Source organism: Oncorhynchus gorbuscha, linkage group LG08 (genome assembly GCF_021184085.1).
Source record: "Oncorhynchus gorbuscha isolate QuinsamMale2020 ecotype Even-year linkage group LG08, OgorEven_v1.0, whole genome shotgun sequence".
Lineage (NCBI taxonomy): Eukaryota > Metazoa > Chordata > Actinopteri > Salmoniformes > Salmonidae > Oncorhynchus > Oncorhynchus gorbuscha.
In genome coordinates this window covers 62,648,418-62,792,596 of record NC_060180.1, presented here as the reverse complement: position 1 = coordinate 62,792,596, position 144,179 = coordinate 62,648,418, and the positions used below count along the sequence as shown (strand labels likewise).

The 144,179-nt window shown below is 42.3% G+C and overlaps 4 protein-coding genes across 11 annotated transcripts; 1 reads left to right on the top strand and 3 right to left on the bottom strand.

Moving 5' to 3' along the window:
- Positions 1–27,394: 27,394 nt before the first annotated feature.
- LOC124040964 (LIM/homeobox protein Lhx8-like) lies at positions 27,395–31,790 on the top strand. 3 transcript variants are annotated; one of them, XM_046358103.1, is made up of 8 exons: positions 27,395–27,659; positions 28,920–28,997; positions 29,313–29,434; positions 29,833–30,053; positions 30,292–30,389; positions 30,503–30,598; positions 30,688–30,874; positions 31,029–31,790. In XM_046358103.1, the coding sequence occupies exons 1-8, from the start codon at positions 27,597–27,599 to the stop codon at positions 31,103–31,105; spliced, it is 942 nt and encodes a 313-aa protein (XP_046214059.1). In that variant the 5' UTR covers positions 27,395–27,596; the 3' UTR covers positions 31,106–31,790. The 3 variants fall into 3 exon arrangements, with proteins under 3 accessions (XP_046214059.1, XP_046214058.1, XP_046214057.1); XM_046358102.1 differs by having other exon boundaries at positions 28,848–28,997; positions 30,304–30,389; positions 31,029–31,789; XM_046358101.1 differs by having other exon boundaries at positions 28,848–28,997; positions 31,029–31,787.
- A 10,011-nt stretch (positions 31,791–41,801) lies between these two features.
- On the bottom strand, positions 41,802–96,081 carry LOC124041952 (choline transporter-like protein 5-A). Of its 4 annotated transcripts, none has more exons than XM_046360156.1 (22): positions 95,915–96,080; positions 65,476–65,524; positions 54,764–54,837; positions 50,066–50,150; positions 49,084–49,168; positions 48,557–48,696; positions 48,374–48,434; positions 48,177–48,300; positions 47,977–48,060; positions 47,085–47,197; positions 46,808–46,939; positions 46,461–46,560; positions 46,262–46,354; positions 45,947–46,034; positions 45,558–45,820; positions 45,282–45,376; positions 45,084–45,187; positions 44,835–44,908; positions 44,667–44,737; positions 44,414–44,502; positions 44,237–44,321; positions 41,802–43,945 (listed from the first exon to the last, which is right to left on the bottom strand). In XM_046360156.1, the coding sequence occupies exons 5-22, from the start codon at positions 49,130–49,132 to the stop codon at positions 43,851–43,853; spliced, it is 1,860 nt and encodes a 619-aa protein (XP_046216112.1). In that variant the 5' UTR covers positions 49,133–49,168; positions 50,066–50,150; positions 54,764–54,837; positions 65,476–65,524; positions 95,915–96,080; the 3' UTR covers positions 41,802–43,850. The 4 variants fall into 4 exon arrangements, with proteins under 4 accessions (XP_046216112.1, XP_046216110.1, XP_046216111.1 ...); XM_046360154.1 differs by having other exon boundaries at positions 48,568–48,696; XM_046360155.1 differs by lacking the exon at positions 46,262–46,354 and having other exon boundaries at positions 45,947–46,046; positions 48,568–48,696; positions 95,915–96,081.
- A 9,175-nt stretch (positions 96,082–105,256) lies between these two features.
- On the bottom strand, positions 105,257–118,018 carry LOC124041951 (epidermal retinol dehydrogenase 2-like). Of its 3 annotated transcripts, none has more exons than XM_046360151.1 (7): positions 117,893–118,018; positions 112,813–113,144; positions 112,252–112,383; positions 111,884–111,983; positions 111,105–111,249; positions 109,993–110,118; positions 105,257–106,702 (listed from the first exon to the last, which is right to left on the bottom strand). In XM_046360151.1, the coding sequence occupies exons 2-7, from the start codon at positions 113,131–113,133 to the stop codon at positions 106,606–106,608; spliced, it is 921 nt and encodes a 306-aa protein (XP_046216107.1). In that variant the 5' UTR covers positions 113,134–113,144; positions 117,893–118,018; the 3' UTR covers positions 105,257–106,605. The 3 variants fall into 3 exon arrangements, with proteins under 3 accessions (XP_046216107.1, XP_046216108.1, XP_046216109.1); XM_046360152.1 differs by having other exon boundaries at positions 117,899–117,969; XM_046360153.1 differs by lacking the exon at positions 105,257–106,702 and adding an exon at positions 108,346–109,097.
- Positions 118,019–122,115: 4,097 nt separating this feature from the next.
- Positions 122,116–127,714, bottom strand: LOC124040963 (proenkephalin-A-like). The gene is given in 4 exon segments (XM_046358100.1): positions 122,116–124,060; positions 124,063–124,392; positions 127,110–127,250; positions 127,476–127,714. Coding segments are annotated over 3 exon segments (669 nt in total). The 5' UTR covers positions 127,248–127,250; positions 127,476–127,714; the 3' UTR covers positions 122,116–123,859.
- Positions 127,715–144,179: the final 16,465 nt, after the last annotated feature.

Sequence of the window (144,179 nt, the reverse complement as noted above, 5' to 3'; positions counted from 1 at the left end):
CCTCTCCACTACTGTTCCATCGATGTGGATAGGGGGGTGTTCCCTCTGCTGTTTCCTGAAGTCCACAATCATCTCCTTAGTTTTGTTGACGTTGAGTGTGAGGTTATTTTCCTGACACCACACTCCGAGGGCCCTCACCTCCTCCCTGTAGGCCGTCTCGTCCTTATTGGTAATCAAGCCTACCACTGTTGTGTCGTCCGCAAACTTGATGATTGAGTTGGAGGCGTGCGTGGCCACGCAGTCGTGGGTGAACAGGGAGTACAGGGGTGGGCTCAGAACGCACCCTTGTGGGGCCCCAGTGTTGAGGATCAGCGGGGTGGAGATGTTGTTGCCTACCCTCACCAGCATGATCATTGCACAGGGGCACCTTTACTGGGGACAATAAAAGGCCACTCTAAAATGTGCAGTTTTGTCACACAACACAATGCCACAGATGTCTCAAGCTTTGAGGGAGCAGGCAATTGGCATAATGACTGCAGGAAAGTCCACCAGAGTTGTTACCAGATTATTGAATGTAAATTTAAGTCGCTCTGGATAAGAGCGTCTGCTAAATGACTTAAATGTAAATGTAAATGTCTCTACTATAAGCAGACTCAAACATTGTTTTAGAGAATTTGGCAGTACGTCCAATTGGCCTCACAACCGTTGACCATGTGTATGGCGTCATATGGGTGAGCGGTTTTCTGATGTCAACGTTGTGAACAGAGTTACCCATGGTGGCGGTGGGGTTATGGTATGGGCAGGCATAACCTATGTACAACGAACACAATTGCATTTTATCGATGGCAATTTGAATGCACAGATATACCGTGACGAGATTCTGAGGCCCATTGTCGTGCCATTTATCCGCCCCATGTCGCAAGGATCTGTACATAATTCTTGGAAGCTAACAATGTCCAAGTTCTTCCATGGCCTGCATACTCACCAGACATGTCCCCCATTGAGCACGTTTGGGATGCTCTGGATCGACGTGTACGACAGTGTGTTCCAGTTCCCACCAATATCCAGCAACTTTGCACAACCATTGAAGAGGAGTGGGACAACATTCCACAGGCCACAATCAACAGCCTGATCAACTCTATGCAAAGGAGATGTGTCACGCTGTATGAGGCTAATGGTGGTCAAACCAGAAACTGACTGGTTTTCTGATCCATGCCCCTACCTCTGTTTGTGACAAACAGATGCATATCTGTATTCCCAGTCATGTGAAATCCATAGATTAGGGACTAATTAATTCATTTCAATTGACTAATTTCCTTATATGAACTGTAACTCGTTAAAATCTTTGAAATTGTTTCATGTTGCGTTCATATTTTTGTTCAGTATAAACTCCACTATGGGAAAAAGAATGTTGGAAAAACGATTGGAACTATTTCCTTGTTTGACAGCTGGTGTTCTATAGCAAGGTTTTCGCGTGGCACTGACTGGTAAGACACTTCAGGCGGGTGATCACGTGTCCTAGCAAGGCAGTGCCAGGTATTGGAATATTTTTTTATTCTGTGCAGGTTTTCTTCTTTTCACTTAGGTGAGTAATTGTGGAGTAACTAAATGTTGTTGATCCATCCTAATTTTTCAACAATCATAGCCATTAAAACCACTATGCGATTGGTGTCCCCCTGCACGGTCCAATTTACAGTAGCTATTACAGCGAACGAATACCATGCTATTGTTTGAGTAGAGTGCACAGTTATGAACTTAAACATGTATTAATAAAATAATTTGGCACATTTGGGAGGTATTGATACAACATTTTGAACAGAAATTCAATGGTTCATTGAATCAGTCTAAAACGTTGTGCATACACTGCTGGCATCTAGTGGCCAAAATCTAAATTGTGCCTAACCTGGAATAGTACATTATGGCCTTTCTCTTGCATTTCAAAGATGATGATTTTAAAAATATTTTACAAGATCTAATGTCTTATATTCTCCTACATTAATTTCACATTTACACAAACTTCAAAGTGTTTCCTTTCAAATGGTATCATGAATATGCATATCCTTGCTTCAGGTCCTGAGCTACAAGCACTTAGATTTGGGTATGTCATTTTGGAAGAAAATTTATCCTTAAATAATGTTCATGGGGACTGTTATTCATAAAGTATTCTGCATGACAGCCTCTCTTCTCCTCCCCCCTCTCCCGACCCAGGAATGCCAAGATAATGTTTTCAGTGGGGATACCTGAGATAGGCATGTGTGGGACATTTCAAAATCCCAGTTCAAACGAATCGATAATTATCAAGAGCCAGTAACCTAAATACGCTGCCCCACACGAGACCAGTCCAGGAGTGTGAGGGGAAGTAGATGGGGCCTCCTCTGTCTGGCGAAGTGCAAGACGACTCCCTGGCAAGAATTTCACCTTATTTTAATTTATGCACAACGGCACCTTTGGTTCAACACACGCAACTCGACCCTCCAAACCCTCCACATCCCCCACTTCAGCTCACCAGCAGCGAAGAATGTTGGTTTTGTAAAGGGGGGGGGTGTAGAGGAGGGGGTACGGAATCTAGTTCGGCCTCTGACCTGGGCTCAGAAGGAAAGTGTGTGTGTGTGTGTGTGTGTGTGTGTGTGTGTGTGTGTGTGTGTGTGTGTGTGTGTGTGTGTGTGTGTGTGTGTGTGTGTGTGTGTGTGTGTGTGTGTGTGTGTGTGTGTGTGCCAAGTGCGCGTATGTATGTGTGTGTCCGTTTGGAGTATGAAGTGTGATGCTCCAGACAAGGCGGTCCATGGGGACTTGAGGAGGACACAGATCCCAGGTCCTGAAGGTTGCTGAGGGCAGGAAGAGGGGACGAGATGTCACCTTCCTCTGATGGGGAGAGAGGAAAAGGGCATAGCGGGAGTCATCGTCACCCCCCCCCCCGGTGTTTATGTAGCCCCTGCAGGATTTCCTGCTACATCATGAAATAATTAGAGGCCCAGTGTGTAGGGGCAACGCCATGGCAGGAGTCGGACCAGGGAGAGAGGTTGGGTGTTGGGGGGGTATAGGAGAAGAAGACGGTGAATCTATTACTGGATCTGTAAGATCTGGTTCCTTTGCCTCCAGGCCTCTTCAATGCTTTTTGTCTTGGTGAAGCAGAGCAAATCTTTGTTTAAGCTAAGAGGACACAAATGATTTCACAATACAATGCTGGATTAGTTCACAATCGAGAGCATCCTGGCGGGCTGTATCACCGCCTGGTACGGCAAGTGCTCCGCCCTCAACCGTAAGGCTCTCCAGAGGGTAGTGAGGTCTGCACAACGCATCACCGGGGGCAAACTACCTGCCCTCCAGGACACCTACACCACCCGATGTTACAGGAAGGCCATAAAGATCATCAAGGACATCAACCACCCGAGCCACTGCCTGTTCACCCCGCTATCATCCAGAAGGCGAGGTCAGTACAGGTGCATCAAAGCTGGGACCGAGAGACTGAAAAACAGCTTCTATCTCAAGGCCATCAGACTGTTAAACAGCCACCACTAACATTGAGTGGCTGCTGCCAACACACTGTCATTGACACTGACCCAACTCCAGCCACTTTAATAATGGGAATTGATGGGAAATGATGTAAATTATCACTAGCCACTTTAAACAATGCTACCTTATATAATGTTACTTACCCTACATTATTCATCTCATATGCATACGTATATACTGTACTCTACATCATCGACTGCATCCTTATGTAATACATGTATCACTAGCCACTTTAACTATGCCACTTTGTTTACTTTGTCTACATACTCATCTCATATGTATATACTGTACTCGATACCATCTACTGTATGCTGCTCTGTACCATCACTCATTCATATATCCTTATGTACATATTCTTTATCCCCTTACACTGTGTATAAGACAGTAGTTTTGGAATTGTTAGTTAGATTACTTGTTGGTTATCACTGCATTGTCGGAACTAGAAGCACAAACATTTCGCTACACTCGCATTAACATCTGCTAACCATGTGTATGTGACAAATAAAATTTGATTTGATTTGATTTACATATAGAAAAAAAGATTATACTCTTCAAACTATTTTTACAGAACATGAGCAAACCAAGGCCATTGGTTTCTACAACATCAGGGCTCCATTACTTATGGATCTTCAGAAACCCGTCAGTCAGTCTTTCTATAGTGCAGTGGGAAACCGAGAGGGCCTTTATGGATTTCTAAAAAATATATATATATACAGTGGGGAGAACAAGTATTTGATACACTGCCGATTTTGCAGGTTTTCCTACTTACAAAGCATGTAGAGGTCTGTCATTTTTATCATAGGTACACTTCACATTGTCTGATTTTTAAGAAATTAATTAGCATTTTATTGCATGACATAAGTATTTGATCACCTACCAACCAGTAAGAATTCCGGCTCTCACAGACCTGTTCTCCACTCATTACCTGTATTAACTGCACCTGTTTGAACTCATTACCTGTATAAAAGACACCTGTCCACACACTCAATCAAACAGACTCCAACCTCTCCACAATGGCCAAGACCAGAGAGCTGTGTAAGGACAATTTTTATTTATTTATTTGACCTTTATTTAACCAGGCAAGTCAGTTAAGAACATATTCTTATTTTCAATGACGGCCTGGGAACAGTTGGTTAACTGCCTGTTCAGGGGCAGAACGACAGATTTGTACCTTGTCAGTTTGAACTCGCAACCTTCCGGTTACTAGTCCAACGCTCTAACCACTAGGCTACTCTGCCACCCCGATAAAAAAGATAAAATTGTAGACCTGCACAAGGCTGGGATGGGCTACAGGACAATGGGCAAGCAGCTTGGTGAGAAGGCAACAACAGTTGGCGCAATTATTCGAAAACGGAAGAAGTTCAAGATGACGGTCAATCACCCTCGGTCTGGGGCTCCATGCAAGATCTCACCTCGTGGGGCATCAATGATCATGAGCAAGGTGAGGGATCAGCCCAGAACTACATGGCAGGACCTGGTCAATGACCTGAAGAGAGCTGGGACCACAGTCTCAAAGAAAACCATTAGTAACACACTACGCCTTCATGGATTAAAATCCTGCAGCGCAAGGTCCCCCTGCTCAAGCCAGCGCATGTCCTGTCTGAACTTTGCCAATGACCATCTGGATGATCCAGAGGAGGAATGGGAGAAGGTCATGTCGTCTGATGAGATAAAAATAAAGCTTTTTGGTCTAAACACCACTCCCCGTATTTGGAGGAAGAAGAAGGATGAGTGCAACCCCAAGAATACCATCCCAACCGTGAAGCATGGAGGTGGAAACATCATTATTTGGGGATGCTTTTCTGCAAAGGGGACATGACGACTGCACCGTATTGAGGGGAGGATGGATGGGGCCATGTATTGCGAGATCTTGGCCAACAATCTCCTTCCCTCAGTAAGAGCATTGAAGATGGGTCGTGGCTGGGTCTTCCAGCATGACAACGACCCGAAACACAAAGCCAGGGTAACTAAGGAGTGGCTCTGTAAGAAGCATCTCATGGTCCTGGAGTGGCCGAGCCAGTCTCCAGACCTGAACCCAATAGAAAATCTTTGGAGGAAGCTGAAAGTCCGTATTGCCCAGCGACAGCCCCGAAACCTGAAGGATCTGGAGAAGGTCTGTATGGAGGAGTGGGCCAAAATCCCTGCTCTAGTGTGTGCAAACCTGGTCAAGAACTACAGGGAACATATGATCTCTGTAATTGCAAACAAAGCTTTCTGTACCAGATATTAAGTTCTGCTTTTCTGATGTATCAAATACTTATGTCATGCAATAAATGCAAATTAATTAACTTAAAAATCATACAATGTGATTTTCTGGATTTTTGTTTTAGATTCCGTCTCTCACAGTTGAAGTGTACCTATGATAAAAATGACAGACCTACATGCTTTGTAAGAAAACACTGCCGATTTTGCAGGTTATCAAATACTTGTTTTCCCCACTGTGTGTGTATGTATATATAAAAATATGTTTTAATTGACATTTTTACAATAATTTTTATGATATTCTGATTTCATCTCTTCAGTTTGTGCTGGAAAGAGAAGGGTTAATACTGGATTGAAAAAAAAAATCAAATCAGGATTTTCTTTGGTGCTCTCTTGGTAGAAAAATCTAGCTAGCTCAGCCAGCCATTTTCTAGGCCTTCAGAAGCTGGACAGAAGGCCTCTGACATTCAACTGTATTAGAGCAGAATTATGGACAGTGGAATGAACTAATCACATTTTGACTTGCAATGGGTGGAACCGTTCTTTTTTTTTTCAAGTGACATGTCTCGACCTAGACTACTGAGCGAGCAAGAGAAACAAGTCAGTGGTGCAAGCAGTAGTTTCCCCATGCTAACGCTAGTAACATTAGCCAGCTTGTGTTGTAGTAGTGTGACAGTGGCTGCAGCAGCTGTTATCAACTTCAAGGTGGAAGTTGTTGCTAATTTGTTAGCATCACACTTTTAAAGATTAACTTTCAAATGAATTTTAAACTTTGTTTACAAATTATCATCATCTGGTGAGTGGCACTGTTTTTTGTTGCAGCTCACTTGCTGTTAGCTATCTCTTTGAAAATAATGACTGTGAACCATTTTTGCATTTAACTTTATATCACGGGTTAGTGTGATGAAAGTGAACATATATTTACAATGGGAAGTAATAGCTGGTTTGTTAATTTAATTTAGGAAATTAAATGGTTGTGCTTTTGTAAATGATTTCATGGGGCCTGCTGGAGTTAATGGGATGCTTATTATTTTACATTATTTGATGCTGTGTGTGCAGTGACGATGTTAGCATGTAAATCTTGGTGGGGCAAAAAAATTCTAAAGTGGGATGCATGCCAGAAAAGCCACGACACAAGACAACACGACACTAAACAATAAATTAATTGCACTATAACGGTGAACAAATGCTGCCCACAAACTGTTAGTGCCTACACATAAAGCTGTCCCAACGAGCTTTCTTTTGAGCACCATGGAGTGAATCCTTACCAAAGCTACACTTGGCTATCAGCGGAGCCTTGTCTGGCAGCAAAACAGTTCATTCAGACTAATTTGCTGCCTTTTAAAAACATAGCTGATATGGCTGACTTGCTAAAACAAATGTTTTTTTTAATGACAATTGAGATGTACAAACTATGGCATAACGGGATGACAAGTGGATAAGAGGCAATCCGTAATTTCGATTAAGACATTAATGAGCGAGCTTGGACGGGCATAACGTTAGTCAATATAACTATTTGTTTAGCACCTTTGAAATGTACAGTGACAAAATTCAAAACATGGGCCAATTCCGAGTTGGATGACCGTTGAAAACGTATTTTCCCAGTCAGAGCTTGTTTATTCCGGACTACCCAGTTGTCTTGAACTCACTGAAGTAAAGTCAAGTTTTTGCAGTTCCGAGTTCAGATGTTTTTTTTGCGCGGCACAAATCATGCTTCATTGACAGCATGGCCAATGTTTAATGTTTTGTCACGACTCCTACAGAAGGTGGCTCCCCTTCCCGTTCGGGTGGTGCTCGGAGGTCGTCGTCACCAGCCTACTAGCTACCACTGATTTTTTTCCTCCCCCTCCTTGACTGTTTATTGGTTACACCTGTTGTTAATTTGGTTATTAGTTGGGCTTTATTAGCCAGCCGGCCCATCTGCTCTTTGTGTGGGATTGTTCTATGTGTACTTGTCGTGCACGTATGTATGTCACGGCTGTTTCGTGTACGTGAGCTGTTTTTTGGATACAGTTTAGTTCCCCTGTGGTTTGGGGTATTTGTGTGAGTGGCGTCTGCTTTTTCACCTGGTCGGTGTATTAAAGACGTGTCTACTCTGAACTCTCTGTCTCCTGCGTCTGACTCCTTCCTCCATCCCGGGCATTATATGTTTATAATTTTGAACTTGGAAAAGAGCCCCTTAATTCCAGATTTGGGACCACACAGCCACTGTCACTGATTCCTTCCAAACCACTAATTGAATTTGCGATTTCCAACTTGTTTGTGTAATGTTTATGTCCAATGGCCGATGAGCACCGATACATTTTATCTATAATTTCTCTTCATATGACAAGGATTTAAAAAGATTTGACAGTAGATTGTCGATTTGATTCTCGATGATGACTGCTAGCTAAAATTGTGAAAGTATAACGTTGACATGACCAGTCCAATCAGAGCTACAGTACTTAAACTCAGCAAAAAAAGAAACGTCCTCTCACTGTCAAATGCATTTATTTTCAGCAAACTTAACATGTGTAAATATTTGTATGAACATAACAAGATTCAACAGCTGAGACATAAACTGAACCAGTTCCACAGACATGTGTCTAACATAAATGGAATAATGTGTCCCTGAACAAAGGGGGGGTCAAAATCAAAAGTAACAGTCAGTATCTGGTGTGGCCACCAGCTGCATTAAGTACTGCAGTGCGTCTCTTTCTCATGGACTGCCACAGCTTTGCCAGTTCCTGCTATGAGATGTTACCCCACTCTTCCACCAAGGCACCTGCAAGTTCCCAGACATTTCTGGGGGGAATGATCCTAGCCCTCATCCTCCGATCCAACAGGTCCCAGACGTGCTCAATGGGATTGAGATCCGGGTTCTTCGCTGTGCATGGCAGAACACTGACATTCCTGTCTTGTAGGAAATCACGCACAGAACGAGCAGTATGGCTGGTGGCATTGTCATGCTGGAGGGTCATGCCAGCATGAGCCTGCAGGAAGGGTACCACATGAAGAAGGAGGATGTCTCCCCTGTAACGCACAGTGTTGAGGTTGCCTGCAATGACAACACGCTCAGTCCGATGATGCTGTAACACACCGCCCCAGACCATGACGGACCCTCCACCTCCAAATCGATCCCGCTCCAGAGTACAGGCCTTGGTGTAACACACATTCCTTTGATGATAAACGCAAATCCGACAATTAACCCTGGCGAGACAAAACCACGATTTGTCAGTGAAGAGCCCTTTTGTTGTGCGTTCCTGGTGTAACTCGGGCAGTTGTTGTTGCCATCCTGTACCTGTCCCACAGGTGTGGTGTTCAGATGTACAGATCCTGTGCAGGTGTTGTTACACGTGGTCTGCCACTGCGAGGACGATCAGCTGTCCGTCCTGTCTCCCTGTAGCGCTGTCTTAGGCGTCTCACATTGCGGACATGGCAATTTGTTGCCCTGGCCACATCTGAAGTCCTCATGCCTCCTTGTAGCACGCCTAAGACACGTTCACACAGATGAGTAGGGACCCTGGGTATCTTTCTTTTGGTGTTTTTCAGAGTCAGTAGAAAGGTAGAAAGGTCTCTAACTGTGACCTTAATTGCCTACCGTCTGTAAGCTGTTCGTATCTTAACGACCGTTCCACAGGTGCATGTTCATTAATTGTTTATGGTTCATTGAACAAGCATGGGAAACAGTGTTCAAACCCTTTACAATGAAGATCTGCGAAGCTATTTGGATTTTTACTAATTATCTTTGAAAGACAGGGACGTTTCTTTTTTGCTGAGTTTAACTTGATTTGATGTCATTTTATCTCTGGCCAATAACCTTGAGCCTTCTTGGATGGGCACTTATAATGTAACACACGAAGGGCTAGAATTTTCAAGGTCTCCTCTTACACTTGGCAGTTTTTTAAATGTAATTTTATTTCACCTTTATTTAACCAGGTAGGCCAGTTGAGAACAAGTTCTCATTTACAACTGCGACCTGGCCAAGATAAAGCAAAGCAGTGCGACACAAACAACAACACAGAATTACAAATGGGATAAACAAACGTACAGTCAATAACACAATAGAAAAATCTATATACAGTGTGTGCAAATGTAGTAAAATTAGGGAGGTAAGGCAATAAATAGGCCATAGTGGTGAAATAATTACAATTTTAGCAATTAAACCCTGGAGTGATAGATGTGCAGAAGACGAATGTGCTCGGGCACAAAGGAGCAAAAAAAAGGGGATGAGGTAGTTTGGTGGGCTATTTAAAGATGGGCTGTGTACAGGTGCAATGATCGGTAAGCTGCTCTGATAGCTGATGTTTAAAGTTAGTGAGTGAGATATAAGACTCCAGCCTCAGTGATTTTTGCAATTCGTTCCAGTCATTGGCAGCAGAGAACTGGAAGGAAAGGTGGCCAAAGATGAGTTGACTTTGGGGATGACCAGGGACATTTTTTAGTTTAGTTTATTAATTGAACCATTTAAAAAAACAAGCACATGTAAAACTTAAAAGCCATATATGCACATGAATAAAATCATAGAGGATAACACACAATAATGTCTGGGACTTATTTCCATTGTGGTCTTGAGACAAGATGGCTAGACAAGATGGAACACAGTATGGCAGTGAAATAATAAAACAAAAACATAGAAGAAGAACATCTTTCTCATCATTCCAGTTACATCATAAGGGTTATTCATAAGGACACAGAAGACATCAAACATAGTTTTACTTTATTTTTATAGCTGCCCAGAGAGGACGTTGTTTTTATAGGCAGAGGCAACTCATTCCATTCTGAGGCTCCAGTATACAAGAAAGTACCTTTCCCATCATTACTCCTGAACCTGTATAAGCACACGTCAGCAACACCTGATCTGGTGCTGTGATTGTGTGCATCCCTAACACTTAGATATCTGGTCGCAGGACCATAAATATTCCTGTAAACCAAACCTAGTCTAATCTGGGACACGCTAGCCTCAACTGGCAGCCAGTTTAGTTCCTGAAAGCAGCTCCTGCCTATGTGAGTAAGTGGACTCACCTTCAACACCACCCTGATCAGCTTATTCTGGGCTATCTGGAGCTTCCCCTTCATAAGTTTAGATAAGCCCCCAAACCAGGAAGTACTAGCATAGTCAAAATGGCATTGAATGAGGGCAGTAGCTAGCACTTTCATGGAGTCCTTATCAAGCAGCTTGGACTTTCTAGCCAAAAACTTAGTACTGGCATTAACCTTCCCTAGCACCTTATTGGTTGGCCATGCTCATACCTCCCAAGCTTCCATCAAGGATACATCCCATGTAGCTAACAAAGGTTTTAGTAGTCAGCACCTAACCCCATAACTCCACTCTGATTTCAGACGACCTACACAATTTAGGTCTGGATCCAAAAATAAACGCTTCAGTTTTCCCTAAGTGCAGAGATAGCTTATTATCTCCAAGCCATTTGCTAATGGGACACTGTAACGCGTTCCAGCAGGTATATCTCTCTGGTCACCCCAAAACCAATTCTTCCTTTGGCCTCCTCTCCTTCCAGTTCTCTGCTGCCAATGACTGGAACGAACTACAAAAATCTCTGAAACTGGAAACACTTATCTTCCTCACTAGCTTTAAGCACCAGCTGTCAGAGCAGCTCACAGATTACTGCACCTGTACATAGCCCATCTATTATTTAGCCCAAACAACTACCTCTTTCCCTAATGTATTTATTTATTTATTTAGCTCTTTGCACCCCATTATTTATATCTCTACTTTGCACATTCTTCCACTGTAAATCAACCATTCCAGTGTTTTACTTGCTATATTGTATTTACTTCGCCACCATGGCCTTTTTGGCCTTTACCTCCCTTATCTCTTGCTCACATTATATATACTTATTTTTTACTGTATTGTTGACTGTATGTTTGTTTTACTCCATGTGTAACTCTGTGTTGTTGTTTGTGTCACACTACTTTGCTTTATCTTGGCAAGGTCGCAATTGTAAATGAGAACTTGTTAGCAACTTGCCTACCTGGTGAAATAAATGTGAAAAAAATAAAATAATAATACTAATGTTAGTGAGCTCTGTGCTAAGTATGCTCTCCAACATAGTTTTACTTTTGTGAGACACCAGAAGTGTAGAGTCGTCCGCATAAAGGAAAAGACGGCAAGAACAAGCATCTTTCATATCGTTAATATACAACAAAAACAGCAGAGGCCCAAGCACACTCACCTGCGGAACGCCACAACTAATTGGTTTAGCCTGAGACTGTGAATCATTAACCTCGACTATTTGCTCCCTACCTGCTGGAGCGCATGCTACGGGTAGGTGCTGCTATGGTGACCAGTGAGCTGACATAAGGCGGGGCTTTACCTAGCAAAGACTTATAGATGACCTGGAGCCAGTGAGTATGAAACAAGATGAGAGCATACAGGTCGCAGTGGTGGGTAGTATATGGGGCTTTGGTGACAGAACGGATGGCACTGTGATAGACTACATCGAATTTGCTGAGTAGAGTGTTGGAGGCTATTTTGTAAATGACATCTCCGAAGTCAAGGATCTGTAGGATAGTCAGTTTTACGAGGGTATGTTTGGCAGCATGAGTGAAGGATGCTTTGTTGCAGTGACGTAGTCCCCATGAGTGACAGAACACTGAGCCAATCACGGCGCAACACTCCGTATATTCTGCTGGCTTGTCCCACCACAGAAAGCACTGAGCTCAGCTGAAACGCCTGCATTTTGGAGCTGCCTCACTCAAGAAAATGTTGTATGGCTTTATTAACTCTTTATTAACTTATATATATTATCTTTACATTGTTTGCAAACTGATATGTGACAGGTGATAATGCCAAAATAACATGCAAAACAGGCAAGCCCCCAAAAATATGTGGGGCGCCCTGAATGATGAGTTGCCCCTGTGTGTGTGACTGCTGTCGCCGGTCTATCAGCCCTGTTTATGTGTTTGACCAAAACTGGCTCTCCTTCAGCGCCATGGAGTGCACATGTATTGTGGTCACTGTCCTTTCAGCACCTGTCACCTTTGATATGACACTGTTGTTGTCGCTATTGCTGACAGTTTCTATTGGTTAAGGTACCATAGGTTGTGTACACAGTGTGTGGTTTGATTTTGCTACACTCGTTATGTTGTGTGTCACATGCCGGTTCTGTCTGTTTGAGCGGCAGCCCGAAGTGCGGCCAGGCCTGTTTGATTCAGTCATAATGTCATCAAAAAGCATTGCTCCTCCATCACTAGAACGAGAATCGTCAAAAAACTGAAGTTATAATGTCGGTCGCATTAAGTGATGCTATGTTTTTTTGTTATTTTCTTGGATTTTGAGTTTGATACCACGTATTGGAAGATTTGTGGTCCCTCTGAAGGCCTAGGTCCTATATTCCCAGTTCTCCACTGCCATACTGTATTATCAGACATCCGTGGCTGAACTCTACCATTTATCCCCTGGTCAGGAGCACTGAGGAAGGGTGCAGGGTCAGAAGGTCAGGCAGCTTTGGTGAAAGGACACGTGTAACAGATCATACCTGTCAGTAGAGGCCCAACTCAGTGGAGCAGGATAGGAATGACTGCCAGTCAGCTATGTTTGGTTACAGAGCAGCTCAAGTGTTTTCTGAAGGCTCGATCTGACGTATCTATTTCAAAGTATTTTAGTAAGTCAGGTTTTAGTTGTACTTACAGTATATGCATGTCATTTTTTTATGCACCAATAAATTGTAACTACACACATCGGTTGATGTCATGTTCTTAGTGTGTGTGTGTCCGGCCCGTCACGTCGTCGATTTACTTCTCCCCATACAGCCGCACTAAGGTGAGGAGTTACACCCCCCTCCACTCCATGTTTCTCCTCTGGGGCAGCTGGGACAGGTGTCATTGGTGCCTGCATTCCCTCTCGCCTTTGTTGTCATAGCTGGAATAATTGTGCAGATTACTGTCATCGGCCTGCTTCATGCCTGCCTTCCTCTCAAAGCTCGCCTTTACACCCTTTTCACTTGTCGTGTTTACACCTTGGAGTAGGAGGGGGTGTAGAGGGGAAGGGTGTGTGTGTGTGTGTGTGTGTGTGTGTGTGTGTGTGTGTGTGTGTGTGTGTGTGTGTGTGTGTGTGTGTGTGTGTGTGTGTGTGTGTGTGTGTGTGTGTGTGTGTGTGTGTGTGTGCCGTCTATTTATTATGGTCATGGTTCTTTCCTCTTACATCCCTACAGAAACATCCAGAATAAAGGAAGCACATAAACAAGACTTGAGATTTGTGTGAATGTATTGTGAGGGCTGATGATGCTGGTTAGTTGGTGTTTACTTTCTTCACCTGCCACAACACAAATGGCATACTTGTGGTTTCTGACACCATGCCAACTATGTGGTGTGCAAGGATGTACTGTATAGTGTGAGGGAGAATCGTTTCGCTTTGCATTCCAATATGTATTTTCTTCACTGTCGAAGAAGTAAATAATGTGTGCCCTATAGGGTGCTCAAGGGTGGGTTTCAGGTTTCAAGTTTTAATGTCACAAGTACATCTCTCTCTCTTGTTTGTGTGTGTGTGCTTGCACATGCACTTTGTAAATGTGTTTTAGTGTCTTGGGGAGGATATGCCTGCGTGCATTTGGATAGGTGTGAATGAGACCTATGTTCTGAAATGTTCTGATCAGATATTATTCAATGGAGAGAGTATCATCACATATTCCATTCAATGCACTCAATTCACTATAAATGTGTACAGTCAATGAACAAAGAATTCAGCAAATCCCAAACTGGGGTAGCAAGGTACGGGAACTCGCTTAAAGTACTAACCTTAACACAGTTACTGTAACAACACTCTAAACTTAACTTGGTCTAAACACTGAAATGAACCCTGCCTGAAGGCATTCTATATGCCCAACCACAGGCACTCCTCACCTAAGGCATGGAGTAATCATAGCACTCCCCTGACTCTCCATGTACACTCAACTAAAATATAAACGCAACATGTAAAGTGTTGGTCCCATGTTTCAGTCAACAGCTTGATCAACTCTATGCGAAGGAGATGCATGAGAAAAAATGTTTTTTATTAAGGTATCTGTGACTAACAGATGCATATCTGTATTCCTGGTCATGTGTAATCCATAGATTACAGGGCCTAATGAATTTATATAAATTGACTGATTTCCTTATATGAAATGTAACTCAGTAAAAAAATACATGTTGAATGTTACATTTATATTTTTGTTCAGTGTAGATCAGCTCGACCCTCTCTCTCTCTGCGAATGGCAGACGCACCCACTCTCTCTCTGCGAATGGCAGACGCACCCTCTCTCTCTCTGCGAATGGCAGACGCACCCTCTCTCTCTCTGCGAATGGCAGACGCACCCTCTCTCTCTCTGCGAATGGCAGATGCACCCTCTCTCTCTCTGCGAATGGCAGACGCACCCTCTCTCTGCGAATGGCAGACACACCCTCTCTCTCTCTGCGAATGGCAGACGCACCCTCTCTCTCTCTCTGCGAATGGCAGACGCACCCACTCTCTCTCTGCGAATGGCAGACGCACCCTCTCTCTCTCTGCGAATGGCAGACGCACCCTCTCTCTGCGAATGGCAGACACACCCTCTCTCTCTCTGCGAATGGCAGACGCACCCTCTCTCTCTCTGAGAATGGCAGACGCACCCTCTCTCTCTCTGAGAATGGCAGACGCACCCTCTCTCTCTCTGAGAATGGCAGACGCACCCTCTCTCTCTCTGCGAATGGCAGACGCACCCTCTCTCTCTCTGCGAATGGCAGACGCACCCTCTCTCTCTCTGCGAATGGCAGACGCACCCTCTCTCTCTCTGCGAATGGCAGACACACCCTCTCTCTCTCTCTGCGAATGGCAGACGCACCCTCTCTCTCTCTGCGAATGGCAGACACACCCTCTCTCTCTCTCTGCGAATGGCAGACGCACCCTCTCTCTCTCTGCGAATGGCAGACACACCCTCTCTCTCTGCGAATGGCAGACGCACCCTCTCTCTCTCTGCGAATGGCAGACGCACCCTCTCTCTCTCTGCGAATGGCAGACGCACCCTCTCTCTGCGAATGGCAGACACACCCTCTCTCTCTGCGAATGGCAGACACACCCTCTCTCTCTCTGCGAATGGCAGACGCACAATGACTAAAGGCCATGGGTACAGTGGAAAACAAATCACTCCCAGATGAGGGCAGCTAGGCTGTGTGTGTGTGTGTGTGTGTGTGTGTGTGCGCTACAGTACAAAATACGGTAACATTTCCTCTTTTTTCAGAGACCCCCCACCACCACTACTCCTGGCAGGGAGATGGATGTGGGTTCACAAAACAGACTGTTGATCACAATGCAAAATTAAGAGACATACCGTAAGAACAGTCTGTGTAGTGAGAGATGCAGACTCCTTAGCCTACCTTGTGTCATCATCAGCAAGCATCATTTGAAAAAAATAATATAAACTAGAAATAAAATAAGAGCTCCAAGAATGGATCCCTGTGAAACACCACACTTGAAAATGAGGATCGAAATGAAGGCATCAGAAAAGGTTTAGGGCTTGATTCAATCCGTAGCGCTGAAGATCTGCGCTACAGCGTGATAGAAATGTAAAGACACTGTTCCTGCATTAGCAAAGACTGCATTGTCTCCGCTAACACTGCACATGTTGGCTCAATCACAATACTTCTGAATTCAATCATGCTATAATGCTGAACTTTGGCGATACAGATTCAAGGTAAACTACTCATGGTAAGCATCATCAACTTCACTACATGAAAAAAATTGTCAGTCATACTTACTTAGGACATACAAGCAGTTTTATTTCCAGCCCTTTCCTCTGTGTATACGAATATCCAAAGCCTCAAAACTTGTCTCTTCCATTCCTGCCCAGGGACTGCAGTTGAATATTATCCGGCTAGCTAATACCAGCACTTTTACTGAAACGTTGATCAATGTGCATTGTCCCTGTAAAAATAAACTCACAAACTAATTTAAAACGGGACCATGTTCCAGCACAAGTGTAATTGAGCAGTGCGTGCGGCTGCCCCAGAGGGGCTTTCCCTGGCTTACGTTCCCCAGCCTCGGTGACTAAGCCCTGGCCAGATGAAAGCAGGTTGGGCCCTAAGCGCTCTACTTACATCCAGGCCTTTTCATACCGGGGCTCTGTAGCCCAGCCATTGCTCTGGGTATAAAGTGGGGGGCTGTAGCCCAGCCTAACCAGCCGTTGCTCTGTGGATATAAAGCCGGTGGCTATATCCCAGCCAAGAGTGTGTAAAGCTGTCATCAAGGCAAAGTGTGGCTACTTTGAAGAATCTCAAATCTCAAATATATTTTCATTTCTTTCACACTTTTTTGGTTACTACATGATTCTATATGTTATTTCATAGTTTTGATGTCTTCGCTATTCTACAATGTGGAAAATAGTGCAAATAAAGAAAAACACTTGAATGTGTAGGTGTATCCAAAATGTTGACTTGTACTGTATGTATACTGAACAAAATTTTTAACACAACATGTAAAGTGTTGGTCCCATGTTTAATTAGGTGAAATAAAAGATACACACATTTTTCCATACACACAAAAATCTTATTTCATTCAAATTTTGGCCACAAATTTGTTTACATACATGTTAGGGAACACTTCTCCTTTGCCAAGATAATCCATCCACCTGACAAGTGTAGCATATCAAGAAGCTGATTAAACAGCATGATCATTACACAGGTGCACCTTGTGCTTGGGACAGTAAAAGTCCACTTTAAAATGTGCAGTTTTGTCACAACAGAGACGTCTTAAGTTGAGGGAGTGTGCAATTTGCATGCTGACTGCAGGAATGTTCACCATAGCTGTTGCCAGAAAATGTATTTTTAATATTTCTACCATAAGCCACCACCAACGTCGTTTTAGAGAATTTGGCAGTATGTCCAACTGGCCTCACAACCGCAGACCACATGTAACCACGTCAGTCCAGGACCTCCAAATCCGGCTTCTTCACCTGTGGGATCGTCTGAGACCAGCCACCCGGACAGCTGATGAAACTGAGGAGTATTTCTGTCTGTAATAAAGCCTTTTTGTAGGGAAAACTCATTCTGATTGGCTGGGCCTGGCTACACAGTGAGTGGGCCTGGCTCTCAAATGGGTGGGCCTACGCCCTACCAGGCCCACCCATGGCTACGCCCCTGCCCAGTCATGTGAAATCCATAGATTATGGCCTAATTATTTTTTTCTATTGACTGATTTCCTTATATGAAGTTGTTGCATGTTGTGTTTATATTTCTGTCCAATACAGTTGATAACATAGGTTCAATCAGTAAGATATGTCTGAATGGAAAGCTCACTTTACTTTTTTCAGTAAGCACAATACAATTCACATTGCTTCCTCTGTGCACAATGTGCATAGTGGGAATGTATACGTTAGTGTTTACAAACATTGTCATCAACATCATCAGAGCGTCATTTCTCCCTTTTCAATTTTCCACATGCAGAATGTCGTTCAGCTATGAGCACGGCATAATAATGCACATTCCTCACACTTGCTGTTCAACCTACGGGCTTACTCTTTAAATTATCACCATTGTTTCTCTCAACCAATGGGCATAAATCTTGGTATGTATTTATTTCTATCAAACTTACCCATGTTCTCTTACTTGCTGTGTTACAGCAAAGGTTACCGACAACCCGCCACCTCCTCACCACCACTAGCTAAGTCAATGGAACTCCTTAAGCCCAGTGGTCGGTGCCAGATGCCCCACATAGGGCTACCTGCCATCAAAGCATATGGCTCTGAGGATCATCCCTCAGAGATGAGGCCATTCCCCAAACTATTTCAAGAAATGTTAATGGTTGCTTTTTGTCTCTGTTGTTCATTCAGTTAAGCATGTGTGCAATTGAAACAACCTTGTTTTTAGCAGCACTATGTTCCAAACAACTGAGCCATATGACAGCCACTAATTGTTCAGGAGGTCAGTAATGGTTTAGCAGGACACTCCTCTTAAGCAACAAAACAAACACCAGTTCAGAGATGGGAGGTCTGGGCACGGTTGGCAGACCCAGAGGAGCGGGCACTGAGGGCACGGTGTGTTTTGGGTTGGACTTCCACGTGGGAGTGATGAGGTATTTTCTGTTTCCTGAGGCCAGAGTGATAGTGTCTCTGTCATCGGCTCCATTTCCTATGACCACAACAGCATCCTCCAGACCCAGGCCCTGACATGCAACAAATCAGGAGAAATGCATGTTCCTGCCAGTCTGACCAGCCACGCCAAGCCAAGCATCAACATGACATGTTATATTTTCATCCCGGTGTAACATTGTTTCAATCCTATCATCAAAGATTACATTTGCCAACACAAGACACAAGCCTATTTCATAAGTTGTCTTCATGTCTTTTAATCACGTGTCTAAAAACACCTAAATCTTCACATGAAAAGTGCTGGGCTCAGCATTGAGATGTAATAATAGTGAGTGAGACCTGAAACATACGCCTTGACGCCAATGGAGATTTTTCTCTTCTTCCCAGAAACATGACCTCTGCAGCCCCCCTCTGCCCCCTCAGGTTAACCTGCCAAAGCTCATTACTGGAAGACAGGCGCTCTGAGGGCTCTACCCCCAGGCCTACAGAATCATATGCCTCCTGCCCAACTCCACCTTCATTTTCTATATTTTGTGTATTTGGTCAAAAATGGCAAATAGCCTCCTGTTGAATCTCCATCTTTTGGATGAACCTCTCTTCAGCAAGGCCATTCTACTGCCATTGGTTGTCTATGGAGATTGCATGGCTGTGTGCTCAATTTTATACACCTGTCAGCAACGGGTGTGGCTGAAATAGCAAAATCCACCAATTTGAAGGGGTGTCCACATACTTCTGTATATGATAGTGTATCATAACCTAGCCAAAAGATTAGACTAAATGCACCTAAATGCTACAGATGTCTCAAGTTTTGAGGGAGTGTGCAATTGACATACTGACTGCAGGAATATCCAACGCCCCGCCTAATATATACAGTTGAAGTCGGAAGTTTACTTACACTTAAGTTGGAGTCATTAAAACTCATTATTCAACCACTCCGTCGGTTAGGACATTTACTTTGTGCATGACACAGGTAATTTTTCCAACAATTGTTTACAGACATATTATTTCACTTAAAATTCACTGTATCACAATTCTAGTGGGTCAGTTGACTGTGCCTTTAAACAGCTTGGATGATGAAATGATGTCATGGCTTTAGAAGCTTCTGATGGAATGCTTTTCCAACAGTCTTGTAGGAGTTCCCACATATGCTGAGCACTTGTTGGCTGCTTTTCCTTCACTCTGTGGTTCAACTAATCCCAAACCATCTCAACTGGGTTGTGGTCGGGTGCTTGTGGAGGCCAGGTCATCTGAATCAGCACTCCATTACTCTCCTTCTTGGTCAAATCGCCCTTACACAGCCTGGAGGTGTATTGGATCATTGTCCTGTTGAAAAACAAATTATAGTGGGACTAAGCACAAACCATATGGGATGACGTATCGCTGCAGAATGCTATGGTAGCCATGCTGGTTAAGAGTGCCTTGAATTGTAAATAAGTCACTGACCGTGTCACCAGCAAAGCAACCCCACACCTCCTCCTCCATGCTTCACGGTGGGAACCACACAAGCGGAGATCATCCGTTCAAGTACTTTGCATCTCACATGGCGGTTGGAACCAAAAATCTATTAATTTGGACTCCTGGCCCAAGCAAGTATCTTCTTCTTATTGGTGTCCTTTTGTAGTGGTTTCTTTGCAGCAATTCAACCATGAAAGCCTGTTTCGCGCAGTCTCCATTGAACAGTTGATGTTGAGATGTGTCAGTTACTTGAACTCTGTAAAGGATTTATTGTGGCTGCAATTTCTGAGGCTGGTAACTTTAATGAACTGATCCTCTGCAGCAACTCTGGGTATTAATTTCCTGTGGCGGTCCTCATGAGAGCCAGTTTCATCATAGCACTTGATGGTTTTTGCAACTGCCCTTGAAGAAACTTTCAAAAGTTCTTGAAGTTTTACGAATTGACTGACCTTTATGTCTTAAAGTAATGATGGACTGTCGTTTCCCTTTGCTTATTTGAGTTGTTCTTGCCATAATATGGACTTGGTATTTTACTAAATAGGGCTATCTTCTGTATACCACCCCTACCTTGTCATAACACAACTGATTAGCTCAAGTGTATTAAGGAAAGTAATTCCACAAATTAACAAGGCACACCAGTTAATTTAAATGCATTCCAGGTAACTACCTCATGAAGCTGGTTGAGAGAATGGCAAGTGTGCAAAGCTGTCATCAAGGCAAAGGGTGTCTACTTCAAGGAATCTCAAATATAAATATACTTTGATTTGTGTAACACTTTGTTTGGTTACTACATGAATCCATGTGCTATTTCATAAGTTTGATATATATACAGTACCTTGCGAAAGTATTCGGCCCCCTTGAACTTTGCGACCTTTTGCCACATTTCAGGCTTCAAACATAAAGATATAAAACTGTATTTTTTTGTGAAGAATCAAGCACAAGTGGGACACAACCATGAAGTGGAACGACATTTATTGGATATTTCAAACTTTTATAACAAATCAAAAACTGAAAAATTGGGCGTGCAAAATTATTCAGCCCCCTTAAGTTAATACTTTGTAGCGCCACCTTTTGCTGCGATTACAGCTGTAAGTTGCTATGTCTCTATCAGTTTTGCACATCGAGAGACTGAAATTTTTTCCCATTCCTTGCAAAACAGCTCGAGCTCAGTGAGGTTGGATGGAGAGCATTTGTGAACAGCAGTTTTCAGTTCTTTCCACAGATTCTCGATTGGATTCAGGTCTGGACTTTGACTTGGCCATTCTAACACCTGGATATGTTTATTTTTGAACCATTCCATTGTAGATTTTGCTTTATGTTTTGGATCATTGTCTTGTTGGAAGACAAATCTCCGTCCCAGTCTCAGGTCTTTTGCAGACTCTATCAGGTTTTCTTCCAGAATGGTCCTGTATTTGGCTCCATCCATCTTCCCATCAATTTGAACCATCTTCCCTGTCCCTGCTGAAGAAAAGCAGGCCCAAAACATGATGGTGCCACCACCATGTTTGACAGTGGGGATGATGTGTTCAGGGTGATGAGCTGTGTTGCTTTTATGCCAAACATAACATTTTGCATTGTTGCCAAAAAGTTCAATTTTGGTTTCATCTGACCAGAGCACCTTCTTCCACATGTTTGGTGTGTCTCCCAGGTGGCTTGTGGAAACTTTAAACGACACTTTTTATGGATATCTTTAAGAAATGGCTTTCTTCTTGCCACTCTTCCATAAAGGCCAGATTTGTGCAATATACGACTGATTGTTGTCCTATGGACAGAGTCTCCCACCTCAGCTGTAGATCTCTGCAGTTCATCCAGAGTGATCATGGGCCTCTTGGCTGCATCTCTGATCAGTCTTCTCCTTGTATGAGCTGAAAGGTTAGAGGGACGGCCAGGTCTTGGTAGATTTGCAGTGGTCTGATACTCCTTCCATTTCAATATTATCGCTTGCACAGTGCTCCTTGGGATGTTTAAAGCTTGGGAAATCTTTTTGTATCCAAATCCGGCTTTAAACTTCTTCACAACAGTATCTCGGACCTGCCTGGTGTGTTCCTCTTTCTTCATGATGCTCTCTGCGCTTTTAACAGACCTCTGAGACTATCACAGTGCAGGTGCATTTATACGGAGACTTGATTACACACAGGTGGATTGTATTTATCATCATTAGTCATTTAGGTCAACATTGGATCATTCAGAGATCCTCACTGAACTTCTGGAGAGAGTTTGCTGCACTGAAAGTAAAGGGGCTGAATAATTTTGCACGCCCAATTTTTCCGTTTTTGATTTGTTAAAAAAGTTTGAAATATCCAATAAATGTCGTTCCACTTCATGATTGTGTCCCACTTGTTGTTGATTCTTCACAAAAAAATACAGTTTTATATATTTATGTTTGAAGCCTGAAATGTGGCAAAAGGTCGCAAAGTTCAAGGGGGCCGAATACTTTCGCAAGGCACTGTATGAAAACTTCACGATTGAATAAAAAAACAATAGCCATGTCCATCAACACATAAGACATAACTTCCTTTATGTTTGTTATTCTTATATGGCTAATGATGAGATGCAATGATTTGAGGGGTATTGTCTTCCACACAGGAATATCTGTGGACCCAGTATATCTCCAATAACACAATAGAGAGAGCCCTGCAACAGACGTAACTGGAAGAACAATTGCAATGCAAGAGGAAAGGGGGATGTGAAATGTTTTCAGACTGTTTTGAGGGAGGAAAAATAGCAACAGAAGTCTTAAGTCTTAAGTAAAGGATCCATTTCCTATTTATTTTACACTTTGATCACATATCAGCTCACTTTGTAGTGTCTATCATTCAACAGTTGATGTTACCATTTCTACTGTGTGTAAATGCTAGTCCCTCTGACTTCTGCTTCCTCCACGTATATGTGTAACAGGATGGGGGTTTCACTATGATGGGAAATCGAAAGAACGCCATGAACACAAGAGAATGGAGGAACCAAGTCACCCTTGGATTGGGCCCATTTCCCAACAACGTTATAGAATGTGGCGCAGCATCAGAATTCAGAAGGCCCCTCCCCTCTCTTTCGAATACAGAGAATTAGGATTAGTCAAATGGAGCAGACTCTCCAATTTAAGTCAACGTTTCAGAGTGGATACACTGGCATCCATATTTTGGTAACACCCAGAAATCTCTGGACTGACGAGCTTTGTCCATTTTATGAAATATATTTCTATGGTTGTACCCACCCAGAGCTCAACATGATATGTGCTTGGTGACTCACACATAGTAGAGTGAAAAAAAGAGAGGCAGAGAGAAGCCAAGGAACAAAAATGATTCAATCTTCAGCTGTGCTACAGGACTTTCCCAGGAGTTATGTACCTTGTACATTTTGTTTATTTAGCAGGTGCCCTTATACAGAGCGACTTAGTAAGTACTGTAGCAAAGAGTAACACCGTGCACTTTGGTGATCACTGCAGTTCTATTTGAAACCATTTTTTCAGCACAGGTGGGGAAAAAACAGAGTAATTGAGTTTGGTGTCAGAGAGGCAAGCACACACTGATGTCAAGTCAATCAACAGTATTCCACCAATGTCTAAATTATGCCACCTGAAATTATACAGTACAATACCAAAAGTATTTGGACACCTGCTCGTCGAACATTGCATTCCAAAATCATGGGCATTAATATGGAGTTGCTGCTATAACAGGCTTCCCACTAGATGTTGGAACATTGCTGCAGGGACTTGCTGCCATTCAGCCACAAGTGCATTAGCGCGGTCAGGTACTGATGTTGGGCGATTAGAATTAGCTTGCAGTCGACGTTCCAATTCATCCCAAAAGTGTTCGATGGGTTTGAGGTCAGGGCTTTGTGCAGGCTAGTCAAGTTCTTCCACAGCGATCGACAAACCATTTATGTATGAACCTCGCTTTGTGCACAGGGGCATTGTCATGCTGGAACAGGAACTGTTGCCACAAAGTTGGTCGCACAGAATCGTCTAGAATGTCATTGTATGCTGTAGTGTTAAGATTTCCCTTCACTGGAACTAAGGGGCCTAGCCCGAACCATGAAAAACAGCCCCAAAACATTATTCCTCCTCCAAACTTTACAGTTGCCACTATGCTTTTGGGTAGGTAGTGTTCTCCTGGCATCCGCCAAACCCAGATTCGTCCGCCGACTGCCAGATGTTGAAGCGTGATTCATCACTCCAGAGAACGCGTTTCAAATGGTCCAGAGTCCAATAGCGGCGAGCTTTACGCCACTCCAGCTGACGCTTGGGATTGTGTATGGTGATTCTAGGCTGTGTGCAGTGGCTTGGCCATGGAAACCCATTTCATGAAGCTCCCGACGACCAGTTGGTGTGCTGACGTTGCTTCCAGAGGCAGTTTGTAACTCGATAGTGAGTATTGCAACTGAGGACAGATGATTTGTACACGCTACGTGCTTCAGCACTCGACGTTCCGGTCTGTGAGCTTGTAAGGTCGACCACTTTGTGGCTGAGCCGTTGCTACTCTTAGACATTTCCACTTCGCAATAACAGCACTTGCAGTTGACCGGGTCAGGTCTAGCAGGACCGAAATTTGACGAACTGACTTGTTGGAAAGTTGGCATCTTATGACGGTACCACATTGAAAGTCACTGAGCTCTTCGGTAAGGCCATTCTACTGCCAATGGTTGTCTATGGAGATTACATGACTGTGTGCTCGATTTTATACACCTGTCACTAACAGGTTTGGCTGAAATAGCCAAATCCACTAATTTGAAGGGGTATCCATATACTTTTGTATATATAGTGTATCATAACCGAGCCAAAAGATTAGACTCCTTACACCTTCATCTGAGCTTTGTACACAATGGTCTGTGTAAGAGAGAGCACAGCTCAGTTGGTAGAGCATGGCGCTTGTAACGCCAGGGTAGTGGGTTCGATTCCCGGGACCACCCATACGTAGAATGTATGCACACATGACTGTAAGTCGCTTTGGATAAAAGCATCTGCTAAATGGCATATATTATTATTATTATTATAAGATGACAAAATCCAGATGACAGTTTCGGCAATGATGTCAGGCATACATTGCTTCATCTCTCCAATGGACCCATAACAAACTATCACAATAGTAGGGCGGCAGGCAGTTAGAGCCTTGCGCCAGTAACCAAAATGTTGATTACCCAAGCCGACACGTTGAATAATCTGTCTATGTGCCCTTGAACAAGGCACATAACCCTAATTAGCAATTGCAGTACAGGGTGCATCTGTGGCTGACCCTTTAAAACAATACATTTCTCTGCACCTATTTGGTGATGTACGTGACAAAACATCCATTTTATTTTTTCGAGACAATAGCTTCCTCTTTACAAACTCTAGAAAACCTGTCTTTCTGTTTGTCTGTACATGATTAAATTAAGTGAATGTCCTCATATAATATACTGTAGGGAGCTCCAAGACTTTGAGAAAAGTGTTATAGAATATGTGATCCACTATTATGAGGGAATCAATTTTTAAAAAATGGTGTCATAGATGTGATGGACTATACAGTTTAACTAACTAACGAATAACATTAACAGCGATTACAGACCAGGAAATAAAGTTCTGAAATGGGCCATTAGGTTTGTTACATGGTTAAATTCCCTGACGAAGGACTTAAATCATAGGGGGTTTACAAGTATGTTACAAAGAAACAAAAACATTTTCCCCCTGCGTCTGAAAATTGATATTTTGAACGCTTGTGGCTTTGCTGCGAAATGTCCACATAGGGAGAAACGCAGATGAAGGGGATTATATTGTCAATCACACACTTGAAGAAAAAAATAATCATGCTTGCATATTTTAATAAGCATACCGTTCATTTGATCCGATTCAGTGGGTTTCAGTAGTAGCCCAGTGAGAGGTTTAAATTGTTCGGTCTGCTCTTGTGAAATAACATATTCTAGTTTAGGTGAATCTAATCCAATCAGACATGCATGTTAACTATAGACTACCGCATGTTTAGTCTCGGCAAAATTTTTCCCATGACGAAAAAAACATGTCTTGCCCATTCGACAAAATTTGGTTGAAATCGAATTTCTCAAATTATCATTTAACAACGTGAAAAAATCATAATAATAATAATAGGCTAATTTGGATTCATTTAAAGATATTGGAACGTTTACATTAGGACTATCTGAAAGCATATGTTGCTGTTAACAAATAAATACAGCCTATTTGAAAGAAAGAATAGTTACATTTACAAAACAAATTCCTCAATTTTTTGTTTGATAAAAAAATCCGCTGTGTCTGTGTCAGCGCACATGGGACGCACGAAAGAAAAGTCAGAGCTGTCAGTTCTCTGTCTTATAAGAAAAACAATAACTTTGCAAAAACGAATCAAAGAGCAATCAAATCAAACGTACATGGATGCTAAATTTGCACAGGCTACCACAATTTAGGGAAACGTAGGTCTACAGTAAATAATTAATATCAACAACAAAAAATTCAAACGGGATAATTCAACATTAAAACCAGATTGAGTTGTATTATGCAGGCTATTATTCGCCTCAACATTATAATAAACATGTATTTGTATTATGAAAACAAAAAAAATCGAGTCCTCCTTTAAAATATTGGTATTATAATGCTGAAAATTGCACATCTCTTTTTTAAATCAGATGCTTCGACCTGAAAGCTTTCCTATTGAAAAGGGTCCCCACGCCTTTTATATATGGTTTTACTAAAGATTTGCGCGTGTTTTACCATGGCAAAACAAACATGGGCACACACGAAATTATTTAAAAATGATAGGGGTTTCACAAACCTAATTGTATTTAACAATTATAGGGCCCATCGTTAATTGAACTACCGTCACCATCATCAGCTGCAGGCAGCAATAAAGATGCTGAACTCAACTACGGGACAATAAACCCAATTGGGCTGCTGTCAGTTGCTCTTTGCCCAGATGCTATCGGTGAGTCCGAATGGGATGGATTAAAAACGAACTGATTGCCGCAATGCGAGTTCTTTCTTTTCTGAAACTAAGGTTGCAAACATTGGGTTATAAATTGTAAGAGATTAACAAAGCCTAAATTACCTGTTACATTTGTTTTAGTTGATTTTCACCTTTAGCAGCAGCGTGTGAAATAAGACGAAATTAAGAGCATTTTATCACGGAGGATTGTTGTACTATGTAAAAATAACGAAAATAAAATAAAAAGCTATATCGAGAGATGTGGTATCACCTCTGACGTATTACTGAACTACTTTCCCCATGTATAACATCTCATATCCACTGCAAGGCGGGCATATGTGTCAAAGAGGTGCGGCCAAGACAGTCAAAAGGGAAAATGGACAGGAAAAAGTTCCACCCTCACTAATGCAAAGATTGCTTTCGCTAGAGCATGGGGTTGGTGCAGCTGCCTCTGACACTGGATGGAATCTATATGGGACTATTATCCTGCTGGATTTGCGTTTTGTTTTAGGGCTACAACGTAAGGTATTGGAAAAGCGAACAAATGTTGGCTTGCCCCGAGGTGGATGACATTGAAAATGGGTTTAACTCGACCTTCGACAGCACGGTATGTCTATATCCATATTAAAAGCTTTAAGAAATTATCGAGCATTCATTGTTTACCGAATTTTTCGATTTTATATGGTGCTATTAGGCCTACCATTTATTGTTTAAACATCTCACATTCGGTAAAATGTTAGGCTACTCCAAACCGACGGGCGACTGTTTCAATTTAATAATTTTAGATTTGAGATCCCCACCCATTCGTTTTCTCTGCACAAATCAGTGCATTACCTGAGGGAGGTTGCGTTACAAGCTAATCAAAATGCATGACTGCCTGCGCTTTGGTTTGGAGAAAGCTGCCATGCCGATAACTGCCAAACAAATCTGTCTGTTTGATTTGGCCATTCGGCTTTTTTGTTCAGTCATTCGTCCTGAATGTGATCATTTGACAATTGCCCTTCTGCAGAGAACTAATGTGATTGACAGCAGATATTGATAGGCGTTGAACCTTGAACTTTATTTTGTTGACAAGTGGTTGAACATTTCAAGAGTTTTGGTTCATGTGTACAAAAAACATATTAAAGGGTTCTTGAAGATGGCATCTCAATCCTATTTTTTTCGTCATGGTTGTCATAGCAAGCAGAAGTGGAGTTAAAGGCCATTCCAGTGCATATTTTGACTAGTCACTATGCCTAAGGAGGGATGTGGAAGGGCATCTTCCGATTCTTTTGAGTATACGTTTTTAAATTGAACCTTTTATTTAACCAGGTTGCCCAGTTGAGAACAAGTTCTCATTTACAACTGCGACCTGGCCAAAATAAAGTAAAGCAGTGAGACAAGCAGTTACACATGGAATAAACAAACGTACAGTCAATACGCGGATAAGTATCATGAGGAATCAAACGGGTATACCGGTAGCCTATTTTTAATAGTAGGCCTATGCGTGAAACCTTACCATTGGAAATTAGGCCTATGCCTTCACGGGTGCCTTCATTTTACATGTCAATAAGCAGACACTTAACCAGAGTGATTTAGTTTGTGCATTCATCTTATGATAAATAGGTGGGAAATCCACGTCAGTCATAACTACTTTAGATGACAAATGTATGTACTAGCAGGACAGTCGATGGTAGAGGAAAACCCAGACGTAGGTAGGGCGGGTCAAATTTAGGCACATGAAATTGTTCTTAATTTAGGCATGGAAAAGTTTGCGTTATGTCAATCATTACTTATTTGTCTTTTTTATATCTAGGGCACATCGGATTACATTTTTGGAGATGAGTCGTATTCACCATCTTCGTCTTTGTCTTCCTTGACACCGCAGACGATGGCATCAGCCTCCCTGGGGAAAAGCCTTTGTACAAGTTGTGGTTTGGAGATAGTTGACAAATACCTACTCGAGGTAAGTTTCCGAACCTATGACCGGCTTAGATATTAGATATCCAACCAAGGCCTAAAATGCGTATGTACTTTGTTTTTGTCCCCCAACGTCCATACACTCATAGGCCTAGGATCCCTAAAGTGTTCACATTTTTAACTGTGACAAGAAAAAAAGTTTGTAGGCCTATTTGGAAAATAAAATTACATTTTAAGTTCAGCAAAATAGTTACTTTAACATCGAATGGTGTTCATACATGCCTAATTTTCGTGGCTAAAACTGTAGACCAGGTTACTATTTCGGGCGAATAAATCTTTCATTTTTGTGGCTACATTTCAGGTGAACAACTTGTGTTGGCACGTGAACTGCCTCTCGTGCAGCATGTGCCAAACTCCTCTAGGAAGACATGTCAGTTGCTACATCAAAGACGAGGTGGTTTTCTGCAAACTAGACTACTTCAGGTAGGTGAAAAGGGTGGCCTCTTCCATACAGGGAGGGCTCTAGCGCGATTAGCCAAGTAAAACTCAACTCCACGATGTACTTCACGTCAACGGAGAGGAGTTGAGTTTAAGCTACATCTGAAGTTGCAACTTTGACATGACATTCAATTGTTATCTAATGATGATAATGAGACGTTCTACAAGTCAAGACAAATGGCTGTTAACCTTGGGCCCTTCAGTATTTATAGCCACAACATTCATAGTAGCACTTCTCTCCAGCCTTCAATTGATTTAATTTAGAATTAAATGCATTTTTGGGACAACCTTGTATTTCTAGATTCATGATCAAATAATTTTGTTGATATAAAAATGGTTAAAATTGTTTTTAAAAAAGAAGTAAATGGCTACCCTTTCCACAGGAAGTATGGAACTCTCTGTGCCCACTGTGGCAGGACCATGCACTCCAAAGACTGGGTGAGGAGAGCAAAGGGCAACACCTACCACCTGGCCTGCTTCGCCTGCTTCTCCTGCAAGCGCCAGCTCTCCACGGGGGAGGAATTTGCCCTGGTGGAGGAGAGGGTGCTGTGCCGAATCCACTACGACTGCATACTGGACAACCTGAAACAGGCCATGGAAAGTGGTAAGCAACATTAAAAGGTGTGTAGAAAGAATCAGGCCTGCACTTTTTAAAATGTGTTTATTGTACACTAGCTGTTTTTTCTACACATGTATGAGTGATACAGCAATTTAATTTAGGCAATTTAATTATTTTGAAACAATTGATAAATATGAGATTCTAAATTTTCCCTTATCGATTAGCCTTCCTCATTTTCCTATGCAATGTGATGACCTATGTGGTCATGTGTTTACATGAAAAGGTGTTACTTTAGAGGGAGCCCCACCATCAGAGCAAGAAGGGTCTCATCCCAAACCAGCTAAGAGGGCTCGCACTAGCTTCACCACAGACCAGCTACAGGTCAACATTTATTACTTTCCTGTCACTCCAGAAATGACTATCCTGGATGTTTGCATATGAATGATATAATTGTGTGTGTGACCATCTTACATTCACTGTGTCTTGTCTGTTAGGTGATGCAGGTCCAGTTTGCTCAGGACAATAACCCAGACGCTCAGACCCTCCAGAAGCTGGCAGAGAGGACTGGCCTCAGTCGCAGGGTCATTCAGGTGAGCTCTCTAACATTAGTCTATTCAAACAATTATCAGTGTCCCTGAAGTTACGAATGAAGCGTAACCCATCCCTATTGAATGTACAGGTTTGGTTCCAGAACTGTCGAGCTCGTCATAAGAAGCATGTGAGCCCTCAGCACCATGTGCCATCTGCTGCGATGTCGTCACTACAGCAGTCCAGGCTTTCCCCGCCTCTTATGGAGGATCTGCACTACACATCCTACATACCAACAGACACACCCATGCTTACAGCACTACAGACTTACATGGATGGTGAGCAAAACCAGCACATCACAGGTTCATCTGTTTAATGGCTTGTGGGTTAAGCTTACTTTGTAACATCTTAATAGTTTTGCTTTAGAATTCAGTGCAAAGATCTGGAATCACAATATTTCATAACCCAATGGGTTATGTTTGTTCTTCACAGTGCACTCTCCCTCCTCCCTGGTGTTCCAGCCTCTTTTATACCATTCCATGACACAGCTGCCAATCAGCCATGCCTGATCTTCACGTCCCGCACCCTGCAGAACCGGCCCTTACCATTGGTTAGAATGCTGAGGAGCCAATGCGAAAGCCCTGTCCATTAAAGGGTGGGGTGCAAAATGATTTGCTATGGGGGATTTATCGAAGGAGATCAAATTCAGATGTGAAATAAGGTTAATATGTAAACTTGTTGTTGACGTATTGTACATATTGGTTGGCATTTAATTTATTTGAGGTATGTGACTGAGCACTTTGTTAATACATGTATTTTTATATTTTTTTATATTTTTTAATAGATGTGTACACTGAACAAAAATGGAATATGCAACAATTTCAAATATTTTTACTGAGTTACAGTTCATAAGCAAATCAGTCAATTGAAAAATTAAGTGGGCACTAATCTATGGATTTCATATGACTGAATACAGCTATATATAGTGCCTTCAGAAAGTTATTCAGACCCCTTGACTTTTTCCTAAATTTTTGTTACATTAGCCTTCTAAAAAGGATTAAATAAAACAATCTACACACATTATGGGGTAATGACAAAGGTTTAGAAATGTTTGCACATTTTATTAAATAAACATGCCTTATGTAATTAAGTATTCAGACCCTTTACTATGAGACTCAATTGAGCTGTGGTGCATCCTGTTTCCATTTATCATCCTTGAGCTGTTTCTACAACTTGATTGGAGTACATTCAATTGATTAGACATGATTTGGAAAGGCACACACCTGTCTATGTAAGGTCCCACAGTTGACTGCATGTCAGAACAAAAACCAAGCCATGAGGTTGAAGGAATTGTCTGTAGAGCTCCAAGACAGGAATGTGTCAAGGCACAGATCTGGGGAAGCATTGAGGGTTTCCAAGAACACAGTGGCCTCCATTCTTAAATGGAAGTTTTGAAGCTGTCCACCTGGCTGAACTGAGCAATAGAAGGGCGAACCCAATGGTCACTGACAGAGCTCCTCTGAGGAGATGGGAGAACCTTCCAGAATGACAACTATCTCTGCAGCACTCCACCAATCAGGCCTTTATGGTAGAGTGGCCAGATGGATTTCTCCTCAGTAAAAAGGCACATGACAGCCTGAATGGATTTTGACAAAAGACACCTAAAGACTTTGACCACGACAAACAAGATTCTCTAGTCTAATGAAACCAAGATTGAACTCGTTGGCCTGAATGCCAAGCATCACATCTGGAGGAAACCTGGCACCATCCCTTCGGTGAAGCATGATAGTGGCAGGGACTAGACTGGATCGAGGCAAAGATGAACTGACAAAGAACAGAGAAAGATCCTTAATGAAAACCTGCTCTAGAGCGCTAAGGACCTCATTCTCGGGCGAAGTTTCACCTTCCAACAGGACAACGAAAGCACACAGACAACACAGGAGGGGCTTCTGGACAAGTCTCTGAATGTCCTTCAATGGCAAAGACTTGAACCCGATCGAACATCTCTGGAGAGACCTGAAAATAACTGTGCAGCAATGCTCCCCATCCAACCTGACAGAGCTTGAGAGGATCTGCAGAGAAGAATGGGAGACACTCCCCAAATACAGGTGTGCCAAGCTTGTAGGGTTATACACAAGAAGACTGAGGCTGTAATCGCTGCCAAAGGAGCTTCAACAAAGTAAAGGGGTCTGAATACTTATTTAAATGTGTTGGTTTATTTAAACATTTCTTAACCTGTTTTTGCTTTGTCATTATTGGGTATTGTGTGTAGATTAAGGGGGAAATAAACTATTTAATCAATTTTATAAGAGTGTAACCTAATAATTTGTAGAAAGTTAAGGGGTCTGAATACTTTCCAAAGGTACTGTATATCTGTTGGTTATGAATCCCTTAAATAGAAAGGTACAGTATGGACAGGGATCAGAAAACCAGTCGGTATCTGGTGTGACCACCGTAAGTCTCATGCATATCTCCTTTACATAGTTTATCAGGCTGTTGATTATAGTCTGTGGAATGTTGTCCTTCTCTTCAATGGCTGTGCAAAGATTTTGGATATTGGTGGGAAATGAAACATGCTGTCAATCCAGAGCATCCGAAACATGCTCAATGGGTGACATGTCTGGTAAGAATGCAGACCATGGAAGAACTGCAACATTTTCAATTGCGTACAGATCCTTGCCACATTGGGCCTGTGCATTATCATGCTGAAGCATGAAGTGAAGGCGGCGGATGAATGGCACAACAATGGGCCTCAGAATCTCATAGCAGTATCTTTGTGCAATTGTGTTCGTTGTCCGTAGCTTATGCCTGCCCATACCCACACCACCACCACGGGGCACTCTGTTCACAACGTTGACATCAGCAAACTGCTAGCCCACACGACGCCGTCTGCCATCTCCCGGGTACAGTTGAGTCCGGGATTCATCCGTAAAGAGCACAGTGGCCAATGAAGGTGATAATTTGCCCACTGACGGTTACGATGGTTACGACGCCGAACTGTGCAAACCCACAGTTGAGTCAGCATTCCGAGTGGCTGGTCTCAGACAATTCCGCAGGTGAAGAAGTCGGATGTGGAGGTCCTGGTCTGGCGTGGTTACACGTGGTCTGCTGTTGAGGCCGGTTAGACATACTGCCACATTCTCTAAAACAACGTTGGAGGCAGCTTATGTAGAGAAATGAACATTGAATTCTACAGCTTTGGTGGACAGTCCTGCACTCAGCATGCCAATTACATGTTCCCTAAAAACTTAAAGATATCTTTGGCATTATGTTGTGACAACTTCACAGTTTAAAGTGGCCTTTTGTCCCCAGCACAAGGTGCACCTGTGTAATGATCATGCTGTTTAATCAGATTCTTCATATGTCAAACCGGTCAGGTGGATGGATTATCTTGGCAAAGGACAAATGCTCACTAACATGGATGAAAACAAACTTGTGCACAAAATTTGAGAGATCAGCTTTTTGTGCATATGGAACATTTCTGTGGGACCAACACTTTACATATTGCATTTATATTTTTGTTCAGAGTGTATTTTTGTTCATGTATAAATGTATTTATGTTTGGACACAACTACTCATTCAATGGTTTTTCTTTATTTTACCATTTTCTACATTGTAGAATAAGAGTGAAGACAAACTATGAAACACATGTAAACAAAAAAAAGTGTTAACCAAAAATAAATATATTTTTATTTGAAATTCTTCAAAGTACACTTGGCATTCTCTCAACCAGCTGCATGAGGAATCATCTGGTCAGGTCATCTGATGCAGCACCATCACTCTTCTTCTTGGTCAGATAGCCTGGAGGTGGGTTTTGGGTCATTGTCCTGTTGAAAAACAAATGATAGTCTCACTAAGAGCAAACCAGATGGGATGACGTATTGCTGCAGAATGCGGTGGTAGCCACGCTGGTTAACTGTGCCTTGAATTCTAAATAAAATCACTGACAGTGTCACCAGCAAAGCACCCCCACACTATCTCCTCCATACTTCACGGTGGGAACCACACATGCAGAGATTATCCGTTCACCTACTCTGCATTGCACAAAGACACTGCGGTTGGAACCAAAAATCTCAAATTTGGACTCAGACCAAAATGATATATTTCCACCGGTCTAATGTCCATTGCTCATGTTTCTTGGCCCAAGCAAGTGGCTTCTTCTTATTGGTGTCCTTTAGTAGTGGTTTCATTTAACATTTACATTTAAGTCATTTAGCAGACGCTCTTATCCAGAGCGACTTACAAATTGGTGCATTCACCTTATGACATCCAGTGGAACAGCCACTTTACAATAATTTCTTTGCAGAAATTTGACCATGAAGTCCTGATTCACGCAGTGTCCTCTGTACAGTTGATGTTGTGATGGGTCTCTTACTTGTAATCTGAGGTGCAGTTATTTGCCCATTTCTGAGGCTGGTAACTTTAATGAACTTATCCTCTGCAGCAGAGGTAACGCTGGGTCTTCATTTCCTGTGGCGGTCCTTATGAGAGCCAGTTTCATCATTGATGTTTTTTGTGACTGCACTTGAAGAAACTTACAAAGTTCTTCAAATTTTCCGGATTGACTGACCGTCATGTCTTTAAGTCATGATGGACTGTCGTTTCTCTTTGCTTATTTATGCTGTTCTTGCCATAATATGGACTTGGTCTTTTACCAAATAGGGCAATATTCTGTATACCACCCCTACCTTGTCACAACTCAAATTATTGGCTAAAACACATTAAGGAAAGAAATTCAACAAATTAACTTTTAACAAGGCACACCTGTTAATTGAAATGTATTCCAGGTGACTACCTCATGAAGCACACAAGAGTGTGCAAAGCTGTCGTCGAGGCAAAGCGTGGCTACTTTGAAGAATTTCAAATCAAAAATATATTTTGATTTGTTTAACCCTTCTTTGGTTACAACATGATTCCATATGTGTTATTTAATAGTTTTGATGTCTTCACTACTTTTCTATGTAGAAAATAGTACAAATATAGAAAACCCCTTGAATGAGTAGGTGTTTCCAAATTTTTGACTGGTACTGTATGTATATGTGTAAGTGAGGACTTGGCTGTCTGTATATTCTTTTGGTTAGGTTTTCCTTAATGTGTTCGCTCCCGTGTGCTGGTAAGGGCACAGAGAACAGACAGGTAGGATTCCAGTTGAGGTGGTAGATGCACAGGCACGGAACTACACCGCACAGTGTACGTAGTGTGGATTGGGCAACTTGCTTCAACCAAAGTGTGTGGTCTGCAATTAAAGAGAGAAACAAAGACACAATAGTGAATGACAATAGAATCTCCAATTCACATCTCTTATAAACAATTTGCTTAGATATAATATTACTATAATGACTTAATGCTATACAGGACCAAACTGCGCAATACAACTTGACTGTACTAATTTGAGATCAAAATATAATACAACACGCTGGGGGACATTAGAAACACAGGGTTAAATGTCCGAAATGATAAGACGACCAAACTAGAGCCAACTAGCGCGCAGTATAAACTACTAATTAGCATAACCATACATATGACATTAGAGTCACAGAGTGCATCTTCAGACATAAACACCGGAAATATATGAAAGATGTCCTTACATATCAACAAGGATGCATGCACACAGCTAACTGGTAGGAAAACACTAGGATGGCTGGAATTCTCTCTCACTTGACTACTCTGGAGCTGATCTTCTCTGAGCTGGAGATCGCCCAGCATGCTCTGCTCAACTTCACCAGTAGGCGGAGCTCTGATATGATGAACTAACATTACCGATATGATTAACTACAAATACTTCACAGCCTTTTGTTATTTATATATAGATAGATACACACCTATTTTGGAAGGCTGTGAAAAATCACTGCTGACAGGGACTGGACTCTATAGATGCATGCGGTCTTGTTTTGACGGTCATGACAATCGTAATGCCACTTGACGCGCTTTACAGTTTAACTGACTGAATAGACTGTTTTGTTGTATGAGGCACTCCAAAGCACAGGGCTGCGTTCAGTACGTTTTTCAATTGAAACAAAGCGATGCTGACAGTGTTTTGGACTTGGGGTCGGGGAAAACTGTCAGCATAGACACTGCCCTTTAATAACGTCACCCTGTTCAAGTACGTACAATAACGTTTTGGAGAAACGTGTCGTTCAGTACAAACCGTTCTGCAACGTTGCAAACATGCAAGCGAACTGGTTCTCAAACATCTCCTCCGGGACCCTCAGACGTTTCACAATGATGTTGCCCTCTTGATTAATCTACATGTCTATGTCCATCCCCTCGCCCCGAACCAGGGACGCTCTGCACACGTCAACCGTTACCCATCGCTCCACAAAAGCCGCGGCCCTTGCAGAGCATGGGGAACCACTACTTCAAGGTCTCAGACCGATTGAAACGCTACTAGCGCGCACCACTGCTAACTAGCTAGCCATTTCGCATCCGAAGGGATGCTGCTAATGTCATAGTGACGTCAACACTTGCGAGTTACATCTGAGAACTTTTGCATTTTAGCTAACCCTTTTCCCAACTTTAACCTCATTATCTAACCTGCTACGAAAAGTCACTTGACATTAGCTGCGTCCCATCTCGTCAAAACCCTACCATCAAGCACTTAATAAATTAGCGAGTTGAATCAGGTGTGTTAGCTCTGGAGCTCCAATACATGGAACGGTCGGGGATCCTCAAGGAGACGTATTTAAAGCCCTGCTCCAAAGTATGTGTAGACGTCACATTTCTCTAATGCTGGTAGACAGGATGCTTGGGCGTTGGCACTTCTGAATCTTTTATTCTCCTCTTCCTACTACCTCTGTCTCTTCATCTGGCGACTGCGGAGCACCACCTCGGAGATCTAGTCAAATGCCCGTATTCCGGCGCCGAAAGAGATGACCGCCTCGTTCCTAGGATACTATGCAGTATTTTTTTTTATTTCTTACATTGTTACCCCAGGAAATCTTAAGTTTTATTACATACAGCCAGGAGGAACTATTGGATATAAGGTCAACGTCAACTCACCAACATTACGACCAGGAATACGACTTTACCGAAGCGGATCCTCTGTTTGGTCCACCACCCAGGACAATGGATCGGATCCCAGCCGGCTACCCAAAACAAAGGGGCAGACGGAGAAGTCTTCAGGTCAGGCTCCGTAGAAGGGCACATTGCGCACCGCTCCCGAGTATACTATTCGCCAATGTCCCTTGACAACAAGGTAGACGAAATTGTCTCTTGACGACAAGGTAGACGAAATCCGAGCAAGGGCTCCCTTCCAGAGAGACATCAAAGATTGTAACGGTCTTTGTTTCACAGAAACATGGCTCACTCGGGATACGTCAGTCGGTACAGCCACCTGGTTGTCACACATCGCACCGACAGAAACAAACATCCCTCTGGTAAGAAGAAGGGCGGGGTGTATGCCTTATGATTAACGAGACGTGGTTTGATCATAACAACATACAGGAACTCAAGTCCTTTTTTTCACCTGACCTAGAATTCTTTACAATCAAATGCCGACCGCATTATCTACCAAGAGAATTCTCTTCGATTGTAATCACAGTCGTGTATTTCCCCCCAAGCAGACACATTGACGGCCCTGAAAGAACTTCATTGGACTCTATGTAAACTGGAAACCACATATTCTGAGGCTGCATTTATCATAGCTGGGAATTTTAACAAAGCTAATCTGAAAACAAGGCTCCATAAATTTGATCAGCATATCGAATGCACGACCCGGGCTGGTAAAACCCTGGATCATTGTTACTCTAACTTCCGTGACGCATACAAAGCCCTCCCCCACCCTCCTTTTGGAGAATCTGACCACGACTCCATTTTGTTGCTCCCAGCCTATAAACTAAAACAGGAAACGCCCATGCTCAGGTCTGTTCAACGCTGGTCCGACCAATCGGATTCCACGCTTCAAGATTGCTTCGATCACGTGGACTGGGATATGTTCCGAATAGCGTTGGACAATAACATTGATGAATACGCTGATTTGGTGAGTGAGTTTATTAGCAAGTGCATCAGTGATGTTGTACCCACAGCGACTATTAAAACCTTCCCCAACCAGAAACCCTGGATTGATGGCAGCAGTCGCGCAAAACTAAAAGCGCCAACCACTGCTTTTAATCCGGGCAAGGCGACCGGAAACATGACTGAATACAAAACCATGTAGCTATTCCCTCCACAAGGCAATCAAACAAGCTAAGCTTCAGTATAGAGACAAAGTAGAGTCGCAATTAAATGGCTCAGACACGAGAGGTATGTGGCAAGGTCAACAGTCAATCACGGACTACAAAAAGAAAACCAGCCCCGTCGCAGACCACGACGTCTTGGTCCCAGATAAATTAAACAACTTATTTGCTCGCTTTGAGGACAATACAGTGCCACCGATATGAAAACCTGCAGGCTCTCCTTCACTGCAGCCAACGTGAGTAAAACATTTAAACATATTAACCCTCGCAGGGCTGCAGGCCCATATGGCATCCCTAGCCGCGTCCTCAGAGCATGCCCAGACCAGCTGGCTGGTGTGTTTATGGACATATTTAATCAATCCTTATCCCAGTCTGCTGTTCCCACATGCTTCAAGAGGGCCACCATTGTTCCTGTTCCCAAGAAAGCTAAGGTAACTGAGCTAAATGACTATCGCCCGGTAGCACTCACTTCCGTCATCATGAAGTTCTTTGAGAGACTAGTAAAAGGACCATATCGCCTTCACCCTGCCTGACACCCTTGACCCACTCCAATTTTCTTACCGCCCCAATAGGTCCACAGACAACTCGATCACAAAAGGCGAGGTCAGTACAGGTGCTTCAATGCTGGGCCCGAGAGACTGAAAAACAGCTTCTATCTCAAGGCCATCAGACTGTTAAACAGCCATCACTAACATTGAGTGGCTGTTGCCAACATACTCACTTAAATCTCTAGCCACTTTAATTATGAAAAATTGTATCTAATAAATGTATCACTAGGCACTTTAAATAATGTTTACATACCCTACATTACGCATCTCATATGTATGTACTGTACTTTATACCGTCTACTGCATCTTGCCTATGCTGTTCGGCTATCGTTCATCCATATATTTTTTATGTACATATTCTTATTCATTCCTTTACACTTGTGTGTATAAGGTAGTTGTGAAATTGTTAGATTACTTGTTAGATATTACTGCATGGTCGGGAACTATAAGCACAAGCATTTCACTACACTCGCATTAACATCTGCATGTGACAAATACATTTTGATCTGGTAGGCTCGAGCTACTGAAACGAACCATCGTTGTACCAGAGAGGAAGAGGGTCCCAACATGGCGGAAAATCTGTCTCCCTCGAGCAGGTGGCGTGTTTTCGTTGTTTTAGCCCTCCAAGCAAGGACTTTTTGTATGGTGGTCAATGAGTGTTGAATTTGGCCAACAAAACAATGTATGGTTTATTTGATCGTGTTGAAGTTTCCAAATGCTTAAGTTGTTATGAGTGTACTGATTCACTACACTCTCATTCCATTAATATGGAGTTGGTTCCCCCCTTTGCGGCTATAACATTCTCCACTCTTCTGGGAAGGCTTACGACTAGATGCTGGAACATTGCTGCGGGGACTTGCTTCCATTCAGCCACAAGAGCATTAGTGAGGTCGGGCACTGATGGGTGATTAGGCGATTAGGCCAATGTTTGTTTGATGGGGTTGAGGTCAGGGTTCTGTGCAGGCCAGTCAAGTTCTTCCATACCGATCCGAACAAACCATTTCTGTATGGACCTCGATTGGTGCTCAGGGGCATTGTCATGCTGAAACAGGAAAGGGCCTTCCCCAAACTGTTGCCACAGAATTGTCTAGAATGCCATTGTATTCTGTAGCGTTAAGATTTCCCTCCACTGGAAAAACAGCCCCAGACCATTATTCATCATCCACCAAACTTTACAGTTGGCACTATGCATTCTGTCAGGTAGCTTTCTCCTGGCATTCGCCAAACCCAGATTAGTCCGTCGGACTGCCAGATGGTGAAGTGTGATTCATCACTCCAGGGAACACGTTTCCATAGCTCCAGAGTACAATGGCGGCGAGCTTTACAGCACTCCAGCCGACGCTTGGTATTGCGCATGGGGATCTTAGGCTTGTGTGCGGCTGGTTGCCCATGGAAACCCATTTCATTCAACTCCCGACGTTGCTTCTGGAGGCAGTTTGGAACTCGGTAGTGAGTGTTGCAACCGAGGACAGACGATTTTTATGTGCTACGTGCTTCAGCACTCAGTGGTCCTATTGTATAAGCTTATGTGACCTTCGCGGTTGAGTTGTTGTTGCTCCTAGACATTTCCACACAATAACAGCACTTACAGTTGACCGGGGTAGCTCTAGCAGGGCAGAAATTTGAAGAACTGAATTATTGGAAAGGTTGCATCCTATGATAGTGCCACGTTGAAAGTCTCTGAGCTCTTCAGTAAGACCATTCTACTGCCAATGTATGTCTATGGAGATTGCATGGCTGTGTGCTCGATTTTATACACCCGTCAGCACCCGGTGTGGCTGAAATAGCCCGAATACTCTAATTTAAAGGGGTGTCCACATACCTTTGTATATGTAGTGTATAAGTAGGTCACTTGAAATCCCGGTAACTTTGAGAACTATACCAGAGTTGTCTTGAGACGGCTATGCATATTAATGGCATGTGGCTAGTAGCATAGCATCTCTCTACATTGAATACAGGCGGTTGATGTCAACAACCCTCATTGAATATTTTAAAAGATGACAATAAATGAGATGTATCCACCAATCCAAAAAAGGATAGGCAGGAGCTAGACAACCCAATGTGCAACGACTCCCATTGTCAGGGCGGAGAGACGAGTACCTTGTCAGAATTTCCATAATCTTTGGTTGTACTCTTGATCCAGCACTGGAAATAAGGGGGTGATTCAATCCGGATCGAGGAAGTTCAGCTCTACAGCTGGGATGAAATTTAAAGGCAATGTTCCCACTTTAGTGGAGATTGCATTCACGGTAAACGCTACATATTTTGGCTCAATCGTAAATTACCTTAACATTTCTATAGGAGAATCTGTAACACCTGCTTCAGCGTTTCAGATTGAATAGAGCCCTCAGAGTTGAAAAGAAACTCAAAATGAGGAAGAATAGACGGGTAATTGGGATTTATGGATTCTACAGTGATTTTGATGTTTTACCTGCAATAGCTGTAGCTTTGCACAATATTTCAATATTGCCCATGTTTTCACACTGTAGAAATAGTTGGTGTAAACGCATTACATGGCACATCAAATGCTGTAAATCACATGGAACTATTCAAATGTATTTTATTTATAAAGGTCACTTCACATTCTCATTGACTAAATTTTACAAAAGAAAATCCCAAATTAAATATACATTAAATATTCATCCCAAAATGTAGAAAAGAGCATGTACATGTAATTGACATTATAAAAACATAGCACATTTTTCATCTGTACTACCACTGAAGTACAAATTCTACCAAAATGACATTGACATCCTTCCATTGCCAGGAGTCTAAAAAGGTGTTTAGCCTAAAGTAAAAGCCTCCATTATCAACCAGCTAGGCACATTAACTACAACCTGCAATTAAGTCGTACATAAAACCTTATGCTCAGCTAAGTAAACAGCATTTATTTTTCAATGGATCTTAAATTGCAGTGACACAGACTTATCTGAATCTCCACAGGATCTGCCTTAGCCTTCTGTTTAATATAGTGGATGCTTTCGACCAGTGTTTGGTACACATTCTCTGTATTTGATAGTCTCCCCAAGTATTTGCCAGAACTGGGGTGGTCATCCAGGTAAAATGAAAAAAAAATCAGCTCTTTAGACAACTGTAATCCACCATACAGCAACCAAAACTAGGCATAGGGATTTTTGTTTGCTTGCAGGTTTTCCTATCACACAACATACAGTATGTCTGGATTATGGAGAGTAGTCCATTGGCCAGGGAGTAACACCATTCAGTTGTAATGAGATCCTATCAGGACCAAGAGATGACATGACTTCAAAATCAAATCCTGATTTGAAAGTGAAACCATCCGGTTTTGACGAAGTTGAAACAATAGGGTTCAATATTCATACAGTAGGACAGGAGCATATCAGATATACAGAAGCCCTTATTCGGAACAGCTAGTCCCTCCAAACATACATCAAAGGAGGTTGGTGGCACCTTAATTGGGGAGAACGGGCTCGTGGTAATGACTGGAGCGGATCAGTGGAATGGTATCAAATACATCAAATACATGGTTTCCATGGTTTCCAGGTGTTTGATGCCATTCCATTTGCTCCGTTCCAGACATTATTAGGAGCCATTCTCCCCTCAGCAGCCTCCACTAACATACATGTACAGTGTAGTATCACACACACACACACACACACACACACACACACACAATCAGGCTACCCGTGCTGTACCTGAGCCTATTTGTGGGTGTAAAGGTGACCACAGTTTCGCGTTTTGACCGCAAACTGCACTGTTGACTGCAGTAGTGTGACAGGGTAAAATTTCTCATGATTGTCCTTGACACTGTTGTTGCTTAGCCTTTAGTGGCTAAGTATTTGGAACTCCATTAGAAATGAATATTGACTTTGAGTAGCATAAATCAACTAGTTTGAGCATTAGCTAAAAGTCAAAGTCCGCAGAACAAGTGTTGGTCAGACTACAATTTAGGGTTCTGTCAGAGTCTGCTGCACTTTTCTTTGCATTAAGGTCCCTTGTTCATGTAAACTACAGTTACAGTACAGCTGCTGCGGATGAATGAAGATGGTAGGGACAATAGTAGTGTCCTGCAGGTTGGATGTGCATAGCCTCTGATGTGTTTGGAGCAAACCAGAAGTCTCTAAATCTCTCTCTCACTGCACCAGAGAGTTACGACTTTGTTGGATTATCTGAACAAGTCACAGTGAAGTCTGACCACCTGACCTTGTTCCAAAAGAGTTGCTGCCTGCAAATTCCTAGTCTTGAGGTAAGGCAGTAGCAAAGTCTTCATGCTTAATAGTCACACTATTAGTCTCATTGTCTGTGTCCTGTACTTCTAATAATTATTTGAATGATCACAAATGTCATAGTCAATGTAAGAGTTCATAAGAGGAGTCTCAGAGTCCCTCAAAATCACAGTCAGTGTTCATTCTGAAGAGTTGAGAAGGTTCTTGAGTTGCAATAGTCACAGCCAGTGGTCTCATCGTCCATTAGAGACTGATATTACTTGCTAGCTGATAGACAGCACAGTGTAGGTAGCTAGTGTTCAGCTCTGTTCCGTTGAGTTTAAAGCATGCTAAATATCTCAGAAGAGTAAAGCTATTAGTTTGTAGGACAGTTTTGTTTTGTGTCCCTCAGTGGTGGTCAGTTTTTCTCAGAATACTGTGAAGCCCAGCGGACATGAGGAAAGGCTTCTCAGAGCTCCCATCATTCCTCTCCAAGTCCTCACCTGGAGGGGTGTATGGGAGGAGTGGAGAAAGGGAGAGGAGAGAGGGGTTAGACGTGCTCAGATCAAATGTGAAGCAAGTGAACAGCCATGGTGGTTTTTACAGTTGTAAAGCAGCCAAAGCATTGATATTGGGATCGACTAAATAGCCAATCAAAGATGCCAGAGGTCAGGATGAGAGCAGGCGTATTCTTTCAGATGTGATTTTTTTGCATTCAACCGTAATGAATCATCAACCAATACCACCGTGTTTTGGAAGCATATCTATGAAGAGGAATACGTAGGTTTACTTACAGAAACACAGAAACAGTGTGTCTACACACATTGCATAGACGCTGAAGAATCCGTGAGCGATCAAATAGGACCCGAATATCACCGTCTGCCAATGAGAAGACACGATAATACACCATCAATACCCAGCTGAATGTAGGATATACCCACTGCTATACCCTTTCTATTTGGGCCTCTTACCAGTAACGGTACCCAGTAGTAATGCAAGGTCGGCACTTCTTCCTGAAAGATGGGCATTTTGTGTGTGAAGAAAAAGAAGGCTATGACGCCTGCAACACACAAACAACATTGTAAATACCCACAGATACGCTTCATCAAATATTTGTACCTTTGACTGATTTCAGTCAAAGAAAATATAAATTATCTTAATAACCTTAGACTAAAACGGTTAGAAGTCACAAGAACAAAAATATGTTTTTTTGCAATGACTCACCTACACTCCCTGCTATTAGCACTTTACCCAGGAACAGTAGGAAGTCAGTCACTCTGTCCAGCACTGCCACCCTGCAGTAGAGAGGGGGGAACCCGGTGAGGTTAGCTCAGTAAGGTGCCACCAACTGGGTAGCCTATCAATCCAGCCCCTGGCTTCAGAGGGCCTTACCTGACTACGTTTCTCATCAGTAGGCAGAAGGCATCTCGAGCTGACATGCAGAAGCCCTTCCCATATATCGCAATCTAGAGTGAACACACAGACCATGGTACCATATTGAGTTACACTATAGCCTACAATTGAGTTGTGCGGTCATATTCAGCTACCCCTGACTCTGTCGCTAAATTAGCACCACTTCACACCGAGGAACAACTATGTAAGTGTCCGTGCATATGGACGCCCACAAACCACCATACTCACCATAATGTAAGCATTTCTGTTCATGAATTTGACGAAGCGCTCGAGACACCAGAAACAGCATTTGAGGCAGCAGAGCACGAAGCGTGCTGCCACGTTATTGGCACCTGAACACAGACCATTAGTGACGAGTTACTCCAGAGTCACATTCAGGACTAGATGATGTAATACTGTACTATACTGTCCTAAAGCCAAACTCACCTTTGAGTTTAGAATCTAGATACTCCAGGATAATTCGGGCCATCTGAACCACGGCCAGAATTAGAGCACCAAACGCAAGTGAGCCTGTGTGATACCTGTAACCCAGATGATCACACACGCACATCTGCTTTAGTCAGTCTATCATTAATAAAAATCATCAACTCCCAAACCCTCTAAACACATGGTTCAAACAACTCCTGAGCCCTAATGAAAGTAACTTTTCCAGTAATCCTGCTAATCAACTGTATTTCTAGTCTGGTATGGAAGGCTCCTTACCGTATGGCCCTGCTAAATGAAGAGAACAGGGGACAGGTGGGGATGTCCTGGGGCTTCCTCCGGGCCCAGTAGTAGGAAGCGAAGGCCCCAGCCAGGGTACACTGTCCCAGGGCGATGGTGAAGTTGACCAGCCACAGGAAGATGAGCAGGTTGGACAGCTGGAGGATGAAGAGGTAGCGGTGGTAGGGCGTCTCCCCGCCGTAGAACGCAAATGTACACTGGGCTCCCGGACATGCCTTAGACACGTTGGTCTTGTTGAACATCTGAGATGGAAATGAAGTGAAGTGAAAATAACGGATTTACCATCCATGCAAATCTGGGGTACTCAACCCGAGTTTCTGTGTGTGTCTGCAGGATACTTAGATTGAGTGGAGAAAAAGGGGACTTACCTCAGGATTACATGTCTTGTTTGCGTACATGCAGTTGGGCTCAGCAGCCATTACTTTATAGATGGCATCTCCAGAGGAGGCCAGGAATCTGGGTGTAATGCTGATTAAGGTAAAAAAAATTGCTCTTGTACAACAATACACAATAGAACACCACTTCTTCAATTAATTCTGTGTCTCTGTACTCCATAAGGCATTCAATGCAACAACTGTATAGCATCTGGGAGTTGATGGTTATCATGAACGGCATGCTAAACAAAGAAATGCAAAAACAGCGCCCTCGAGTGGAGAAATACCACACCAGTAAGAGTAAGATACACAGAGGTGACAGCAAAATAGGAGCTGCAGACGGCCAGCAGCAGGAAAGTGATGATTGGGTAGAAGAGTGTTGACATTATGTAGCTGACGGCCCTAGAGACCAGAGGCACAAGAAGAACAGTCATTGAAAATATACTCTTGAACTAAATGAAGAAATAAAGTGAGAGAACACAGAAACTGTTACTATTAGTTGACTTACTTGCTTCCCTCTCTCAGTAGAGCGATAGCCACCCGTACTCTCCTCCTCAGGAAGATAAGAATGATCAGGATAGAGACTTCTATGGTACCCAGAGCTATCACTAACAGAGAGAGTGGGGAGGAGACAGCAGAAAGTTAGAAAGTCTGAGCCAAACCATAGTATCAGTCCTAACCAAACATTTTCTCAATTTGTAATGTGTAAAGTAAATGAAAGAATGTATTACAGAACAACCATATACTTTGAGAAATGTTTTACTGAAACTGAAAATCAGCCTAAATGCTTTGAAAGAGACTCAGCCCTGAGATGAAGCTGAGAGAGAGATCGTCATGAGAGAGGTCATGACTCACAGAAGATGAGCCATGTCTGGCTGAGCTGCAGGTAAACCATGACATCTGTCTGGAAGCCGATGTCTACGATGGTCACATCTGCCCCGGGCTGCTGCCTCAGCAGGGAGAACTCCAGGTAACAGTGCCATATTCCTACAGAGTCACAGAAAGCAGAGGTTAAAGAGGTGAGAAGACACTGGTAACACACACGGCTACGCACATACATATGTACAATTGCACACATTCACACACCCGCTTAAACACACACGCAAACAAACAGGCACACACACATACTGACCGTATGCAATGACCAGTATAACTGCAATGATGGTGAACCAGAGGAGGAGTCCGGCAGTGAAACGTAGCAGCAGGATAAAGATCAGACTGACCACCAGAGCCATCACCAGACCTCTGGAAGTATAATACACAGTACACTCTCTAAATATAGCATTTTACAGTACCGTAAAAGTACCATACAAGTACAATTCATTGTCCCTTATAATAACTCAAACCAGTGTATCTCTGCCAGTAAGAGTTCACACATGAAAAAGTACTATAAATACTATAGTATTACCCATTAGTGTTTTTGTAGACTTTACTGTAGTATTTACAGTTAACTCTAGTATAAATTCTGTAATAAAATAAAAGTGTAGTATATACTATAGTAATTAATGTAGTGTTTTTGTAGACTTTACTGTTGTATTTACTATCATGTTTAAAAAAAATATTTGATGAAGAAGTGCAGGCTACTACTGGAGAAATACTAAAAGAGCACATTTTCCATAACTTGTGGTAGGTAGGTAGGTAGGTAGGTAGGTAGGTAGGTAGGTAGGTAGGTATGTAGGTATGTAGGTAGGAGTAGCTACTATTATTTTCTATAACCTGTAGGGTACACAATATATGGGCTATACTTGGCATTTAGGTTTCTCACTTATGGGTGGCACAAATTGGGAAATGGGGGAGGGGAATGTACTGGGTATATGCAAATTCAATACTGAAGTATTTATTTTTGGGTTTATGCGGACATTACTGTAGTATTTTTGTAGATAATACTGTAGTGTGTAGTAGATTATATACTAAGTATTACACATGATAGAGGGATACTACAGCATGTAGTAAAGTATTCTACAGTTTACTACAGAATCCTATAGTAAGTACTGAAGTATTCTAGTTTTCATGTAGGTTCTTACATTAAGATCCAGTTCCATGAGGCGGCGTAGTCCTCCACAATCTTCATCCCAACCTCCTTAGCATCCACCAGACCTGTGATGCCACTTTAGGAGACAATACTATTCTAAAATTGCAGTTCTTACAGAAATGTCTCTGTGTGTTTGTGTGTGTATGCATGAACACACACCTCAACGTGTGTGTGTCGGTCTTTGTAACTCACTTGGCAGCGTCTCTTAGTTCCGTCACACTGCGGGCTGTGTCCAGGGCGTCTTTGAAGTGGGTTCTTTTGGCCACCGTCAGGGTTCCATTCAGAGTGATGAAGTCAGGAAAACAACGCTGCAGGACTAGTAGACAAGACAATTCAGTACCGTCACTTCACAATAGCCTGCCAGTTGCCGTCTCCCCCCCTGTACTTACATGGTCTGCTAGGCACAATCATCGATGGACAGTCCTCGTCTCGTAACACTTGTGCAATGGGCTGAAAATAAAAAGCAAAGATCAAGATACTGCATTCAATGGAAAGTTCACATCCTAACAGTATCCTGCCTACACACTGCCTTTGAGAACCAGTATACTCACACATGCAAACAGCTTACATACATGGTACATGCCTTTGTTGGGTTGTTGAATCCTGGTTTGCAGAACTGCCTGTAGTAGTCCCAGGGCGCGGCAGTGATTTGGTATTGCAACTGCACATCTGTATAGGTGGAAAATTTGTCCGGGCACTTGGAAACACACATCTGTTAGGAAACACACACATTTTTATTAAAATGTCAGTAAGGTGATATCACAGGAGGCTGGTGAGTGGAGGGCGGCTCATAATAATGGCTGGGATGGAGTAAATGGAATGTTATCAACTCCTGAAGAAGGCAGAGTGATGCCAAAACGTTGGTGATTTACCCAATAAATTACTGGGAGTGCGACTATATTTATTTTGAATATCAAACTCATGGAAACCACGTGTTTGATAGCATTCCATTAATTCCGTTCCAGCCATTACTATGAGCCCCAGGGTGAACTCATTCCGTGGCTGATATAACCCTCCATGTCTGAACAGCCACTACACTTAAATACTCCATTACTCTGTTATTTTCTCTGATATCACTTGACCAATATGTTATGAATACCTGAGTGGTCGGGCACTGTAAGTTGATGAGGACAGCAGGGTTGGCACATTTCAGGATGTTGAAGTAGAACAGTGTGGATTTTTTTCTATAGAAAGAACAAACATTGACACGGTTTAGAAGTGATACAGTTATACCACTAGGTGGCTGTGGAGCACAGAGGACAGATTCAGAGAAAAGCCCTCATATAGTCGGACATACAATGTTTAAAAAAAATACTAATATCTTAATATCCCTCTTCATTTTTGTAAATTGTAGCCTGTATGTTCTAGTGTTTCAGTATAACGGGTGAGAGAGTGGTGTAGTCTCTTCTCTACACGTATTCCAGGCTAAACTCCATCACAATCCCATAATCCTGGGAGAAAAACACAGTGCTAATTATGAGCTGCTGAGATCTGAGGGCCCTGGCTAGCTGGAAGTAAACACACTACTCTCTATCTCATAGCCCGGTCCCACAAACTGCCTTATCATAGCTTTACAGCCGTCGATAAAGAACTAATCCTCGCCATGGTTACAGCCTGTCAATCACGCTTGAGTTCTATGAGGGGAATTCAACACCGAGCAGTTTAGTGTGGGGATGCAGTATTAGACTTAGGATTCATTGGGTTGGATTTCACTGACAATGGGAACTGTGTGTGGGGGTGAGGTGCATTTTAATTGTAATGGGCAAATGGTCAATTGAATAGCATTGGAGTGCTTAGATAAAGAACCAGCCAATGGTTCAGAGGGCCACACTAGGGCTAGATGGAAGTTTAAAGTTAACAGATCTAGGATTAGATGATCCTTAACTGAATTCAGGGGGATGAAAAAGTATCTGACGCTGTTATCAGTGCCAGGGGAAACCTCTGACAGGTGTGTTAATTGGCAGGTAAGCACCAATTAATAGCAGCAAATAAGGCACAGGGGAATTATCATGACCTCAAAAGGATCTAAGGCCTATTTAGTACTAATGGTATGCTAATCACTCACTAGAGTAATTACTCACGCGTTTGGAGTGCCCTTCTGCCCACAGAATTGTCCGTAGCTGTCTGTAGGGTAAATCACCTTCCTGGGGTCACCTTGTAGCCACGCTGGAGAAAAAAAAGAATGAGTGAGAGAGAGAGAGACACAGAGAGACAGAATGAGAGAGAAAGAAGCAAACAGATCGAGAGAGAAATGGAGAGAGCGCGAGACACAAAGAGTGAGAAATAAGGAGATGGAGAGAGGAAGCGAGAATAAATCATCCTCTTTTATCTCTGTTTTCTAATACCGAAATAAAATAAATATAGATGAAAAGTCTGGATAGACTGAAGTCTTATTCACACTCCCTGAATCAAAAGGTTCAGAATCTTTTGTATCGGAGAATCTCAACGTGTTCTTCAGCTCCTCTGGCAGGGTTTTAAAGACGAGGTCATTGTGTGTCTAACCGCTGCTCTGCTGTAAAAAACGCAATCACACTTCTCATTCCAGTGGCTACTGCTCTTCTAAGGCTTACTTTCTGCATCGTTTACAGCATTGTTCAGAAAGCATACAGGAAAGGAGATTTCGCTTTCTTAGACACCACGTGTGTGTGTGTATGTGTGTGTATACGTGCATGTTTGTCTGTGTGTGTCGATTCGTTTTGATCAATAGTAGTACCTTTTCTCTATGAATGAGAGGCTGTCAGTGACTACCTCAGTCGAACAGTCTGACTGACTAACGGAATCATTATGGTAGTATTCCAGAACCATCAGATTCTAAATAGAATGCTTCTGTACAGTATCTGAAACACATAGTGAATGCTAACGAATAAGAAGATGTAGCCATGGATGGGCATGTGCCGACCTAGCCCTGTTGATGTATGGTATGGCTGCAGCTGCTCTACAAATCAAAGCGAATCAGTAATTATGCTGAATAAATCATACACTGAATGATGTCAGAATGAATCTTCCTAGTATGGTCAACGCTGACTGTAAATCAGTACAGCCAGAGGATTTCCCCCAAACCACACAAGATGCCTCAGGGATGAGAGATAAATGGTGTGTGTTATTGATGCCAGCTGTTTGTTCATCTGCATCTGCCGCAATTCCTAATAACCCATCCGCAACCTCTTGACTATATGTGATAAAGTTCAGATCTGAGGCCCGCACCTGACCCTAACCCGCTAATAGGGCGATAGAAAATGCACTGTTCAGTCAGAGACGGCAGAATCATTTGACAGGGGGTGCAGTATTTTGTTTTGTTGTTGCCGGTTTTAAGGAAATTAAAATCAGTGAAAACGACCCAACATGTTTCTGATAAGATTTCAGTTTCGGCTTGGATGCATATTTAATGTGGTAGATATACTATCAGCTTTTATGATGCTGATAAGATAGCACCTTTACAGACGGTCCCTAACTTCACGTTCTGAAATAAATCAATAATATTTCTCCACTCCTGTTCCTGTGTCAATTTACATATGATGTATACATTTTACTGCAAGAAATACATAATTCAGCAGGAGTTAATATTAAGACAATGTGAGAGGTTATATACCTCCAGTCAGTGTCCAGATGTAAGTTTCCATTTAACCCATCAGAACAGTAGGTTGAAGTCCCCATCTTGTGACTGTCTAATATGTATAGCGCCTCACAATCATCACACATAACATAGTCTGCTATCATCCGCTTTTACCACTTCACCTCATCTTTCCCAAACATTATTTTTCTGGACCCTCATTCTCTTTCTTTTCAACTCTCAATTTCGTAGCTTTTCACTTATTGAATTCAACTCTGACATTGTCATTTTTGCCTCAGTGGATCGACGTTAAGATTCTGCCCAAGTTCCCAAAAGCATTTGGCGATTGGCGTGTATTTGGCACACGTACAGTAAGGCAATAAAGCTTATGCTTACGCACTTATAGCAGATCAAAAATTATGAGAAACCCCTCCCCCAATGTAGCCTATAATATGAATTGCACAAGAATGATACATTTATGGACTTTTAATACATTGTTGTTTTCTCTTTATTCAATCAGCTTGCTACCCAGCCGCACTTCATCCATACAATATTTTATGACCCTAAGGGTTTGGCAGGGAGCCCAGCCAACAGGGATATGTCAACTCTGCGGATGGCCAGGTGATGGCGAGATCATGGAGCGGGCAGTCCTTCCCGAAGTTCATTCAACGAGGTGGTGATCATCCACACTGATATGCCGACCTGGTCATCAGAAGGTTAATTGTGTGTCGTCTATAGCAATGGATGAGAGCAGAGCCAAGTGACTTGGTGTATAGCGAGAATAGGAGAGGGCCTAGAACAGAGCCCTACCCGCCCGCGGATATAACCACAGGGACTGCAGGTTATGAGTCAACCCGAAAATCGTGTGTATGTGTGTGTGTGTGTGTGTGTGTGTATGTGTGTGTGTGTGTGTGTGTGTGTGTGTGTGTGTGTGTGTGTGTGTGTGTGTGTGTGTGTGTGTGTGTGTGTGCATGCATGCGTGTGCGTGCGAGAGAGAAAGGCTAAGGCAAAGAAAAAGAAAGAAGATTGAAGTGAGTAAGTGTTCCTTAGAGGATGAAGTCATTATGGATGTTTGTGTGGTGTAGATGGGCATGGAGTGGAGTAGATTGTAGTAAGGTGTGTGTGTGTGTGTGATTTTGCACGTGCGTGTATTTTGTGTGGGTTTATGCATATGAAGGAGGGGAAGGGGGGCTCTCCTCTCCTGATGGCATGAGGTCATTGGAAGTTGGCAGGCGGTATGAAGAGTTAAGAGTGACTTCATCATCACTCCAACATCAAGCTCTCTAAACGCTCTATTGGTTTTGACTGCCAGCATCCCTGCTGCTCTTTAAAGAATGAGATCACACTAAAATATGAGACCAGAGCTCCACACGCCTTTACCGAGGTGAACTCATACTAAAATATGAGGTGGAATGGCCGTGGCATATTGAAAAATAATGAACTCATACAAAAATATATGAGTCTATAGCGCTGGGTTGCAGCAAAAGGGGGCAACTTATATTATAACGGGTCTGTATGACAAGGTTAAATAATGACATTGGAAGGAATAAGGCCAGATCAGCAATTAAAGGTCATGGGTAGCTGATGGCCAGTAAGTTGCTTCTATGACCTTGAATCAGCTGCATCAAAGAAGGGTTAGGATTGGGATGCTCCTCATCTCAAAGTTTCAGAAGCTGAATATATCAACAACAAAAAACGACTGATGCCTGCATTCACTTATTCTGAAAATAGTAGGGATTTATTTGTGTGCTGACTTGCCAAGGCCATTCTCTGGTTGAATTTGGCTACAGGACTAAATGTATGTTTTTATAGTGTGCAACTGAGGGCTGCAAGTTAGGTTTTGATTGAATGAAGCTCTACGTTCTCAAAGGCAATGTCACAGTAGAAAACGTTCCCTTTTTCAACAGAGACCCCATGTTGCGACTGTCAAAAGGCCTGAACCAAAAGGATTTTTGAACAATGGCTTCTATCTTCTCTCTCCCTGCCTGTTCTTTTCTGAATATCACTTTATTCAACACTGACCAGATATCAGTCATAACCCAACTCTACTACAAGAATCAATACACAGGATTGCTGTATTTTCCCTTTCTGCGTTTTATCCTTCTCTCTTTTCTCAACGATACATCTTCCTTTTATTGAGCTACATTTGGGCATAGGGAGTAGGGCTGCCTATAACGTCTAGTGGGGATGGTAATATAATGGGAACAATTGATTGCATTAACGAGTAAGTATTCACAAGGGGTGGGGGGGGGCGCTAACAGGAGACATTTTAGAGTACAGCATGCATAGTAAATAGCTGCTTTTATTAAATTTTGAAGCAACTTTATCTTCAGTGCAGTCACTCCTAAACCTACACTTTTAATTCTTTAGTTGCTTACCATTTCTGAGATCATTACTATGAGAAAACGTACACAACCAATCATTGAGCGATGGATTGATCTTTAGCAGAAGAGGGGAGAGCAAAATAATAAAGAGATAAGAGAGGGAAGCCCAGAAGCGCTTCATAGAGCTGTGGGAGGGACATGAAAACAGTCATTTCTACCATCTTTCAGAGGTGATGTGAACCCAACGTCTTCAAACTGTCTCTGAATAGAGCAGATGCAACACACCTCTCGCTCTCTCTTTGTATCTCTCTCCAGCACAATGTATGATCTGTAGCTATGTTCACCATTTCTCTCTCACACTTGCTACTTTCTTTCTATGCCTCTATTTTCTTCTCTCGATCTCTTGTTTCTCTGACACAAACACACCCTTTCTTGTGTTTATCTTACTACTCCGCCATCTAACTAAGTAGTTAGAACCGATTGCTATTCGGTTTTATCTTTCTCTAACACTGTGGTAAGTATTGATGGTGGGATTTCAGAGCCCTCTGATCTACGGTTCATCTACTGACTCCCACTCATGGGGACAGTGTGTTTGGGTTTGGGCCACTGTGGCATTATCATTGCTTACAATAAAAATGTCTAAACACAACTCATGTAGCATCTCCTTTTCATTGCTTGTTTACACTGTTTTGAACGTAACAGAACTTTGACTCAACAAGGGTGATGAAATAAAAGATAATGCTTGTCTCACATTGGCATAATTCCTAGACATTTGGGAATGCAAGACAGCTGGACATCGAGTTTTGTCCAATGCATGTAGAGCTATACGTCATGAAGAGTTGTGAGTTTCCATGTATAGGCATCCTTACACTGTCCTGGTAATATAGTGGTTATGGTCCACTCACCCACAGTCCCTAGTGCTATGTATCCAAGGATGACGATGACGAAGATCACACAGCAAAACAAGTCTGTGCAGCTTCTGTAGAGAGGGAAAAACACAAAGGGAAAAAGAGGTAGATACAGAGAATCTCAATTGCACACTACTTCTCAAAACCCATTGGATGAGAAAGCAAGAGGTCCCTCCCTCTGACCTTCTTCTCCAATGGGTTTTGAGAAGGAGGCAAGGGGAGAGGATGCGAAGAGTATGCAATTAAGATTCTCCTATTGAGATAGGGAGAGAGAAAGAAGAAGAAAAGGTCAATATCCTTGAGGCTTTCAACACCCTGAGAGAGAGAAACGAGAGGCGAGCGAGATGAGAGAGGGTGTAAAGAGAGAGAGAAACGAGAGGACAGAGAGATAAATACACACCAAGGCCATGCTCATTATTCTGGTAAAGATCAAACAGCTGCAGAAGGGACCATGGTGATGATGAGATGCTTTCACAACGGAAATTAAATATTAACCTCAACAATCTGCTGCTATGACTCTCTCTAGACGCATCACATTCCCACACTCTCTTTCCCAGGGTTTGGCAATCAGAATGGCTCTTGCAGTGTGTATACCTGTGTGTGCCAAGTGCTTACATCTTTCTATCCAACCGGGGATGGGAAAGTGTCACATATCCACAAACAATAGTGCGTGTGTACACGTGCTGAGGAAAATCAGCAACCTACAGTACCAGTCAAAAGATGACTGGTACTAAATAAAGAAAAACCCTTGAATGAGTAGGTGTGTCCCAACTTTTGACTGGTACTGTAGGTCGCTGATTTTCCTCAGCACATAGTGAAGACATGAAAACTATGAAATAACACACATGGAATCATGTAGTAACCCAGAAAGTGTGAAACAAATCAAATTATATTTTATATTTGAGAGTCTTCAAAGTAACCACCCTTTTGCCTTAATGACAGCTTTGCACACTCTTGGCATTCTCTCAACCAGCATCATGAGGTAGTCACCTGGAATGAATTTCAATAATCAGGTGTGCCATGTTAAAAGTTAATTTGTGGAATGTCTTTCCTTCTTAATGCATTTGAGCCAATCAGTTGTGTTGTGACAAGATAGGGGTGGTATACAGAAGATAACCATATTTGGTAAAAGACCAAGTCCATATTACAGCAAGAACATCTCAAATAAGCAAAGAGAAATGACAGTCCATTATTACTTTATTATTTTATTTCACCTTTATTTAAACAGGTAGGCAAGTTGAGAACAAGTTCTCATTTCCAACTGCGACCTGGCCAAGATAAAGCAAAGCAGTACGACACAAACAACAACAGAGTTACACATGGAATAAACAAGATTACAGTCAATAACACAATAGAAAAGAGAGAAAGTCTATATACAGTGTGTGCAAATGGCGTGAGGAGGTAGGCAATAAATAGGCCATAGTAGCAAAGTAATTATAATTTAGCAGATTAACACTGGAGGGATAAATGAGCAGATGATGATGTGCAAGTAGAGATACTGGTGTGCAAAAGAGCAGAAAAGTAAATAAAAAACAATATGGGGATGAGGTAGGTAGATTGGGTGATAAACTATGTACAGCTGCAGCGATCGGTCAGCTGCTCAGATAGCTGATGTTTAAAGTTAGTGAGGGAAATATAAGTCTTCAGCTTCAGCGATTTTTGCAATTTGTTCCAGTCACTGGCAGCAGAGAACTGGAAGGAAAGGCGTCCAAAGGACGTGTTGGCTTTGGGGACGACCAGTGAGATATACCTGCTGGAGCGCGTGCTAAGGGTGGGTGTTGTTATCGTGACCAGTGAGCTGAGATAAGGTAGAGCTTTACCTAGCATAGACTTATAGATGACCTGGAACCAGTGGGTTTGGCAACGAAAATGTAGCGAGGGCCAGTCGATTAGATCATACAGGTCACAGTGGTGGGTGGTATAAGGGGCTTGGGTAACAAAATGGATGGCACTGTGATAGACTGCATCCAATTTGCTGAGTAGAGTATTGGAAGCAATTTTGTAGATGACATCGCCGAAGTCGAGGATCGGTAGGATAGTCAGTTTTACTAGGAAAAGTTTGGTGGCATAAGTGAAGGAGGCTTTGTTGCGAAATAGAAAGCATATTCTAGATTTGAGTTTGGAATGGAGATGTTAAATATGAGTCTGGAAAGAGAGTTTATAGTCTAGCCAGACACCTAGGTAGTTGTCCACATATTCTAGGTCATAACCGTCCAGGATAGTGATGCTAGTAGGGTGGGCAGGTGCAGGCAGTGAACGGTTGAAAAGCATGCATTTGGTTTTACTAGCGTTTAAGAGCAGTTGGAGGCCACGGAAGGAGTTTTGTATGGCATTGAAGCTCGTTTGGAGGTTAGTTAACACAGTGTCCAAAGAAAGGCCAGATGTATACAGAATAGTGTCGTCTGCGTAGAGGTGGATCAGGGAATCGCCCGCAGCAAGAGCAACATCATTGATATATACAGAGAAAATATTCGGCCCGAGAATTGAACCCTGTGGCATCCCCATAGAGACTGCCAGAGGACCGGACAACAGGCCCTCCGATTTGACACACTGAACTCTGCCTGCGAAGTAGTTGGTGAACCAGGCGAGGCAGTCATTTGAGAAACCAAGGCTGTTGAGTCTGCCGATAAGAATGTGGTGATTGACAGAGTCAATGGCCTTGGCCAGGTCGATGAAGACGGCTGCACAGTACTGTCTTTTATCGATGGCGGTTATGATGTCGTTTAGTACCTTGAGCGTGGCTGAGGTGCACCAGTGACCAGCTGGGAAACTGGATTGCACAGTGGAGAAGGTACGGTGGGATTCGAAATGGTGAGTGATCTGTTTCTTAACTTGGCTTTCGAAGACTTTAGAGAGGCAGGGCAGGAAGGATATAGGTCTATAACAGTTTGGGTCCAGAGTGTCACCCACTTTGAAGAGGGGGATGACCGCGGCAGCTTTCCAATCTTTAGGGATCTCGAACGATATGAAAGAGAGGTTGAACAGACTGGTAATAGGGGTTGGAACAATGGTGGCAGATAGTTTTAAAAAGAGAGGGTCCAGATTGTCTAGCCCAGCTGATTTGTACGGGGTTGGCCGGGGTTGGGGTAGCCAGGAGGAAAGCATGGCCAGCCATAGAGGAATGCTTTTTGAAATGTTCGATTATCATGGATTTATCGGTGGTGACCGTGTTACCTAGCCTTAGTGCAGTGGGCAGCTGGGAGGAGGTGCTCTTGTTCTCCATTAACTTTAGTGTCCCAAAACTTTTTGTAGTTAGAGCTGCAGGATGCAAATTTCTGTTTGAAAAAGCTAGCCTTTGCTTTCCTGACTGACTGAGTGTATTGGTTCCTGACTTCCCTGAACAGTTGCATATCGCGGGGACTATTCGATGCTATTGCAGACCACCACAGGATGTTTTTGTGCAGGTCAAGGGCAGTCAGGTCTGGAGTGAACCAAGGGCTATATCTCTTCTTAGCTCTACATTTTTTGAAAGGGGCATGCTTATTTAAGATGGTGAGGAAATTACTTTTAAAGAACAACCAGGTATCCTCGACTGACGGGATGAGGTCAATATCCTTCCAAGATACCCGGGCCAGGTCGATTAGACAGGCCTGCTCGCAGCAGTGTTTTAGGGAGCGTTTGACAGTGATGAGGGGTGGTCGTTTGACCGCGGACCCATAGCGGATGCAGGCAATGATCACTGAGATCCTGATTGAAAATAGCAGAGGTGTATTTGGAGGGCAAGTTGGTCAGGATATCTATGAGGGTGACCATGTTTACAGATTTACGGTTGTACCTGGTGGGTTCCTTGATGATTTGTGTGAGATTGAGGGCCTCTAGCTTAGAATGTAGGACTGCCGGGGTGTTAAGCATATCCTAGTTTAGGTCACCTAACAGAACGAAGTCTGAAGATATGTGAATTGATTGCCCCTCATCTATGGTGTCCAGGGCACAGCTGGGAGTTGAGGGGGGTCTATAACAGGCAGCAACAGTGAGAGACTTATTTCTGGAGTGATTCATTTTAAAAATTAGAATCTCAAACTGTTTGGGCATAGACCGCGTTGGCGGAGTGTGCTAAATCAACGAGTAAAACAAACTTAGGGAGGAGGCTTCTAATGTTGACATGCATCAAACCAAGGCTTTTTCAATTACAGAAGTCAACAAATGAGAGAGCCTGGAGACACACAGGGTCTGGGTTAACCACTACATCACCCGAGGAACAGAGGAGGAGTAGGATAAGGGCACGGCTAAAGGCTATCAAAACTGGTCGTCTAGTGTGTTGGGGACAGAGAATTAAAGGAGCAGATTTCTGGACGTGGTAGAATAGATTCAGGGCATAATGTGTAGACAGGGGTATGGTGGGGTGTGGGTAGACTGGAGGTAAGCCCAGGCACTGAGTGATGATAAGAGGTTGCATCTCTGGACGTGCTGGTTATTCTGGGTGAGGTCACCGCATGTGTGGGGGGGGGGACAAAGAGGGAATCTGAGGCATGTAGAGTGAGACTAGGGGCTCCGCACTAAACTAAAACAATGGTAACTATCCTAAACAACAGTATACAAGGCATATTGACATTAGAGAGAGACATAAAGTGAGGCATAAAGCAATCACAGGTGTTGATTGGGAGAGCTAGCTAAGACAACAACAGTTTAGACAACAACAGCTAATCAGCTAAGACAACAACAACAGGTAAAATGGCGATGAATGGGCAGAGAGGGTCGGTTAACTACACGCAGGGCCTGAGTTCGTGGCTAGGGCTGACAGATAAACAAGAAAAATAAACAAAATGGAGTACAGTGATAAATGACCAGTCCAGCAGACATCAGCTATGCAGCCAACTGATCATATGTGGAACAGGGAAGCCGCAGGGTAGTCGTTACTACCCTAGCACGCGGGAGACACGCCATTTAAAGTTAGCAGGCCAGTGTAAGTAGAAGCATCACCTCCAGGCTGTGTAAGGGCTATATGACCAAGACGGGGAATGATGGAGTGCTGCATCAGATGATCTGGCCTCCACAATCCCCCGACCTCAATCCAATTGAAATGGTTTGGGATGAGTTGGACCGACTGCAGAGTGAAGGAAAAGCAGCCAACAAGTACTCAGCATATGTGGGAACTCCTTCAAGACAGTTGGAAAAGCATTCCGGGTGAAGCTGGTTGAGAGAATGCCAAGCGTGTGCAAAGCTGTCATCAAGGCAAAGGGTGGCTACTTTGAAGAATCTGAAATATATTTGTTTAACACTTTTTTGGATACTACATTATACCATATGTGTTATTTCATAGTTGTGATGTCCTCACTATTATTCTACAATGTAGAAAATAAAAATAAATAAAAACCCTTGAATGAGTAGGTGTGTCCAAACATTTGACTGGTACTGTATCTAGCGTCATGTTTAATATATCTTAATCAGCTTATATGTCAATTGAATGCATAGAAATCCCTGCCTGGCTTCCCAGTTGACCACTTAGAGAGCACTGAGGTAATGCCTGATTAAACAGACCATGACTGGCATGTTGTGTGTTCAAGGAATAGAGACCAGGTTGTGATTGGCAGCACTGGGACAGGACTGTTAGAGGGTCATGTGTGTCACTGGGGTTATATTGAGGAGTCAGTGAGAGGCCTGGTGTTAAGCTGCACAGCAGGCTTTCACAAACATACAGCCCAACGCTCCCTACTGCTCCCCAGCGCTCAATAATTCAGCCTTTAGCTGAGCTCAGGCAGCACTCTCCCCTGGTCTAAAAGAAATGCATAGACACACAGAACCGTACACACACACACGGTTGAAGTTAACTCTGTCTTTCCTAATCAATCAAAATTATTGTTCCTCTCCTTCTCCATGCGAAATAAACCCTCCTGCCTCCTTGTTGATAGTAGGTCTGTCCGGACTAGTCAGTGTTTTCCTGCTCTGTTTATGCAGTTCTGTCCTTTCCAATCCTCTGTAATGACCCTGCTTGATGCTGAATCTGCTGCGCTGCACATTCTGTCCTCTCCTCTTAACTCTCATTCACCAGCTGTTGAGCAGAGTTAAACACACTGACATTAGAGCAGAAACTGTGGCTAAACTCAGGCAGGGAGAGATGGAGAAGAGAAAGTGTGTTTGTGTGATAGTTGTTCTAAAAACCCGGAGGACACTCAACAGGGCTGTGCTGCTTGCTGAGTCGCTGTTATGGACTCTAATTTCACAGGACAGTTTGAAAGGAAAGAAACAGTCAGTGAGAATTGATGCGACCTGGGATTCAATAGCCTGATCCCCGATCTGTTTGTGCTCTTTTGCCAACTTGTAGCATTGAGTGACAAGCAGTTGGAAAGAGAACAAACAGATCTGAGATTCAATAGTCGACTGGTTTAATCTACGGCCATCTCTAAAATCCCTTCATTAAATGACTCCATATCTCTCACTCAAAATAGACATTGAAGAGACGGAATTAATTTCTAGTTTCTAATTAAAACCGCTGATCCATTGATTCTGCAGGACTGCTTTATATCTCTGAATCGGAACTCGGTTAATGATTCTAACTACGGCTGTGAACGGTAATGAGAAGTTGATTGATGATTCTAACTATGGCTGTGAACGGTAATGAGAAGTTGATTGATGATTCTAACTATGGCTGTGAACGGTAATGAGAAGTTGATTGATGATTCTAACTATGGCTGTGAACGGTAATGAGAAGTTGATTGATGATTCTAACTATGGCTGTGAACGGTAATGAGAAGTTAATTATTCTAACTATGGCTGTGAACGGTAATGAGAAGTTAATTAATTATTCTAACTATGGCTGTGAACGGTAATGAGAAGTTAATTAATTATTCTAACTATGGCTGTGAATGGTAATGAGAAGTTAATTAATTATTCTAACTATGGCTGTGAATGGTAATGAGAAGTTAATTAATTATTCTAACTATGGCTGTGAATGGTAATGAGAAGTTAATTAATTATTCTAACTATGGCTGTGAATGGTAATGAGAAGTTAATTAATTATTCTAACTATGGCTGTGAATGGTAATGAGAAGTTAATTAATTATTCTAACTATGGCTGTGAATGGTAATGAAAAGTTAATTAATTATTCTAACTATGGCTGTGAATGGTAATGAAAATGGCTTAATGGTAATGAGAAGTTAATTAATTATTCTAACTATGGCTGTGAATGGTAATGAAAAGTTAATTAATTATTCTAACTATGGCTGTGAATGGTAATGAAAAGTTAATTAATTATTCTAACTATGGCTGTGAATGGTAATGAGAAGTTAATTAATTATTCTAACTATGGCTGTGAATGGTAATGAAAAGTTAATTAATTATTCTAACTATGGCTGTGAATGGTAATGAAAAGTTAATTAATTATTCTAACTATGGCTGTGAATGGTAATGAGAAGTTAATTAATTATTCTAACTATGGCTGTGAATGGTAATGAAAAGTTAATTAATTATTCTAACTATGGCTGTGAATGGTAATGAGAAGTTAATTAATTATTCTAACTATGGCTGTGAATGGTAATGAAAAGTTAATTAATTATTCTAACTATGGCTGTGAATGGTAATGAAAAGTTAATTAATTATTCTAACTATGGCTGTGAATGGTAATGAGAAGTTAATTAATTATTCTAACTATGGCTGTGAATGGTAATGAGAAGTTAATTAATTATTCTAACTATGGCTGTGAATGGTAATGAAAAGTTAATTAATTATTCTAACTATGGCTGTGAATGGTAATGAAAAGTTAATTAATTATTCTAACTATGGCTGTGAAAAGTAAATTGACAGCTGGTAAAAAATGGTCTTGAAATTATACCTGCACAAAACAAGAACAGTTGAATATTTTTGTACTGTATGACTTTAAAACAGATAAACCACTTACATATATTTCTATGACTTCAAAACACCAAACGTTCATCAAACAGGCTAGGTTTCCTGCATTCTCTATTTGCACTAGTCTACTATTTGCGCTAGTCTATTGCTAGTCTACTGTAAATTAAAAAACGGAATAGACGAGATAAACAGACTAGCCATAACTTTGCCACTACCAACAAACTGCAAGTAGTACGTTTGCCACGGGTCTCTTTAGGACAAAAGATAAACAACAGCATTTACTGATGAAAGAGCAAGCAACACAAGCAGGTGTTTCCAGGTGTGAGTCAGCAAGTCTCTGCTGCATATGCCTCCTACTGTGTTAGAGGTGAAAAGGGCATTGAACTGGTAAAGCTGGCAAAAAGCAGCACTCCAAAGCAGCACTCCAAAGCAGCACTCCAAAGCAGCACTCCAAAGCAGCACTCCAAAGCAGCAACCTCGCTGTTTTAATATAACAACTACCTTGGTAGGTTCCCATCCACATCCAGATGGATACACCGAGTTGAGTCTGCAGCTTTGCAAAAACTCTAAAATAGTTTGTCATCTGGGGAGGATCTCTGTATTGCTGGAACAAAGCCAGTGTGTCATCAGTAGTTCCTTTAGCTAATAAGATATCAACTGAGACCTGAAATTACTGCTGGGGTGAAAACACTGATACAGAGAAATCCTAAAATAATCAAATAGAACAAGATAAAAGCTGGATGCCCAGAAACTTACTGTGTAGCTATAAAACATTTTGGTAATGGAATTATTTGTGTGTAATTCTTCCCACCAAAAGAGCTTCACAAGCAGCACCACACACACACACACACACAAGCTAAATCTATAATTGCATCTCTGCAGCTCCCTGCTCTGACTAAGGGAAGCGTTCAGTAGAAGATCAGAGGAAGTGTTAAAAAGGCAGAATTTTCTACCACGTCATTCCCCTGATCACCAATTAACAACATAGAATCCCCACAACACAACTCCTTCAGCAGAGTCCTACAACAAGACTCATCCCTCCACTCACTTTCAACACCAACACACTGCAATCCTCACAACACAACAAGCCACTCCAGACCTTTTATTCAGCCACTCTTTTCTCCTGGATGGGTTTTGTCAGTCAGGTCTAATTAAGGATTTAAAGGGTCCTCCTCATTTCTTATTTACACATCCAACTCTGCTCCGCTCCCCGCCACCCATCTCTGTCTGGGTTAGTGGGGCTCTTCTAGCCAACTGACCTGGTTCCAGTTCCAGCCGGTTTGAACTGCAGCCACACTGATTGCAGCCAGTTACCGGAGTTTCTAATAGCCATCGATTTCCTCCCTGCTTTTCTCCCTCTTTTCTTTGACATGCTTTTATCTGTGACGCTGTCAGACAGGAGAGGGGGGGGGGTGTTCTCTCCAGCTTCTGTCAGATTTAATGCTCTGTCTATGAGATTGGTAGGGAAGGGAGGGTCTGTATCGTCAATGAATGTTGGCTAGAGAATCTCAAATGTTTGAGTTTGGTTTATAATGGAATGGAGGTTTGGTCTGCTTCTGACTGTTGTTGTGATGTAGTGGCAAATAATTGTATAACATGGATGGTAATTAGAATAGATATAGAACATTTATATCTCTGTGGGTAATAGTCTGTCTGAAAATTTTGAAACACCAAATCCTATTATTGAATACTGTGGAATAATCTTCAGTTATGTCACCAAATATTAATCTCTTATATTACCTGAAATGTAATTGGTCGACACTGGGTTAAGCACAACTGACATTTCAGAGGGTCTGTATGAGTTTAGGCTTAGCTCACAGTAAATATTAGCTTTAAAGTTACTATTAGCGATAGCCTATAAATGAAATTTCCATGACACTGTGTCATTTTCATTTCAGTCAGAGACCAGAGCAGACCATTGGTTCTGTCTCAAATCACACCCTATTCTCCGATTAGTGCACTACCTTTAAAAGGGTAAGGGACGTTGCCCTTAATTCATTTACATTTTCTATTCTATATCAAAATCAGACTACTGTCAATATAGCAAAGGGACTAGCCTGCCAGCAGGGCAGTTCCATGGTGACTACAGATCTCTTGTGAATGTGTGTCTTTAACATTGATGTGTAGTATTAAAAGTTGTGTCGTACATCACCAAAGCCTTAAAGCATGTGTACTACAGTACATCACCAGTGGGACAGCCATTTGGCAGCACACTCTCCTTCATAATCACTCCTAGCTATTGGGTGTGTTCGAGTAGTAAGACTAACGAAGCTGACTGTAGACGAAAGTCGATGAGTGAAGTCTGTGACAACCAAAAGTCAGAGGCGGTTGTGGTTTTCAAACAGCAAGGCTCAGATCTGCATGGCAGTGTTACTTTATAAATGTTTAAATAAAAATGTTCAATACTCCCATATCATACACTCACTGAATACATAACGTGTGTGCAAATAATTGGTTGGAGAGAGGTCTCAAATATAACTTTCGTTTGTAGCCCCTGTAGCTTTAGAATTTTGGCAAAGTTGGTTCCTGTTTCAGTCATGTCTTTGATCACGATCGCGTGGTTCAACTAAAAACACCCTAATGAGTGGTTGACAAATAGCGCCTATAATTCATGGACATTTTTACAGGGGTTGATACATTTTTAGTTAGAGCAAGTCAAGTTTCAAATTTTCAAGTTGAAATTACTAACTTTTTCAACCTTGAATACACTACAATTTGCATTTCTTGTTGTGCAGGAAAATTCTCAGCAACAGGAAAAGTGAATAATTATGTGGATTATAATTCATGGACATTTTTACAGAGTGATCAAAAATTTTCAAGTTGAAGATAACAGATCTGTAGCAACAAGCCCTCAGTCACAGCAATGAAACAATCAAGACGCACAGTTAAACTGTGATAATGCAAAAGCAAAGTGAAACATTACCTGTTGCAGATTGGTCCTCTAAATGTTGGGTCAAACTTCCGTGGTTCTCCTGAAGAAGAGACATTTCCACATTAGTCAAAGTGATGAAGTGATACGAAGAATAACGATACGAAACATGATTAAGCAGGTGTTAACTCAATGGCCGAACAGCAAGACCCAAAGCATGAATAGGTCCATAGACAAGGAGTGTAGAAACTCTGTAGGGGAGTGTATTGGTCTTTGAAAAATAAATTATAATAAGATTGAGAAGTTCAGGACCAGAGTTTGAATTGATTGATTTGACATTTTTTTACACACACACACACACACACACACACACACACACACACACACACACACACACACACACACACACACACACACACACACACACACACACACACACACACACACACACACACACACGCACACACACACGCACACACACACGCACACACACACGCTCCAGCCGGTGACGCCTCCACATACAATTTAAGAAAATCATCAAAAATAACACAATGCACCTTAAAATCTTATTTCCATTATGGTCCTTTTGGAGGAGGAAGGGGGATGCAGCAAGTATAGTTCCACTTGGTAGGAGATATGGTGTGTGGAGAGAGTAGTGTGTGGAGAGAGTAGTGTGTGGAGAGAGTAGTGTGTGGAGAGAGTAGTGTGTGGAGAGAGTAGTGTGTGGAGAGAGTAGTGTGTGGAGAGAGTAGTGTGTGCGAGCAACAGGTGAACCGCTTAAGAATCCGTCACTTTTTTTCCATTTTTGCCTAAAATTACATACCAATATCTAACTGCCTGTAGCTCAGGTCCTGAAGCAAAGATATGCATATTCTTGGTACTATTTGAAAGGAAACACTTTGACGTTTGTGGAAATGTGAAAGGAATGTAGAATAATAACACAATAGATCTGGTAAAAGATAATACAATGCAAAAAACAACCGTTCTTTTGTATTTTTTTTTGTACCATCATCTTTAAAATGTAAGTGAAAGGCCATCGTGTATTATTCCAGCCCAGGCACAATTTAGATTTTGGCCACTAGATGGCAGCAGTGTATGTGCAACGTTTTAGACTGATCCAATGAACTATTGCATTTGTTTCAAGACTGCCCAAATGTGCCTAATTTGTTTATCAATAACGTTTCAAGTTCAAAATTGTGCACTCTCCTCAAACAATGGCATGGTATTCGTTCACTGTAATAGCTACTGCATATTGGACAGTGCAGTTAGATTAACAAGAATTTAAGCTTTTGGCCAATATCAGATATGTCTATGTCCTATGAAATGTTCTTGCTACTTACAACCTCATGCTAAATCGCATTAACCTACGTTAGCTGAACAATCCTGTGGATGGGACACCAATCCCAAAGAAGTTATTAAGAGATTGAAGCAGAGAAAGAGTTTGTGATTCTGGGCAAAAAAATGACTTCACTGTGGGTTGTTGAAGGTGACTTTTCTGAGTTTGTGTATTCACATTTTCACTCAGGTGAATGAACTATTTTATTCTCCTCTCTGGTTTCTGTCATCTTGTCTGAATAATGCAGTTGGATTTTGCAGAGTCAGTTTTTTCCCCCTCCTTATTTTACCAGGAAAGTTGACTGAGAACACATTCTCATTTCTGGCAACAGCCGGTGGACTAGTTACAGGAAATTAATGAGCCATTTGGAAGCTGGGGATGATTAGGTGGCCATGATGGTATGTTTGGCAATTTAGCCATGACACCAGGGTTAACACCCCTACGATAAGTGCCATGGGATCTTTAGTGACCACAGAGAGCCAGGACACCCATTTAACGTCCCATCCAAAAGCCAGCATATTAGACAGGGAAATGTCCCCAATCACTGCAATGGAATATGTTTTTTGAGAGCAGAGGAAAGTGTGCCCTACTGACCCTCCAACACCACTTCCAGCAGCATCTGGTCTCTCATCTAGGGACTGACCAGGACCAACCCTGCTTAGCTTCAGAGGCAAACCAGCAGTGGGATGCAGGGGGGGGGGGGGGGTAATTGTGCTGAATGAGCAAAGCATTAAAAAAATATTCAGTTGATTGGCAGGCCACATTTTGTAGAAAGAGCACCTAAATTCAAGGTGCCTTTAAAATAACTACTGCCATGCAGTACCTTAACTACAGTATACATACTTACTGCTGTCCAGCTACCATCAAACTACTCCCCCGGATAACCAGCATCTCCAACAGCATTCATTCCACTGTGAAACAACATGAACCCTGACCCAAGATGGAGTAGGTAACTGAATAATCCACATTTCTCAAGTTTAAGTGAAAGCTTGTGTAAACTACAGTACAGTGACTCAATAACTGTCCCAGTTTGTGCATCGTCCCTCCAGTCTGCTAAGCAGAGGGAACAGAAATAGGCCAGATAGTGTTACTCTAATTTCTTATTTATGCCTCTTTCAGAAACGGTTAAATCCATAAGGGTATCAAAAGAGAAAAGGCCACTGTGGAGAGTGTGGGAGTTGATTATCAGGTTTTCCTGGCAAGGATCCTAGATCTCTTTGTATGTCACTGTGATCTTTTCAGAATATGAGTAGGATCAAGAGATATTCCTGACGTGACCTCGACAGACGTTCATATTCACAAAAAAACCTAACACGCTTTCTCTGTCCGTCTCTCCTCCTATCCATCTTAAAGCCACTCTCCCTATTTGCCTTTCTTATCCATCTCAGCCAGTCTCAATACCTCAGGCGTACCTTGGAGTGGCTGTCAGCACCAGAAATCGTTTTTTCTAGCCTAGTTAGCTGACCCCCCTGACCAAACTGCTTCGTGGGGGGGGGGGGGGCGGCTGCGCATGAGTCTGTGTGTGCACTTGCATATATATGTGTGTGCGTGCTTATTCATTTGTGTCTGAGCGCATGTGTGAGTATTCGTGCATGTGTGTAGAGAGAGAGCAGCAATATTGTGTTTCCCCCAGTCAGGCAAGACTACAGCGAAGAAGCACGGTGACTATTGATCGGATGTGCAGGTCCAAACCCCCGCCAAGTGCCTACTGGCTTGGCCCACAGACCCATATCATCCTTGGATTGATCTTTGTATGTGGCTGGGAAGAGAGCCTATACAGATTGAAAAGAGTAGCAGAAGCACCGCAACAAGATTTCAATTTCCATAATACAGTGCCTTCAGAAAGTCTTCACACTGCTCGACTTTGTCCACATCTTGTGGTGTTACTGTCTGAATTTCAAATGGCCTACACACAATACCATTATGTCAAAGTGAAATGACGTTTTTTGCAATTATAAAAAATGTAAACATTTTAAGCTGAAATGTAAGTGATTCAATAAGTAGTCAACCCCTTTGTTATGGCAAGTCTACATAAGTTCAGGTGTAAACAAGTCACATAATAAGCTGCATGGACTCACTCTGTGCAATAGTGTTTTAACTTATTTTTGAATGACTACCTCATGTCTGTACCCCACACATACAATTATCTGTAAGGTCCCTCAGTCGAGCAGTGAATTTCAAACACAGATTCAACCACAAAGACCAGGGATGTTTTAAAATGCTTCGCAAAAAAAGGCCCCTATTGGTAGATTGGAAACATTTAAAAAGCAGACACTGAATAAATATACCTTTGAGAATTGTGAAGTTATTAATGACACTTTAGATGGTGTATTAATAAACCCAGTCACTACAAAGATACAGGCGTCCTTCTTAACTCATTTGCCGGAGAGGAAGGAAACCACTCTGGGATTTCACCATGAGGGCAATGGTGACTTTAAAACAGTTAGAGTTTAATGACTGTGTTCGGACAAACCTGAGAATGGATCAACAATATTGTAGTTACACCACAATACTAACCTAATTGACAGAATGAAAAGAAGGAATCCTGTACAGAATAAACATATTCCAAAACATGCATCCAGTTTGCAACAAGGCACTAAAGTAATACTGCAGAAAATGTAGCAAAGCAATTCACTTTTTGTCCTGATTAGAATGTGTTATGTTTGGGGCAAATCCAATACTACCCATTACTGAGTACCACTCTCCATATTTTAAATCATAGTGGTGGCTGCATCATGTTATGGGTAAGCTTGTAATCGTTAAGGACTGGATCATTTCTCAGGATAAACAAAGAAACGTAATGGAGTTAAGCACAGGCAAAATCTGGTTCAGTCTGCTTTCCACTAGACACCGAGAGATGTCCTTTCAGCAGGACAATAACCTACAAGGCCAAATGTACAGTTGCTTACCAAGAAGACAGTGAATGTGCCTGAGTGGTCAAGTTACAGTTTTGACTTAAATCTGCTTGAAAATCTATGTGGCTTCCTCGTGGCTTGGTTCTTGCTCTGACATGCACCGTCAACTGTGGGACCTTTTATAGACATGTTATAGACATAGACATTTTATAGACAAAACATGTACAATCGATTGAATTTAGCACAGGTGGAAAAAGTCAAAGGGTCTGAATACTTATGTCAATAAGGTTTTTCAGGTTTGTATTTTTTATACATTTGCAAACATTTCTAAAATCTTGTTTCCACTTCGTCAATATGGGCTATTGTGTGTAGATAACTGATGAAATCATTTATACCATTTTAGAAATAGTCTGAAAAGTAACAAAATGTTGAAAAGGTCAAGGGGTCTGAATCTTCCCGATGGCACTGTATCATTGTGTATTTATTCCTCCTGTTATTCTTTTATTGATCTTTTTGTTCTCTCTGCATTGTTGGGAAGGGCCGTAAGTAGTCTACACCTGTTGTTTACGAAGCATGGGAAAAATAATATGTCATTTGATCATTTCCTGGTATGGACGCCATGTTGTTGCCAAAAGAAGACATCACTGTTATACGGCCTTATGATGAAGATATCAAGTATCATGTCCCCTCTGTCTATAGGCACGTTTGTTCAGCAAAACCCTCTCTGCAACACAGTAAATGTGTTCAGTGCTGAGGACTCAGACCTAGTAAACACACCCAGTCATTCAGGCCCTGCATGGCTCAGGCTGTGTCACACAGTGTAACTCAGTGACTTTAATCCTGACTCTTCTGTAACAATCCCATTAGCAACACCATGGCAACAATCTGTGCTGGTGTCTCCTAAATCCCTGTTTAGTTTGGCCTGCCGCACTTGTTTACATTAGCCTTATGTTCCTCAGTACAACACACAAGTCAGAGCTACAGGTCAAAATGGAACAAGCAAGGTCTATAGGCCAAGCTAGGTGAGACTAACAGGGGTGTGAGACACACCAGTCTTAAACATCTTGATAAGACAGTGGACCTTTACAGCCAAGGGAGGTGACAGTAAGGCAGGCTTGCACAACAAGGTCTTCAAGTGCATGTTTGTTTACTTACAGTGATGTATTCGTAGATGTCCAGATCCCACTGCTGCCACCAAATGTAAGACAGTGGACTCTATCTTACAGGAAGGCCTGTCAAGTTACAGTACTTCAAGTTAGTATTTGGTATGAGTTCCCTCTCTCAGTTCTCCTTACCTACCTGCTTTGAGTCTCCCCACACCTCACGCACCACACGTTCCCCAGCACATTAACTACCAGGAAGTCACCCGGGTTTAATATTGCTTTAATTCCCTGGTCTACAATAAAAACACACATTAGGACTATTATTGCATGTCAGGGGCAGCCCAGAGGAATTTCAAAGCGCCAATGTTCCTCCTGCAAGCAGATTGCTGTGTAGCGGTGTGCAGAGAGGATGATGAGGAGGAGTGGAGTGGTTCTGCTCTGGGCTGGCCAATCTCATGGTCAGACGCTCACAGTCAAGTGGGTGCTAAGGGTTCTCACAGCTAAATGGTCACGGTCAGATTGACCGTGGGTGGAGTTGTGTGGTTGAGTGGTCAATTGAGTGTAATGAGATGTGTTGACTGTAGCGCAACAAGAGTAGAAGTTGCAGTGACACAGCAATTTCTACCTGGCGCATCACAACACACAGGTGCTGTAAAAAAAGAAAAAAGAAAACGTTTTGTTGTTGCATTCTTTCAGTTAAAAACATTTCCGGGACATAAGCCTCAACGTTTTTTTCTTCACAGAAGTGCAGCTCCCAATACTGTGGTTGTTGTTGTTGCGTTTCATGGTCAGGAGGAGTTAACCAAGCGAGTTAACGGTCGTGAAGGCCACAGGACACGCTGTCTACGACTCAGGGCTAACAGATGTCGTTGAAAGTTAATGAATGAGGGAGAGACATTGACTTTCACTACATTCCTCAACAGCCATTTAAAAGATGTCCGCTTGTTAATTAATGTGTAATAGCTAGCTTTAAAGTGCCAATTACTGAAGTTGGAATAGATGCCCAACATCTCGAAGATAGCTTTCACACATGACAACATTCCAGGTAGGCCTAATGAACATGTAGCACTTTTATCCCAGGTCTTTTACCTGAGACACTGACGATAGGACGACTGCAATGGCTCAATGCTACAACAGTAAAACCCACTTACAGCTAGCTTCCTTCAGCGGAGATACAGAGAGACTTGATATTGTAACAAAGACAGAGGAAGCTTATTCCAATGTGTTGGTCTCCCCTCCCAGTACAAGCAGTGATAGATTGAGGTGCTTTGTTCCAGACAACCTGAATCACACACCAACACCAAGCGTCAACGACTCTCCACCTACAGAAGCCAGATGGGCTCATTCAATCATAATAACACAGTGAGGTAGAGGAAAAACACTTAGTCCTGTCTTGGCTGTCTCCACTTCCGGCCCTCTGAAATACATCACACACACACACACACACACACATTGAGATAGAGACAAGGAATGACATGTTGAAAGGTGTTGCTGTACTACCATGATCCACTCTCAAATATTGTCATCAATCGACAATGTCTCTGTACTTAATCAAAGAACTGAAATTGGAACATTACGTTTGCAGTTCAATGGTTTGTTTGCTTGGAAGCTTTGTTGGTAATGGATCAAAAACTAGCTTGTTGTGGAATCTGCAATAGTGGAGGAAATTAGTGTAGAATTGCTATGGGGAGCTTAAAACACAAGTAGTCGAATAGTGGAGGTAGTAGAAATGACAGTTATAGAGACACGACTGAATAGAATAGTGCTTGGTGGTGTTCACATTCCATCAGTCTCAAGTGGCTCCATGTAAAAAGTGTGATTTAGCCATTATAAACTGTTAGCCACCATAGACCCTTTCCCCTCTATTTTCTAGTGTCTTTACAAGTACACTTTCTCAAGTGTGAATTTAGAGCAGGTCTTGCTGTGTAGTATATAGAGTGTGATACACCCAGCTGTGTTTGTAATAACACTTTTCCTTTCTCCTGCACCAAATGTGAGGGAATATAATGCTGTCTAACAATTCATTTTACATGGATGGTAACAGTCTCTCTTCTCATACTGGCACAGGACGTCTTACACATTAATAACAGAGTTTCGTCTCTGCTGATTTGGGATCTTATCGCTCTCTCTTTATTTCCCTCTGTCACTCACTCGTACATTATCTATAGTATTTCTCCTTCTTTGCCTTTATCTCCCTCTCCCCTTCTCTGCTCCATGCATTTATTTGGCTTCGGAGTTTCATCCACACAGTGGGGTATTCTGGGTAAGAAGAATAAATGAGAGGTATCCATCCATGACGACGGTACAGTAGGTATAAATATATAAGCTGGACCTAACTCATCTGACACCTGCAAGGCAGGCACTCAGAGCACTGTGGGGTAGCTGTAGTCTCAGACCCCCTGAGTGTATCCACACAGTGGGGTATTCTGGGTAGAAGAATAAATGAGAGTTATCCATCCATGACGATAGGTACAGTAGGTATAAATATATAAGCTGGACCTAACTCATCTGACACCTGCAAGGCAGGCACTCAGAGCACTGTGGGGTAGCTGTAGTCTCAGACCCCTGGGGTATTCTGTGAAGAATAAATCCATCCATGCTAGGTACAGTAGGTATAAATATATAAGCTGGACCTAACTCACAACCTGGGAGGCACTAGAGCAGTGGAGGTTAAAATCCACTGTCAATACAATGGGATACAGTGGAGGTTAAAAGTCAGATACTTTCACCTTCGAAATCAAAGCAGGGTCACAGTTTAAAAGCACCATCTGGACCATGGATGGACAAGATGGCCGCCTCGATGTAACACCACGCATTCAGGCTTTTAGAAAATCAACAACTATAAGTCGTCTTATTGACTGAGGCTCACTGACTGTACAGCCCATTGACTGCAGAATACACTGGCTGTATTAGTGCCTTTGTAAGCAATCCAGTCCATGTTTGTGCTAATTGTACCAGTTGGCCTCAAGTGGAAACAGGCGAAGTTGGCTGTCATGCTGAGTACCACCTGCTAATGTATCTTGAAGCCTCACGCTTCAGCCAGGAAGAGTATGTCAAGAGCAATGAATGTAGAGAGACAGAACCAGACTAAGATAACTTGAAGGAAACATCCAGGTATAAGTAATTTTATACTAGATCACCATTACCTTGAAGTGTTTGACATTTCTATACATAGCAATTTAACCCTTGACGATTACCCAGACCACGCTTGGCTTTTAGTTGCGCTTTCAAATACAGTGTCCAAGTTGATGAGACTGACAACTCCGGATGACATTGACAAGTCCTGCAGAGACCGAGGCTGTGCCAATATGAACACCATATCCACAGGGCCATTTCAAACTGCCTCTACAGCTCTAAGGTAGAAAAAAAGAGAAGAGAACTAAATCAGGAGAAAAACACTTGAGAGATGGAGCTCCACACAGTAATGGGATCTAGTTTGTTAGAAAGTATTAAAGTTGAATATGATGCAGCCTGTTCTAAACTAGGTCACATCCACTGGCTGTGTAGATCATTGTTATGGCAGAGGGAGAAAGTATACTAACCTTTACCTTTCCTTTTCCCTTCCTCTCATATCCTCACACACACACACACACACACACACACACACACACACACACACACACACACACACACACACACACACACACACACACACACACACACACACACACACACACACACACACACACACACACACACACACACAGTGTCAGTCATAAGAACAGAAGTGAACATTTTGCCTGTTCTGGGAACGTTTATTTTAAGGTTGCAAGGATGTTCTGAGAACGTTTTACTCTGGTTCCTTGAAAGTTTTATTGTTACTCTGAGAACTGGAATTATAGGTTATTTAGAGGTTTTTTAATAACGTCCTTAAACATTTTACTGGATGTTTCAATAAGACCTTTAATAACACTGCTAGCTTACTGTGTGTGGTTTAAAAAAACTCCAAGCACAGATAAAAAAACACAAAAATCCATGTGTCCTAATTAAAAGTTTTCTAAACATTCTCAGAACATGACTTTAAATAGAACCCTGAGGAAACCTGTAAGAAATGTTATCCTGAGGTACTGAACTTCCCACAGAAGAACGTTGTTTCTTAACGTTCTATGAACTATTTGAGAACATTCCCAATGTCAAACCAGTTGGAGAAGGTTCCTAGAACATTCCCAATGTCAAACCAGTTGGAGAAGGTTCCTAGAACATTCCCAATGTCAAACCAGTTGGAGAAGGTTCCTAGAACATTCCCAATGTCAAACCAGTTGGAGAAGGTTCCTAGAACATTCCCAATGTCAAACCAGTTGGAGAAGGTTCCTAGAACATTCCCAATGTCAAACCAGTTGGAGAAGGTTCCTAGAACATTCCCAATGTCAAACCAGTTGGAGAAGGTTCCTAGAACATTCCCAATGTCAAACCAGTTGGAGAACGTTCCTAGAACATGACCAACATGTAAATGAAATGTAACCATGTTCAAACTTTTAGGAAACGTTCTGTTTAAGTAATGAAATACCAAGAAAATCACTTATGTTGTCAAGTTCCTTAAATGTGCTGAGAATGTACAAAAGTCAAGTAACTATTTTGCACCATTCCCAGAAAGTTGTGGTAGGATGTATGCAAAATAACCATAGGACAACCACTCTCACCAACTCTAACAAACATATGGTTCTCAGAACGTTATGTGCTAGCTGGGACAGTATGTGTAGCCCTTTAAATATTGATTGTTGTCAAGTCACTTTAAAAAAAAATATGCCGGATCCCTCCATATTTCATCTTTTCAAATATCAACGGATGACAAGCTTCTGAGTCTTCATTATGTCGATAACAGTGCCTTGATTAGGTATAATGGGCAGTGCTCTATTTGACATGATACAGGATCATTAACTATCAGCCATTAGACATTGATTAAAAACCATCAATTACTGTGTATAAAACATTAAGAACACCTGCTCATTCCGTGACAGACTGACCAGGTGAATCCAGGTGCAAGCTATGATCCCTTATTGATGTCACTTGTTAAATCCACTTCAAATCAGTGTAGATGAAGGGGAGGAGACAGGTTAAAGAAAGATTTTTAAGCCTTGAGACATATTGTGTATGTGTGTCATTCAGAGGGTGAATGGGCAAGACAAAAAATGTAAGTGCCTTTTAACGAGTTATGGTAGTAGGTGCCAGGCACACAGGTTTGTGTTAAGAACTGCAACGCTGCTGGGTTTTTCACACTCAACAGTTCTGTGTGTATCAAGAATGGTCCACTACACAAAGGACATCCAGACAACTTGACAACTGTGGGAAGCATTGGCGTCAACATGGGCCAGCATCCCTGTGGAAAGCTTTCGACACCTTATAGAGTCCATGCCCCGATGAATTGATGCTATTCTGAGGGTAAAAAGGGGGGTACAACTCTATATTAGGAAGGTGTTCTTAATGTTTTGTTCAGACTCACTCCCTCATTCACTACCAAAGCATATACTCATATTTGTACACATGCCTTAGCCAAGTTTAAACATGTAGGCTAGAGCACTGACATCTCCTTGTCTGGGTCTCCAGTGTCACTATCGATGTGACAGAGCTGAGGAAAGAAAATCCCTGAGCAGGAAGGTTAATCTGGACAAGTAGTGAGGTCTCCTAGACAACCTAAATCAGTGTCACCACTCGCTGAAGTGGTAGGCTTCTACTTTAACTCTCTCTGACAGTCTCTTCTTCATTGACTCATTTCCAGTCTCCACTGTCCTCTTGTCTGTCTATCCTCCCGTTGTCTGTCTGTCTGACTGTCCGCCTGTCCTCCCGTCTGTCAGTCTGCCTAGTCTGTCCTCCCGTCTGTCCGTCCGCCTAGCCTGTCCTCCCGCCTAGCCTGTCCTCCCGTCTGTCTGTCCATCCACCTAGCCTGTCCTCCCATCTGTCCGTCCCCCTAGCCTGTCCTCCCATCTGTCCGTCCGCCTAGCCTGTCCTCCCGCCTAGCCTGTTCTCCCGTCCGCCTAGCCTGTCCTCCCGCCTAGCCTGTCCTCCCGCCTAGCCTGTCCTCCCGCCTAGCCTGTCCTCCCATCCGTCCGTCCGCCTAGCCTGTCCTCCCGTCCGTCCGTCCGCCTTGCCTGTCCGCCCGTCTGTCTGTCCGCCCGTCTGTCTGTCCGCCCGTCTGTCTGTCCGCCTAGCCTGTCCGCCCTCCCGTCCGCCTTGCCTGTCCGCCTTGCCTGTCCGCCCGTCCGCCCGCCCGTCCGCCTTGCCTGTCCGCCCGTCCGCCCGCCCGCCCGCCCGCCCTGTCCGCCTTGCCTGTCCGTCCGTCCGCCTAGCCTGTCCGCCCATCCGTCCGTCCGCCTAGCCTGTCCGCCCATCCGTGTGTCCGCCTAGCCTGTCCGCCCATCCGTGTGTCCGCCTAGCCTGTCCGCCCATCCGTGTGTCCGCCTAGCCTGTCCGCCCATCCGTGTGTCCGCCTAGCCTGTCCGCCCATCCGTGTGTCCGCCTTGCCTGTCCGCCCATCCGTCTGTCCGCCTTGCCGGTCCGCCCATCCGTGTGTCCGCCTCCTGTCCGCCCATCCGTCTGTCCGCCTTGCCGGTCCGCCCATCCCGCCTGCCGGTCCGCCCGCCCGCCTGCCGGTCCGCCCGCCCGCCTGCCGGTCCGCCTAGCCTGTCCGCCCGTCTGTCCGCCTGCCTGTCTGTCCGCCTTGCCTGTCCGCCCGCCTGCCTGTCCGCCCGTCTGTCTGTCCGCCCGTCTGTCTGTCCGCCTTGCCTGTCCGCCCGCCTTGTCTGTCCGCCTTGTCTGTCCGCCCGTCTGTCTGTCCGCCTTGCCTGTCCGCCCGTCTGTCTGTCCGCCTTGTCTGTCCGCCCGTCTGTCTGTCCGCCTTGCCTGTCCGCCCGTCTGTCTGTCCGCCTTGCCTGTCCGCCCGTCTGTCTGTCTGTCCGCCTTGCCTGTCCGCCCGTCCGCCTTGCCTGTCCGCCCGTCCGCCTTGCCTGTCCGCCCGTCCGCCTTGCCTGTCCGCCCGTCCGCCTTGCCTGTCCGCCCGTCCGCCTTGCCTGTCCGCCCGTCCGCCTTGCCTGTCCGCCCGTCCGCCTTGCCTGTCCGCCCGTCCGCCTTGCCTGTCCGCCCGTCCGCCTTGCCTGTCCGCCCGTCCGCCTTGCCTGTCCGCCCGTCCGCCTTGCCTGTCCGCCCGTCCGCCTTGCCTGTCCGCCCGTCCGCCTTGCCTGTCCGCCCGTCCGCCTTGCCTGTCCGCCCGTCCGCCTTGCCTGTCCGCCCGTCCGCCTTGCCTGTCCGCCCGTCCGCCTTGCCTGTCCGCCCGCCCGCCTTGCCTGTCCGCCCGTCCGCCCGCCCGTCCGCCTTGCCTGTCCGCCCGTCCGCCTTGCCCGCCCGCCCGTCCGCCTTGCCTGTCCGCCCGCCCGCCTGTCTGTCTGCCTTGCCTTTCGGTCTAGCCTGTCCGCCCGTCTGCCTGTTTGCCTAGCCTGTCCGCCCCTGTCTGCCTAGCCTGTCCGCCTAGCCTGTCCGCCTAGCCTGTCCGCCTAGCCTGTCCGCCTAGCCTGTTCGCCTAGCCTGTTCGCCTAGCCTGTTCGCCCGTTTGTCTGCCTAGCCTGTCTGCCTAGCCTGTACCATGTGGGACTCCATAGAGTTGACACAGGGTTGTGTCTCAGCTTATTGTGTATAATACAGTAGCTAGTTACAGAGTTACAATAACAAGTTACAATATGATATTGTGTATACTGAACAGGTGGTTATAGCCTGTTCAGATACGATCAAATTAAGGCACTGTCAGGGCCTGCCTGGGGCACCTATAGTATTGATAAGGGATGTCTACAAATACTATTTCTGTATAAATAAATCATCTGGTGAAAGGTGAATGCAACTAAGAGTTTAACTGGACCAAGTATGTGCACAAAGGCAAATATTGGCTCACAAAGTAAATATTTGTTTACATAGAATTAGAGAAATAGGCTAATTATCCAAAATACAAAACTAGAGAGCCTAAACAAAGTAAATGTGGTCTTTTAAAGACATCTTCTTGGTTGTATCTGAGTGTAATAATTTGAGTGCCTGGGAGGTAAATTAGATGAACACAGAGTCTTAAAGTACTAGAGAGTGAGTGGGTGGCAGTGTAGCCCACAAAACAGGATAGATATTGAGTTGATCTTCACTGGCACAGTATAACAAGACTGTGTGTGAGTGAGTGATACCCTCCTACACAGACCTGTTAAAGACTCCACTCTCATGTATTTTCACAGTTAAACATTGTATCATTACTTCCCAGGGCCACCTGTATGTAAAATATATGCACATATGACTGTTAGTCGCTTTGAAATAAAGCATCTGCTAAATGGCATTTATTATGTTAGAGAGAGATTCAAATAAAGTTGTGTCAAAGTGGAGAGCACCCATGGCCCTTCTTTAAAATCAGCAGTGTCATATCATATTACCATCGCCCACACTACAGCATGACGCACACACACACACATCTGAATGAGACCCTCTGCACAAAACAAATCAGGAATCAAAGCCTAATTAGGCAGCAGATTGCTGCTTAATTTCTCTTTTCAACAGAAGCCTGGCAATTAGAAACTGCAGTAGAATCTAAGCTGCTGTAACAACAGCTTTTTTGCATGAAAGGGTGTGAAGATGAATTAAGGGGGTGCTGGATGATTGAGAAGGAGGACAGTGCAGTGAGCCTTGTGGTTGGCAACTTGTCCAACCATTTGTGAGATGTGTCTATGTTTCTCTGGCATTGTCACTCAAAATGTGTATACACAAGACAGAGGCGTGTGTTTGTGCGTGGATGTGCATACGTCTGTTTCCCAAAGCCAAGAAAGTGTTGACAATCTGAAACATCAGCAACTCCAGCTCTCACTTACATCATCCCTGTCAATCATAGTCCCTAACACACAACATTTCAACACGAATGAATTGAAACAACCTAAGTGAAGAGATGACCCACTGGACACACACACACACACACACACACACACACACACACACACACACACACACACACACACACACACACACACACACACACACACACACACACACACACACAGGTTGTATCAATGTTGTTTCCATGTAATTTCAATTAAATTGAACAAACGTGGAATAGACGTTGAATTGATGTCTGTGCCCAGTGGGAAGACGGGGACCTACATCCTCCCTGTCACTATCATCATTGTCCTGCGGAGGTTTGATTGTGAATAAGTGCTCTGGTGGGTGTGCAGTGTGTCTCTGTTCCAGCTAGAGGCGCCGTGGGGGGAGGGGTTGCCTCAGGAGAGACAAGGCCTCTTGGGCTTCGGAAGAACACACGGAGAGAGAGAGAGAGCGGCTGTCAACGCGAGCCTTTGAGACCGTCTGACGCAGAATGAAAACAGAGGTGTAAGGAGATGGGGGGGCTGGCTAGAGGAGTTTTGAATAATAAGAAAAACAGAACAGAAACGATATAAAAGAGTTAACAACAAAAAATGGGGGAAAAATGGCAAGCGGAGTATTTGGGGGAATAAAGAGGGAGAAAGAAAAGAGAGGCTATTACATAAAAACTAAGGCTCTGGGCCAGTCAAACTCTCCTGATGCCAACTGGTAACGTTATACAAAATCTAGCTGGAAAACGTGATGAAATCAGCTTGTATTTGTGTGAAAAGGAAATGGAGCACTTTGTTAGATACAACACCTTATTTGACATTTATATTACTATGCGTTCCCCAGGGTGAAATGAATGTACTCCGTAGTTAAACATTTAGCAATCAATTTGTAATAAATGGCACACACACGCAAAGTCACACATAGCAATAATGACACAATTATGCAATTCTAGAAAGTCATTCAGTGCAAAGAGTATCTCTAATTGAACCGCTATTGATTTTGTGAAAACCAAAAGCAATTTCTTATTGCACAGAATGTGGCAGTGTCATTAGATTACTCTACTCAGAGCCTCCGTTTCACTCATTTTGGCATTCTCATTATTAGCATGCACTGAAAGGAGGCCATTACTGCAACACAAAGCACCATCCTCAATCAGCTGTGAAAATCTATTTTGTTTTGTGTACGTGTGTAAGCCCTGCACTACCAAGGGTATTTGAATTAGGAGTAGGATGCATACCCTGCAAAGTTACGAAATACGCAATTCTTCCAAAATAAGTCAGATAGCATCATTTAGACAGAGACATACTTTTGTTTTATATAGTGTATGTAAAAAATGCATGTGGACACCCATTCAAAACAAATATATATATATAAAAAAATAAAATAATAATAATTTTTAAAATTGGTGGATTCGGCTCCTTCAGCCACACCTGTTGCTGACAGGTGTATAAAATCGAGCACACCGCCATGCAATCTCCATAGACAAACATTAGCAGTAGAATGGCTTTACTGAAGAGCTCAGTGACTTTCAACGTGGCACCGTCATAGGATGCCACATTTACAACAAGTCAGTTCATCAAATGTCTGCACTGATCGAGCTGCCCCGGTCAACTGTAAGTGCTGTTTTGTGAAGTGGAAATGTCTAAGAGCAACAGCGTCTCAATTGCGAAGGCCACACAACAGGACCACCGGGTGAACAATGACTGTATGTCAGGAGCTTCATCAAATTGGTTTCCATGGCCGAGCTGCCTAATACATGCCTAAGATCACCATGCGCAATGCCAAGTGTCGGCTGTAGTAGGGTAAAGCTGCCACTGGACTCTGGAGCAGTGGAAACACGTTCTCTGGAGTGATAGAACAGGCGTCACCATCTGGCAGTCCGGCGGATGAATCTGTGTTTGGTGGATTCCAGGAGAACACTACCTGCCCCATTGCATAGTGACAACTGTAAAGTTTGGTGGAGGAGGAATAATGGTGCTAGGCCCCTTAGTTCCAGTGAAGGGAAATCTTAAGGCCACAGCATACAATGACATTCCAGACGATTCTGTGCTTCCAACTTTGTGGCAACAGTTTGGGGAAGGCCATTTCAGGTTTCAGTATGACAATGCCCCTGTGCACAAGCGAGGTTCACACAGAAATGGTTTGTCGATCGGTGTGGAAGAACTTCACTGGCCTGCACAGAGCCCTGACCTCAACCCCATCTAACACCTTTGGGATGAATTGCAATGCCGACTGCGAGCCAGGCCTAATCGCCCAACACCAGTGCCCGACCTCACTAATGCTTGTGTATGAATGGAAGCAAGTACCCAAAGCAATATTCCAACATCTAGTGGAAAGCTTTCCCAGAAGAGTGGGGGCTGTTATAGCAGGAAATGGGGGACAAATTCCATATTAATGTCCATGATTTTGGAAGGGGGGATGTTCGAAGGGCAGGTGACCATATTATTTTGGTCATGTAGCGTATTTCAATATATGTCTCTGGCATTACGCATGTAGACAGAAACCACAAAGCAGAATAAAGTATTGCACCTTCTCTGTCACTGTCCGTTCTCAGACAGCCCTGACCTTTAGAGCTGGGAGTTTAGTAGTACACTGGAACGCTACCTCTGGTGATATAACCAAAGATATCCCTCTGCAGTATCTGTCAACTCCACACTAAGGTCACCTCCAGTAATAACATACAGTTCTGTCTCATCTCAGCACAGAGTGTGACTCACCTCCAATACTGACATACAGTACTGTCTCCTCTCACCTCCAAATAGGGTTGCAAAGGGTCAGAAACCTTCCGCTAAATTACCAGAATTTTTTCATGGGAAGTTTGGGAATATTGCTTAAATTCATTTTTAAAAAGTTAGCTTATAACAGTGAACCTTTTTTTGTGGGATACACATAAGGCAATTCTAGATCTTGTGGCATATTTTGGTTAAACTATCCCCAATTCAATGGAATTGCAACCCTCTGTATGCACAGTGCATTCTTCCATCACCTGTGCAGTGTACTCTTCTATCGCATGTACAGCTGATTCTCAAGATCTTGCACACTAATGAGATGCTATTGAACCCACACTATTACACTGTCTGAGCCAAGGACTACATGCTTTCCGGTAAGTTTTGATTACAGTACTGGGTGGGGTGGATATATTTTATATGACATACATTATTTTTTGTTAACTAGTAAATAGTAGCCTACAGCAAAGTGTTTTTAAATCATTTCTGATAGTAAGTTTTCTACCATGTGGGTTTTAGCTTGCTTGAACCTGCTAACTGAGGAGTGTTAATTCACCTGTTTCCATACATGTTAAAACATGTATCTTACAAAGGAGTTGATTAATCTAACTGCTTAACTAATTATCTGTACATTAAATTGTATTTGGGTTTCTTTTTAACTCTTTTTTTCCTAATATTTACAGCAAAATGCCACGGGCACTATCTGATGTGTGGAGACATTTCACTGCAGCTAATATAGAAGGAAAATCTGTGTACATTTGCAAATACTGTGCCCAATTATATGTGAAGAATGCAAAAAGATGCAGAATCATCTGGGCAAGTGCATCAAGTTTCCTCAGCGCACATAACCTCCTTTCAAAAGTCCCTCTACCTCTATTTGAGGTGAAAATTATGAATCAGACACCTTATTGATAGCAACAGCTCATGGTCCTCCTGGAATCAGAAGTTTTTTGACTCAATGGAGGAAAGTAGACAGAGAAATTCTGATGAGTGCCTTGCTTGAGCTGTGTATGCAACTGGTTCCCCTCTGATGCTCACAGGCAATGTGTATTGGAAGAGATTTCTGAATGTTCTTCGCCCAGCATATACCCCTCCAACCAGACATGTTTAATCTACTCATTTGCTGGATGCAGAGTTCAGAGTTTAAGTTAAGGTCAAGCAAATCATAGAGAAAGCAGACTGTATTGCAATCATCTCTGATGGGTGGTCGAATGTTTGTGGGCAAGGAATAGTTAACGACATAATCTCCACCCCACAACCAGTATTCTACAAGAGCACAGACACACCGGTCTCTACATTGCAGATGAGCTGAAGGCAGTCATCAATGACCTTGGACCACAGAAGGTATTTGCACTGGTGACAGACCATGCTGCACACATGAAGGCTGCTTGGTCTAAAGTGGAGAAGTCCTACCCTCACATCCCACCCATTGGCTGTGCTGCTCATGCATTGAATCTGCTCCTTGAGGACATCATGGCACTGAAAACAATGGATGCACTCTACAAGAGAGCTAAGGAAATGGTTAGGTATGTGAAGGGTCATCAAGTTATAGCAGCAATCTACCTCACCAAGCAAAGTGAGAAGAATAAGACACACTGCCCCAGACCATGACGGACCCTCCACCTCCAAAATCGATCCTCCTCCAGAGTACAGGTCTCGGTGTAACGCTCATTCCGTCGACAAATGCAAATCCGACCATCACCCCTGGTGAGACAAAACCGTGACTCGTCAGTGAAGAGCACTTTTAGCCAGTCCTGTCTGGTCCAGCGACAGTAGGTTTGTGCCCATAGGCAACGTTGTTGCCGGTGATGTCTGGTGAGGACCTGCCTCACAACAAGCCTACAAGCCCTCCGTCCAGCCTCTCTCAGCCTATTGCAGACAGAAATTACATGTACATTGTCATATTTGATACATTATGAATATGGTATTCAGGTGAGATTAGACGTGATATTATCTGTTGTGCGCATTCAGTTTGCCTACAAAATAGCTTTACACACATAACTCAATGGAATATTACACTGATGGAGGTATTGTGCATTCCTTGTGTAACTCGGGCAGTTGTTGTTGCCATCCTGTACCTGTCCCGCAGGTGTGATGTTCGGATGTACCGATCCTGTGCAGGTTTTGTTACACGTGGTCTGCCACTGTGAGGACGATCAGCTGTCCATCCTGTAGCGCTGTCTTAGGCGTCTCACAGTACAGGCATTGCAATTTATTTGATGGCCACATCTGCAGTCATCATGCCTTCTTGCAGCATGCCTAAGGCATGTTCAGGCAGATGAGCATGGACCCTGGGCATCTTCATTTAGCTGTTTTTCAGAGTCAGTAGAAAGGCCTCTTTAGTGTCCTAAGTTTTCATAACTGTGACCTTATTGCCTACCGTCTGTAAGCTGTTAGTGTCTTAACGACCGTTCCACAGGTGCATGTTCATTAGTTGTTTATGGTTCATTGAACAAGCATGGGAAACAGTGTTTATTTAAACCCTTTACAATGAAGATCTGTGAAGTTATTTGGATTTTTACAAATTATCTTTGAAAGACAGGGTCCTGAAAAAGGGTTTATATCCAATGCAAAAACACATGTACATTTAAATGGTATTAATTTCTATACATTTCAGTTAATTCTCATATATTCTCGTTAATTCCCATGGAAAGTTTCCACCTCTGAATATTCCCCAAAATGTGCAACCCTATCTCCAATACTGACATACTGCCTCATCTCATCACAGAGCGTAACTCACCTCCAATAATAACATACAGTACTGTCTCCTCTCACCTCCAATAATAACATACAGTTCTGTCTCCTCTCACCTTCAATAATAACATACAGAACTGTCTCCTCTCCAATAATAACATACAGTACTGTCTCCTCTCCAATAATAACATAGAGTAGTGTCTCCAATAATAACATACAGTTCTGTCTCCTCTCACCTTCAATAATAACATACAGTACTGTCTCCTCTCCCCTCCAATAATAACATACAGTACTGTCTCCTCTCCCCTCCAATAATAACATACAGTACTGTCTCCAATAATAACATACAGTACTGTCTCCAATAATAACATACAGTACTGTCTCCAATAATAACATACAGTACTGTCTCCCCTCCAATAATAACATACAGTACTGTCTCCCCTCCAATAATAACATACAGTACTGTCTCCTCTCACCTTCAATAATAACATACAGTACTGCCTCCCCTCCAATAATAACATACAGTACTGCCTCCTCTCCCCTCCAATAATAACATACAGTACGGTCTCCTCTCCCCTCCAATAATAACATACAGTACTGTCTCCTCTCCAATAATAACATACAGTACTGTCTCCTCTCCAATAATAACATACAGTACTGTCTCACCTCCAATAATAACATACAGTACTGTCTCCTCTCCCCTCCAATAATAACATACAGTACTGTCTCCTCTCACCTTCAATAATAACATACAGTACTGTCTCCTCTCCAATAATAACATACAGTACTGCCTCCTCTCCCCTCCAATAATAACATACAGTACTGTCTCCTCTCCCCTCCAATAATAACATACAGTACTGTCTCACCTCCAATAATAACATACAGTACTGTCTCACCTCCAATAATAACATACAGTACTGTCTCACCTCCAATAATAACATACAGTACTGTCTCCTCTCACCTCCAATAATAACATACAGTACTGTCTCCTCTCACCTCCAATAATAACATACAGTACTGTCTCCTCTCACCTCCAATACTGACAGCTACTCGCTCTCCTGTTACTCATTGTACCACAACACCTGTTACAGAAATCTTAAATTCCAAACATCCACAGTACAGTATGCAAACGCATGTAGAATCACGCATGAATGCAGGAGCATAGATCAGGCACGCACATACCATTCCTTTAAACACACTCCCACCCCCATCCATGCAAACTCAATGGCAGGGAGGGAGCAGAGGACTACTGGCGTGTCTGGCAGGTGGCTCCAGCAGTCCAGGACAGCCTGCCCCCCTGGGGTGCCTCGTTCCTGGGTACCCTCCACGCTCCGCCAGCCTTCTCTGATCCACCCCTGGGGGAATCCCCTCCCCGGCTAGCTCCCATTTCTCCACTTCTCCTCCCTTTGACTTTGTGATGCCTTCTCTCTGCAGTTAACCATCACAGTCATGTCAAACTGTAGCCTGACACTTTCCTCTATTAATTACACTTCTCCTCCCTTTGACTTTCCTCACTCGCCATCTCCCCTGTCACTCTGCAGAATAATACCACTGTAATCCAAAGTTCCTCGGTGGTTAAGTTACAACTTGCCCATCACATTGAAATGAGTCATTTACTCAAATAACTATGAGACATCAGACAGAAAATAAACATGACGTTAACACCAAGCACAAGATTCAGTCAGGACGCAACCATCACAGAACCGATGACAGTGTCTGTAGGAGAGAGACCTGAGGGGCTGACGGTTGTCTGTGTGTTACTGTTAAAACTTCTTTGGGATAGGGGGCAGCATTTTCACTTTTGGATGAATAGCGTGCCCAGAGTGAACTGCCTCCTACTCTGTCCCCGATGCTAATATATACATATTATTAGTAGTATTGGATAGAAAACACTCTGAAATTTCTAAAAAAAAAAACTGTTTGACTGATGTCTGTGAGTATAACAGAACTCATATGGCCTACCCTCTCTACCTAACACAGACATATTCATACTAACAGTTTGGTTGTCTGTGTTAGGTAGAGAGGGTAGGCCATATCCAGACTAACAGTTTGGTTGTCTGTGTTAGGTAGAGAGGGTAGGCCATATCCATACTAACTGTTTGGTTGTCTGTGTTAGGCCTACCCTCTCTACCTAACACAGACAACCAAACTGTTAGTATGGATATGGCCTACCCTCTCTACCTAACAGTTTGGTTGTCTGTGTTAGGTAGAGAGGGTAGGCCAAATCCATACTAACTGTTTGGTTGTCTGTGTTAGGCCTACCCTCTCTACCTAACACAGACAACCAAACTGTTAGTATGGATATGCCTACCCTCTCTACCTAACACAGACAACCAAACTGTTAGTATGGATATGGCCTACCCTCTCTACCTAACTCAAACAAGCAACAAAACCGTACAGCGAGTGGCCCCCCCAAAGTTTTAGTCATCTTAAAATGACCATGAAATCAGCTAAAAATTAGTTTAATTTAGGAAAGCTGTTAAATAAATGTAAATTAAATTAAAAAGAGACATAACGGTATGTGATTATGTCTCAACGTAATCAAGGTAAGAATTTATTGTTATTTTCAAATACAATCTCTTTTTAGTTGTGGTCAATTTGCAGTGTACAAATTATTATAATTAGGTTCCGGTACACGACCGTGCGAACCAAGAAAAATCAGCCAGCGACTGAATCTAGTTGCCTACCCCGCCATAGACAAACAAACCCATCTAAGAACCCATTACAGTTCATTCTAATCTACATCGCTCAATAAAACCTTATGAAAGGGAGATCCTCTCCTTTCTGGGTTTACCTATACACAGACCTTCAATCCACCTCGCTAAATCTCTCCAGAATCCCTGGGAAATCCAGCAAACAAGACAGCTAATAGCACGTAATGAGCGTTAATGAAGTCAACGCTGAGCTTGACACTCCCACTTAGTAGCTGAACGCTAGTGGGAATTGTCACTTCAAAGACCCAGAATCTGGAATCCAGATTGATTAACCGATTTAGAATGTCTTAGATTCTACGGATTTATAATTTCTTAAATTCTACTGAATGTCTTACAGTAGACAGTTTAGCTTACTCTCCTCGCCCCTACCTGGGCTTGAACCAGGGACCCTTTGCACACATCGACAATTGACACCCACGAAGCATCGTTACCCATTGCGCCACAAAAGCCACGGCCCTTGCAGAGCAAGGGGATCAACTACTTCAAGGCCTCAGAGCGAGTGATGTCACAGATTGAAACGCTATTAGCGCCTCCTCCTTTTCCACAGCGATCAGTGATCCGGGTCAACAGCATCAATGTAACAGTATTGCTTCCGTCCCTCTCCCCTACCTGGGCTCGAACCTGGGACCCTCATGCACACATCAACAACAGCCACCCTCAAAGCATCATTACCCATCACGCCACAAAAGCCATAGCCCTTGTAGAGCAAGGGGAACAACTACTTCAAGGCCTCAGAGTGAGTGATGTCACAGATTGAAACGCTATTAGCGCGCACCACCGCTAACTAGCTAGCCATTTCACATCGGTTACACAAGGACAAAGCTAAGTTAAGCTGGCCTGTTTGGGAGAGAGAGTATGTTATGTTGAAGAACATGCATGATGTGTTTCGGGGGCTTATACAGTGGAGCATTTATTTTGGATGTGCGAGTCCGTGGGAATGACCTTCATTTTCTCAACAAATGAACTAATTTCACTTCCTTTTAGACTGAGATTTTCACTCCGACAGAGTTCTCCTCAAGGACCCAGTCCCAGAAACAATCCAAAAGTATCAGCTCGTTCCCTCTATTCTACACAAACACAGCATCTCTCACGCAATTAACTTGTGTTTACCTTACAGTAAGATAAAGTACCTACCAGTTACTCTCCGAAGGGAAGTTTATCAAACAGACTGTTGTTTACTCTGAGTCAAGCCTACAGGGAGTCTTCCAGCAAGTACACTTGATGACGGAGCAATCACAGCAGTCCAGAACAACAAAAGCATCCAACTACAAAACAAACAACAATCCAGCAATAGATTCAAGACTGTTGTTGAGAATCATAAGAGAAGTGTTGAACTATGGGAAAGTTCAGTCATACACACTGCTCATTTATGTATTAAATGCCACCCCATATAGAACGCTACTCCCCCCCCCCATAGGACCATGCCTATTAACATAATATTTCCAGTTGCACGTCAGTGTAAAAGTTCTGAAGATATGGTAGTTATTCAGTTCATGCATATTCCCTGTGAGGATGAACTGTCAGTCATCTGTAATCTCCCAGATACAGTACTGGTCCCTTGTTATGCATGTCAATGAGCAAAGAGGGGACAGAGGCACTAGGAGACAAACAGACAACATAAACCATCTTCAGTGAGGTCCTCCCAAGTAGGCCTCTCAGAGAAACAAGTCAAGTGTACAGTGCAATGGGAAAAATCTCATTTATGCAAATTGCTCTAGCAACAGCTCACATCCATTTTTCTGAATAGTGGTAATGTACACTGAACAAACATAAAAATGAAACATGTAAAGTGTTGGTCCCATGTTTTATGAGCTGAAATAAAAGATCCCAGAAATGTTCCAGATGCAAACAGCTCATTTCTCTCACATTGTGAGCACAAACTTGATTACATCCCTGTAAACTTAAACGTAAAACGTTAGTGAGCTTTTCTCCTTTGCCAAGATAATCCATCCACCTGACAGGTGTGGCATGTTGAGAAACAGGTTAAACAGCATGCTCATTACACAGGTGCACCTTGTACTGGGGACAATAAAAGGCCACTCTAAAATGTGCAGTTTTGTCACACAATGCCACAGATGTTTCAAGTTGAGGCAGCGTGCAGTTGGCATGCTGACTGCAAGAATGTTCACCAGAGCTGTTGCCAGAGAATTGAATATTAATTATCTCCAATGTTGTTTTAGAGAATTTGGAAGTCTGTCCAAACGGCCTCACAACCACGTGCAACCACGCCAGCCCCGGCGCTTCACATCCAGCTCCTTCACCTGCGTGTCACACCCTGATCTGTTTCACCTGTCTTGTGTTTGTCTCCACCCATCACCAGGTGTCACCCATTATCTCCTATGTATTTCTACCTTTTTTTATGCATCTGTGACCAACAGATGCATATCTGTATTCCCAGTCATGTGAAATCCATAAATTAGGGCCTAATTTATTTATTTAAAATGACTGATTTCCTTATATGAACTGTAATTCAGTAAAATCGTTGATTGTTGCATGTTCCATTTATATTTTTGTTCAGTGTACAGTAAATAGGGGCCGGAATATATGCCTGTTTTCACAGACTACATGTCAGTGGAAGTTTGAGGGCTACTGGTGTGGTGTTGTCAATGATGTGTGTGTGTTGATGTTTATTTGCTGGCAAGGCCTTATCTGTCCTCAGACAGTGATTTGTCTGAGGACAGAGATAATCCCGGCCTGTTACCCAGAGATAATCCTGCCTGTCCTGCTCCCTCAGTCTGAACACACATCACCTGGGAGAAGGTGTCTTTCACATACATGCATCATGTTCTCACTCTTTCTCTCAGAAACCATCCCTCCCCAACTCATCTTGTCTTAAAAACGATGTTCCAAAGACAATCCCTCAATGCCCCACATCCAGATACAAATCCTACACCAGGGATGGGCAACTGGTGGCGACTCCCATTCGTAGGCCAGCAGATCAGTTTCCAAAAACACTCTTGCCAGAGTGTGTAAAGCTGTCAAGGCAAAGGGTGGCTACTTTGAAGAATCTCAAATATAAAATATATTTTGGTTACTACTTAGTTTTTATGTCTTCACTATTATTGTACAATGTAGAAAATACTAAAAAAAATAAAGAAAAACCCTTTAAATAAGTAGATGTGTTTTGGGAACCTTCCCCAGAGCTGTGCCTCGACACAATCCTGTCTCGGCGCTCTACAAACAATTCCTTTGACCTCATAGCTTGGTTTTTGATCTGACATCCACTGTCAACCGTGGGACCTTATATAGACAGGTGTGTGCCTTTCCAAATCATGTCCAATCAATTGAATTTACCACAGGTGGACGCCAATCAAGTTGTAGAAACATCTCAATGATGATCAATGGAAACAGGATGCACAGGAGCTCAATTACAAGTCTCATAGCAAAGGATCTGAATACTTATTTACTTAAGGTATGTTTATTTTTAATACATTTGCAAACATTTCTAATAACCTGTTTTCGCTTTGTCATTACGGGGCATTGTTTGTAGATTAACAAAAATTATTTGATCACTCATCAATTTTAGAATAAGGCTGTAACGTAATGCTGGACATGCAATTGCCAGTTAGGATCTCTAGTCTCCACCGAGTGTTGTAAACACCCCATGGTTCCTCTTACCCAACAGTCGGTGGAGAAACAAGTTTGAGTGTTCAGAGACAAAACAAGTTCATCTGACTGGCATGGAAATGCCTCAAGTCTTCAGAGGTGTAAGGATAATTAGGAGTCTGAAACTAGGGAATTTGGTGCAGTGATACTGCTTTTGTTTCTAGCAAGAAAAGGAATGGCCTCCCACTGTGATAAGTAGGTATCACCAGTCTATGATAAGTAGCTATTGGCAGTGAGAATCTGTGTGTTTCATGCTTTAGCGTTTATCTGAGGGCTCTGTAAATCCTTTAGGTTTAGGGAGTGAGGATGAGAGGTAAAGATTCTCTATTTACTTAAAACAGCTTGCAGCTCTTTATTAATCTGATGATAACAATTGTTATCACAACCAATTTCTGCATACCATACATGTCATACTGATCCGCCCTCATAGAATCATTACCGTAAAGTCAATAACATACCAAAGAAACAGAACTCTGAAGTATTGTCTACTATAATCATGCAGGATCAGTGCCATTCAGCCTCCTTGGGACATCTCTACCTAACCAGAACCCTTACCTGACTAGAAATGATCATTTAAAATGTCAACTTCAATGGGGTAGGGATGTCTCAAGGATCTTTCCAGACTGACAACTCACAAGGTAAAGACATAAATGTGTAACCACAAGTGAAAACTGTCATTTGCCAGCAAGAAAAAAGAGCACCAATAGACAATGCAAACAAACCAACCTACCTATGGTGTACAGTTATATTTACAAGGACAAGCGATTCATGTCCTGTCTTTGTTCCATAAACCATTTTCCATGTGTGTTGCCAGACTTCTCAGGATGACTTCCACCCATTTGAGGGTAACCAGGTGTAAAATACAGTAGAGATAGATCATCCTTTACTACACAGACATTTAAAAAATATATTATTGATGTCACCTCATAAAAAAATCTCAATTCCTAAAACACTGAATAATTCAAGACTTTTATTCTCTAGCCTCACCTAAAATATGTTCATTCACATCTGTGATTTTACCATTTGGTGAGAAGTTTACAAGCATAATGAGGAGATGTTACTGGTGGCAAAAACATAAAAACTGACTTGGGAAGGGAGTGAACACAACCTGACTGCCACACATGAATAACCAAGAGTAAGGTTGCAAAATTATTTCCAATTCTTTTTTGGCAAACACATTTGGTGTTTGCCAAAAGGCATGTGGGAGACTCTCCAAACACATGGAAGAAGGTACTCTGGTCAGGTGAGACTAAAATTGCGCTTTTTGGCCATCAAGGAAAATGCCATGTCTGGCATATGGTAGTGACAGCATCACACTGTGGGGATATTTTTCCCATCGGCAGGGACTGGGACACTGGTCAGAATTGAAGGAATGATGGATGGCGCTATATACAGGCAAAATCTTGAGGGAAGCCTGTTTCAGTCTTCCAGAGATTTGAGAGGTTCACCTTCCAGCAGGACAATGATCCTAAGCATACTGCTAAAGCAACACTCAAGTGGTTTAAGGGGAAACATTTAAATATCTTGTAATGGCCTAGTCAAAACCAAGACCTCAATCAAATTGAGAATCTGTGGTATGACTTAAATATTTTGCATCTTCAAAGTGGCAACAAAATGCCAAGGGGGTTGAATACTTTCACAAGCCACTGTAAGGAGTTGGGAAGACAGCACAAACAGATGTGGGAACGTGGCTAGTTGAAGCACACAGCATTTGGCCAGCTTGTCCTGGGTCAATAGCCTCACAGCCTTTTGGATTTAGATGTTTGAGGTTCTCTAAAAAACACACATCTGGAATGATGCAGAGCCAGAACAAACTGCAGTCAATGGACTAAATCCCTGTGGCTATTCCAGTAACTATATTACACAGGACTCAAGCAGTTGATATGGTCTGCGAAAGTGTGTATTTGGTTGGTCTGTATTGGTTGGTTTCTAATGTCTTAAGCATATTATCTCTTGTAATATACAGTGTCCTCTCACTGGAATTGAGCCTTTATTCTAAAACAAATGTTTCCGGTCATTAATGTCCTCACGGATCATCATTATCTTAATTTCAACGTGGGCACACACACACACACACACACACACACACACACACACACACACACACACACACACACACACACACACACACACACACACACACACACACACACACACACACACACAGCAAGCTTTAAACTGTGAGAAGACAGAAATGAAAAACAGGAACAGAGACAGGAAAGCAGCAGCATGCAGAGAAAATATGTTCTTCAGAAGAAAGAAATCGTTCAGAGGAGATAGGAGCCTTTGAAAATCATGAGGAACCACACAGCTACCGTATCCAGCTACCGTATCCAGCTACCATTAGGAGGACTGTCAGTGGTTTCCCTCCCACACACACCGTTGCCAGGCAGCTCGAGGGAAGAAAGTAACAGATTAAAAGCACATCTCTGGTTCAGAACGATGCAGCAGAGACACCACGGGGGAGCTGCTTCATTATTCATAAGCCTTTGTAAACAGGGGAGAGAAACTTCTCCAAGTACAAAGACACACGGGCCTACTCTCTTCCTCGCTACACTGCACCACCTCCAGCCCTACACTGTAGTCACCTAGGTAATGACATCCAAGCCAGTGACGTCTGTTTTTTGGAGTTTGTAGTGTCACCCACCAAATACTGAACCCTGGTCATCAGTGCGAATCGAGACTGTTAGCCCATTGAACTAAAGCCTTGACACTGGGATGCTTCAGGTCTCAGGCAAGGTTAGCTTAATCTGCATGGGCAAGAGAGGAAGTGCCAGGCTTTGGCAATTTAACCCAGATGAAATCACTGTCAGCAAACAGCTGGACTTTGACTCAAGGACCACAGAAAGAGTACCAGTGTGTTACACTCCATGTAAATGTGTGAAACTGATCTGAGGCCCGTAACACACCCCAGAATAGAGCTGGGACGATAAACCGCAAATGAGCAATACCGACCATTTATCACGGACATTTTACTGATAACATTCCTCTAGTAAAGGCTACTTATCGTTAAGTTAGAAATAAAATAAGTCTGCTAATATGGGTTAACGGGACAATGAGTCACAACATTGAAAGTAGTAGTTTTAGGGGTAATATTTAAAAAATAACCAGTGCGCATTAATGTTAAACTTATCGTTGAATTAACCGTTATCGTAATAAACCAGCCAATTATTAGCGATATAGATGTGTCTATATCGCCCAGCTCTACCCCAGAACACATTCACACCTCACCGCCACACCTGCACTGCTTCAATGCCTCTAACAATGGATTGTTCAAGTGAGAGAAAACCATTTCCCCACTCTGCTAAGGAATGAGGCATTCGGGCCAGTGTACATAATACTGGTTTATACTGGTCTGGTGCACATCCAACTCTTTCACTCAAATGGCAGACTATACACATGCACACCAGAGGCTGGTGGGAGGAGCTATAGGAGGACACCTCATTGTAAATGGCTGGAATGGTATCAAACATACCAAAACCACATAATTGATTCTGTTTCATTCATTCCATTCCAGCCATTACAATAAGGCCATCCTCCTACAGCACCTCCCACCAGTCTCCTCTGATGCACACCTGACAATAGTTGACAGATTATTTTGACTGAGCAGAATGATACTGCATTCCAGAAACAATGCAGGTTGCTGTACCCAGCGGGCACTCCAATACCAATCGACTGTGTCACAGAGAGCCTGGTATTCAGTAGAGCAGAGAGAAATATCCTGTAATTATGAACAACACAGCAACAAAAGCCAGTAGACTAGTGTTTCGTGGTGGCTTAATGTCCCTGAAAACCAGAAGTAGACTAGGAATGTTTTTTGTGTGGAACGCATCAGAAAATAGAGGTCATTTTAATATTGACAATAATAGAACATGTTTCTTGCATCATAAAATTCTCTGCGCACTTAAATGGGTATAGACTGCCCGTGTGATTTGTGCTCAAGGTTTAGTGCGCAAAGGGCAACAGTAAAATAATTTGGATCGTCTAGTTATTAACTTAAATACAGTCATTGGCCTATAAAAGTAGTTATGTTGAATAATGTTAAATACAGAGGGTTCCGTTACAGTTCACTGTCAGATGAGGTTGCAGTACAGTTGCCATCCTGCATATATACCGCGCCGAGATTTGCCCTGTGCGCGAGCGGCACACGACGTCTTAGCAACAAAGTTGCATCCCCGGCAATATGCAGGCGAGCGGCTCGTGCCATTGGTTAACCTCCGCGGCTTCGATTCGGACGCCAGACCAAAATAGCAAAGCTAAGTTAATGCGGAGTTCACGCGGGGTTGTTATGTCATAGCTAGCATTCATCATGTCCCATAGACCAACATTTCATAATCCATGTATTTGGATGGCAGGTGGAATGCTCAAGGAGGCTCGAGAACGCGCTGGAATTAGTGGTCAAATTAACACCATAATACCCTGAGACTTAAAATCCTCTTTCCCTGTTGCTTTGAGAATATTTGAAAACTATTTCCCCTTATGGAATATAAATATCATGTGCCAGCCGGGTAGGATATCTGAGGGTACAATTTCTCACCTATGCTATTGCTACATACGCTGTTAATGCCATATTTATTTAATAACAGACCCCATGAATGTGACACACTTTACTTCAATGAGCCTAGGTTAGGCTACTCACCGTAATAAAGGGAAGGGACGTCCGTTTTTCTTGCCATTTCACTGTGGACGGTAGAATTGTCTGGTGTGTAGTGATGCGTTGGCATGGATGTTGGGAGTCAATGAACACTCCCGTATTTGGCTCCAAGTTTATAGGAAAGGTCCTCTCACCTGTGTGAAGCTAGCCACAATAAGGATTAGCCGCAATTGTGGAATTTGTAGTTCGCCTTCAAAATAAAAGTCCCCCATTGAAAGCGATTCAAACGGATTCCATATGCCATATTTGGACAATATAATGAATGCTAAACAAGGTCGGAATGTATTATAATTTCCACAAAATAAAATAATTGGCTCATTCCTTTTAAATGGTGCCTTTTCTGTCGCCAGGAAATATCACTACTTAGTGTAAAATCTGGATTCCAAAAGGCTTTCAATATCAGGTAAGGTGTCCTTTTACCTTAAAACCACTAAATATGAATATTGAATGGTATTTTATGTATTTTGAACAAGTATTTTATTTCAGTTGATGTAGGAGTTTTTGCCATGTCCCCAACTGTTATTCGTCAAGTTCCACAAGAAATAGCAGCTAACCGATTGCTGCAGCTGTACATAGTCTATAGGAAAATAGCCCACCCATTTTCACCTACCTCATTCCCATACTGTTTTTATACTGTTATTTATTTATTTTTCTGCTCTTTTGCACACCAATATCTCTACCTGTACATGACCTGATCATTTATCACTCCAGTGTTAATCTGCAAAACTGTATTATTCGCCTACCTCCTCATGCCTTTTGCCTTTTGCACACATTGTATATAGACTGCCCATTTTTTTTCTACTGTGTTATTGACTTGTTAATTGTTTATTCCATGTGTAACTCTGTGTTGTCTGTTCACACTGCTATGCTTTTATCTTGGCCAGGTCGCAGTTGCAAATGAGAACTTGTTCTCAACTAGCCTACCTGGTTAAATAAAGGTGAAAAAAAAAAAAAAAAAAAAAAAAATAGAAGCCATAAAATAAACCATTTAAAAATACACCCTTACCTATGGATCTTGGATCCATGAAACGGGGTATCAGCCTACTCAGTTACTTCAACAGATTACAATGAAACGTTTATATAAATAACGTCGTAGCTCTTTGTGGGACTGTGAAACCACATAGTAGGTTTACTGGTGGTCTTTTGTGTCTCATTTCACAGTGGTTTCAGAGTCCTACAATAAGAGCTCGGACGCTAACATTTGTGAAAATCTCTTCACAGCTGTGTTCTGTTGGCAAATACAATTTGATTTGAATACGGAGGTGACTTCCCACAGTTAAAGTTCCCTAATATGAGGTACAACACTAATGTGTAAACTCTTCACAGCTGTGTTCTGTCAGTGTCACTGAGTAGGCTGATGCCCCATGTCATGGAACCAAGATGCATAGGTAAGGAATTATAGTGCATACAGTATGCCCCCAATGCAATACTAAAGTATAATACATCCAGTGTGATTTCAACAGATTTTAGCTTTTTTGTGTTTTGTTGAATTGATACTCACACTGTCTGGTATCACCCAAGTCACAGACAGTTCTCTCTGCTACCGCATGGCAAGCGGTACCGGAGCGCCAAGTCTAGGACCAAAAGGCTCCTTAACAGCTTCTCTCACCAAGCCATAAGATTGCTGAACAATTAATCAAATGGCCACCAGACTATTTACATTGACCCCCCCCTTCATTTGTTTTGTACACTGCTGCTACTCACTGTTTATTATCTATGCAGTCACTCCACCCCTACCCACATGTACATGTCAACCAACCTGTACCCCCATACATTGATTTGGTACTGGTACCCCTGTATTTTGCCTCATTATTGTTATGTTATTGTATTACTTTTTATTATTTTTAACTTTAGTTTATTTGGTAAATATTTTCTTAACTTCTTGAACTGCACTGTTGGTTAAGGGCTTGTAAGTAAGCATTTCACGGTAAGGTCTACACTGTTGGTTAAGGGCTTGTAAGTAAGCATTTCACGGTAAGGTCTACACTGTTGGTTAAGGGCTTGTAAGTAAGCATTTCACGGTAAGGTCTACACTGTTGGTTAAGGGCTTGTAAGTAAGCATTTCACGGTAAGGTCTACACTGTTGGTTAAGGGCTTGTAAGTAAGCATTGCACGGTAAGGTCTACACTGTTGGTTAAGGGCTTGTAAGTAAGCATTTCACAGTAAGGTCTACACTTGTTTGTATTCCGCGCATGTGACAAAAAAGTTTGATTTGATTAGGTACACCAGCCCGTTCATGAAAATGGATTGCTCCCTACAAGACAGTGAGTCACCGTGGCTTGCTGGGTAACACAGGCAGACGGGTATCAAGGCATTCAGTTACTGTTGGATTGAACATTTGAATGGGTAAAACGAGTGACCTAAGCGACTTTGAGCGTGGTATGATCAACAGGTGTGCCGGACCCAGTATCTCAGAAACGCCCTCTTGGGCTTCACGTGTACATTGTTTAAGGTTTACAGAGAACAGTGTGATAAATAAAAACCATCCAGTCAGCGGCAGTCCTGTGGGCAAAAACAGCTTGTTGTTGAGGTCAAAGGAGAATGGCAAGAATCGTGCAAGCAAACAGTCAGGCCACAGACAGACAAATAACGGCGCAGTACAACAGTAGTGTGCAGAACGGCATCTCGGAATGCACAACTCGTCGATGCTTGTCACAGATGGGCTATTGCAGCAGACGATCACACCGGGTTCCACTCCCATCAGCTAAAAGCAAGAAGAAGCGGCTCCAGGGGGCACGCGATCACCAACACTGGACAATTGAGGAGTGGAAAAACTTTGCCTGGAACATGAGTTCAGTTTACTAGTGGTCTGTGCAGTCCCCAGACCCCTTCCAATCTGCAGCAACTGTGTGATGCCATCGCATCAGCATGAACCAACATCCCTTTTGGACATCCCCTCCCCCTGCTACTACTTTCCCTATTTAGCCCATATCCCAATGCCCCAGGGCAGTGATTGGAGACATTGTCCTGTGTAGGGTGCAGTCTTTTGGATGGGACGTTAAACGAGTTCCCGGACTCTGTGGTCACTAAAGATCCCATGGATCTTATTGTAAGAGTAGGGGTGTTAACCCCGGTGTCCTGGCTAAATTCCAATCTGGCCCTCATACCATCACAGTCACCTAATCATCCTAATCTTACAATTGGCTCATTCATCCCCCTCCTCCTCCCCTGTAACTATTCCCCAGGTCGTTGCTGTAAATGAGAATGTGTTCCCAGTCAACATAAAATAAGGATTAAATAAAGAATATAAATCTCTGAATCTGGAACATTTCCAACACCTGTAGAATGCCCTGAAGAATTCAGGCTGTTCTGGAGGCAGGTCTGACCCGATACTAGATGGGTGTACCTAACAACATTAAGACATTGTTCAGCATTATCTAGTTGAAATGTCATTATTCCACTATTTGTATCCATTTGAATCACTTTCAATGGGGGACCTCTATTTTGAAGGCCAACAGCAAATTCCACTATTGTGGATAATCCTTAATGTGGTTATTTTCACCCAGGTCCTCCTCACCTCTCCCTCCTTTCTCCCTAAGGATGCATCCACGTACATAGCTCAGAGAGCCAATTTATGCCTTTGCACCACTCAAATTTTGTAACAATGCGGAGAGCTCAGTATAGCTCCGCATTGGCATAATTGGTTGATGGTAGCTGAGGGCGGGAGGTCCTGTATAAAACACAAACTCACTTCCTTGACAGCTGACTGACTCTTAGCTTGTTTGATTGCCTTGGAGCACATATGTCAGAGTCAAGGCCCGCGGGCCACATCCGGCCCGCGAGAAGGTTTTTTACGGCCCCTGGGATGATCTTGATTTGTTATTAGAACCGGCCCGCAGACCGCAGCAAGCCGGCAGCCCGCAGATCTTTTACACGCACCAATACTACATTTCCCACAATGCAACGGTGACGCACCGAGCAGTAGGCTGCTTCATTTCAATATTTATTGGCACAGCAGTTGTCAGCATCACAGTAAAATTAACTTTCAGATACCCATCAAAAATGGCAAAACGGAAGGTGGACACTGAGAACCGGGGGTTTCAAACAAGGTGGGAGTCGGAGTATTTGTTCACGGAGGTAGCTGGAAAACCTGTGTGTCTTCTGTGTGGAGAAAGTGTGGCGGTACTGAAAGAGTATAATCTGAGACGACATTATGAAACGAAACACGCGGACAAAAACAAGAATATGGACATGGAACAAAGGCTACAAAAGGCAGAGGAATTAAAACGAGGCCTCAAATCTCGACAGGCTCTGTTCAAAAAAGCCAAATCACAAGGCCAGGCTGCTGTCAAGGCCAGTTTTATTTTGGCAGAAGAGATCGCTAAATCAGCCCGGCCATTTACGGAGGGGATTTCATCAAAAACTGCATGATTAAAGTTTGTGACGTTTGCCCAGAAAAAAGGCAACTCTTTTTAAATGTGAGTCTGAGCAGAAACACCATTGCCGAGAGAGTAGACCAGTTGTCCATCAATCTAAAAGAGCAGCTTGTGAAAAAGGGAAAAGATTTCATTGCATATTCCTTGGCTGTGGATGAGAGCACCGACATTTCTGACATTGCCCAGTTGTCAATTTTCATCCGCGGAGTGGACTCCAGCCTAAGCGTGACAGAGGAGTTTTTGGCTTTACGTCCTATGCATGGCACAACTACGGGGCATGATTTGTATGAAGAGGTGTCAAGATGTGTAAATGAGATGGAGCTGCCTTGGGAAAACTCGTGGGTTTGACAACCGACGGAGCACCTGCGATGTGTGGACACAGGAGCGGACTGGTGGGAAGATACGGGAAAAGATGCAAGAGGAAAACGCGACAGGTGAGCTGACAGCTTATCATTGTATCATACACCAGGAAGCGTTGTGCGGTAAAGCCTTGAAAATGGAGCATGTAATGAGCATCATCACGCGCACAGTTAACTTTATCAGAGCCAAAGGTTTGAATCACCGCCAGTTCAAGGCATTTCTGACGGAGTTAGAAACGGAGCATGGTGATTTGCCTTATCACACAGAGGTGCGATGGCTAAGCCAGGGAAAGGTGCTTCAAAGATGTTTCGAGCTTCGTGAGGAGATTTGTCTGTTCTTGGACAGCAAAGGGAAAGACACAACACAACTCCGAGACGAAATGTTTCTGTGTGAAATGGCTTTTCTGTGTGACATTACGAGTCATCTGAATGCAATGAACTTGCAGCTGCAGGGTCGGGATCGTGTCATCTCTGATATGTACAGTACAGTGAAGGCATTTAAAACCAAACTGACTCTGTGGGAGACGCAGATGCGGAAAGAAAATTTGAGCCACTTTCCCAGCTGCCAGACCATGAAAGAGAAGCTCTCTACCAGTGCGTTCCCGAGCGCACAGTTGGCTGATAAAATAGGTATGCTTGCCGCTGACTTTCGACGCCGATTTGCTGACTTTGAAGCACAAAAAAGCAGGTTGGAACTGCTCGGTAACCCATTTGCTGTTGACGTGGAAAGCTCACCACCAAACCTCCAAATGGAGTTGATTGACCTCCAATGCAATGATGCACTGAGGGCAAAATATGCGGCAGTGGGTGCTGCGGAGTTCGCCCGTTTCCTCCCCGACACAATGCCCCAGCTGCGCATCCAGGCTGCTCAAACGTTGTCTATGTTTGGCAGCACATACCTGTGTGAACAACTGTTTTCTTTGATGAACTTGAACAAAACATCACACAGAAGTCGACTTACTGCTGAACACCTCCACTCAATTCTGAGGATTTCCTCAGCTCAGAGCCTTACCCCGAACATTGATGAACTTGTGGAAAAGATGGGACACCACCAAGTATCACCCTCAACCTCAAACAAGTGAACATTACTGTGCAATCACATATTTAGAGTTTACTCAGTTCAAGTTTAAAAGTTAAAGTTTAATATTTGTTTTCACTGCATGTTACTTCTCCTTAAACAAAGTGTTGTTTTTGATTAATAGATTTTTGCACTTTATTTTATTGTATTTCAATCCAATTATATTTTAAAAATATTTCAGTTGAGTGGATGATAGAAAATTGCTATTATTGTTTTTTTCTTTGAAGTAAATTTAGCCCACTTTTGCTAAAATAGAAAATATAGGCTACTGATGGTGCCTTGAATACCGGTTTCTTTCATTTAATGTTCATGTTATGGGGATTTTTATATAAAGGAAATTTGTCTTTTGTGTCTGTTGAAAATTAAAGATTACTGACAGAGCCATAAGAAAATATTGCTTTATTTATCTGATCATATTGGAATATATTTGTTAGGTTTTCAGTAGGTTCAATTAGGTTCACTAGACTATATGCGTCATTTAAAAATTTTCAATGAACATTCGAACAGTCCGGCCCTCGGCTTGTAGCTAAATTTTTTATTTGGCCCTCCGTCCATTTGACTTTGACACCCCTGCCTTGGAGGGAATAGCTCCATACCGCTGGTTTTTATTTATCACACCGTATGGAGCTATTACCTCCGCAAGGCAATCAAACAAGCTAAGAGTCAGTATAGAGACAAAGTAGAGTCACAAATGCTGGACTGCCAATGCAGACACAGATTGACCGTGCAACGCCTTTATGGTGATGTGGCCTCTGAGGTCAGGGCATTCATACTTCTTAACTGTCGCTGAGCAGCGCAGAGCTGTTGTCAAGGAAGTGAGTTTGTGTTTTATACAGGACCTCCCGCCCTCAGCTACCATCAACCAATTATGCCAATGCGGAGCTATACTGAGCTCTCCTCATGGTTACAAAATTTGAGTGGTGCAAGGGATAAATTGGCTCTCTGAGCTATGTACGTGGATGCATCCTTAGGGAGAAAGGAGGGAGAGGTGAGGACCTGGGTGAAAATAACCACATTAAGGATTATCCACAATAGTGGAATTTGCTGTTGGCCTTCAAAATAGAGGTCCCCCATTGAAAGTGATTCAAATGGATACAAATAGTGGAATAATGACATTTCAACTAGATAATGCTGAACAATGTCTTAATGTTGTTAGGTACACCCATCTAGTATCGGGTCAGACCTGCCTCCAGAACAGCCTGAATTCTTCAGGGCATTCTACAGGTGTTGGAAATGTTCCAGATTCAGAGATTTATATTCTTTATTTAATCCTTATTTTATGTTGACTGGGAACACACTCAATTACAGCAACGTGGCCATGCACGCCTCCAACTCAATCATGAAGTTTAATTACCAACAACGACGAGACTGCCTACAGGGAGGTGGTGAGTGCCCTCGGAGTGTAGTGTCAGTAAAATAACCTCATACTCAATGTCAACAAAACAAAGGAGATGATCGGACTTCAGGAAACAGCAGAGGGAGCAGCCCCCTATCCACATAGATGGGACAGTGGTGGAGAGGGTGGAAAGTTCCTCGGCGTACACATCACGGACAAACTGAAATGGTCCACCCACACAGACAGCGTGGTGAAGAAGGCGCAGCAGCGCCTCTTCAACCTCAAGAGCCTGAAGAAATTCGATTTGTCACCAAAAACACTCAAACTTACAGATGCACAATCAATAGCATCCTGTCAGGCTGTATCCTGTCGGGCTTCACCCCGCTATCGTCCAGAAGTCAAGGTCATTACAGCTGCATCAAAGCTGGGACCGAGAGACTGAAAAACAGCTTCTATCTCAAGGCCATCAGACTGTTAAACAGCCATCACTAACATTGAGTGTCTGCTGCCAACATACTGACTCAACTCTAGCCACTTTAATAATGGAAAAATGTATCACTAGCCAATTTAAACAATGCCACTTTAAATAATGTTTACATACCCTACATTACCCATCTTATATGTATATACTCTATACCATCTACTGCATCTTGCCTCTGCCGCTCAACCATCACTCATTCATACATTTTTATGTACATATTCTTATTCATTCCTTTACACTTGTGTGAATAAGGTAGCTGTGAAATTGTTAGGTTAGACTACTTGTTAGATATTACTGCATGGTCAGAACTAGAAGCACAAGCATTTTGCTACACTCGCATTAACATCTGCTAACCATGTGTATGTGACCAATCAAATTTGAGCTCATTTTGGCCTTTGGATCCCTCTGGAGGCTCCACAATCGCGTCACACCATCCATACGGCGCCGCTGACCACATATGCAGATCAAGCATAAATTGGCTGTAAATGCTGCACGGCCAAAGCAGACATTGGATTGACCATGCAAAGCCTTTCAGTGTGCATGGTCCAATGTCCAAAATAATCTCACCACTACATTCATTTTTTTATTTTACCTTTATTTAACTAGGCAAGTAAGTCAGTTAAGAACAAATTCTTATTTTCCAATGAAGGCCTAGGAACAGTGGGTTAACTGCCTGTTCAGGGGTAGAACGACAGATTTGTACCTTGTCAGCTCAGGGATTTGAACTTGCAACCTTCTGGTTACTAGTCCAACGCTCCAACCACTAGACTATGCAAACCTACACCAAGGTCAGCATGAGTAAGTCAACTGTACTTCACATCTAGATAACAATATTACAATTCTCTCCAGATGAGATAAACTGAGTAACAACTGAGTAACAACTGAAGAGTCAGGAGGTTAAATCAGATGTTTAAAAGATGATCTAATACATTAAATTAATATATCAAATCTCCCCCAGATGCATCCATTGTATTTGGAGACATCTGGGTTTGAATCCAACTGTTGTCATACACAGCGAGGAGAGTGACGTGCAGACCGACATGGTACACAGCGAGGAGAGTGACGTGCAGACCGACATGGTACACAGCGAGGAGAGTGACGTGCAGACCGACATGGTACACAGCGAGGAGAGTGACGTGCAGACCGACATGGTACACAGCGAGGAGAGTGACGTGCAGACAGACATGGTACACAGCGAGGAGAGTGACGTGCAGACCGACATGGTACACAGCGAGGAGAGTGACGTGCAGACCGAGTCTCCCTTTAGTCAGGAAAGTCATTGACAGGACTAGAACAGGTTTTAAATTCTCCACAAGATGGGGCTATGATCCCACAATCACCAAGTAACCACATTTAGTACCTGGTCAGGGATCATTCCAGAACCACCGGATATAAAAAATATTTTTAAAATTGCCTGACAGAATACTGATTTCAAACTTTTTACTATTAATACATGTCCCATTATCATTTGGCTTTCAACACAAACACATTTAAAAATGGATAATGTTCAGATAAACAGTTACACACAACATGATGCTAAAAGAGCGATAATTAATATGTAACAGGACACATGGTTGAAATAAAATGATTAGCTCATATTGTCAACTCTTCAGTGTCAACAGAAAACATCTTCCTTTAACCAATAAACAGCTCAGTTGTTCAAATGTAAAGGGTAGGTTCAGAAGACAAATACTGTATTTGCAAACTCGGATCATTTTTATTTATCCTAACCTTCTGATCCAATGCCTAGCACCTCTGTACAGAGACACTGGATGCATGTGCATTATTACTTCATTGATTATCCTAATGGCAGTAGAGTAAACCGTCATCTGGCTACTGTAGACTTAGAGAACTTCACAAAACTAGTCCAGTACACACAGGTAATTATCCTTTACATGACAGTTTTCTAAGCTTCTCTACTAGGCCTTTTCTAATGTGTATTGTGCGCATGAGGTAATCTAACCGCTAATGACAACATTGCAGTATACTGTACCTCCATACTACTCTGTGAAGTTGACTTCAATTCAACATCTGTGGTTCTGGTTATCACTGTCGGTGAAACTGGTTCGACCTCAAAACAATGGACCTTTTAAAACAAGTTAACATAAAAATACAAAAAACCAAGTGCGTCAATAATAATAAAAACCTTCCAATTTTCCTTTAGGCCAAAAAGAGGACGTATTCCACTGAACGGTACAAGAGTGAAATAGCTACTAAATTTAGCAATACTTACGCGTCAGTGTAGTGAGCTAACACCATAGATTTATGCTACAAAAACACAATGTTACTTACGCGTCAGTGTAGTGAGCTAACACCATAGATTTATGCTACAAAAACACAATGTTACTTACGCGTCAGTGTAGTGAGCTAACACCATAGATTTATGCTACAAAAACACAATGTTACTTACGCGTCAGTGTAGTGAGCTAACACCATAGATTTATGCTACAAAAACACAATGTTACTTACGCGTCAGTGTAGTGAGCTAACACCATAGATTTATGCTACAAAAACACAATGTTACTTACGCGTCAGTGTAGTGAGCTAACACCATAGATTTATGCTACAAAAACACAATGTTACTTACGCGTCAGTGTAGTGAGCTAACACCATAGATTTATGCTACAAAAACACAATGTTACTTACGCGTCAGTGTAGTGAGCTAACACCATAGATTTATGCTACAAAAACACAATGTTACTTACGCGTCAGTGTAGTGAGCTAACACCATAGATTTATGCTACAAAAACACAATGTTACTTACGCGTCAGTGTAGTGAGCTAACACCATAGATTTATGCTACAAAAACACAATGTTACATCAACTTTTAAGGTAATACATTAATTATTTGATTACCAATACAGCCTACACATATAATTTGTCTGCAGAGTTAAACTAGTAAGTAGGGTTTTCACACTAAAATTAATTATAAACAAGAATAAAACAAGTAAAAAGAGAAACAAATACAGAAACATGACAGGCACTATTAATCTCCTTTGAGGCACTAATATTACAGAGTATGTGGTCTCTTTTTTTCCTCTCTTCTCTACTCCACCTTCTTGATGCGTCCTTTGAAAGAATCCATAAAGTTGAAAGCTCCCAGATACATCCCCAGCAGAATCCCAAGCTTGGCGGGTATAATACTGGTGATAAAAACAGTCAATTAGGATACATATTATCAATGATCACTGCAATGCGCAATTTATAGCTTATTAGGAGAACAAACATCGTCTAGAAGAGTCCAAATTACTTCATTGGAATTTCATAAAAACCAACTACATTAAGTAATCTATTCTGTTAGCTAGCCTAACTAACAGAATAGATCACTAGCCTAACTGGTAATCACAGTGGGACTAAATTAAACCCCTTAATTAAAGAAGAAAACACTGATGAAAATCCAATAAATTATTCAGGGTATAAATTGACGCTGTTTGAATGTCTTCCAGTCCAGTAACAAAACTTATTTCAAAGGGCATAATAACCTCATAATTGCACTACTGATGATGTTAAGAGAAGCCATTTCATGCTTTAATCATTTTGTCTAATTGGTGGCGAGTGATTACATCTACCATATTCGTCATGCTGTATTGTGTTGTAGTCGACATGAAGCCAACGACTCACTCTTTCATTCAGACTCGTTCTCAAAGGCCTCAAGGAACTAAAGTAGCCATTGAAATCATTCCAAACCAAAACTTCCCCACCAGACACTCAGCCTGCTCAATCCTCTAAAAGCCCTCTTTCTCAAGGACATTTCCATAACACAAAAAGCCTTGTGTAGATTTAAAATGTTGAGGTTGCAGATCATTTGTCAATTGCCGTCCTAATCAGGTGTAGGTCTGAATAAATATGTTGTATCCAGCCAAATGTAGTCTGGCAGTCCACTCAACCAGGTGCTTCCATTACAGCAACTGCTCATTGGCATCCGTACTTAAGGGTGCAACAGGAAGTAGCATTAGCCACTAGCCTGGTGGTGGAAAATTGTGTTTCAAAGAACGTACTCATATCTTCAGTTTATTTCCTCCTTCTCGCAATTTAAATGTAGGAAATAGACACCTTTGCAGCCAGAATAGAAAATGTTTTAGGTATGGACCGGGTGTATTGCCAGCTGCATACAATGCGTTTGGACCGTAAGATGGAACCATCAATTCCAGATCAATAGCGCCATCTGCCGGCCTTTGGATAGCTTGGTAAGCATTTACCGGTACCTGCCAGACTTAAGATACAAAGGCAGCCTAATTCTGATCTTTTTCCCCCACTAATTGGTCATTTGGTCAACACCTCAGAACTTTGCACATAAGATTTCAGAGCTGATCGGATTGGGCAAAAAGACCAATTAGTTAAAAATGATCAGAATTCAGCTTACTGTTGAAATACAGCCAAAGACAAGGTGTTGAGATGTCACGTTGGCAGAGGGGGGACATTGATGACCTTTTGATAGCCTTCAAAATAAATTGAAAAGGGTGTTTTAAAAAAAATATATGATCGATGCAATATGCTCTGGGGTGTACCCAAGTGGCCCTGCATTACAACAGAAACTGTTTCCCCATTTCTAGAGGCATGTTCACGAGGGTACAAAATTACAAAAAGTTCTGATAGAAATGCATGGTGTAGATAAGAAAATATATGATTGTCGTACAATGAGAATCATACAAGCTGTGTATCAGGTTGTTTCCCCTCATTAAATACACCCCTGTAACGACTGTATTAGCGCTGACTAGGTTTGCACTGGGTATGAGTGAGGGTTTGCTGAATGATTGTAGAGTCTAGACTAACAGATGACTTCAACTTGTCTTACAAAAACACATTTTTTATTATAATTCTTGAAGTAGTCACATATCCCAATGGGATTTACAATTATGGTCATATAAAAAGTTGAAAATTACACCCAACCACAAAAGTGCATTTCTACATACTGTAACAGGTATTTAATTGATGCACAATGCCTCTTTAACTGCATTAGGCCCAAGTGAAACATTCAAACAGCTTTGACAGATTTTCATAATTCAGTAGTCAAAAACAAAGTCCCTCAATCTCACTAGTTCCCTAAAATATGCATCTGTATGCAAATTCATCAATCCTTCTACAGGGCTTTTGGTGAGGTCTGTTTCACAAATAAAGTGACAGAATGTACCTTCAGTACTAGTGATAATGCAGTAACACTATGCAGATTCAATTTTCACCAGAGGTATCAATGCTGACAGTTTACCTCAAGCTGTTGGATAATGTAAATGTTATGCTAACAGATCACCTCGGAGCCCTCTCTTAACAGTGTGAAATGTAGACAATCGTTAAATCTACTTTTTGATATCGGTAGCCAGTGACGCTGATGCACGAATGGCTTCATATGTTACAGAAAACACAATTCACACCCTGAGGGTGTGTGAGTTTGTTGACCATAGGCATGGGTTAAACGAGGGTCAGAGTACAAGGGGCTCAAGTGAAGATCAGTGCAGCTTAAGGCTTGTCTCACAGTGCTCTGGGTTCTCGAAGGCACCCAGGTACTTCCCCAGGAGAGCTGACTGCTTCCACCTCAAGGAGCTATAAGGACACGGTGAAGGGAGGTCAGCAACTTTATTAAAAAAACTCACTTCACTCTTTGTGCATTAACCATCTAAGATTAATAACCAACAATAGTGGATCTGAAGTGACATTTTCAACCAGAACCTGTGATCATTAATATGTGCCCCCAAATAACCACATTGTGTCACAGTGTCTTAAGATATATTCAAGTACATGTGGTATGTTAGTGAAAAAAATAACATTTAACAAGTTTCTTTGAACTATATCGGAACTGACAGCCTGCCTGATGTAGTGAAGTAACAAGCTTCATAAGCACTCACAGTTTAGCCTGGCAATGCATTCGTCCCTAGACAAAAATACTAAAGCTGTTGCTTGGCAACCCAGCTCAAATGCTTGGGTCCACATACACCAACAGTATAAAAATGCTTTGACTTAAAGCTTGGGGTGGTTTGGTTTCTCTACAAGTGCTAGTCACAAACCAGATGTTTGTCTGTCCATCCTTCCTCGTCAATTACTACAGTAAATAATTCAACATCCTGTCCGAGACTTGTAGACTCACTAACAGGCTAGTTTGGGTCAGGAACAGTAAAAACAAAAAACTAACATCTAGGAAGATGTGGACTATGCTAATTGAAAGACTTGACCGTAAACAACTTGTGTCAGGGAGGGAGGCTTGAAAACTAGACAGAGGGCACCCTACCTGGGCATAGAATAGTGAAGGAAACCATTTGTGACCAGGGGTATGACATTAATGTGCATTTTGAGCATGTAACCATTTCTGAGTATTGGAATGGAGTGACTGACAGTGTCATTGTGCGCGTTTGTGCAGCAGATCTGAGGCAGTGCGACAAATAGCTAAACCCAGCATGCTAGCCCATCATGAAGTGTAGAGTGGAAGAACAAAGGGACTCACTTCTTCAGGCCTATGATAAGATACATGGTCCTTGGGAGCAGAAGGTAGACCTGGTCAGTTAAAATGGCTTCAATGATCTTGTTTGCTACGTAGTCTGGATCCAGGACGGGCAACAAGAGAGGCCACCTGTGGGGGAAACAATTTATTTTACCTCCTAGCACAACTGTAGCCAGTCCATAGTATGTAATGTTTCTTCTTGTGTACAGTACACACTTCCATGTTTGTTATTGATAGTGATAAATTATACAACGTGTGGGTATAATCCTGGATGCCGATTGGTTAAAACCGCATTCTAGTCGGTATCCATTCCACAAGTTACCACTGGTTAATCTATGACGTTCAAATGTCTATTTACTCTGTTCCATCGCACTTCGCAATCCACTGTTTTATCAGCCCAGCCAGGCAATTTATAAACTTGATCTCCACTATAAAAAGCATCTATACATGATCTCCCATTTATTTTATACTAGCATTGATTTTTGAACAGAGATTTGTATAAACCTTGCTGTCAGTCTACGGCATTTGCAACATTGTTTCAATATTGAAATTCGATCTTCTGGTGTCCCATAATAATGAACATGTCGGGAGGAGACAGACATGCATCTTTTCTCAGCCAGTCTAAATCATGAATCAGCTGGCATAATTTATGGATATATACAAAGAAACAGCTAAAACAAAATGCAGCAATTTTGACTAGCAACGTTGAGTAACAGTCCACATACTTGACCTTTTACACATAGTGTTATGACAATAGGCATTAGTAACTCACAAGCACAGCTCAGAGAGGAAGTCTCACAGAACTTTTGTAAGTCCTGCCTCAACACAACCTATTTTGCCCTGTCAATGCTGAGACAAGGTCATTCAAAAAAAACATACAATTTCAAAAGTCTCCCATAGGGAGTTTCAAAGGAACAGAACTGGCCCTGGCATTTAAAGAGATTGCATATTAAAGTAGTTATCTACATGGATGCAAACCCATTTAGCAGGATTCAATCTCAAACTTTTAAAAAATATATGCAAAGAGGATAACCCTTTATAAAAGCATTAAAAATAATTGGACAACTTTAAAGTCAAATTAAATCCCGTATAACACCTTATGGCAAATCACTTACTTAGTATTGCAGCCATCGAACATGCCAGTATTGATGAAGAATGGACACACTATGGTAGTCTTGACTCCATCCTTCCCAGTAGCCAGCAGCTCCAGAGCCACAGACTCAGCAAAGCCAATAGCAGCAAACTTACTGGCACAGTAATCTATCAGGAGAGGGAAACATGTATTTGCAAACAGTTTTAGAGCAGGTTAAACAAAGGTCTCTACAGCAAGATAATGTTTGTCTATACTAAATTGTGAAATTGCATTGTCAACGTCAATTAAGTGTTGAAATAGACTGTCCTTGAACCATTTTCAGTCCATCTACCCCAGTCTGTTTTTGGAACTTTCAACTACAGTACAGTAGTACAATAAGTTACACATTAAACCTCTACCCCATTCGAGGTCAACTGATAACATCTGTATCGATCAGCTCCATGATAGGAATCTGATTGCATAATGTACTGGCCAGAGTTTACAGCATAGACAAAGGTAATGTTCTGCACAATAGCTACAGGGTGTGTAGCACTGTTGGGAAAAGGACCTGTAACTAAGCATTTCACTGTTAGTCTACACCCGTTCTTTACGAAGCATGTGACAAATAAATGTCCTTAGATTTTCTGTGCAGGCTTTTGTTCTTGCATTGCACCAACACCTGTTTAAACCAGTCATCAAACATTGATTAGCCATCATCAGGTGTCTTGGTGCTGGACCGGAACAAAAGCCTGCACATCCAGTCGCTCTCCGGGTCCAGTATTGAGGAACATTGGAGTAAGTTATGCATAGTGGGTGATTTACCTGCTAGCCCATTGACACCAATCAGACCAGCTGAACTGGCAATGCTGACCAGATGACCGTGGTTGTTGGCAGTCATCGCTGGGAGAAAGGCTTTATATGTCTAGAGAGAAATTAGCAGGAGAACTTATACAATGAAATATGAATCAGTACACAGCTCTGTGTTCATTTGATGGTTGAGGGTGGAATTGACACTACAAGGGACATAGGCCTACAATGAGGTTAGAGACATCAAATTTTTTTAAACATATTGGCGGATTTAGGATAATGCTTTCACATTTAAAATGCCTGCACTGACAGATAGACAGCAAGTGAGCGGAACCAGACAAGACAGTGTGCGCAGATGTGCACTAGTCATCTCATTTTCTCACCCAAAAGTGTGCCATGGTGTTAACTTCGAAGGTTTTCTCAATGAGGGAGTCTGGTGCATCCATGAACTTCCTGCCCGTGACGATGCCTGCGTTGTTTATGAGAATGCTTACATCCCCCACTTCTTCCTTGACCTAAACATAGACATGTGTTAACTTACCACATTACTTCAAAAACAAGCGTTGACTCGACACACACAACTTATTTTTGTTCCCTACATCCTGGCGACTCACTTATGGTAAGGATTATATAACATTGTTGCTGTGTAATTATGGACATGGGTAACAGGTTGAACCTGGGGGGGTATTTTAAGAGGGACTGAACTGGTCGATTTCTCATCTGTTTTGTTGCTCAGATTTCAGTCTTGGGGTTGTGGTTCAATGTGGGTGTGTACCCTGGCAGTTTGGGGCAGTTTTCAACCCTCCGGAATCTATTTAATATCACTGCCATCCAATCACAGGAGACCATAAGGCTTGCTGAGAATTACCCAACAAAGCAGCAACACTAATTCTGCAAAGTATAGTCTTGATGGAAGACTAGTTGATAAGAATCAGGTGGATTACCTTGTCAGCCACTCTGTAGACTTCAGACTTGTCACTGCAGTCACACAAGTAGTAGTGGACCTTAGTCGCCCCTTTCTCCTTCACTAGCCTTGAAGTCTCCTCCATGCCCTCCTGGTTGATGTCCCACAAGACCAGAGAAACGCCCAGGGGGGCAAACTTCTCAGCCAGGAGCCGGCCAATGCCGCTGCCCGCCCCAGTGATGAGGACGATTTCACCGGTGACATTTTTGTTCTTGGGTGGGATGAACAGTCGGACAAACGCCTCCATGTTGTAATAGATCGACATTACGATCACTTGAAGGGTTTCCAGGAGGAAATTCATTCTTCTGATCCCTGGAAAGACAGTTGTCACAATTAAAAAGTTCATTTGTTTGCCAACTTCTGTTTGATTTGATTGTTTTATTTTTTTGTCTATTGAATAGATTGCAGGTGAGTGTTTTATAGCCCAAACTTTGCAGTTTAGTGTTCTGCTTTTGTAGTTGGTCAAATACATTTCTGTAGCCTATAGGATCAGCATTGTTTGATCTGAAAAGGATAACTTTCAACTGATAATATAATGCATGAAATGCAACTAGGCTATTTATGAAATCTCGACAAACTCAAAACACAAGTTTGATTGTGACGTAAACAAAAATGCATGTGCACTAAATTAGGGCTGGGCAATATGGACAAAATATCATCACGGTATTGAAAAAAATTGGATGACGGTACTTAATGTTTTTGAATAATAAAAAGTTCTACATTTACTTTGAGTAACGCGCAACCCTAGGGTGCTAAGGATGACAAAAACCAGTCTCCTCCATTCTGATTGTTTTATATGGTTCAATTCAACTTAAACCCAAAATCATTTACACATTTTCTGCACTCATTTGAGATCATTTCCACACTGCCATGTAGGGCTGCACAATATTGTCAAACCATCTAGGCCTCATTTCAAAGCAAATGTTGCAATTGCAATTTGACTTGCGATTTAGAGCAAAACACTTGGGAGGATAGAATGATAATTCAAATTCTATAGTTGGAATCTAATAGTGGGCACTTTGAATACAGTGTTTGACAGGACAATGAATGAAAATGCCACGGGGAGGAGTTATTGTGACAGGGTACACACCAAAGTGTTGACAAGTGTTTCCTAGGGGCCCCTATAATCTTTGGCTACATTGAATGTTCTCTCTTAACTACATGAAGTAGCTAACATTCTTACATTGCACATTCCTCTGATTTAGAAGTCACAGCTGCACAAACATGCTGATCTAGGTCTACACCAACACTGATATTATCAGGCTGTATAGCCAATTTGCTCTGATTCAGTACATTTATTAGCTAGCGATTAGCTTTAGCAGCTTTACAAGATTTAGGCCAAACTTGTTAAGAAAAGACAAACTAGCTGTTGGCAGATGTAAGAAAAATTAAGTGTATTTAAAGAACGCTAGTGGATTTATATTGAAAAGCAAAGTGAATACAGCATTGTCGTCATCAATATTGTTGCATGCCCTGCATTGACCATGAAGACTGAACGCAAGAGTCTCGTGGTCGAGGAACAACAAATGTGCTCCTTGAGTGACAGAGGGCGGGGCTAAGTGTGTGTGGAAAGCGGCATGGAGAGAGACCGCTGAAGTAGCGCAGTGAACTTTTTTTCTTTGACTATTTTAGCTGGGCCTCAGTCTGTTTCATTCGACCAGGATCTTACAAATTCTGGTTTGCAGACAGAGTAATATAAACAAATTAGGAGAATTATGTTCTCCAGGTACATAACCCATCACATTTTATAATTATGAAGAATACAATTGAACAAAGCTGAATAAAATAAAGGATATTTTCTCCAAACGATTTGAGGGAGTGGGCACATGCGGCTATTCTGTGTTGAGCAATTAACAAATAAATCTGTATTCCACACACTTCATAAGTATCTAATTCACAATTTGATAATGTCTAGAATTTCATGGCGGCATTCTCTGTGTGGCCATAATGCACCCTAAAAGAAAACATTCCTATGGTGGCCAGTGGCCGTTGTAACCTTGGCCCAGAAAGCTGCGCGCTCCGAAGCACCTCTCACTAACATGGCTCTCCATCAAGTGATCGGGTCTTTCTCACAGGCTACAAGTGAAGACAGACAGACATCGGGGAAACAACTGCGCACGTCCTCATCCAATTTTTTTATTTCACCTTTATTTAACCAGGTAGGCTAGTTGAGAACAACTTCTCATTTACAACTGCGACCTGGCCAAGATAAAGCAAAGCAGTTCGACACATCCAACAGAGTTACAAATGGAATAAACAAATATAGTCAATAATACAGTAGGAAAAAAAGTATATAGTATGTATATACAGTGTCTGCAAATGAGGTAAGGGAGGTAAGGCAATGAAATAGGCCATAGTGGCGAGGCAATTACGATATAGCAATTAAACACTGGAGTGATGGATGTGCAGAAGATGAATTTGCAAGTTGAGATACTGTATTTATTTATTTTGCACCCCAGTATGGGGATGGGGTAGTTGGATGGGCTATGTACAGGTGCAATGATCTGTGAGCTGCTCTGACAGCTGGTGCTTGAGTCTCCAGCTTCAGTGATTTTTGCAGTTCTTTACAGTCATTGGCAGCAGAGAACTGGAAGGAAAGGAAGCCAAAGGACACATTGGCTTTGGGGGTGATCAGTGAAATATACCTGCTGGAGTGTGCTGCGGGTGGGTGCTGCTATGGTGACCAGTGAACTGACATAAGGCGAGGATTTACCTAGCAGACTTGTAGATGACCTGGAGCCTGTGGGTTTGGCAACGTATGTAGTGAGGGCCAGCCAACGGGAGCATACAGGTCGCAGTGGTGGGTAGTATATGGGGCTTTGATGACAAAACCGATGGCACTGATAGACTGAATCCAATTTGTTGAGTAGTGTTGGGAGGCTATTTTGTAAATGGTATCGCCGAAGTCGAGGATCAGTAGGATAGTCAGTTTTACGAGGGTATGTTTGGCAGCACGAGTGAAGGATGCTTTGAGGTGCATATTGAAGATATTGGAAAAACTGTCCACATTTACTTTGCCAGCCAACAAGATAAGTAGGCCTAACGAACAGCAAAAGCACTAGCACTAGCCTATGTCAATCTAGCCCATCCAACTACCCCATCCCCATACTGGGGTGAAAAATAAATAAATACAGTATCTCAACTTGGACATTCATCACTCCAGTGTTTAATTGTGATATTGTAATTGCCTCGCCACTGTGGTCTATTTCATTGCCTTACCTCCCTATCCCCCATTGTACAAAAGTCAACCTATTCTATGCGAGAAATAAATATTCCAAACAGTCTGGAACAGTTGTATTAATTTGGGATCTATTGCATCCCACAACCACTAGCATAAAAAAAGTTGTATTTATAAGTTTGTAGTCTTAACATCTGGCACAATTGCCAGAAAAAAGCATATCGTTTTGAAGTTCTTCCAAGTGTTTCTTGCACAGAGATTAAGATCCTCGTTTCAACACTCAAACTCTATTGTCAGATTTGTCTATAGTTAATATTCCATCAATGGTTGTCGATTTATCTGTAGAGTTTAATAAGGGCAATTCATATTTTAACTTGCGACATTCAACTCACAATTATTTTGATTGAAAACCGAATTTGCTGGGTTTTTAGGAGTCGTCACTCTTGAAATTTTAGCTAGACCTGGCAACCCTGATCTTTGTTAACGGTTGAGAAAGGCAAGGGACAGCAGCAAAGTCCTGTATGGCAAAACTTCGAGAAGTTAAATGAGAAGGAAATACAAACTTTGCGAGGTGGAATTGAAATACAGTAATGCTACTACAGGTGCAATGCTTAACCATCTGAAATTGACGCACTGTGAGACCCAAACTGTTGCAGCAACATTGAATTCACGTGGAATGTTTTTTTTAATACACATTTTACCGAATTTCATCTTGTTAGTCACCCCAACTCAGATATCACATTCAAAACTGCAAAATGTTTCTCCACCCAAAGGCTAAATTGGTAGAGTAGCAGGAAATGTGTTATGAAATTGCTAAATATTTTAACAGCCATATGGCAAAATTGCAAAGGCTAGCACTGACTTCATAATTTTTATGTCAAAACAGCAGCCAGGACTCCATCATGTCACCAGAATAAGAACCTCGATAATTATTGGAAAGGAGCATCAAGATCATTACCGTGCATAAATTCATAACTTGTTTCATCTGTAGCCCAATAAACTGCATGCTTTCCCGAGTCGTAGTGGGAGAACCACACACCTGTGTCGTGTGACTTTCGATAGGATGGTTTAATATATCAAAGATGGTCTATTACATTGGTAAGATAGACAAGTGACCGCTCTAAAAATGGAAATACATGTTCTCAAAGAAGGAAAGCAGGCGAGAACAGGTGGTACATTCTAGACAATGAGAGGGCTGATACGCGTATGAACAGGCCATTTGGATTGATGGCGCAGCTTTGTAGCCCTCAGTGGCAATGTCCATACTAATGAGTCCATCACTCTACAACAGGCACAACTGATTAAAAAGTTGTATTTCCACAGTTACCGAAATGCCACGTGCGTCCACTTATAGCAGGGAATACCAACCTAACCATTGCGAAACTTATATTCGATAAAATAAGCCTCACGTAGCGTATGATCAATTACATTTTTTTAACCAAATGCAACACTCGGACCTCCATACAAACATTCCTCACTTCGTGGACATATTTTTGTTTAAGTAAAACCGCTCGCTTCGCCTCTTCCACTCTGAACATCAAAATCTGTGCATAAAGGCGTTTCCGCCGTAATTTCTCGCATAATACATTTAGCGTATTTTGTCGACATTTGTCAAGTTTACCGACAAATTCAATGTTTCCATCAGGCCAACCGTGGCACTCTAACAGACACGTCCTTGACTCACATTAAAAATGCTGGATGTAAACCAGATTTCTAAATCAGCTTCAACCTTACATATTTTGTAACAACTATCGCTTCATTTCAACACTGTAAATGCGGGTCTGTTAACGACCTATACACTCGCGAATCAAAGCAACAAAAAAAGACGAACTGAAACAGGATTTTGTCTCCTTATGTTGAGATATGTCTTCAGTGACGTTACCTGCACCTTCAGCGTGGTTTATTCGTTGCTTTCCCGTCGTCAAATGCCTGAACAGTGCAGCCTACTTTCCTTGAACTGAGCTGGAGCCTGGTTATGTAACGTCACATGACCCCCAATCAAAGCCACTAATCAAAGCCAGAAAGGAAGAGAGAAGCCCAACGGGGGGAAATCTGTCTCCCTCCAGCAGGTGGCGTTTCATCGTTGTTTTGCCCACCAAGCAAGGAGTATGGAGGTCAATGAAAGTGTTGAATATAATTTTTTATTTTTTTACCTTTATTTAACTAGGCAAGTCAGTTAAGAACAAATTCGTATTTACAATGACGGCCTACCAACAGGCAAAAGGCCTCCTGCGGGGACAGGGGCTGGGATTAAAACACATGTCAACACAGCATGGTAGCAACACAACATGACAACAACATGGCAGCATCACCACATGGTTGCAGCAGAAACAAGACAGTAGAAACAACAATACATCACGTGAAGCCCACCCATCACGTGGGAGCTAAACAGCTTGTTGCTTTGTGGACAACGACTCCCATTGTTAGGGCACAGAGACTTGTATCTTGTCATGTTCGTTGTCAAAACTCGAGCTCTGGAACTACACAAGGAATTGTGGGATTTATTGATGTTTGTCATTCACAAGTGCCTGCAGACTATATTTTACAACACTATTTCGATAGTTTCTCTTGTAGAATGTCAAAACAAAAATTTCCACACAAAAAAATGACCGACTACATAATCACATGGTACATAACAATTAAAATTTTCTGAAGCATAGACCTAATGTGAGATTAATGAGGGTTGACAAGACATTCAATTAATAAGAATTGATTCATTAATTAAATTCATATAATATTTTTTATATATACAATATTGTATTTTCCCTATATTCTTGTTTTTCAATGTACATTGCAAATACAAACTTATACATGCAAACAACAACTTACATACACACACAAACAAACAATGACTACATCTCATCTGCCCAGACCCCCATGCTCACACCACCATCCCTATTGCCAACATTATTGTTTGAAACTTGGCCTTAAATTATACACATTTGTTTATCTCAGTCACCCATAATATTTCAATAATGAATCATTAGATTTTTCCATTGTGTCAATGAAGGCTGATTGATTGGCATTCAAGTTTTTAGTATATGTCAAGATGAGTGATATATTTTGACACACCATTATGAACCACCGCTCTTTCAATTACATAGATAGACTGACCAGGTGAATCCAGGTGAAAGCTATGATCCCTTATAGATGTCAAATTTTTTCATTATTATAAAAAAAAGTTGTACCTTTATTTAACTAGGTAAGTCAGTTAAGAACAAATTCTTATTTATAATGAAGGCCTACCCCAGCCAAACCCATACGATGCTGGGCCAATTGTGTGCCACCTTATGGGACTCCCAATCACAGCAAGATGTGATACAGCCTTTATTTTGTTAAAGCCACATCAGTGTAGATTAAGAGGAGGAGACAGGTTAAAGAAGGCTTTTTAAGCCTTGAGACAATTGAGACATGGATTGTGTATGTGTGGCATTCGGAAGGTGAATGGGCAATACAAAAGATTTAAGTGCCTTTGAACCGGGTATGGTAGTAGGTGCCAGGTGCACCGGTTTGTGTCAAGAACTTCAACGCTGTTCTTTTTTAAGTTCAACAGTTTCCTGTATGTATCAAGAATGGCCCACCACCCAAAGGATATCCAGCAAACTTGACACAACTATGGGAAGCATTGGAGTCAACATGGGCCAGCATCCCTGTGGAATGCTTTCGACACCCTGTAGAGTCCATGCCCCGATGAATTGAGGCTGTTCTGAGGGAAAAGGGAGTGGAGAGCAGGCAACTCAATGGCAGAGTTAATTAAGAAATGAACATCCTATCATGCTTAGGTTCATGTATTATTTTGGCTACCTTAGAAGAAAAGATCTCAGTGACTTTTAAAGAGCGGTCTCAAAGGAGCATAGGCGGTTTTCTGTTTTTCACTGTGTGTGTGTGTGTGTGTGTCTGTGTTCAGATCTCAACCCAATTGAACACTTATGGGGGTTTCTGGAGTGGTACACGAGAAAGTGTTTTTCACCACCATCAACAAAACACCAAATGATGGAATTTATCATGGAAGAATGGTTTCAGACACTTGAAGAATATATACCAAGGTGTATTGAAGCTGTTCTGGCGGCTCGAGGTGGCCCAACGCCCTATTGAGACACTTTATTTAGGCAGTTACCTGTATTTATACCACAACATAGTTGAATACTAGTTTCTGATTGGCTAGAAGGGCATTATAGAATGGACATTAAGTAAGGGATAATCAACGAGGGGCTATGCGTTTAATGGAAAGTGTGTTCCACGACGTGCTAGTGGAGTGGAACTGACCTTCCGCGGAGTTGCATTATATTCCAGAGAACCCATAGAGCCCCGAGTTGATTATCCCTTTTATACCATGACTGCATGTAGAAATGTGTTCATTTGCAGGTAGAAATGTGTTCAACATCCACTGAAGTAGCTAGCAAGTTTACTAGTTAGCTACAGTAGTTGCCATGGTAACTAAACAAACAGACTTTCTAGTTTAGCTAACCAAACCATCAGTCCTAGCTTGCTATTATGAAAATCGAATTCAACAATACCAATATTCTAGCCAATTTGAAATTTTTCAATTTTTGCTTTTAAAGGCAGCTTAAACAAAACATGCACAAATTAACTAGCCATTGAATTCTACCGTGCAAATATACCATGCATTATAGGGAAATAATGCATTCTCTAGAATGCCCTTCAAGCCAATTAGAAAGGATTATTCAACAACACTCTGGTATATTCTGGTTGCTAGCCAGCTAGCTAACATGCAAGGGATAAGAACATTGCCAGCGAGCATGGCAATGGAACATAAAGAACTTACGACTGGGTCGAGTCCATAAATATTGAACTATCAGGAATCAAGGTAAGACCCAGGTGCAGACTGTGTCAAAGTAACAATGTTTATTACAGCAACAGGGGAAAAGGTACAAGACAGCAGGCAGGCTGAAGGTCAGGTCAGGTAGAGGTCGGTAATCCAGAGGTGGGGCAAAGGTACAGGACAGTAGGCAGGCTCAGGAGCAGGCAGAGTGGTCAGGGGGGCGGGTACAGGGTCAGGACAGGCAAGGATCAAAAACCAGGAGGACGAGAAAAGAGAGACTGGGGAAAAGCAGGAGCTGAATACAAAAACGCTGATTGACTTCACAAACAAGACAAACTGGCAACAGACAAACAGAGAACACAGGTATAAATACACAGGGGATAATGGGGAAGATGGGCGACACCTGAAGGTGGGTGGAGACAATCACAAAGACAGGGGAAGCAGATCAGGGTGTGACAGAACTAATCAAACGAACAACTGGATCCTGTCTCTAGCAACCAAAAGATGAGAAAGTATGAAGTTGCTTATATAAATTAAAATATCAATGACAACATTTTATTTATGTTGCTTATATAAATTAAAATATCAACAACAACATTTTATTTATATTCGGTATTATATTGTGTATTAGTAATGTTTTCTTTTGCAACTGGTATAAGTGGGATAAACAGTTTTAACAAACGCAACAGAATAAACTTTGCTGTTATTCTGGCTGCAGAGGTAATGACTGTGCAGTCGTGGCTAGTTGGCTAGCTAGCAACAAGCAAGGGATTAGAACGTTGCCACTGAACATGGCAACGGAACATAAAGAACGAATGACTGGGTCACGTCTATAAATATCGAACTAATCAAAAGAATGACTGGGTCGCATCTCTAGCAACCAAAAGATGAGAAAGTATGAATTTGCGTTTAAAAATCTAAATATCAATGAAGAAAAGTATTTTTACCAGTAAATGTTTCTTTCATATTGTTTTCTTTGGCAACTGTTATAAGCGGGATAAATGCCAATGTTCTGTACATAGAACCCCACAGTGGAGGTGTCATAAGACCCATCAAACCTAGCGGTCAAACAGGGAAATGGTTCCAATCATTTTTAAACCATTCATTTTTCCTATAGGAAATTTTAGAAATACTTAAATTAAGGGCTGTGTAGGCTTACCCTGGCGTGACGTTTTGATAACATGTAAATCTCTCTCGGACAAGGTGACATATCAATATATTCAGCTCTATTTACTCTCAGATTCGAAAATGATAATTAGCATCAAAGTAAGCCTCATGCAAAACTACAAATCCCTGCAAGCTCCTGCACATCATCTCTAGCTGACATCTTTGCTAACAGGTATTGTGTCAATTTAAAACTTGCATGAGACAGTCCACAGAATTGCCATTTAAAGAAATGTAGCCAAATTATGAATTACTACATTTAGCTAACATCAGAGATTCTTACCTTTACTCCGATTCGGGAGTCTCATCCAGGTCATCATGTCATTTGTAATTCTTTATGAATTACAAATGACTGGTGGAAAAACGATTGGAATCATTTCCCTGTTTGACCGCTAGGATTTATGGGTATTACTATGGTACTCTATAATCTTGGAAAAATTAACTACACAAAGGCACTTGACTCTGCCTCGTCCTGCTGCGTTGTCCATTATTTCCCAAGGTAATGTACAAAACATCAGCGTTTATTCCTTACATTATGTATGTATCTGCCAACATTTTGGAAGTTAATGGCTGTGGATATAGATATGGTGGTGCCTTTGGAAACAACTACGATTGAGAAGTGAAGTTAGAAAAATGAATGATATAAATGAATGTGTCAGACAGGAGAGGGGGCTATTTATCCTGTTTTGTAGATCTAACTTGTGAGTCATTTAAAATACTGCCTTATTGTGAGGAAGAGCATTCTTCATATAAACCTCTGGGGGGAGATTAAGTTAAGCAAAATATCAATCAGTGAAGTTTTGGTTCTCTGAGACATTAGGGAGCTAAGAAACTAAAAACTGTTAATATTTTGCGCTCACTTGAGCAATCTGTACAAAAGAAGGTAGACATGGGGCTGAGTGAATGTGTCAAAGAAATACAATCCTCACCATTAACACCAGAGTTATTATCTCAGGTGGGCTTGGCAGAGTGAGGCAGGAACATTGGCTCCACTTCCCAAGCAGAAAAACACATCAAACAGCCAGTGGAGTCCACTTATTTTTGCAGGATACATGGGTTTATTATGTTTTGTACAACTAATTGGTCTGAAATGCTGCTCTGTTTTCAATAGAAAGAAGAAAAAATGAGGGCATTTATCGACTGAAAGCAACATGTTTCAACATCAGCATACTGGGATAAGTGTGAGCACTGTGGAAAGAGCAACATGGTTATTATAATAACAATGAAAAGCGACCGACACACTGCCATTAGATGGATAACTACAACACACTGGTATAGCAGTACTTAGGTACTTAGAGTAGGGTACCTCCATGTTCCAACAACAAAGCAGATAACATTGATGGGCCCTTCAGTTCCAAAGACCAAACCACCAATGGGAAGGCCACAATAGCCTGCTCCCCCATAGTTACAGCCTTTTGTGAGACTTTGTGGTGGAAATAGAAGCTTCAGAAAATGTTCTATGGCCACTTAAAGGGATAATTAACTTTTTTGAAGCTGTAGCTTATTTTAATGTTTCCTCGCCAGGAGAGTCTGGCCATTTCTAAATAACCAACTAACAAACTTAAAAAATAGTTTGGATGACAGTTTTTAAGTGGAAACTCAACTAACATTTTAAAAAAGTGAACTATCCCTTTAAAAACCAATGGCAAGACAAAGGGAAAGAAAACATACAGGTCATGCCACGATTTGTTTTCCACACATGCCCCAGCCTCGTACACCACAACGAACACAGGTTATATTATAAATAACCAAAACCATAAAACATACAGTACTCTTTTTTTGTCACATTATACCCAATCAAACAAAAATCATGACAGTGAAGCTCTACAGCGGAACAAGAATGGATAATCTAATCAACATTGAGAGTCCAGACTCAGGAGAGGTTGGAGGAGGGGCCGACCCCTAGTCCATGAATCCTCCATATCTCTTCTGTATTTCAGCCAGGGGGGAGTCACCCTGCTCCCCCCCCCAGGAGCGCTTCAGGAGACCCCCCTGGTTCTTCTGATCCTCCAGCCACTCAGGCCTTCCCACCCTTCTCATGAAGCCCCCGTAGCGCTTCTTCAATGGCCTGCCCACCCCCTCCAGGCCCCCCAAGTCCCCCCTCTTCTCATGTACCCCCCATAGCGCTTGGCCACTTCCTCATCCCTCTGGCCCTCAGCCTCTGCATTCAGAATCTTCAGGATCTCCAGACGGATGTCCTCTTCCTCAGCCACCGGGCTGTTTTCTCCTCCCTGCACTCGCCCCTCTACGGGTGGGCTCCTCCTGATCATGAACCCCCCGTAGTGCTTCATGAAGCCGCCATACTTCTTGGCCAGTTGGTGCTGCTGACCCTGCACCTCTTCCTGTTTGATGTCATCTACCTCCTCCAATAGGACGTCTCGGCAGAGGCGGAGCTTCGTGGTGTCCAGGCTGCCCTCACATTCTATTGAGCATGTCTGCCAAAACAGGAAGGGAAGAGGAACCTCAAAACACAGAGGTGGATCAGCGGCTCACAAACCCATACCATACTGGAAATCTAGTTTCATTGGAGACTTGTCTCTATCAAGGGGCTCATGGTACACAGCCGTGAAGCAGCAATGGCAAGAAAAAGTATGTGAACCCTTTGGATTTACCTAAATTTCTGCATAAATTGGTCAAAACATTTTAAGTCACAACAATAGACAAACACTTTGTGCTTAAACTAATAACACACAAATTATTGTATTTTTCTTGTCTATATTGAATGCATAATTTAAACATTCACAGTGTATGTTGAAAAAAGTATGTGAACCCAGGCTAATGAATTCTCCAAAAGCTCATTGGAGTCAGAGTCAGCTAACCTGGAGTCCAATCAATGAGTCGAGATTGGAGATGTTGGTTAGAGCTGCACTGCCCTATAAAAAAACCACTCACAACATTTGATTTCCTATTCACAAGAAGCATTGCCTGATGTGAACCATGCCTCAAACAAAAGAGATCTCAGAAGACCTAACAGGAAGAATTGTTGAATTGCATAAAGGTGGAAAGGGTTACAAAAGTATCTCTAAAAGCCTTGATGTTCATCAGTCCATGGCAAGACAAATTGTCTATAAATGGAGAAAGTTCCTCACTGTTGCTACTCTCCCTAGGAGTGGCCGTCCTGCAAATATGACTGCAAGAGCACAGAGAATGCTCAGTGAGGTTAAGAAGGATCCTAGAGTATCAGCTAAAGACTTACAAAAATCTCTGGAACATGCTAACATCTCTTTTGACGAGTCTATGATACGTAAAACACTAAACAAGAATGGTGTTCATGGGAGGACACCATGGAAGAAGCCACTGCTGTCCCAAAAAAAACATTGCTGCACGTCTGAAGTTCGCAAAAGAGCACCTGGATGTTCCAGTGTGCTACTGGCAAAATATATTCTGTGGGCGGAGGAAATTAAAGTTGAGTTGTTTGGAAGGAACACACAACACTATGTGTGGAGAAAAAAAGGCACAGCACACCAACATCAAAACCTCATCCTAACTGTAAAGTATGGTGCAGAGAGGATCATGGTTTGGGGCTGCTTTGCTGCCTCACGGCCTGGACAGCTTGCTATCATTGAAGGAAAAATGAATTCCCAAGTTTATCAAGAAATTTTGCAGGAGAATATAAGGCTATCTGTCCGCCAATTTAAACTCAACAGAAGTTGGGTGATGCAACAGGACAATGACCCAAAACACAGAAGTAAATTAACAACAGAATGGCTTCAACAGAAGAAAATATGCCTTCAATAAAGACATGAAAGCATATAATTGTTTGCGTGTTATTAGTTTAAGCAGACTGTGTTTGCTAATTGTTGACTTAGATGAAGATCAGATCAAATTTTATGACCAATTTCCAGGTAATTCCAAAGGGTTCACATATTTTTTCTTGCCACCATATTGACTGGAGTGACAGTGATATATATTTTTGCAATACAAAAGGCATATTTTACATATAAAGTAGTGTTTAATTAAACAATATTTAACAGGGGATACAACAAGTCAAATTCTGGTGCATGGAAAACTCTGGGTGTGGCTGTTACTCTCGCCAATGTCGGAGAGACACGGTTGGATGTATGAACAAATTCATTCTATTTGCCAGTTCCAATGTGATGTTCATGCTCTACTCGTTTTAAGAGTCATTATATTGAAACAGATGGAAAGACACTTATCTGGTGCATTTGTCCACTTTTTAGAATCACAGTTAATGAGACATGATGTTACTGAAAGCCTGATGTTCTTCAAAGCCTACATCTTTAATGCCTCATAAACATGGATTTTTATGTCTGAGCTGTCAAAGCAGAAGAGAAGAGTGCTTTTGTATAGCCTACATATAATTCTAAATACATTATCTGATAGAAAATAACTTCTCATATGAATGTTTATTTTATTGGGGGTATTTGAATGATATGAAAATATGCTATCTACCAACATTTTTATTGAGGCTATATTGAACCACCAACATGCCACCTGATGGAGCTAAAACACACTAAGGGCCACAAATAAAGACAGGTTTGATGGAGATACTGAATTTATGCCATTGTGGTAAGATTTTAGACTTTTTGTTCGATCTTGAGCATTTGGGATAGGCCAGTACTATTGAATTGCTAATTTGACATGGATTCAGTCACTCCTCAATTGCCTTTAATAGCCTACATTTCAAGAATCGAAGTGACACGGCTCCCATGAAATTGATGATGCGCAACAGTCTTGGTTTTACTACAGGCTATATGTAATAAATGAAACCAAATCCTCTTCTAATTTCAAAACTTCATGAAGCATGGCAAAAATAAATGCCTCGTGGTCTCATGTTGTCGCCAGTTAGACCAACAACACAAGTTGTAGCCTAGATTCAAATCCAACCGACATTAATCATTAATGTCATATTGATGCAATTGACATTATGGGTTGCCTAATTTAATTGGTATTACATTGTCTACGTGGATCAAAATAAATGAAAAAGAGTTTAATAAAGTCGTGTTCCAAGGATACACGCACCTCATGGAATATTGCCTATCCATTGCTTCTTTAGGTGACCAAAAAACACAGGTGCGTAGCCTACTGCGCAATCTTTCCCTACGAAAAAGTTAGACGCGGGAAAAAGCATCACCCCGTTACTTTACTTGAAATATATGCTTTAAAACATGTCCAAATGTACTTGACCTACCAGAGTGGTAATCGCCGTCTGATGCCCCCGTAGACGGTTGAGGCAGAGTGCACAGTCCTTCTCGCAGTCTGCTCCGACCGTCAGCGCAAAATACGCACCGAGAAGCAGTATCCGTAGTGAGTTCCCCGGGACAGCCATAGACTAGAGAAAATATTTTGGGCAGAGAAGTCAACACATATCATGGATTAGAATGCGTTTGTGATTAAGAGTTTTACTTACTGTTAATTTCTCACGAAGTGATAAAACATGGACAATACGAAAAAGCCATGTATGTGCCCAAGTGGACACTAAATTAAACTCAATGGTCTTCTTTCCAAAGTAACAAAGTTGCCAAGAAGAAGCAAACCAAGAAAAGCCCATACTTGCCTCTGTTTTTCTGTTTAGTCCAAGTCCTGTTGTGTTGCTGTAGGAACTGTTGATTGTGAGGCTTTGTAACAAATATATTACCGTCTTGCCGTTAGAAAAAAAGCACTTGCTATTGAGCCAATCAGCTTTCTCTGAAGTCGCACAACTGGACAAGCTTGTGGGTCACGAAGCCAAATACTCAGGAGGATGCTCAAAATGTATACTGAGTTAAGTATACTGCGTCTGAGTTAAGTTCATAACGTAATTTTTGTGTCGTGATTAGGTATAAGTACTTCTCCAAAAACGTAATTATAATGTATCCAGTCGTCTGAAGAACATTTCATGCATAAATGGTCGCAATTCTTTAGATTTATTTGACATTTGATATTTGTGAAATTGTACTTTGACATGTATTATAATATGCTTTGTGTTTGCATTTAATAATGGAGTAAGTATGTAAATGTACATAATGAAAATGTTCACTAGATAACAGAGCTCAATAACATGACTTCTCAGTCATAAAACATGAGATGATGATCCTGATGCTATCACACTAGGTTCTGTCATAAGGTAGGGTGCTAGACATTGCAGCTGAGATATTCACAGACACACTCATCCTGCTCTGAGAGATTATATCACATAGAGCCAAGAGTTAGCAGCTGTATAAGATACTGAATATGCACCTACATAAAACATAAAAGTCCAGATGAATCATGAAGTTAATGTTTGATTGTGCATTGGCAATCTCTTCAGTCAATATATGTTTCACACAGGGATTTGTTACAAAAGCGTCCATTGAAATAGGTCTAACTGGGTCTAACTGATTTTCTTCTAGGAACCATATCTGTAGAACAGTCCTAGTCAGTCAAGGACTGATCGTTTTGTATTGGCCTGAATGTAGGCCATCATCTCTCTTTTAGTTAAAACTGTCTTGATACTGTTAACAGCCTTGTTAACTGTGAAGATGTTTGTTGGGAAAGAAGAGCTACAGGCAGATAAAGTTGAATGCGGTCAGTTGCCGTAATGACAGCTGTCTTGTCCTTATCACAGTTTGCCCAGTGAGTAAACAGTCAAAAGGTAGAGGACAGGATGGGAAGGAATTAAGCAATTACTTTCACCTCTGATGATTGCTGATGTTGCCTCTGTCTAGGGTATTAATGGACCTGAATACTATAGTTCATATAAACCAGAAACCCTAGACCCACTCCAATTAGCAGACCACCCCAACAGATGATGCAATCTCTATTGCACTCCACACTGCCCTTTCCCACCTGGACAGAAGGAAAACCTATGTGAGAATGCCATTCATTGACTACAGCTCAGCGTTCAAAACCATAGTGCAGTCAAAGCTCATCAATAAGCTAAGGACCCTGGGACTGTACACCTCCGTCTGCAACTGGATCCTGGACTTCCTGACGGGCCGCCCCCAGGTGGTAAGGGTAGGTAACAACACATATACCACGCTAATCCTCAACACAGGGGCCCCTTAGGGGTGCTCGCTCAGTCCCCTCCTGTACTCCCTGTTCACTCATGACTGCACAGCCAGGGACGACTCCAACACTATCATTAAGTTTGCCGATGACACAACAGTGGTAGCCCTGATCACCGCCACCAACGAGACAGCGTATAGGGAGGAGGTCAGAGACCTGGCAGTGTGATGCCAGGACAACAACCTCTCCCTCAATATGATCAAAACAAAGGAGATGACTACAGGAAAAGGAGGACCAAGCACGCCCCCATTCTCATCGACGGGGCTGCAGTGGAGGAGGTTGAGAGCTTCAAGTTCCTTGATGTCCACATCACCAACAAACTAACATGGTCCAAGCACACCAAGACAGTCGTGAAGAGGGCTCGACAAAACCTATTCCCTCTCAGGAAACTGAAAAGATTTGGCATGGGTCCTCAGATCCTCAAAAGGTTCTACAGCTGCACCAACGAGAGCATCTTGACTGGTTGCAATCACTGCCTGGGATGGCAACTGCTCGGCCTCCGACCGCAAGGCACTACAGAGGGTAGTGCGAACGGCCCAGTAAATCACTGGGGCCAAGCTTCCTGCCATCCAGGATCTCTATACCAGGCGGTGTCAGAGGAAGGCCCTAAACATTGTCAAAGACTCCAGCCACCCTAGTAATAGACTGTTCTCTCTGCTACCGCACGGCAAGTGGTACCAGAGCGCCATGTCTAGGTCCAAGAGCCTTCTAAACAGCTTCTACCCCCAAGCCATAAGACTCCTGAAGACCTAATCAAATGGCTACCCAGACTATTTGCATTTCCCTGTTGTATTCGGCGTATGTGACTAATAAAATTTGATTTGATAACTGTGTTTAAAAAGTTAATCCTATTGAAGTGATATGAATGTGCACGCTGTTGTGTGAGGCAATGCCAAAGATTATGCAGATAAATTATATTGATGACAATGATGATAATGACAAAGGTGAGAATGATGGTGAAAATGATGAAGACTAGTCCTGGTTGAGTCACAGTTTATGTAAACCCATTGTGCTATTACACCCACATTACAGCACTCAGCTCTCCTGATGAGATCGGCATGTCAGATGGCACCTGTAATAGCTGTTATTTCATATAAATGTGTTATTTTTCCTGGAGCAAGGGAAGCCAGTTGGCCAACAGGCCAGGTAGATGACATACCACTGTGCAACAATATGGCTTCCCATGTCCCCTGACTCCTGATGTAATTCTATTCTAGAACCCTAATGGAAGTCTCAGTGGATGGATGGAATAATTTCAGTTGAACTATTACCTTGTCGCCTACACAATTTTCTTCTATCATTTTTTCCCGTTCAAAACGATGAACTACTGGCCTCCCGGGTGGCGCGGTGGTTAAGGGCGCTGTACTGCAGCGCTAGCTGTGCCACCAGAGACTCTGGGTTCGCGCCCAGGCTCTGTCACGACCGGGAGGTCCGTGTGGAGACGCACAATTGGCCTAGTGTCGTCCGGGTTAGGGAGGGTTTGGCCTGTAGGGATACACATAGCGCACCAGCGACTCCTGTGGCGGGCCGGGCACAGTGAGCGCTAACCAAGGTTGCCAGGTGCACTGTGTTTTCTCCGACACATTGGTGCGGCTGGCTTTCGGGTTGGATGCGCGCTGTGTTAAGAAGCAGTGCGGCTTGGTTGGGTTGTGTATGGGAGGACGCATGACTTTCAACCTTCATCTCTCACGAGCCCGTTGTAGCGATGAGACAAGATAGTAGCTACTAAAAACAATTGGATACCACGAAAAAGGGCAAACATTTTTTTTTTAACTATGAACTACAAGCTTAGTCTATAAACCCAATTGAAATGGTTATTCCCTTATTTTTGCAGTTTGTGTGTAATGTGAAAGTCCACTCCAATCCAGTGATATCTGATTTCTAAACTAAATACAGTGTAGCTCAACCGTGCGTGATGTGTGTGCGCCTAAACAAAAATGTCCACTGTACAAACAAACCATCCCCGATGATGACTACTAATATTCAAACACATCCCTGTTTACAATACAACAGCATCACAGGAAATGATTATCCTGGCAACAGAGCTTCTAGGAACCTACTCAATATGAGAAGTCTATTAGTTATGGGAAATAAATACTCTGTGTGTGTTCCACATGGCGCCCTATTCCCTATGCAGTGCACTACCTTTGAACAGGGTCCTCTGGTCAAAAATAGTGAACTATATAGGGAATAGGGTGCCATGTTGGACGCATCCAGAATGACATCATGCTAAACAAAATCAGATATCAGTTTTGACTGCATATCCTGGATGCTGAGCCATATGATTAGGTTTTGCGGTTGTGAAACCATTAGGATTTAACCAATCCTGTGTCATGTTGCATTTGATCATTGTGATCCCCTTTTTTAGGTGATCTGTAGTATTAGCTGTAACAACAATTCCTCCTCCTTATATAAGCTACTGTCCATCTTTGAGTTGTGGGCTTTTACGTCAAAGAGACCCTAGTACTGGTCTCTGCTCTATGCTGACGCTGTCATACGATTTACATATGTAAAATGATCAAATTACTCATCTGATTTAAAAACAAAACCCTTGGTTTTCCACTATGATGGAAATGGTAGGTTGTGTTATATGCCCACACATTGTAAATGTCAACCTTTGTTTTCTCATCATAATTTTCATTATTTTCATCATGTTCATCTCTTTCTCTCTTTCCAAATTGCTGTCTGCTATTGTAGAATGCTACATTGTTATCAAAACAATGAAGAGATGCATCATGCTGTTTCTGAGAAAGAGCCTATTACGTACACTATGCAGTATGTGCATGAATGTGAATAAAGGATCTTTGTTGGAGTTTAGTACATCAATTCCAGAACCTAGATTATTCCCTTTCTGTCTATAGGTCCCTGTCACCCCCTTCTCCCATTACTTCAGTAACTTTGATTTTAATGTAGGCCATTATTCAGTATTCACACTTTGATTAAATAAGCTAAAAGAACAATAAACACAGAGTCTCTAGTAATTAAACTGCCAGACAATAGTCAGGCTGTAGTAAAGTGCAGTGATGCGCCGAGCAAGCAAACCTTTAATATTCTCCCATATTCAATTTCCTGCGATGTGAGAGAAGCAGGGGGGGTTCAACCTGGTAATGACTGTGTAGGTAAGACTAAAGCATGGATAGATGACAGGAGAGTTAATAGGTAAGACTAGAGCATGGAGAGATGACAGGAGACTTCAATTTCTGTGTAGGTAAGACTAAAGCATGGAGAGATGACAGGGGAGTTAATAGGTATGACTGGAGCATGGAGAGATGACAGGAGAGTTAATGAATGTATAGGTAAGACTGGAGCATGGAGAGATGACAGGAGAGTTAATAGGTATGACTGGAGCATGGAGAGATGACAGGGGAGTTAATAGGTATGACTGGAGCATGGAGAGATGACAGGGGAGTTAATAGGTATGACTGGAGCATGGAACATTTATGTAAGACTGGAGCATGGAGAGATGACAGGAGAGTTAATAGAACTGGAGCATGGAGTCCTGGAGCATGGATTAATGAATGTATAGGTAAGACTGGAGCATGGAATATTGGTTCATTTGAGTCCTTTTTATTGCTGAACTGCATGGAGTCCCAATGCCAGAATATTGGTTCATTTGAGTACTTTATTGCCATTACACTAGTAGCTACACATGGATGTTCTAGAGTTGTATGAGTTGCACTCTGTGACTCCCTCTAACTAAAGACAAACAAGACAGATGAACTCTACCCTTCCACCCCAATATAGTACAGTACAGAGGAGACATATTGTCATCCCTGTTTGGTTTGCATGTTAAATAGGGCACACTGTTGAAGTATTCACTATCTTCATCAGCAAAGTGCTTGGCTCAAGAGTAACTGTTTTTCCTGAAGAGAGTTTTTACTATCGATGCGTCATATGATTGATTAGTCATCAAACAGCCTGTTCTATCTAATCAACCACTCTGCACTGTTCCCCTGCCCAGTGTTGAATAGAATATGATCCTCTCTTATTACTATAATGGTAAATTAAAGCTGCAATCAGCAGTAGAAACAATAACAAGGCTTTTTCCCCTGCCCATATTTCGTTAAAAAACTGAGGGATGGGGCTGGAGAAATTTAACCACTCAAATCATAGACGGAGTTATGGATGTAAGCACTAACCACCCATGATATCAACATTAGAGTTTGAATCATGTTTTGAGGCTATATGGTGTTCGTTTACATTTACTTTGTTTATAGAAATTGGAGTAAAACATGCTTATATTTTGAGTTCTGATAGGGTACAACAGTTGAACGTAAACTCATGCGACATTTTTTAATACGTTATATTCTTCAAAACTCGGTACATAAATGGGTACATATCATGAATTTCTAAATCCAAAAATGAATGTAGCAACTGCTGATTGCCCCTTTTAAATGTAAATCCATTTCTATCTAAGGCGTATGATTTGTATAATTGCAGTAACCTCAATTGCAGTCTTAATAGGAACTTTATTTAGTTATACCTTAATGTACTAATTCAAAGTTCAACATTTACATAAAAGAGGGGACAATAACAAATCTGCATGCGTACAGGACACAACTGTGTAGGCTTTACGTTTGGGTCACCGCAGAAGATTGTCTGCGAAAGGGAAAGTGAAACACTTCATTAACAGGAAGAACATGGTTAAGGGGGATGCTTAAACGGAGTCAGCACGACGTCCTGTATGTTTTTCATCTAACTGCCTGTTGAAATTCAGACGTTGATTTAGAGTCTAGACTCCAGAGCTTTGTCCTAGTTTGAAGAGATATATTCAGCAATAACCCACTCAGTAATGAAGGAATGTCAACGTGACTTACTGTGACACTGACTGATTCAACTCCCCCACTCTAACAGAATGTGAAACCAAGATGCCATTTGAGTGAGAATGGAAGGATTCGATTTTTGGCTTTGTTTTTTAAATCCTGAAAATCTATTTGGGGTCAGCCACACTTCGAGAAAGTCTGTGGCTTTGCTGAAGGTTTTTCAGACACACATCTCACTCATGTATTATTCAATGTTGGGACATTCAATCATTTTTTCAAGTTCAGGAGGGTCATGGACACCGAAATATTTAGGTATGGATGGCTAACATACATTTCTTTTACAATTACACACAATCTAGAAGACTCAAAATGCACTCCCACTCAAGCTTTATAAGGACAAACCATCAAAGAAACAAATCTGTTTCACTGAATAAACATTCTACAAATCAATAAAAGCACAGAAGCATGTTGTTTGTTGGGATCCATCAGTAATATCCCAACTACTTTCATCGGGCACAATAGCCACAATAGTGCTTTGATATGAAATGGTTTTGTTGGGTCATTTGATGTCAAACTGTAGTAGATGTTACCTACCCATTGTCACGACTTCCGCCAAAGTCGGTCCCTCTCCTTGTTCGGGCGGTGTTTGGCGGTCGACGTCACCGACCTTCTAGCCATCACTGATCCATTTTTCATTTTCCATTGGTTTTGTCTTGTCTTCCATCACACCTGGTTCCAATCCCATCAATTACATGTTGTGTATTTAACCCTCTGTTTCCCCTCATGTCCTTGTCAGTGATTGTTTGTTGTATGTATGTATTGGTGCTATTATTTTCTGGTGTGCGCCGTGCTTTGTACCCACATTCATTCTTTTTGTATATGTTGGTTTTCGGAGTTTGTGAGCACTTATTAAACGACTCCGTATATACTAAGTTCGTTGTCCTGCGCCTGACTTCCCTGCCACCAGCACGCACACATTACACCCATTGTGTCATCTCTCTTGTTTCTGCTGCACATTATCTGCTATACATATAGGCTAGCTAAGGGATGATTGTCAGTGTAGCATTACACTCTACCCATGTTTTATGCTAAATGCATTGCCATGGCCATTGCCATGGCCATTCAGATCCCTTGACTTTTTCCACATTTGGTTACGTTACAGCCTTGTTCTAAAATTGATTAAATAAAAAATTAAAATCCTCATAAATTTACACACAATACCCCATAATGACAAAGCAAAAAAAATGTTTGCAAATGTATTAAAAATAAAAAACAGAAACACCTTATTTACATAAGTATTCAGACCCTTTGCTATGAGACTCGAAATTGAGCCCAGGTGCATCCTGTTTCCATTGATGATACTTGAGATGTTTCTTGATTGGAGTCCACCTGTGGTAAATTCCATTGATTGGACATGATTCGGAAAGGCATATAAAGTTCCACAGTTGCCAGTGCATGTCAGAGCAAAAACCAAGCCATGAGGTTGAAGGAATTGTCTGTAGAACTCCGAGACAGGATTATGTCAAGGCACAGATCTGGGGAAGGGTACCAAAAAACGTCTTCAGCATTGAAGGTCCCCAAGAACACAGTGGCCTCCATCATTCTTAAATGGAAGAAGTTTGGAACCACCCAGACTCTTCCTAGAGCTGGCCGCCCAGGCAAACTAAGCAATCGGGGGAGAAGGGCCTTGGTCAGGGAGGTGACCAAGAACCCAATTGTCACTCTGACAGAGCTCCAGAGTTCCTCTGTGGAGATGGGAGAACCTTCCAGAAGGACAACCATCTCTACAATACTCCACCAATCAGGCCTTTATGGTAGAGTGGCCAGATGGAAGCTACTCCTCAGTATGGTGAGTCCAGTGAAGCATGGTGGTGGCAGCATCATGCTGTTGGGATGTTTTTCCGCAGCAGGGACTAGGAGACTAGTCAAGATCGAGGAAAAGATTAACGGAGCAAAGTACAGAGAGACCTTTACGAAAACCTGCTCCAGAGGGCTCAGGACCTCAACTTGGTTCACCTTCCAACAGGACAACGACCTTAAGCACACAGCCAAGACAATGCTGGAGCGGCTTCAGAACAAGTATATGAATGTCCTTGAGGGGCCCAGCCAGAGCCCGGATTTGAACCCAATCGAACACCTCTGGAGAGACCTGATGATACCTGTGCAGCGATGCTCCACATCCAACCTGACAGAGCTTGAGAGGATCTGCAGAGAAAAGTGGGAGAAACTACCCAAATACAGGGGTGCCAAGCTTGTAGCGTCATACCCAAGAAGATTCAAGGCTGTAATTGCTGCTAAAGGTGCTTCAACCAAGTACTGAGTAAGGGTCTGAATACTTATGTAAATGTGATATTTCAGTTGTTGTTTTTTTAACACATTTGCACAAAAACAATACTGTTTTTGGTTTGTTATTATGGAGTATTGTGTGTAGATTGATGAGGAATTCAGAATAAGGCTGTAACTTAACAAAATGTGGAAAAAGTCAAGGAGTCTGAATACTTTCCGAATGCACTGTATCCCAACTAGATTTTCAGATTTTCACACCTCAAACGCATTATTTATAGAGTAGATAAGGGGTCCCCAGAGCTCACAATATCTGCTGCTTTCAGCTCTTGCCTTTTTAAAAGTGGTTGATTTAGACCTAAGAAATCAGACGTGTGAGCTCTTTGCCTTGTCTTAAAAACAGAATTGCCCATAATGCATCAAAGACGCAGGGGTCCATACACCTCTGAGTGGATAAAACATTAAAACATGGACTTGAACCACTAACATGTCTTTAAATCTATATTTACATGCAACACCAAATTAGCAGAAGGCTCCACGTTTTCCCAGAAACAAAAGTAAACTTCTGTCAAGGCAAATCCAAATAGGGTGACCTTTATGAGATGAATTGGAATAGCAAGGGGCTACAACCTTTGGTTAAATGGGAACCCTCCTATATCAGCCACTTTGACCTTTGGTAAGGTTAAGTGTCAGTCTGAGCCAGAGACTGTCCACTGAGCTATGGCTGCCGGATAATTACCACACTGCATAATGAGCAATTACACTAAATGAAATTAACAAAAGCACCGGTCAGTCATCATATGGATGTAATTATCATCAAGCCAAGCCGTGCAGCCTAATTGTTTGCATAACTGTTAAGTGTAAAATAAATATTTGTTTAGATACTTTTCGTAAATATATTGAGCGCTAATTGTAAGTATTCATTAGGTCTGAGTGTCTGAAATCTAACCTTGCTTGATATCAACAGTGTCTAATCATTAGGGATCCAATAATAAAATTGTTTTTCAAAGATGAATAACGACAAACAACATTGTTGCCTAAGTGTTTTTGTTTTAGAGCAATTTACCTGAAAGGTACAGATCAATGTTGTTCTCAACTGACCAAGGCAAACAGGTATAGATGTGGAATCTTAATTTGAGCCAGTTTGCTACAGCAGGAAAATAATCCTGCAGCAACAGGAAATGTGATTTATTTTTGTGGGTTATAATTCATGGACCTTTTTGTAGGGGTTGATAGATTTTACGTCAGGGCCTATCAGGTCTGAAATGTCCAATTTTGGAAGCTTTTTAAAACTCAAATACACAGCAAGTTTGCAAAATTCTCAGATACAAAAGATTGATCAAATGAATATCCTACATCTGTGAATGGGTAAATGAGCTATGAGTAATGACAGTCATCCTCATCTCGGAATGAGACCTGTCAAACGGAACTATGGATTTGAATAAATCTTCTATCAAGAGTGATTGGGCTAAAAAACTTCACAGAACATTTCTCTATTCATTTATACACATGTAATTGCTGGGTTTGCTTTCTGCAGACTCAGATGACTACGTTTCTCGATCTTCTCCATCTTTTCACCCACTGTTTGAATATATATGAAGAGGACAATCTGTCACTGCTTTCTGTCTCTCAAATAGGTCCAATTACTGAAACCCCAAGACAAGACTTGATGGCTTAAGCACAGCCACCATCCATTTATTTCCCAGGTTGAACATCGACAAAGACAACTTACATATGTACCAAGACTGAAGGGTTCTTGATAACGCATTCCACTATAAATTTAACACACACAAAAAAAAAGAATTGTGTTTGAATAACAGTGATTATGGCTAGAGTCTGATTTCTTATTTGAAATGGAACATAGGGCAGAGAACATCATTCTGCGTATTGTTAACATCTTTTGACCGGACACAACAAATTCAAGAGGTGGAGGGTGAACTCTTAAAAAAAAGGTTATATCTAGAACCTTTCCACAGATGGTTCTAAATGGAACCAAAAATGTTCTTCCTGGAACCCAAAAGCATTTTTAAAGGATTCCCCCACAGGGACAGCCAAAGAACCCTTTGAGAACCATTTTTCCAGAGTGTAGATAATGGTAGAAAACACTTCTAAGCCCATCTACAAGGCAGAGTGCAAAGTGCATTCTGGGGAGGGTCTTTGGTTTGGCCAGTAGGTCAAAAGGACCTGATCTGTGATGACTGAGGAGCCATACTAATCCTCTCCATAGAAAACACATGCATTTTCAGACAATGATTAATGACACGAGTAAAATATAACGTACAGTGCCTTGCAAAACTATTCACCCCTTTGGCATTTTTCCTATTTTGTCATCTTACAACCTGGAATTCAAATGGATTTTTGGGGGGTTTGTATCTTTAGATTTACACAACATGCCTACCACTTTGAAGATGAAAAATATGTTTTACTGTGAAACAAACAAGAAATAAGACAAAAAATCATCATAATAATTGAGCGTGCATAACTATTCACGCTATGGGACTATGGGGAGACAATTTGCTACAGGAAACTCTGGGGTTCCACTGAGAAGAGGAAGGTAATTAAGCAGAGTGGTAATCTGGCTCAGACAACAGAGTCAACTAACAGGAGTTTGTACAAAACACCCACCCTGGATACTTCCACACACAGACCACAGATTAACAAAGGAAAGTAGGCTTATCACTCTCCGTTTGCGGTCTTAGTGAGACGGTGGAATGTTCTAGACTAGTGATAATGATTGGCATTGCCAACGACAAAACACTTACGAACAAAGAACACCCAAATGTAAGTAAAAAATATTGAAACATAATATAACAAAAGTATCACTGGTCATAGGTCCAATTTACATTGAGAGATCCATATTTGCAACAACATTACACATCATATACACTACATGACCAAAAGTATGTGGACACTTGCTTGTCAAACATCTCATTCCAAAATCATGGGCATTAATATGGTGTTGGTCCCCCTTTGATGCCAAAACAGCCTCCACTCTTCTGGGAAGGCTTTCCACTAGATGTTGGAACATTGCTGCGGGGGCTTGCATCCATTCAGCCACAAGAGCATTAGTGAGGATGGGCACTGGTGTTGGGCGATTAGGCCTGGCTCACAGCTGGCGTTCCAATTCATCCCAAAGGTGTTTGATGTGGTTGAGGTCAGGGCTCTGTGCATGCCAGTCAAGTTCTCCACACCGATCTTGACAACTATTTCTGTATGGACCTTGCTTTGTGCACAGGGGCATTGTCATGCTGAAACAGGGAAGGGCCTTCCCCAAACTGTTGCCACAAAGTTGGAAGCACAGAATAATCTAGAATGTCATTGTATACTGTAGAATTATGATTTCTCTTCACTGGATCTAAGGGACCCGAACCATGAAACCCCATTCCATGATGCTCCCGACGAACAGTTAATGTGCTGAGGTTCCTTCCAAGGGCAGTTTGGAACACAGTAGTGAGTGTTGCAACTGAGGACAAACGATTTGTACACACTACGTGCTTCAGCACTCAGAGGTCCTGTTCTGTGAGTTTGTGTGGCCTACCACTTCGCAGCTGAGCTGTTGTTGCTCCTAGACATTCCCACTTCACAATAGCAGCACTTACAGTTGACTGGGGCAGCTTTAGCAGAACAGAGATTTGACGAACTGACTTATTGGAAAGGTGGCATCCTATGACGGTGCCACTTTGAAAGTCACTGAGCTCTTCAGTAAGGCCATTCTACTGCCAATGTTGGTCTATGGAGATTGCATGTCTGTGTGCTCAAATCAATACACCTGTCAGCAATGGGTGTAGCTGAAATAGCCAAATCCACTAATTTGAAGATGTGTCCACAAACTTTCGTACATATAGTGTATATCTCAAAATATTGTATCTCCAACTAGATTATACCCTACACATGTGAACAAGTGATCCTATTACGTATGAAGAAGGATGGTACTTGCGAGAGACAATAGGCGGACAATGGACAGGGTAGCCTAGTGGTTAGAGTGTTGGACTAGTAACCGGAAGGTTGCAAGTTCAAACCCCTGAGCTGACAAGGTACAAATCTGTCGTTCTGCCCCTGAACAGGCAGTTAACCCACTGTTCCTAGGCCATCATTGAAAATAAGAATTTGTTCTTAACTGACTTGCCTAGTTAAATAAAAAATCTAATTATCTTTTAAGTGGGCAGCAGGTAGCCTCGCAGTTAAGAGCGTTGGGCCAGTAACCGAAAGGTTGCAGATTTAAATCCCCAAGCAGATGAGGTGAATAATTCTATATACTGTAAAACAACTGTTAAGGATGTACTGTAGCATAGCACAACTAGTACACATGGCTTTGACCATAATGTACATTAAAATCCTGCTGGAAACCCTGTTTCCTATATCTTGTGAGTCCACTTACTTTGGTCTCGTAAAATACATGAGTTCACTCAACTTCTCCAGAATCCTTTGCCTTGTACCTTTCAGGCATGAACTCAGGGCGGGTTGAGTCTCCCCCATCTGCTTCACAGCACATGCAGATGGTTTGGATAATTACTACACCATATGCCTGAGGAATACTACTCATTGACGCATATATTATACGCCAACCTCTTTCTTACTGTCTTTCTGCCTATCTGTATTTCTGTCTTTCTGTATTTCTGTCTTTCTGTCTATCTGTCTATCTGTCTTTCTGTCTATCTGTCTTTCTGCCTATCTGTATTTCTGTCTATCTGTCTTTCTGTCTATCTGTCTTTCTGCCTATCTGTATTTCTGTCTTTCTGTCTGTCTTTCTGTCTATCTGTCTTTCTGTCTCTGTCTTTCTGTCTATCTGTCTTTCTGTCTATCTGTATTTCTGTCTATCTGTATTTCTGTCTATCTGTCTTTCTGTCTTTCTGTCTATCTGTCGTTCTAGCTGTCTTTCTGTCTATCTGTCGTTCTATCTATCATTCTGTCTATCTGTCTTTCTTGTTTCTTTATCTCCATGTGTATGTGTCTCCCTCTCATTTACACAATCTAAAACTAGATCGACCACACAATCTAAAACTAGATTGACCAATATCTCTTTATGGTTCCTCCCTATGAAAAGCAAACAGCAGCACAGGAGGAAGTTAATTAACAGCTACAGTGAGGGACCAATAAAGTGAAGAACCGGCAGTGTCACCTGTCCGATTATCATCTCCAAACGTGTAGCCAGGCACATTCAAATGTGTGTTTTGTCACTATCTGGGTGGCCTCCACCTTTGCTTAGCCTGTGAGGATGTGTAAATGTTAATTTAAAGAAAGGATGACATCATCTCAACTATCAGGCCGGGACAATATTTAATTAAGCACGGTTACAGTTTTTCTCAGTCGCTTTGGTGCATTCCTTAGATCAAAAGTGCAATTCTTGATACTACTTGTACAAATTCCAAATCATCTAGTGACTTGTGCACATCATTAAAGCCATTTCTTATTCCTTTGAACAAATTGCATTTGATAATGTACAAGTGTCAGCTTTTTTCCACATTATCAATTGCTCATGTCATGTTGATCAAAATATAGCAGATGGTTCTCTGTTGAATAGTCTTACCCCTCAAAACATCTAGGCATTAGTTCCTTGCATAAGCCATTACATGCAAAATGATTGAACTATTTGTCATAAACTGTCAAGCATAGTTTTACACATTTCTATTAGACCTTTTGTACAAAAACGTGAATTGATGAATCGTGCAGGTGAAATTGACCCTCACTCATGAAGGAATGTAAAGTGGTAGTTCAACCAACAATCAACCAGTTGTCTAAATTGCTCAAAGGTACATCTCATGAAGAATCAATTGGCAAGCATATATAGAGAGACCACAACACAGAGTTGCAATTTTCCAATAATGGATGGACCAGGAAACAAACAGGGTCAACAGCCAAGAGGAGGAAGAAGAGGAGCAAGGATGCGTGGTGGAAGGCAAAACAGAGGAAGAGGCAGAAGAGGACATAGGCTCCACCCGGCACAGCCAGAAGAGGACTGGCCACCCCACATAGCCTGGTTCCTCTCTAGGTTTCTAATCTCCACCCCGCACAGCCAGAAGAGGACTGGCCACCCCACATAGCCTGGTTCCTCTCCACCCGGCACAGCCAGAAGAGGACTGGCCACCCCACATAGCCTGGTTCCTCTCTAGGTTTCTAATCTCCACCCGGCACAGCCAGAAGAGGACTGGCCACCCCACATAGCCTGGTTCCTCTCTAGGTTTCTAATCTCCACCCGGCACAGCCAGAAGAGGACTGACCACCCCACATAGCCTGGTTCCTCTCCCCCCAGCACAGCCAGAAGAGGACTGGCCACCCCACATAGCCTGGTTCCTCTCCCCCCAGCACAGCCAGAAGAGGACTGGCCACCCCACATAGCCTGGTTCTTCTCTAGGCTTCTTCCTAGGTTTTGGCCTTTCTAGGGAGTTTTTCCTAGCCACCGTGCTTCTACATCTGCATTGCTTGCTGTTTGGGGTTTTAGGCTGGGTTTCTGTACAGCACTTTGAGATTTCAGCTGATGTACGAAGGGCTATATAAATAAATTTGATTTGATTTAGGCGCATATCTGATGACATAAGGGCCACTATTGTAGACCATGTTGTCAATCATGGCCTTACAATGGCTGAGGCGGGTCGAAGGGTCCAAAAGATTCTTTCCACGTTGCATTGGAAGGGAAAATATCCGGTGTGATGTGGATGAGAATATGTGGGCCGACAGACAGGAACGTCTGGATGTGTAGAGACAACACAACAGTGCTGCGGGCAAAGTTGTGCCTTAGAGGTGGTTTCCGGTGTTTCTTTCTAATTTAGTTTTTTTTCCTTTGTGCCTTTTGGGTTGTCCAGTCTCTTTCAATCAATAACGCAGATACAGTAATAAGTAAATAGCACTGTTAAAACGGATATATGCCATAAAAGTGCAGCCTTGTGCATTTTCAATACAGTTGTTATGCAGGTGAGTGAGGACCCAAAAGCGACTTAACAGAAACTGAGTTTATTAAAGTCCAAACAGGGAAAACATAATCCTCAATCTTTACAGGAGATGTCCAAACAGGGAAAACATAATCCTCAATCTTTACAGGAGATGTCCAAACAGGGAAAACATAATCCTCAATCTTTACAGGAGATGTCCAAACAGGGAAAACATAAATCCTCTAGTTGTTGAGGAGAATTGCAGGACAAGCGGCAACAGGCTGCAGGTCCCTTCGGGTAGGCGCGGGCCGTAGCGGACAGAGACACCTGCTCACACGCAGCATCTGATGAAAAGGCAAAACACGACAGGACGGAACAAGGGCACAGCAAACAAGAATCCGACAAGGACAGAGGCAGAAACCGAGAGAGAAATAGAGACCTAATCAGAGGGCAAAATAGGGGACAGGTGTGAGAGAGAAAACGAGGTCGTTAGGAGAATGAGGAACAGCTGGGAGCAGGAACGGAAGATAGAGAGAGAGAGAGGGATAGAGAGAGAGAAAGAAACCTAATACGACCAGCAGGGGGAAACGAAGAGAAGAGAAAGCACAGGGACAAGACATGACAATACAATACATGACAACAGTAGCTGTTATCCAAACTGTAGCCTAAGTTTACATCAAATCAAATCAAATCAAACGTATTTATATAGCCCTTCGTACATCAGCTGATATCTCAAAGTGCTGTACAGAAACCCAGCCTAAAACCCCAAACAGCAAGCAATGCAGGTGTAGAAGCACGGTGGCTAGGAAAAACTCCCTACGGTAATACGGTCAAAGTACACAGTTACATTGACAAAATGCCTAAACATTTTGAAGACCTTGTTGGTGAACAATGACTCAATGACTTATCATTCTGATGACACTGACATGATCATTGGCATGAATATTTACTTTTGAGCGATGTACTAAGGATTTTTAGTGACTGACTAGCTTTAGAAACATATCTATTGTATATTGCAATTTGTCAAATTGTTCTGAGAAATGCACTTATTATTTTGCACATGTTAGGGATGATGTGAAAAATGCACCAAAGCGACTGAGAAAAACTGTAAAAAGCAAGTCTCTGGACAGATAGGACAGTGTCACTGCTCAGTGCTCAAGGCCCTGGAATGGAGGCAGTATTGTAATGTAGTTCTAATGAACTTAAATGCCTGGAGTGTAATAAAATATAATAGTGTTAAGTAAAGTATTTCAAATTTGGTGTAGGCTATCAAATACAGTCACCCATCAAATCTCTCTGGGTGACTGTTGCTCAGAGAGCCAT

Bases quoted from the DNA above. Each gene is read 5' to 3' on its own strand.
- LOC124041951 (XM_046360151.1), bottom strand. From the start codon at position 113,133: ATGAATTTCCTCCTGGAAACCCTTCAAGTGATCGTAATGTCGATCTAT. The intron at 111,984-112,251 runs GTGAGAAAATGA...ATTTCTCTCTAG, and splicing joins ACACCATGGCACACTTTTGG to ACATATAAAGCCTTTCTCCC. The intron at 110,119-111,104 runs GTAAGTGATTTG...TTTCCCCCACAG, and splicing joins TTCGATGGCTGCAATACTAA to GTGGCCTCTCTTGTTGCCCG.
- LOC124041952 (XM_046360154.1), bottom strand. From the start codon at position 95,999: ATGCCAACGCATCACTACACACCAGACAATTCTACCGTCCACAGTGAA. The intron at 50,151-54,763 runs GTGAGTGGACCA...TTTTTTCTCCAG, and splicing joins CATAGCACTAGGGACTGTGG to CGTGGCTACAAGGTGACCCC. The intron at 48,697-49,083 runs GTATTCATAACA...GTTTCCTAACAG, and splicing joins TACAGTGCCCGACCACTCAG to ATGTGTGTTTCCAAGTGCCC.
- LOC124040964 (XM_046358101.1), top strand. From the start codon at position 27,597: ATGTTGGCTTGCCCCGAGGTGGATGACATTGAAAATGGGTTTAACTCG. The intron at 27,660-28,847 runs GTATGTCTATAT...TTTTATATCTAG, and splicing joins ACTCGACCTTCGACAGCACG to GGCACATCGGATTACATTTT. The intron at 29,435-29,832 runs GTAGGTGAAAAG...CCCTTTCCACAG, and splicing joins TGCAAACTAGACTACTTCAG to GAAGTATGGAACTCTCTGTG.